The 105,387-nt window shown below is 39.6% G+C and overlaps 2 protein-coding genes and 1 pseudogene across 5 annotated transcripts; all 3 read right to left on the bottom strand.

Annotated features, from left to right (window-relative positions):
• Positions 1 to 3,212: 3,212 nt before the first annotated feature.
• On the bottom strand, positions 3,213 to 28,825 carry CLCC1 (chloride channel CLIC like 1). Of its 2 annotated transcripts, none has more exons than XM_039251093.1 (11): positions 28,744 to 28,825; positions 17,728 to 17,868; positions 17,237 to 17,335; positions 14,652 to 14,759; positions 12,076 to 12,297; positions 11,716 to 11,856; positions 9,896 to 9,989; positions 8,374 to 8,471; positions 7,968 to 8,114; positions 5,092 to 5,433; positions 3,213 to 3,655 (listed from the first exon to the last, which is right to left on the bottom strand). In XM_039251093.1, exons 2-11 carry the CDS (start codon positions 17,854 to 17,856, stop codon positions 3,398 to 3,400), a joined length of 1,638 nt encoding a protein of 545 aa, XP_039107024.1. In that variant the 5' UTR covers positions 17,857 to 17,868; positions 28,744 to 28,825; the 3' UTR covers positions 3,213 to 3,397. The 2 variants fall into 2 exon arrangements, with proteins under 2 accessions (XP_039107024.1, XP_039107025.1); XM_039251094.1 differs by lacking the exon at positions 28,744 to 28,825 and adding an exon at positions 28,657 to 28,733.
• Positions 28,489 to 33,895, bottom strand: LOC120244535 (annotated as a pseudogene).
• Positions 33,896 to 35,840: 1,945 nt separating this feature from the next.
• Positions 35,841 to 101,103, bottom strand: WDR47 (WD repeat domain 47). Of its 3 annotated transcripts, none has more exons than XM_039251089.1 (16): positions 100,654 to 101,103; positions 88,195 to 88,235; positions 84,227 to 84,393; positions 81,982 to 82,065; positions 77,478 to 77,562; positions 74,674 to 75,476; positions 69,490 to 69,616; positions 61,543 to 61,721; positions 57,827 to 58,087; positions 52,607 to 52,682; positions 50,022 to 50,179; positions 47,473 to 47,642; positions 46,595 to 46,765; positions 45,859 to 45,990; positions 40,325 to 40,543; positions 35,841 to 37,198 (listed from the first exon to the last, which is right to left on the bottom strand). In XM_039251089.1, exons 3-16 carry the CDS (start codon positions 84,382 to 84,384, stop codon positions 37,056 to 37,058), a joined length of 2,766 nt encoding a protein of 921 aa, XP_039107020.1. In that variant the 5' UTR covers positions 84,385 to 84,393; positions 88,195 to 88,235; positions 100,654 to 101,103; the 3' UTR covers positions 35,841 to 37,055. The 3 variants fall into 3 exon arrangements, with proteins under 3 accessions (XP_039107020.1, XP_039107022.1, XP_039107021.1); XM_039251091.1 differs by having other exon boundaries at positions 69,490 to 69,613; XM_039251090.1 differs by lacking the exon at positions 88,195 to 88,235.
• Positions 101,104 to 105,387: the final 4,284 nt, after the last annotated feature.

The following is a 105,387-nucleotide window of genomic DNA, read 5'->3' as shown; positions in this document are numbered from 1 at the left end:
GATTGTGTTCTTTGGCAACTTGTTAGATTCCTTTACCTAATGTTTGTAAAGTAGAAACATAAATGAATCTAGAATTTAATTCTCTTGCTGAGATAATTTTTTAATCTTAATTGACATTTTTTATACTGAACCATGGATGTAGTAAGAAATGATGCTGTTTAGTAAAAAATAACATAATTGACCAATGTGTAAAAAAGTTATATAGTCTCATTAAAAGAATCTAGATTTTTTCTGTTAAAAATCATTTTCAGTGTTATTAGTTAAAAGCCATTATAAAAGCAACTCTAAGAAATAAATGTTTAGCATGTTTTGGACCCTTTAATTTTAAAGTGTGTGTGTATGGGTGGCTTAAAATTGTATCTTCTATTGCAAAATACTGCTGTAAAAGTTTTTAAGACCTAATGTCAAAAAAAAAAAAAAAACCAAAAAACATCAAAACCCCTGTGGTTATATCAAGAACGTAGGTCATGAAAATAGAGAACAGATGAAAACTCACAAAATTTAAGTATGAAAGATACAGGTTAAGCCCTCCGTTGTCATTAGGCTTCCCCCCACCTTCCGGAACTGAAGGTAGTTTCCCAGGGTACGTAATACAACGGGACATGAAGGAAACTTAGCAAAAGAAGACCCAAGGGTGGGACAGAGCAGGGCCCAGGCTAAGGCTGAATTGTAAAACGCAAATGTCCACACCCAGAACTCATTCACCTCTGGTTGCTTTTGACTCTGCACAGCTGGGATGGTATCTGGGGCTCTGGACCTCTGTCCTTCCTCAGAGTCTTTCAGATGACTTGATGGGCAGGGAGAACCATTTCTCCAAATGGCCAATGTTCACAAAAATAAAACAGAAGGAAGTTACTCAATCTGGAATCACATTAAAGGCTCAAGAAGAAAAAAAAAGTATTCTTGGTTCTAAGATCCAACAAATTTTGTCAAGAGTACTTTGTTAACACCTGAATCACTTTATGGTTTATATATTATATATAGGATATAATGTCCTAGATAGCATCCTTTTAAAAACTGCATGTGGGGCGCCTGGGTGGCTTAGTCGGTTAAGCGTCCGACTTTCGCTTAGGTCATGATCTCACGGTTCGTGGGTTCAAGCCCCGCGTCAGGCTCTATGCTGACAGCCAGCTCAGGGCCTAGAGCCTGTTTCCAGTTCTGTGTCTCCCTCTCTCTCTGACCCTCCCCTGCTCACGCTGTCTCTCTCTCTCCTAGAAATAAATAAAACATTAAAAAAATTTTTTTAAAAAAACAAGAAACTGCATGTAAGTTTCATGGGGTTTTTTCTTATAAGCATATTCAACGAACAAGACCGCATACCAAACCACAATAATGTAAAAATAAGTGTTTATTTTGTGTATACCATAGTTCTTAGACCCTGTAAACATTCAAGATTACTCCATTTAAAAACTGCTTTTAAAAAGTTATATACCCTACTGATTTGCCTAAAAGCCTACTATAATCCTTAATTTTAAAGATAAATATGAGCTGGGACAATAAACAAGCCTATTTCTCCAAGTTATAAACTGGCCTTGATCTGTTCAGTTTGCCTTAATGTCTTCCCTAAACTGCTGTCATCATTCAACAGCAGTAGTATGTCGCTTTGCTACCTGTCAAAGTGGACTGCATCCCCAAATGGTTATCTGTAGTGAAAGAACACAAAGATGAAATTTTACTTAACTTTTTACTGATAAAAGCAGGAGTTCAAACAGGATTAACTTCACTCTCATTGTTACAGTCTCGCCTGAGGCATTTGCAGCTCTTCAGAGTCCAATCACAGCTCAGAGGACACCTAACCACCCTGGGCGCAGAGTCACCAACTAGCGAACAGGTCTGGTCCTCAAAGAGGCTTTTTTAATCTTTTTAAATGTTTATTTTTGAGAGGAGAGAGAGCGCGCATGCGTGCATGAGCAGGGGAGGGGCAGAGAGAGAGAATCTGAAGCTGGTGGCAGGCTCTGAGCCATCTCAGAGCCCGACGCGGAGCTTGAAATCGTAAAACATGAGATCATGACCTGAGCTGAAGTCAAGCGCTTAACCGAGTCACCGAGGCACCCAAGAGGCTTTTATATATATCGATGTTCACAAACCCGCAGCAAACTGCAGGCATCCTTGCATTAGTTCATGTTGTACTCATCTACTCTGTTCTACATTTTTACACAAAATCCTGTTGCATTTTTGGGGGAAAAAATTACTACCTTTTTGATGACATACTAAAGATTCTGCAATATTAAACTAGAAAATGTTAACACTGGGGCGCCTCGGTGGCTCAGTCGGTTAAGTATCTTGACTTCAGCTCAGGTCATGATCTCACAGTCCATGGGTTCGAGCCCCGGATCAGGCTCTGTGCTGACCGCTCAGAGCCTGAAGCCTGTTTCAGATTCTGTGTCTCCCTCTCTCTCTCTCTGCCCCTCCCCCGCTCTCTCTCTCTCTCTCAAAATAAACTTAAAAAAAATTAACATTAAATTTTACATCCTCTTGCTGAGGTAATTTTTAAAAATCTTCCTTGACAATGGCATTTTTAAATATTTAACCAAGGATGTAGAAAGATTATGCTGTTTAGCAAAAATAATGTACTCGACCAATGTGTAAAGTACATATTTGGTGGGCAAAGAATAGAGCTATTCTCAAAGTCTATGAACTGTGTAAAAGTGAGATTACCAACTTAAACTGCGCTAACTAAATTCTCCTGGCAATCTTCAGCTCGGTCTTAGCTGAGGGTAAAGTAGGAGAGGTGGCCAGGAAGTGGGCCCAGTCACCACTGGAAGAGTTGAGAGACGGAGATGGGGTAGGGAATGACAAAGCCATGGTGAGCCGGGCCCAGCCTACACAGAGACAAATGGACACACGCTCTGGCGGCTGCATTAAGACGCCGAAGGGGGTAAACTTGGTGACAGTGGACTTTCCTTAAAAACAGTTTTGAGTACTGCCACTTGTAGAAACACATCGAATCCAACGCACAACTGACAAATTACTGACTAAGGTAGGTGTTCTGGGACTTCCCCGCTAGGCAACATGCATGCTGGCTAGTTGGTTCCTATCTATGCCTGTGAACCATTAACTTCTTTTTCATTCCCCCCGGATTCAAACTGACCTCTTTATTTGAAATCAGTGGTACTCGCCATGTGTTCATCTAGGAGATCCTGTTCCAAAATTGACACTTTAAAACTTGATGGGAGGTGTCAATATGAAAACGAAATTAACCTGACAAAAGGTTAAAAACAGAACAGAAACACATGCGTATTCATTTGTTCTGATGGTCATTAAACATCATTAATGTAGAAGTTGGCACCTGTAAATGTCAGAATATGTGGAGAGAACAGTGCATGGCTGTGAAGAAAGAGTATACTTTACAAAACCCAAAGATGGCCTCAGAGCTGTGGTCCGAGTCTGTGTTCCTCTAGCCCCGTGGGCCACCATCCAGATCCTTTCCACAGCTGGCGGGGCCGGATGCACCGCCTTCCTCTGGGCTGCCTCTGGCTTCGGTCCGGAGCTGGCCCTTTTCTTCCGCAGATGCACCTTCCGCCTTCTCTGCTGTCTCTGGACCAGAGACAGGCTCAGTGGACTGGCTGCTTTCAGTGCTGCTTTCTGGCGGAGTGCCTCCTCCTGGGATTCCACCAATCTCTTTGGGCTTTGCATCCAAAACAGGTAATTTATGCTGTAGGGAATTACATTTTAATTGTTTAATTAACGTAACGTGAAGGCTCAGGAATCAAACATGTTTAACAAGTTCCTATGCAGATCTGTGGCATCAAACTCGGAACTCTTTCAGATCCCAGCTCAGGTGCTGTACTGTAAGGGCGCGGACGCTACTAAGCCTCACAGAACCATACCCGGAGGGATGGGGACTGAGGATTCGGCAGGTGGTCTGTGGCCCAGATTTAGGAGAAGTCAAGAGGGCTGGTAAACGCTGCTAACTCCTCTTGCCTGCTGAGAATAACTCATTTGAATTATTTATTAAGTCTGCATTAAGTTCTGTGTGCTGGGGATACAGCAGCAACAAAACCGACAAAACCCAAGCTCTCACTGGAACTTCCAATGAGCCTGGGGCAAGAAGCAACAAATTAACAAAGTACCACACTGGGTTTAAATCAGGTGATACAGGAGTAAAGGCCTGAAGAAATGAACCATGCGAATATAGGGGAACGGCATTCTAGACAGGGAACAGCAAGTATAAAGGTTCTAAGTTCACAGAATAGCGAGGAGGCTACTGTGGCTGAAGGAGAGTAAGCACAGCAGGAGGGCAGGAGGAAAGATCCATGTACTAAGGGGGGGGGGGGGTGCCTGTGGGCAGATCAAAGGAGCCCTGAGTCACTGTGATAACTAGCTTTCCCTTTTCGTGAGATGGGAAGTCACTTGAGGATTTGGGATGAGCGGTACATTACCTATTAAAGCTGAAAGGCACATCTGAAAATTTTCTAGAGGTATGCAGGTATGTTTCTTCTTCTTATAAGAAACTCCCTGCAAGGGATTCTAGAATGTCCTAGATTCTACTGGGCTCACAGCTATTTCTCAAAGGTTACAGTTGCAACTTGAACTTTGCAAATGATCATGTAAATTCCTCTCTCAAAGAGGAATGGAAATGTCCCTTTAAATGGCCCATAATGTAGAGAAAACACCTCAGCATTCTGCAGGTAGAAAGCAGAGTCTAGCCAGCCAATGAATGATACCAAAGACTTGGGAAAGTGTGATGTGGTGTGGCGCCCCGCCGCCCCACTTCCACAGCTGAATCTTTAGGGCCCTCCTGCGGGTTCCCCAGGGTTCCGGGCCTTCAGTGAGGACGTCTCTCTGAGCTCTTTAAAGGCAGAAATGTTAGTCATGCTTCCTCGTTTTTTCTAATGAATTTTATATGAACTACCACCTGTTCTAACTACTGTTACATAGTTATTTTACACAAAAATGAAATCCTGCTTTATTTCTTCTGAGAAGGCCAAACTTTTGACTAGAAAGGAGGAGAGCGTAAACAATTATATCAATTACAATATAATTAACTGTGAAAGGTGAGGGAGAAAACAATGCTTAAGCAGAGAAGCTCTGTAGGAAGCCCGCAGGCCTAGCGTGACTGGATGGCAAAATGAACAGTTGCTGACTTACACTGGGCACCGCCTTGGGCCGCTCTCTCGCCTCTGCGTCTGGTAAATCACATGCCCGGAGCACTTCAGGGCTCTTGTTGCCAGTCTTAAGTCTCAAGTCAACATCCCTCTGTCTCAAAACATCTCTTCTACCCTCATAAGTTTTGTCATAAGGGCCTTGCTCAACGGGGCCGATCGGGCCTCTATAATAGAAATCTGCATCACCTGCTCCACCATGGGGTCTATAACCAACTTCTTTCTGCCGTCCTCTGTCACCCGGCTCAAGTGCCCGGGGTGCTTCTCTCTCGGGACCAACTACTTGTCTGAGCATATTAACTGATTTTCCAGCACCATAGCAGAAACTCTAGAAGGAAAAGATACAGAGTCCTGAGTATTTAATGGCTGACTCACAATGAAATTATTCAGGATGCTAACAAAATTACCTGACTTGTGGCATTTAGAGACATAAACATATTTATTTCACCAGTGTTTCATCAGAGATCTCTTCTTTAGATTAATACTAGACCAGACCAGCTAATAAAATGTGAGAAATCATGAAGTGTTACGCACACATTTCGGCCAGCAGAACATATTCTACCTGAACTGTAACAGGGGCACTTTGGCTAAAGCCCAGAAACTTAAACCGGAAGGTACTAACTGCTAACTGCTCATCACTTATCTCTTTTCACACCCACCATGTAAGGTAATTGCTAAAAATCAGAGTTGCACATCATGATGTAAACATGCTCAGGTAGGGTGACTTTTCAACAGGCTTTGGGTCCCATTTCATGAAAAACTAGGCAGCGTTTCTCACTGTGGGGCCCAGGGACCCCTGGGGGGATGCTTGAGACAGTTTCAGGGACTCTGTGAGGCCAAACTTTTTTCTACTTCAAAGGCCTTAGTCTTCCTCACTTTTCCTTCTGAGCGTGGAATCTTCTGGGGCTGGAATGACTTCCTCACTCTGACAGCTCACCGACTGTGTGCTTGTGTGGACGTGCATTTTAAATTTTTCTTAGTTTTAATTCCTAATATGGTAAGATATCAATAAATAAAACCTCCATAAGCAAGAGCTCTTCGCGGTCCTCTGTTTTTGTTTTTGTCGTGTGGGCTTCAGTTCTTAAGAGTACAAAAGGGTCCTGAGAAGAAACAATTTGAAAATCACGGAGCTAGAGGGGCGCCTGGGTGGCTTAGTCGGTTAAGCAGTTAAGCGTGTGACTTTCGCTTAGGTCATGATCTCGCGGTTCGTGGGTTCGAGCCCTGCGTCGGGCTCTGTGCTGACTGCCAGCTCAGAGCCTGGAGCCTGTTTCAGAGTCTGTGACTCCCTCTCTCTCTGCCCCTCCCCTGCTCACGCTCTCTCTCTCTCTCTCCTAGAAATAAATAAAACATTAAAAAAAATTTAAAAAAAGAAAAAAAAAAGAAAAAAAAAAGAAAATCACGGAGCTAGAGAAACTATGTGAAAACAGAAGCAGTAGAAGCCCTTTCCTTAAGCAGATGAACAAGAGATGATGGTTTTCCGGCAGACGCTGGACTATGGGCACTTACCGATGGTTCGACTTACAACTGTGAGACTTCACGATGGTGAGAAAGTGACACACGCTCTGTAGAAACTGTACTTCAAATTTAGAATTTGGATCTTCTCCTGGGCTAACGATTTGGGGTACGATCCTCTCTGGCGATGCTGGGCAGGGCAGCTCCTGGTCGGCCGCGCGGGCGCAAGGATGAACAACCCTACGCTCCGATCACTCCTACCCGCACAGCCGCTGTTTCTCACTTTCAGTACAATATTCAATAAACGGGGCGAGATATTTGACACTTTACTATAAAATGGGCTTTGTGTTAGAAGATCTTGCCCAACTGCAGGCTACCACGAGCCTCTGATCCCGTTTAAGGTGGGCTAGGCTAAGCTACATGCCCTGTAGGCTGGGTGTCGAAAATGCACTTTTGACCGACTGTATTTTCAACTACTTACGATGGGTTTATCGGGACGTAGCCCCAGGTCAGTCCAGGGAAATCTGCGGTGCTACACAATTAACGTCGCCTAACAAAACCATGTCGCCTAACAAAACCATACCCTCTAAACCTGATTCCTGAAATCACGAGCCCGAAAAACAAAAACAAAACAGGAACAATTTCAAAGCAAATGAGGCGTGTAAATTTTATATCCTCAGGGAAGATAATCCTTTTTAATTTAATGATTAAACCTGGAAGGTACTGTCTGATGATTGCTCACGTGTGGTGTATATTCACACCCATCACAGAAAGTAAATGCTGAAATTTATTTAAAGTTGTAAAGTTTAAATAGCTTAATTTCTTTACAGATACAAACTTGGCTTTTCCCATGGCACATCTGAGTTCCTCGTATTTTGTTTTACGTGACAGCTGCTTTATTAGGGTAAAAGCTAAAAATCAACGATAAGAAAGCTGAAGAGGCCATGGATGAATGACGAGTAATGTTTCTATGTGATAAACATCTGTTCCCGGATCCCCAAACAGTATTCAGTACGCCACCTTCTTCCACGTCCCTGCCGGCTTCCATTACAGCCAACGCTCTTCCCTGCTCGGTGCTGCAAAAACTCAGACTGCAACAGGCCCCCCTTCTCGAAGAGGACACAAACAACTGATTCCACGTATATTAATTCACCAAGTGAACAAAGTTAAAAGGGTGTTATCATTCAAGTCCCCACCATGACACCCACAGTCAAACCTGAGAATTATCTCCTTGTTCTACATGTAAGCAAGGAATATACACAAGTATAAAAAACTGTATCACTTTAAAATCATCTTTTCATGCCATTAGGCATGATTGAGCCTCATTTACAACAGCAAAAAAAGTCTGTAATGTTAGAATTGCCTTTTTCCGGCAAGTCCCGTTAACAGCCAACGGTGCTCTGTACTAACCAGGACAGCCAACGCCATAGTGATCAGCACGGGGATGTGAAGGATCACGGGGATCTCCTTCATGAGCGCTTTAATAAATTCACCGCCTCCTTTTCCAATGTGTTTCAATGGCTCCGTGACAAAGTTGGTGAATGTAACTGCCAGTGCCTAAAACAAGATATAACAGCGACTTAATTTTTCCCTCAAATGATTGAGCGCACAGAACATGCCAAACTTTGCATGCACTGGGATGAGACTATGTTCATAAGCTGAAATGCTTTTTAATCTAAAAATCATTTGTAATGCAAGTATTTTTTCTAAAGCAAAGGTTTACTATTAGCAAAATGACTGTGAAAACACTAACTTTTAATAAACACAAGGGATTTTTGACTTTGCAGAAGTAATTTTGACAAAACGAGTTCTTTACCTTTGTTGGTGGGACCAACCAAATAGGGTTGACTAACAAGAGCTCATAGTATTTTTGGCACGGGTCATCCTTATAGGTCCATGAACTTCTAACCACTTCTATTTAGAGACACAGACAAAACAGTCATTTAAAAAAAAAAAAAAAAGCTGCATTTCATTCCCAAATAAGACAACATCTTGGTTTTGTCCCTGACCGGGGTTAAACGCTGTACAAACAGACTGCCTATAACACTGACTTACACATTTTTCACCTTTGTCCAAAATGTTTTTCAAAATCCCTTCAAATCATTCAAGTCTTAGGCAGATAAAACATATTTTATGAAAATTTCTAAAAAGTATTAAAAACTGTTCTTAATACATACAAATGAATCCAAGTAAAACTGGGGAAATGAGAGACCACTGGATTATGTGGACGTTAACATCCTGGCCGTGACGCCGTGTTGCCGCAGTTGTGGAAGATGGTCCCACCGGGGGGAATGAGGGAAGGGGGCACAGGACCTGTTTTATGGACCTGTAGTTACCTGTGCATCTAGAATTGTCTCGATAAAATTTTGATTTTTATTTATTTTGAAAGAGACAGCATGAGTGGGAGTGGGGCGGAGAGAGAAAGAGAGAATCCCAAGCAGGCTCCACGCTGCTGGTGCACAGCCTGTTTGGGATTTCCCTCCCCACCCCGCTCGGCTTGCATGCTCTCTCTCCCTCAAAATAAACAAACATTAAAAAAAAGACACCAATTCGTACATTACAAAATAAAGAATATTAGTTTCTCCCAATTTTTCTAAATGTTATGTCCATCGTATGGACAGCACACTGCACACCCGCCTGAGCCAGAGGACGCAGTCGGCTGTCCCCCGCGGCCAGGAAGCAAGGCTGCATTAGTTTAGTTCCCATAACTTTTGAAGAGACGCTAATTTGGACACCCTGCTGTGTGCAATCCACGGAGATTCTATTCTGGGTCAGTTATTATAGATGTGCATTTATAAGGTGCCTTTGAACACTAAGCCATTCCTACTGCTAGATATGCAGAATTAAAAGAGAGTCAACACGAGTGAGAATGTTTATAAAGTCTGTGAGATAAAAACTAAAATAATTTTCCTCTTAGTTAAAAAATGTAAAGTTACATTTCATATAAGGTTTCATAAGTCATTATCAGGAGATTGTGTCTAAGCTGGATACTAATTTATATAAATACTGCTTCACTTCTTTAATAAACATGCCAGACCCTCTTCCTAAGGACTAGATGAACGACCTGAGCATAGGCTCCATCACAGTCCAATGGAGAAGACAGGTGACAAGTGACACCGGAGCCGGCCAAGACAGGTCCTATTCCTTCCCTGTGACTTTACAGGAGCACAGGAGTCACGGTCTGAAACCTGACTCCTCTTGCATGTTCTTCTGAACTGAAGATTCACTCAGTCATGGGAAGCCTCCTTCCGGCATTCTATCACTTCTCTAATTACTAATACGTTCTCTCCTTCTCGGAAATTCTACCCAAAATAAGGCCCAGTGAGCCAACACCTTACCCCAAAGACTTCCGACCCAGTCCATCTTCTCAGCACACACATTGTTCAAAGGCTCCATCTTGGCAACCTCGGCTTGATGCTGTGCGAAGGCTAGCTGACCAACACCAAAAGGGAGCTGTGAGTGGCTGCTAATGTGAGGTCATGTCTACATATCCAAAAACCTTACTTCAAATCGTGTCTTTACCAGATGCCAGACTGTTCACATTTTTTTGAAACAAAAAAGTACATATTATTTTAAAATAGTAGCTCTTTTTCACTCACGGCAAAGCACAGTCCTTTTTTTTTCATTAAAAAAAAATTTTTAACGTTTATTTTTACGAGAGAGAGAGAGAAAGAGACAGAGAGAGAGGGAGAGACAGAGCACAAGCAGCTGAGGGGCAGAGAGAGGGAGACACAGAATCTGAAGCAGGCTCCAGGCTCTGAGCTGTCAGCACACATCTGGAAGTGAGTCTCGAACCCATGAACCGTGAGATGGTCACCTGAGCCAAAGATGGATGCTTAACCTACTGAGCCACCCAGGTGCCGCCAAAGCACAGTCTTAATACAAGGGAGGATAAAGAACTACAGCTGCCTTCTTTGTAAATCCTTTGACAAGAATGGAAAACGTTTCTACTGAAAAGATTGTTTTAAAAAATTAGTTCAAATATAATTCACAGCACACCCCAAAATATATATATTAAATATCTCTCATTTTCTTTTTACAGTTCACAATAAAATGTTTTGCTCTGGATGATTTTCAGCACAAACGGTCTATATAAAGAAAATATATCTTTTATATACCAAAAACCCTGAGGGAAATCACCAAAATAACAATATTCAACCAAACTTTCTTCCTTTAATCTGTAAAAAAATTAGCTCTGGAAGCGATAGGACTTAGAGCAAAAAGTTAAAGATGTATCACAATGATTTAAATCAGATAAATGCATCGAAAATGTTTTGCTACCTGACTCACCCTGCTAGAAAGATCTAACACTGCCCTTCAATGGTCATGCTATTTTGGCAGGAAGAGTAGTGTTCCACTTGACTTTCTATATTCAGTATGATCCCAATTTTGAAAGAATTGAAACTTATTTTTTTTTAATTATTTTTCATGATTTATTTTTGAGAGAGAGACAGAGCATGAGTGGGAGAGGGGCAGAGAGAGAGAGAGAGAGACACACACACACAGAATCCAAAGCAAGCTCCAGACTCTGAGCCGTCAGCACAGAACCTGACACGTAGCTCAAACCCATGAACTGTGAGATCCTGACCTGAGCCAAAGTCAGGTGCTGAACTAACTGAACCACCCAGGTGCCCCGAAAGAATTAAAATTTAGAAAAAAGACTGGAAAGAAATATCTCAAAATACTGCCAGAGATTATCTTTAGGTGATAAAATTATAAGTAATTTAAAAAAATCAAAGCTCTCTGTGTATCTTTTCTAAATTGTCTACCATCAACAAACGTACTTTCACATTCAAAGAATAACCAAACTTTCAAAAAATAATCTTTTGGTATCTTTTCTAGCAAAGAATAAAAGGACATATCCCTAAATTACCTACATTAAATCTTTAAAAACGTATCTACCTAGCTTTATTCTGATTTAGCTGCCCAGTTGCCACCTGTCAGGAACTGGGCTGTGGAAATGAGGACCAAGCCAACTGGTCAAGGACCCAAAACAGCAGGTGCAGGTGTGCAGCTGCCCATTTCCTCCCCACCCCCCCGCCTCCAACTACTGCCTCCAGCCCTGCATGAGGTTACAGATCAGCTCTCCATGCACTGTAGTCTTCTTTCATTATGAAGTGACATTTGAAAATTTTAAAACCTCCCGCCTATTTAATACCTTATATAAATACATCCAATTCCAGCCCAAGCTGACGAGAAAACTGATGAATAAAACCCGTCTCAACTGGGTGTACCAATGCACGTACGTCCACAGCTCGGTAGCCACCAGCGCCACGATGCAGAGCAGACACAGAAGCACCTCAAAAACAGGAAGAAGGGGAAAGCGGAGTCACTGTCACGCCACCCTCCCCACCAGGAGATGGGAGCCGTCAACCAAAACCAAACCGGGGGTACTTCTCACCAGCACGGCAGCACTGTCTCCGTACGGGCTCCAAACACATGATGGTGGAGATGGTGGAGATCTTAAGGGAGTTTTACAAGACAAACTGTTAGGTACGTCCCCCTCGTGCCATCTTACCATCAACACGTTATACGGATCCACTCCAAAGGAGTCTTCAAATCGCCACTTCCATGTCTCAAAATCGTGAAACTTAAAATTGATTAAAATATCACTTAGTGCATCATCCAAGGCTCCGGGCTTCCAATCTTCTCCGCTGAGGAACTTCTGTATTTCTAACAAGGTTTGTCTTTTTAGGATAATCTCAGCATCATAATGCATATCATCTTTGTTTTCTTCGGGCTGAATTAAATTTGCCAAAAACAAACAAGAGAAGAGAGAAACATTTTAAGACAAAAGCCAATCTGGAACTAAATAGGTATGTGGTTTTTATTTCATATGGGTAAGAGTCATACTATCCACCTATTTTCCTCACATAAAAACCAGAGATTTTGCTCTATAAAGTCACCTCGGACGCTAGTCAACAAATGCTGAACCGTGGCTCACGCAGGTATACGTGGTCAGGTTCTAAACAACGCATTTTCATCAGCCTGCCAACACAGAACCCTTTAATGTGTTTCTATTTAAAGATACCGTATTTAATGTTGCTGACTACACTGAACTCACAGGCAACAACACTCTACCTCATGCCCAAACGGAGCTGATCTCACACGCGCATTCTTCTCTGTAAGACACACCCCAGCCCTCTCGTGCTAAGACGCACTGGACAGCACTACTCTTGGGAGTTTTGTTTTGGTTTTTTGAGAGTGTGTGAGTAGGGGACAGTGGCAGACGGAGAGAGAAACCTAAAGCAAGCTCCACGTCCAGCATGGAGCCCAACGTGGGGCTAGATCCCACAACCATGAGATCACCACCCGAACTAACAGCAAGAATCGGAAACTGAACCAACTGAGCCAACCAAGTGCTCCTACTCTTGGGTGTTATTTAAAAAAAAAAAAAATTTTTTTTTTAACATTTATTTTTTGTTGAGAGACAGAGAGAGAATGTGAGCCGGGGAGGGGCAGAGAGAGAGAGGGAGACACAGAATCGGAAGCAGGCTCCAGGCTCTGAGCGGTCAGCACGGAGGCCGACGCGGGCCCCAAACCCGTGAACCATGAGATCCTGACCTGAGCTGAAATCGGATGCTTAACCGACCGAGCCACCCAGGCGCCCATCTTGGGCGTTATTTTAACCAGCCAAGTAACAACATCAACAAAAGTGTGAAATACGTGGCACTAAAGAAAGCACAAAAAAGTCATTGTTAACAGTCAGAGAACTGAAACAGGAAGACAGAAGACGGCGTTGTGCAGCCTCAGCTGGGAACGGAACGGGGGGCACCAGGCAACTCAACTGCTGTGCTGCCCCGGCATCTGCGCCCCTCGGCAGCTCCGCGGGGATGAGCCCTGGGCTCACAGAGACAGTTCGGTGGGTGCGCCAATTCGCAACTACCGAATCCGCAAATAACGAACATCAGCTGCTTACTTTAGGATTCACTTGTGACTTTCCGTTTGCTGACTGAATTTTCAGAGAGCCTAAAATATGCAGTAATACAAAAGAGAAAAAGAATCTCAAAAAGCAGCCAAATTGGGAGTTTCTATGAACATACGTATTTATAACTATTTTTATTAGCATGAATTCAGGTTGGCAAAACCGTTACATTTTACTTTCATTAACCAGTTAAAAAACAGAATATTCTTTTTTTCTTTTTTTAAAGAATATAGATATCTATACATATATTTTTAAGAATACAGATATCTATATAAAAAGATATACAAGATCAGAAGAAAACAGTGTCCTGTAACATCACAAGTTGTCACTGAGTGTACAATATCAGTCATCGATTACTATTTTTAAAAAAACACTAAATTAAATATTTCTATCATAGGTCATTTTCTGCCTTCATCTGTGTCCTCACCCCACACATTTGTAAGACTTGAATTAAATGGTGCATGTATGAGAACATCTGCTTTTTCACTTCCAAAATAAGGTGGGATTATTAAATATTCATCTAACATTCCTTTCCCCTTTAAACTTTTCTTGATGTTTAAGGGTGCCTGGGTGGCTCAGTCAGTTAAGTGTCCAACTTCAGCTCAGGTCATGATCTTACAGTTCGTGGGTTTGAGCCCCGTGCCAGGCAGGCTCTGTGCTGACAGCTCAGAGCCTGGAGGCTGCTTCGGATTCTGTGCCTCCCTCTCTGCCCCTCCCCTGCTCACACTCTGTCTCTCAAAAATGAAAAAAACGTAAAAAAAAAAACAAAAAACCCCCACTTTTCTTGATGTTTTGACTCCCCAGAGTGAAAACAAGGACTCTAAAAGCTGGAATCCTAACATTGATTATGAACACTATGCACATGACATGGAATTGTATAAAGTAATACCTGACACAGTAAAAAGCTTCAGTGATGGGGGGCGGTGCTACTAAAAAACACTGTTCTCTTTCTCAACACAGAATGATCTCACATTGTAAGAATGAGAAAGTGTGGAAGTGGGAGAAAACAAGGGCAAGCATAGATTTCCCTTGCCAAGCCATGAACATATTATATTTCCAACCGTTTAGTAATGTTCAAACAGCAAGTTTACAGCACCTTCGCCCCCCATGTGAAATTAATACATAATGAAAAGATCCGCCACACGGATGAGTATCACACCAATACTTACAAGTCCAAGCTTTCTGGCTTCAATCAAAATTTTATTTAAGTATCTCCTAAAAACAGGATTGCTTTGACTTTCATAGTCTTCCTGCTTTTTCTTTTCACACTCACCGATCTGTAATCACAGAATAAATTCAATGTTAGTTAGCATCAAAGGTGAATGTAAGGGTCAAGTTTCTAGCCTAGAGATCCCATCAAGATCAAGGTAGCAGCTTGCGATTCTCAACTATATGAAAATGTAGAACTTCCTACTTTCTGGGGGTTCTCCTTGCAAAGGGCAGGAAGGCAACCAATGAGCAAATGTGTATTCTACACTTAGCTCTGACTGGCAGAGACTGTTTATTTTAAACAGAGTGTTTATTTTAAAAGAACAACCAGGAAGCAAGAAGGCAGAGATGCTGATGAGCAGAACATCCAGGACCATCTGCCTCTTCCCAACTCCAAAGTAGTGATTCGATGAACAAAGGAACAAAAGAAAAAAGGAAGGGAAGAAAGAACAGAGAGAGAGAGAAACACAAGAGGAAGCCAGAAGCTGAAACGAAGGGCCCAGAAGGGAGTTGCTTGCGTGTGCATATTACTTGTGGCCTCGTGGACTTTTATCATTTTTTCCTGTAAGTGACTGATCATCCCCAATTCTATGGGCTACTTCAGGAGGGCAGGGACATGGCTTCTCCAGTGTCCTACACACGGCAAACCCCTCAGCACGTAATTCATCATTTCCTCCGATGTGGTGTTTCCTCTGATGTGGTGGTTGCTCTACAAACACCACAGTGGTCAAGTCGCTGAGTGAGGGCAGTACCCATCTTACAGACACCAGGACCTGTGATAAGCAACTTCTATTATCTGAGTGTGGACCGTGAGCTGAGTTAGCATGGAAACGGGCTTCAGGTGATAAACACAATAACTGAGCATTACACATAGACTTAGGGCAGAAGGACACTTGAGAAGTCACGTAGCAGTTTTCCCTGCTTGCAGGCAAGGTTTACAAACCTTTTAAATTTTTAAGAGAATGTGTTTTTTTTTTTTTTTTTTTGAGACAGGGAATGAGAGCATGGCCATGAGCGGGGGAAGGGCAGAGGGAGAGAGAATCCCAAGCAGGCTCCATGCTGTCAGCGCAGAGCCCGACTTGAGGCTCCATCCCATGAACTGTGAGATCATGACCTGAGCCAAAACTAAGAGTTAGATGCGTAACTGACTGAGTAATCCAGGTGCCCAAAAGAGAATTGTTTTCTTTATTTTTTTAACTTTTTTTTAACGTTTATTTTTGAGAGCAAGAGAGAGAGAGCGCACGAGCATGGGAGAGGGCCAGAAAGGATCCAAAGCAGGCTCCACACAGTGAACGCAGAGCCCAATGTTGGGCTTGAACTCACGAACTGTGAGATCATGACCTGAGCCAAAGTTGGCCACTTAACTGACTGAGCTACCCAGTGCCCCAAAGAGAATGTTTTTTAAAACAAGAACTCAAGATTCCATTTTGCCAATCATATTTTTACAGTGTTGAATCCATGTTGCAAAGAATGGAATGAAAAATTTCTGTAAAAAGGCATTTCAGCGTTTCCTAGTGTGCAGCCAAACAAACTCACGATGCTATGAAACACTGTTAAAGTGAGGCAAATTTCATCCAAGCATTGCTTTGCTGGCACTTGGAGAGGCAGCATTCACAGCTGGGAAGCACCACGGCAGCGCTTACAGATCTGGAATCAAGATCTCCGGTCACAGCTCTCCCAGTCTCTCAAGCTGGAAAGCTCCCTCCTTCACTCCATCCCTCTCCCTTCTCCTTCAGCCACCCAAGTTGCCTATTCGACCTTGGAGAAGTCCAGCATTTCCCTCTTCAACCCTTGTCACTGCCTCGGTTGGGGGCATTCAGCCCTGCTGGACCCTTGTCACCCTCCTCTCCTCCTGAGGCCTCTCCACGGGGCCACCAACTCATGGCCTCCACAGCCAAGGGGCTGGTTCCCACCCCACAACACACATTCAAACCCCTTAATGATCGTGACATTTCCTTTCTCATCATATCTACTTCAGCCTCACAAATAAAAGGACTGAATACATGAATAGCTACCACACACTAGATTATAATAATCCCTTATATTTGCAAGAGGAATTCTTACACTCATCAGGTGGTCATAGGCCCATTTCTTCCTGGGCTACATCTGTCATGACTCTACTATGACCAAGCACTGTGACAGGTGACAGAGAATCAAAAATGACTAAAATAGGGATGCCTGGCTGGCTCAATCGGTAGAGCATGCAACTCTTGATTGTAAGTTCAAGCCCCATGTTGGGTGGACAGATTACTTAAAAGTAAATAATTAAAAAATACAATCTTAAAAAAATAAAACATATTCTTTATCCCTAAATGCTTAGTCTCATAAAGAAATAATGAGTGAACATTATGAACATGGTGAAATAAATGTTATTATAGGAAAATAAAATTACTCTTTAAAAAAAAAGGTCAGAGTAACTAAAGAAAAAATTATATATAAATTGTATAATACATACACAGAAACACATATAATGTTAGCAAAGACAGGAAACAGAGTAATTTAACATACTATAAATATAAAATTCATGAATTAAAAAAATTCCAACCTTATGAGTTAAAGAATCAAGTTTGCTATAACATTCCGACAATTCATCAGCACATGACAAGTCAGGACTGACTTCTTTTTTCCCTTCACCATATTTCACCTAAAGCAAAACAGAGATTTTATTTCTGTTATAGTTCAGTTGTAAAACCTATAGTTAAGACTAAAATTTGACTTCATTCTATGACTTGGTTCTATTCTTCAACTGTATTGATCAATCAAAAAGGAGTCTGAAATTTCTATACTAAGAACTAAAATCAAATTAGTTGCTGCTCAACGGGCTTTACGTTCCCATTCAAAACAGAAATAACCAGGTGGGGTTGAAATTATCCTAGATTAAGAAGGTCAGGGGGATAATCTGCCCAGCTACTAGTCACAGATACACAACTCTCACAACTCTGTGAAAAACAGCAACAGAAGACGCTTATTTCCAGTATAGAACTGAGAAGGTCTTACAGACACACACATGCCTTTTTTTTTTTTTTTTTTAAATACCTGAGATTTTCTCATTGTTCCTGAAGCAGCATCATAGTTAAGCATGTCTGTGGGATCAATCCAGTCATCATCATAAGCATAACCGGTCATAAGCCACAGACATTCGCAAAGCAGCAGAGAATACAGCATCCCGCCTGAGAGCTAAAAAAAAAAATTTAACAGATATAATGAAATAGAATTATTTTGAGAAGACATGGTTTTGTAATAAAGGCTATCTACTTCCTTCTAGTGCTAAGATAATGCTTTCTTTCTGAATAACTGAAATAAGAATACTCAGTAAAATGGTATTCACATATACACACATATTTTTGCCAAGACAAAAAGAAAATAAGAATTTTTCATATGATGCAGAATTCTATTCCTAGGTTTATATCCAAGGAATGAAAATACCTATCCACACAAAAACTTGTACACAAATGTTTATAGCCACATTATTCACAACAGCCAAAAAGTAGAAACAATTCAAATGGCTGTCAACTGATGGATACCTAAAATGTGGGCTGACCATACACAGGAATGTGCTTAGTCTGTGGGAAGGAATGAAATACCGATACATGCTACAACTTGGATAAACCTTGAAAACACTATGCTATGTGAAAGAAGCCAGTCACCAAGGACCATAACATGATTCCATTTATGTGAAATGTCCAGAACAGGCAAATCTACAGAGACAGAGAGCAGATTAGTAGGTCCTCAGGGCTGAGGATATAACAGAGGGTTGGTAGTTAAATGAAACAGGCCTTCTTTTTACGGTGGTGAACAATAAACCAAAACTCAATGTGGTAATGGACGCACGTATCTGTGAATATATTAAAAACTGAAGAGTCGTGCTCTTTAAAAGCATGAATTGTATAATATGTGAATCATTTATCAGTAAAACTGCTTTAAAATAAATAGGTATTTAACCAAACCCTTTCTCCCCAGTTTTTTTTAACACATGGAAATTAGAAAGGTATAAAATTAAGATTCAAGTGAGGTGACTCAACTCCCAAACCATTCAGAGAAAATAACCCGCTTCATCTAAGCCTCTGCAGAAACACTGTCAAATCACTTTTTTTAAGTTTATTTATTTTGAGAGGTGGAGGGTGTGGGAGGACCAGAGAAGAGACAGAGAGAGAGAGAGAGAGAGAGAGAGAGAGAGAGAGAGAGAGAGAGAGAGAGAAAATCCCAAGCAGGCTCCACATTGACAGCACAGAGCCCAATGTGGGACTCAAACCCACAAACTTTGAGATCATGACCTGAGCAAAATCAAGAGTCGGATGCTCAACCGACTGAGCCACTCAAGTGCCCCAAATCATTTCAATACTTAATACTCCTTCTATTCAACACTGTCCAATGCAGTAAACAACCAAGCGCATGTGGCTATTTAAATTTAAGTTAAATTAATGAAAAATCCAGTTACTCATTCACGCTAGCAACTTTTCAAGTGTTCACACACCCCCATGTGGCTAGTGGCTGCCATACTGGACAGTACTGATACTGAACAACCCATCACTGCAGAAAGTTCTGTTGGATACCCTATCTTATTCCTACTATGAATAAAAATCAGGTAAGAGAATTCTAAGACAAGAAAGCCCTGCGTTTATAGTCTACCTGTAAAAATAAAGTCACTCCCAGTGAAATGAAACACTCCTCATTGGTGCCACTGAGTGCTCTGTTTATTCTAGCACAACACACATAGAAATGAGCCACTCACTGGCCAGTCTCCTCTGCTGGCACAGTGGGTGCCCATCTTGACGGTGTGTTTAGAATCACCTGACAAGCTTCTAAAAATCCCAATCTTCTGGCCATATCTCAGACCAATTACATCAGAATCTCTAAGAGTGGGACCCAGGCACTGGAATTTTAAAGTACCTCAGGTGGTTCTGATATGCAGCTGGGGTGGAAAAGCACTGTGCTATAAAGTGAACTTTTCCAGGGAAGGGAGTATCTTACTCTAATTGGAATTCGCCTTCCTGATGGCTCTCCGTCTTGTCCCCTCCACCTCTCCAAGCCCAAAGCCTGAGAGACGGCGCCTCAGAGATACCCAATAAATGTTAGGCTGCAAATGGTCAAAGCCGTACAGGGATGCACAAGGTTTTAGAGGTTCAAAGGGTGAAGAAAGCACATCTGGGAGACACAGGCACGAGTTCATGGAGGAATGGGCGTGGGAAACAGACTGGCAAGTATAGGTAACATGCTAAGAATGAGAGGTAAGGGAGGCAGAGGAGCAAAGTGAACCTTCGAAAACCATCAATTAGCGGATGGACATGGTGGGAGATGGACCGGGAGATGGTGGGACAGCAACGCTGCAGTGACAATGCCCACGTGAAGAGCTATGGCCAACCTTACCAGCCAACAGTGGCTTTCAGTGACATGGGCGCTACACTTGGAGAAGAGGGAAGTAGCACTAAGTGTACAGAATGAGGGGAAAATTGGCTTCAGAGTCTCCTCCAAGGAGGCTGAAGTAGCAAAAAGATGCTGAATCACATTCTGAATGTCAGCCCTACAGGCCTCAGCCACTGAACGCACGTAAGAGGAAAGATGTGTAAGCATGGCCAAGATTTCAAGGCTGACCAACTACAAAAACGTGGTATTAACTTCAAAAAGAAATTCAGAATAAAAACATGGTTTGGGGGGAAAGTTCAGCATTCACTTGTACACCATTTACTAAATACCTACTGGATACTGGGCACGGTCTTATGTGACAGGGATAACAAGAAACTAGACCGGCCATGATTTGTTAAGAAGCTACATGGAATAAGTCAGGCAGAGAAGGATAAATACCATATGTTTGCTCGTATAGGAGGATTAGGAGGAACTTAATGGAGGACCATGGGGGAAAGGGAGGGAGGCAAACCATGAGAGACTCTTGAATGCTGAGAACAAACTGAGGGCAGATGGGGTAGGGGGAGCAGAAGGGGGGTGATGGGCATGGAGGAGGGCACTAATGGGGAAGAGCACTGGGTGTTACATGGAAACCAACTTGACTAATAAACTATTAAAAAAAAAAAGAAGCTACCATGGGGGTACATGGGGATGGGAGACAGGAGGAGACAATAACCTGACCAAAAAATAAATACGATTTCAGGTAGTGATATTGCTGTGAAAAAAAATGAAGCAGGGCAATGGTATGAATGGGTTAGGAAATGTGGAGTATTTTAGGGAAGGCCTCTGAGGGGATTAAAGATAGCCACAAATTCTGTCAAGTCCCCAGCAAGAGATGGAGTTTATTTTCCCTCCTCCTGAATCTGGGCTAACCCTGCGACCACTGCCAACCAAGAAGAGAGGAAGAACTGGTACACGAGCATTTATTTCGGGTTTAGAACTGTAATTTGGGGAGCAGCCCAAATTGTGGCCCCACTGCAGGGAAAACGTTAGGGGGTTTTATAAGAAAAAAGAGGAAACACAAGATACCTTACATCAGTTGTTTCCCAAGAATTATATTTGAATTATTATTACAATTTACAATTTATTCGTTTCCTGGGGATATTATATTAGTTGCTAGCAAAGTCCCTTTTGCAGAATGACCAATTTTTGTCAAACATACAGATACAGTAGTCAGGTGCTCAGTCATATGCCCTTGCCCAGTTCAACAGTGGGATGCAATTCCTGTTTCAAAAACAGAATGAATGGGGCACCAGGGTGGCTCTCAGTTGGTTGAGCATCTGACTCTTTGAGTTCAGCTCAGGCCATGATCCCAGACTTGAATCCCACACAGAGCCTGCTTAAGATTCTCTCCCCCACTGCCCCCATCTCTCCCGGCACCCCTCTCACCCACTTGCATTCTCTCTCTAAAAAAATTTAAAAAAAATTTTTTTTAAACACGATGAAGTTTCAGTCACAAAATGGAGTCTCTTATCCACAAATGTTTTACACAGGTTCGCAATATTTAGTCAAAATACTGTGGCAGAAGTGATGCTGTGCTGGTTCTGGGCTGGGCTTGGCCTCTCTGAGGCCCAGCTGCTCCTACTTCATCACTCTGGAACACCTGCTCCTGGCCCTCGGCTGCCATGCTGTGAGAAGACCTAGCCACGTGGAGGGGCACACGAGGCTCCCAGCTGGCAGCCAACATCAAGAGGCAGCCATGGGAACAAGCCATCTTGGTAGCTGCAGTCCAACCCACGGTAACAGACCTGTGACCCGGCCAACATCATGTGGAATAAAAGAACTACACAGGTGAGTCCAGTCAAGCCCTATAAGCCCACAGAATCATGAGAAATAGTCAAATGCTGAAATGCTTCCACACGTGGAGGTGGTTTGTTACACAGCAGTAGAGAACCGCAATGACACGTAAGCAGAACGCGATAAGGAGCTAACCTCAGGAAGACTTGGGAAAAGAACATCTGGAGAGCGGGCACAGCAAGCATGAAGATCAGAGTGGAGAGAAAATTTGAAGCATTCAAAGACAAGCAGGAAGGTCAAGGTGGCACAGTACCCCAGGCCCCAAAGCACTCCCTCGGCTCCTGCTTCCTTCCATGATGAAGTAACAGAGGCCACATGTACTCTCCTGCATGAGAAACCAAAACCTCTGCACAAAATCTATGAGAAAACAGTTTTCAAGACATTGGATACCAGGGGAGCAAGTGTAACTGTCTTTGAAAAATGGGAAACTGGGGCGCCTGGGGGGCTCAGTCAGTTAAGAGTCCAACTTTGGTTCAGGTCATGTTCTTGCAGTTCATGAGTTCAATCCCTGTGTGGGCTCTGTGCTGACAGCTGGGAGCCTGGACCTGCTTCCGATTCTGTGTCTCCCTCTCTCTCTGTCCCTCCCCCACTCACACTCTGTCTCTCTCAAAAATAAATAAACCATTAAAAACAATTTTTTTTTAATTAAAAAGGAAAATGGGAAACAAACACAGGCAGCCCTTCCACTGCCCCAGCTTACGGTCTTAACAGTTTCCAGGTCACAATCACAGGGAGAGGGAACTCAGGCAGAGCCCAGAAAGCTGAAGAAACGGAGCTGAGTATCTGGGGGGACCAAGGCATAGAAAGCTGAGGAAACAGAACCCCAGAGATGTGCAGAGGCCCCTGCCATATACTAAAGGATATCTAATCTTTGACCACAGCTCCTCCAAATGCCCTAGGAATTTCCTGCGTGACAGCAGTGTCTTCTGTGATGAGGTACTAATGAGGTGACTCTGCTGGGTCCCAGATAGCTTGAGGGTGTTGGATGGTCATCAGAAAGACCAAACCAGGAATAGAGGGTTGGAACTTTCATCCATCCAACCTCAGAGGAGGGAAGGAAATCAGAGATTGAGTTCAATCACATGGCCAATGACAATCAATCATGCCCCACACGGGGCTCTGCACTAACAGTGCAGAGACTGCCTGAGATTCTCTCTCTCCCTGAAATAAACTTTAAATAAATAAATAAACAATCAAACAAACAAACATGAGTAAAAAATTTAGGACACAAACTCATAATTGAGAAAATAAAACCAAAAGTTAGTTCTTTGACATGACTAAAAAAGTTTGATATATCTACAGTAAGATTAAAGAAGGAAAGAGAACCACCCCCCCTCCAAATCAAGAATGAAACAGGATGAACCTATTTCTGATAAAAACACTTGGCAAACCGGCAATAAAAGAAAACTGCCAGACAGAGTACTACAGGCAAACACCATACTTGATGATAAATACTGAAATCTTTACCTCTGAGATCAAGGAGATAAGGGAAAGGCTCTGGAGGGTTCTGGGATATTGACAGTGTTCTAGTTCCTTTTTTTTTTTTTTTTTTTATAATGTTTACTCATTGTTGAGAGATAGAGAGAGACAGAGCGCGAGTAGCAGAGGGAGACAGAATCCAAAGCAGGCTCCAGGCTCTGAGCTGTCAGGACAGAGCCCGACACAGGGCTCAAAACCACAAACTGCGAGATCATGACCTAACCAAAGTCAGATGCTTGACCAAATGACCCCCCAGGCACCCTGACAAATGTTCCATTTCTTAATCTGGGAAATAGTCACATAGGTGTATGCTTTTTAATAATTTACTAAGATGAACATTAATATTTTACACACTTTTCTGATTATATATATATTTCAGATTTTACAACAGCCTTGTTTAAAATGGGAAAGACTGAGATACCATGATGGTCTGAACTGTACACCTCTAAAATTCATATGCTCAAGTCCTAAGCCCCAGGTCCGCAGAATATGACTGTATTTGGAGACAGGTCTCTAAAGAGGTAATTAAGTTATAACGAGGTCATCAGCATGGGCCTAATCCAATCTGACTGGGGCCCCTGTGAGAGGAAAGTTAGGCACAGGTCAGAGGGAAGATGGTGGGATGACGGCCATCCACAGGCCTAGAGAGGCCTCAGAAGAAACCAACTGGGCTGACAACTTGATCTTGGATTTCTAGCCTCCAGATTTATGAGAACATAAACTTCTGTGGTTTAAGCCACCAATCTTGGTACTTTGTGATGGTGGCCATAGCAAACTACCATAGAGTTCTTGAGACATAAAAAGACTAAGAAAGTCTCCATCCCACAGTCTCTTGATATGCTAAAGAAGTTTAACCTCAATAAGAAAAGGTGTGAATACACCCGAAAAACAAATAATCCAGTGAAGAAATGGGCAGAAGACATGAACAGACACTTCTCCAAAGAGGACATCCAGATGGCCAACAGACACATGAAACGATGCTCAGCGTCCCTCATCATCAGGGAAATACAAATCAAAACCACACTGAGATACCACCTCACGCCAGTCAGAGTGGCTAAAATGATCAAATCAGAGGACTCTAGATGCTGGCAAGGATGTGGAGAAACGGGCACCCTCCTACACTGTTGGTGGCAATGGAAACTGGTGCAGCCCCTCTGGAAAACAGTGTGCAGATTCCTCAAAAAATTAACGACAGAACTACTCTATGACCCAGCAATAGCACTGCTAGGAATTTACCCAAGGGATACAGGAGTGCTGATGCATAGGGGCACATGGACCCCAATGTTCATAGCAGCACTCTCACCAATAGCCAACTCATGGAAAGGGCCATCAATGGACGAATGGATCAAGAAGATGTGGTTTATCTATACGATGGAATACTACATGGCAATGAGAAAGAATGAAATCTGGCCATGTGTAGCAACCTGGATGGAACTTGAGGGTGTTATGCTGAGCGAAATAAGTCAGGCAGAGAAGGACAGCTACCATATGTTTTCACATATAGGTGGATCAGGAGAAACTTAACGAAGGACCATAGGGGAGGAGAAGGGGAAAAATAGTTGGGGAGAGGGAGGAAGGCAAACCATGAGAGACTCTTGAATGGTGAGAACAAACTGAGGGCAGATGGGGGTGGGAAGGAGAGGAAGGGGAGTGATGGGCATGGAGGAGGGCACTTGTGGGGATGAGCACTGGTGTTATATAGAAACAAACTTGACAATAAACTATTAAAAAAAAGAAAAGGTGTGAATAAAAGAACCAATGATGAACAAATGAACTGGTCAAACATACTGATAAAGTAAGTAAACCACTGATAATTAAAAAAAAAACACAACACGTCCAATTTTTTTTAACCCACAACTTTTTATGTTTAAAAATGTAAAACAGGGGAGCGCCTGGGTGGCTTAGTCGGTTAAGTGTCCGACTTTCGCTTAGGTCATGATCTCGCGGTTCGTGGGTTTGAGCCCCACGTCGGGCTCTGCACTGACTGCCAGCTCAGAGCCTGAAGGCTCCTTCGGATTCTCTGTGACTCCCTCTCTCTCTGACCCTCCCCTGTTCACGCTGTCTCTCTCTCTCTCTCTCTCCTAGAAATAAACAAAACAAAACAAAACAAAACAAAAAGTAAAATGGGGAGTCTAAGTGGCTCAGTCGGTTAAGTGTCTTGACTCTTGATTTCAGCTCAGGTCATTATCTCACAGTTCGTGGGATCAAGCCCAGCCTTGATTTGTCAGCACAGAGCCTGCTTGGGATTCTCTCCCTCCCTCCCTGCCCCTCCCCCTCTTGCTTGCTCTCATTCTCTCTCAGAATAATGTAAATGATAAAAAAAAAAATCTAAAACCAAAATACTAAGTAACAGTGAGAAAGGTATCCTAGGATCCCTGCCACATTCTAGAAACTGTTAGAAATACTGGATGACTGTAGGGGCGCCTGGGTGGCTCAGTTGGTTAAGCATCCAACTTCGTCTCAGATCATGATCTCACAGTTCATGGGTTTGAGCCTTGCATCAGTCTCTGTGCTGACAGCTCAGAGCCTGGAGCCTGCTTCGGATTTTTTGTCTCCCTCTCTCTCTCCCTCCTCTGCTTGTACTGTTTCTCTTTCAAAAATAAATAGAACATTAAAAATTAAAAAAAAAACAATACTGAATGACTGTATACTTTATTGGGGGGGGAGTTAAACTAAGGAATAAAGTCATGAGAAGAGAAGACAAGCTTTAAAAAAAATGTAATGTGTAAAAACTGAGAGGGCTGGGGCGCCTGGGTGGCTCAGTCAGTTGAGCATCCGACTTCAGCTCAGGTTTATGATCTCACGGTTCATGGGTTGGAACCCCACGTTGTGCTCTGTGCTAACAGCTAGCTCAGAGCCTGGAGCCTGTCTTCAATTCCTCTCTCTCTGACCCTACCCTACTCATGCTGTCTCTCTCTCTCTCAAAAATAAGACATTTAAAATTTAAAAAAAAAAGAAGAAACTGAGAGGGGATTAATTTGAAAGTGGCATTAGTCAACTATATTGAATACTTCAAAAAACCTGAGAAAAATAAAGGGGGGTGGACAGATAGCTTAATTAGTTGGTCATCTGTAAAATGACTTTCACAGACTGATAGGGAGAAACCTATTTCTAACCAGTGAAGAACTAAGCAGGTGACAAAGGGCATCTCTGAATGGAACAGAAGCTCTGAAAAGATGGCAATGTATAAAACCAAGGCTACAGAAAAGGCTTTTCTGTTTTTATTTTTTAAGAAGAGAGAGCATGAGTATGAGTGGAGGAGAGGCGGCAGGGGGAAAATCCCAAGCAGGTTCAGCACAGAGCCTGATGCAGGGCTGGAACTCACAAGCCATGAGATCATGACTTGAGCTGAAATCAAGAGCCGGACACTTAACCAACTGAATCACCCAGGCACCCCCAGAAAAGGCTTTTTTCATAGGCAACGAGATTTTACACTCCTTCATAAGCAGAAATGAATAAGCAGGAATGGAAACAAAGGTTCTAAAGCAAAAAGAAGAGAAGCTGACAGAGTTCACATTAGTACATGTATCAAGAAGATGGTGAAATGATCCACCAGGAATGTTACTGTGTGAGGAAGCTGGGTTGCGGGAATGGGGATCTGGGAAAACAGTTCGATAAGAGCATTATGCAAAGGGAGAGGAATCAAAAAACCTTTCAAGCAAGGGCGCCTGGGTGGCTCAATCGGTTAAGTGTCCAACTAACTTCAGTTCAGGTCGTGATCTCACGGATCGTGAGTTCGAGCCCCACATCGGGCTCGCTGCTCTCAGTGCAGAGCTTTCTTTCCCCCCCCCCCCCCCCGTTCACGCTGTCTCTCTCTCTCCTAGAAATAAATAAAACATTAAAAAAAAAAAGTCGCTGCTTAAAAAAAAAACAACTCACAACCTTTCAAGCAGCCGAGTTTTGACTACAACCCCTACAAAGTCATGCTATTAGCAACTATGCCACTTTCTCCAATAATAATCAGCAGATCCAGGGCTTTACCTGGGACTAGGAATTAGAACTGTTAGAACTGAAAAATGATGCAAGACCAGGAGTTGAGGTAGAAGAGTGGAACCAGCTGCAAGTTCAAGTCCTCCTGCCAAATCCCTGTGGTCACTGACTGAGGGATGGAATTCCTTGAGCACTCTTATAGCTGATCCCACACTCCCTCCAAACAAAGCTGCATCTAACCCTGCTGGGGATCTTGTTAAAAACAGCTTCTGATTGAATACACCTGACATGAGCCTGAGATTCTGCTAATGGCAGAATCTTCTAATGGCAGAGACTTTGGCTCACAGACCACATTCGGAGCAGCAAGGTGTTAAAGAAAAGTAACCATCCTGCGTTGGTTTCCTTTAATGAGGGGCACCAGTGATTCCACTACATGACTTTGACTAACAATCTCTTTCCTCTAGTTCTTACTTTTTTAAAATCACTTTTCTCATCTGCTTCAGGCTTTGACACTAATATCAAAATTATAATATATATATATAATACTCTTAACTACATGCCAAACACTGTTACATACATTCATTCATTAAATCCTCACAAAAACTCTTGGAAGTAGTACCGTCATCTTCATTTTACAGTTGAGGATAATCACTAACTTGCATGGGGAGCTACCAAGAAAGACCGAGATCTCCAAAGGAAGTTCCAGGTACTGAGTGGGAATCAGCACATAAGAAAGGTATCTGATCCCGATGAATCAATTACACGTGTATGAGAAAGACAAGACTAACTTGAGTCAAATTGTTTTAACCCAGAAGCACAAGTCAGGAGTTCGCAATTTAGTTCGTGTGCCTATGTGTAGTTGGCTGGCGCCGTGGCTCTCAAACTTGTGAATGTGCATCTCTAACAACCTGCCAGATGACGGTGACGACGCCACCCATCTGGGGACCACACTCATAACCACGGCCACGGAGATAATACGAATGGTTTTTCACCACCCACGCATAAATACGTATCTCTAACTCCTTCTCTTCAAATCAGATTTGGAGTTTTAAAACATTAACTACAACCAAATCCGAGCTATTCTGCTGGCGGCGTTTGATCAAATGCTACGTGAAGTTTTCAGAGACAACTGAAGCCCACGGAATTCCGCGTTCGCGGAGTCTGGCTTTGCACTCGCTGCCCCTTTCCCTAGGCCGCTCTTTGAACCGTGCAACTCCACAGCAGCAGGGCGCTGCTCCCTAAGATAAGGCAGCCGGTCTTCGCCCATCCCGGCGCCGCAGCCCCGGAGAGCGCGCCCTCCCCACGCCCCCTCCCCCGGGCAGCGGCCGCCGCCCGCCCAACCCTCCGGGGCCGAACCTGTAATCCGCCCCCCCGCGCAGACAGCCGACCGCGCCGACTCAAGGCCGGGCCACCAGCCTGCGTCTCGGGAAGAAGGGCACCTACCCGGCCGCCTGGAAAAGATGGCGAGCCGCTTGCCGAAGCAACGCGAACGCTCCGGCGGGAGCCGGGCTTCTCGCGGGGCCTCATCGACTTACTCGGCTGGCAGCTGTGCGTCCTTCCCGGGCGCGCGGCTGATTGGCCCGCCGGCGGGGCGGGGCCTGGTTCTGTCTGCAGGCTGTAGGCCAGGGCTTTTTCACTGTGATCGGCTTGCAGACCTGTCTGCGAGTGCAGCCGTACAAGGAAGCCAAATATCTACGAATACGAAGCGTGTTTTCTTAGTATTGATGTATTTTGTAAGTCCTAATATGTAACATCTACAGTAGTTATTTAAGTAGGGTAGAATGAACGACGAGGATAGTCCTAAATATGGAGGTGGAGGAGGAGATGCTCACTGTGGTGTAGTTAGAAATTGTAAATTTTGTTTTGTCTTTGTCTTTAACTGCTGCCCTTGCAGTTTCAGGAAACTCCCCAAAGACAAAATGATGAGTTTTACACACTAGGAAGAAATGAGAAGTACACAAGAGTTACTGGCAACAAATTTGAAAGCTTGTTAAAAGTGTAATGTAGTCCTCTTGAGTGTGCATGTTGCTTATTACAATTGTTTAAGATTAAAATACACCTGACATAAAGTTTACCAGCTTAGCCACTTCTAAATATTTTTGAATGTTTATTTATTCTGAAAGAGAGAGGGAGGGGAAGCAAGCGGAGGAGGGAGAGAATCCCAAGGGGACTCTGTGCTGATAGAGGGGGCTGAATCCCACAACCCTGAGATCATGACCTGAACTGAAATCAAGAGTCTGAAGCTTAGCCGACCTCGCCACCAGGCTCCCTAATCGTAGGGGTTTTTAAGTGTACAGTTGAGGGTCATTAAGTACATTCATATTGTTGTACAACCATCACCACCATCCACCCTCCATAATTCCATTCTGCAAAACTAAACTCTACCCTTTAAACAACTGATCATTTCCCCACCCCCTTTCCCTGGCCCCTGGCAACCACCATTCTACTTTGTATCTTTAGGAATTTGACCACTCTAGGTACTTAAGTAGACTTATACAGTATTTGTCTTCTTGTTGCTGGGTTATTTCACTTAGCATAATGTCCTCATGTTTATCTATGTTGTCACATGTAAAAATGTCCATCCTTTTTAAAGGCTGAATAGTATGGCATTGTATACCATAGTTTGTTTATCCATTTATCTGTTAATGAACTCCTGGGTTGCTTGCACCTTTTGACTATTGTGAGTAATGCTGCTATGAACATGGATATGCAAACCCTGCTTTCAACCCTGATATCTCTTCAAACTCTTTCAATTTGGGGAGTATATATCCAGAAGTGAGGTGGCTGTATCCTGTTGTACTCACATTTTTAATTTTTTGAAAACCACCATACTGTTTTCTACAGTACATGAACCATTTTTATGTGATTAGCAACAGTTTAATGAAGCCATAGCATTTATAGGATTCTCGAGTGGGAATAGTATAAAACCTGTTATCAAAATTAGTAAAAGATGGAAGGTTAGAACACATTTTAATACTGGTACAGTGGCAAATAGCAGCCTTACAAGTATTTATTTACAGGATTTCTATAGTATTTTTTTATTCCATAGCATCTTTTATGAACCATTATTCTACAACAGTGATCAAATCATCATTTAAATTAGAGACAGTACATGGTGGTCTCTTAATATTATAAACATTATAAATGCCCCTAAAATATTGTTACAAATACTCAAATGTCTTATTCTCAGTGATTATTCCCTTTATTCTTACATAATATAAATGTACCTAGCAAGTTTTTTGGAAAAAAAGTAGAATCAGATACGTTTCATAACTTCATCATCTGTTTCATTTTCATTCATAAATGTGTTGTAAACATAAATGTGGGTCTCCTAAGAACAAAATATTGTCCCCAGGTCTGCTTTCCAGGCTGGTGACTTTCCACAACACTCACTGTGTTTGTCATCTCAAAGCAGTATTTATCTGTAGAATTCTGGGCATTTCTTGGAAATCACTAAAATATCTTTTTTAGCCTATGCTAACTGGGGAGATATTTCAAGGATACCGTATATGTAGCTGCTTCCTGTCAGGCAAGAAATTTCAGTGAAACTCTAAAAACCTTTGTTTCCTGTCCACGAGGTGCTGCTATCTTTATTCTTGGACCTGCAGGGGGGTTTATCAGCACCAAAGCTAATCCTGTGCCTTCAGTCACATTCACCCCTAATGAGAGTTCCCTTCCTCCATGATACTTAACACGTTAGTGATGGGGATCCTGGCTGAAGCTATAGTAGTGTCCACCTCTAAATAGATATATCTGACAAACTTGGGGCTCCCAGAAATAATTGGCAACTTTGTAGGGGACTGACTGATAGGGTTGCCTAATATAGAATGTCCAGTTAAATTTGAATTTCAGATAAACAATGAATATTTTTTTTAGTATAACTATGTCCCATGCAATATTTGGGACATAGTTCTACTAAAAGAAATCATCCATTGTTTAATGGAACATACTTATACTTAAAATTTATTTGTTGTGAGGCGCCTGGGTGGCTCAGTGGGTTGAGTGTCTGACTTTAGCTCAGGTCATGATCTCATGGTTTGTGAGTTGGAGCCCTGTGTTGGGCTCCATGCTTATCGTGGAGCTTGCTTGAGATTCTCTCTCCCTCCCACCCTCTGCCTCTCTCCCCCCGCTCACATGCTCCCTCTCTCTCTAAAAAAAAAAGGAAAAAAAGTTATTTGTTGTTTATCTGAAATACAAATTTGAGTGTTGTGTATTTATAATTGGTGAATCTGGCAACTCTGGGCTGGCAGGAAAGAACAAAAGTGCACCGAGGTGTGCATTAATACTGTTACTGAATCGACAGGCTGTTGAGGACAGGGAATTAGGTCTCACAGTGAATCTGCTATGGACTTCAGAGAATCCTTAGGGGCATTGTGGAAAATACAAGGTTCATGTTGAGGTCCTGGTGAAACTTATATATAGCCACATGAATGTGGAGAGTAGATATCAAAGTAAGGAAAATCTCAGACTTCAGTGAGCCACAAATAACTACCTACTTATGATTCTAGAAATGATACATTCTGACTTTTTTTTTTTAATTTTTTTAATGTTTTATTTATTTCCAGGAGAGAGAGACAGCGTGAGCAGGGGAGGGTCAGAGAGGGAGCCACAGACTGAAACAGGCTCCAGGCTCTGAGCTGGCAGTCAGCACAGAGCCCGACGCGGGGCTCGAACCCACGAACCGCGAGATCATGACCCAAGCGAAAGTCGGACGCTTAACCGACTAAGCCACCCAGGCGCCCCACATTCTGACTTTTAAGGTGACGGTGAGCATTTTGCTTCAAATCCTTTTGGAAAATAATTGGGTTTGGATGGGGGCTGATCTTACCCCTTAATTGTTTATGGCAAACAGAAAACAAATCTAGAGGGTCTTTTTCACCGATCAAGTTTCAGCACTTAATGAATGCATTAGCTTTCTAGGTTGAAATAATTATTTTTATAATTATTTTTTATAATATTGAATATTCATATTCATGAATAATTATAATTCAATAATATTCAAGAATATTCAAGATGAATGAACACCAAGTTATTTTCTTAATGTCATAACTGTACCTATTAAGTACAAATTAGTTATCTAGTTAAATATGAACAACCTCTCCAACCTAATTTGGGTAATTGCAGGTTAAACATCACTTTGGGGATTGCATTTTCTCATCTGCTTTCTTATTGGTTATACAAACTAAAAAATATCCAAATACCCACTTTATACCACAGTAAGAATGGGCTCCAAACATACTTTAATTCTTTAGATGGAATTATATACAAGTTAACTATTTCTACATCCTCTACTACATTAAAAAAAAGGTTGCAGTGATTTTATCTGTGTATTTTTTGGACCATCACATGCAGTCAGGCAGAGTTGGCATCAGTTTTGTTCAACAAAGCTGCCTGTAGAAAGTGGCAGAGTTTGAGTTGGGCTTCCAAGATGATCCCACTGAGACTTTCTCCTTAAGGTCCGGGTCGTGACTGGAGTCAGCCTAGCTCCCATTCCCGTATTTTCTTTTTTGGTAAGTGGGGTTCCACATGGGCTCCGATCTACGGTGACTTTCCTAAGTAGTTTCCACAGATCTATCTGGCTTTTACCAGGAGTAAATAAGACATTTGTAAGTGTAGATTGGTTACACTTTGGAGCTCTGCAGGTCAGAGACAGTAACTAGTGGATTCTGTGCCTTTGGTGTGGTACAAACCTCTCCATCAAAACTGTGTCTTCCTTAATTTCAGTTAGTAGATCTTCATCTTTTTTAATGGTGCAGCCTGAGGTGTTTTAGTACAATCAGAATTTCTGAGAGGTGCCTGGGTGGCTCAGTCAGTGGAGCGTCTAACTCTTGGTTTTGACTAAGGTCACGATCTCGTGGTTCGTGGGTTCGAGCCCTGCATCGGGCTCTGTGCTGACAGCATGGAGCCTGCTTGGGATTCTCTCTCCCTCCCCCTCTCTCTCTCTCAAAATAAATAAACTAAAAAAAAAAAAAGAATTTCTGAGCAGCAAAGGTACTATCGGTGGTGGAGGTGCAGGCAGAGGAGGAGGTGAATGAAGTGGATGCAGAGACGGATGAGGAGTTAAGATGGGTGGCTGGCTGTGGCAGCATGGGAGGAAGTACAGCTCAGGATTCTCCAGGATGGTAGACACAGGCAGGCACATTTGTAAGTTTACCACTTATGTGACACGTTTGACCAGAGCTTGAACAAGTCAAATTTTCAAGATGGTCCTTCAGTGCTTCCTGGAGTTTGCACAATTCACCTTCCAAAATGCAAAACTGTTGTCTTAGACCATGAAGGTCTCAGTGGCAGAAATGGAATGGAAAGGTGGGATCTTTCAATACTTCTAAACTCTGGGCCATTGCAGTTCTAGTACCGACCACACTCTGTTTTACTGTATCTTTGATACTGGGAAACTTGAAGCTCCAGCATGACCTTAGCCAGCTTCTGCTGGGTGTTATCTGTTGAAGCAATAACCACTTTCTGGTGAGGGTAGCAGACGGGGAGGTATAATTAGCTTGAACTGAAAATTTGAAAGGGAGAGCCTTCTCTTTTTTTGGCATAATCTTTTTACTTTGGCTTTTAGCTTTCTTCTTCATTGCGTGAACTTGGGCATGATTTAAGTGTAGGAGCCTGGAGATTAGAGTCAGGGTGGTGGACTTTCCCTTCCTATACTGGCTACACTATTTTATGCAAGAGTTCCAATTTGTCCACATGCTTCCCAACACATATAATCCTGTATTTTTGATAATGGCCATCCTTAGGGGTGTGAATGGTATCTCATTGTGGTTTTCATTTTCACTTCCCTAATGATAGTAGTGTTAAGCATCTTTTCCCATGCTTATTGATCATTTGTCTATCTTTGGAGAAATGTCTACTCAAATAAATTTTTTAAAATTTATTCTTTTTAATATTTATTTTTGAGAGAGAGAGAGACTACAAGCAGGGGAGAGGCAGAGAGAAAGGGAGACACCAAATCTGAAGCAGGCTCTGGGCTCTGAGCTGTCAGCACAGGGCCCAATGTGGGGCCCAAACTCACAGAATCACAGAATGCAAGATCATGACCTGAGCCGAAGTTGGACGCTCAACCGACTGAGCCACCCAGGCACCCCTACTTTGCCTATTTTTAAATCTGGTTGGTGTTTTGGTTGTTTTTGAGCTATAGTTCTTATATATTCTGGATATTAATCCTTTATCAGATATATGATTTACAAATATTTTCTCCCATTTTGTGGGTTGCATTTTCACCCTGCTGATTATGTCCTTTGGTACCTGGGTGGCTCAGTCGGTTAAGGGTCCAATTTTTGATTTCAACTCAGCTCATGGTCTCACAGTTGCTCAGATCCAGTCCCTCACTGTCAGTTGCAGAGCCTGCTTGGGATTCTCTCTCCCTCTCTCCTGATCCTCTCCTGTTCACACTCTCTCTCCCTTTCAAAATAAATATTTTTTTAAAAAAAATAAGATTTGAATCAGACTTCTGATACTTCTGTGGTTAGGGGTTAACATTTTCTGCACCCCTTCCCTTTCCCCCTCTCCTTCCCCACATCCCCACTAGATACTTCAGTTCTCTTATTTTCTTGTTCACATGAACCTCCAAGAATCTATTCACCTCCATGCCATGAGGAAGACAGTGTGGAGGCATAGGAAAAAGGACATAAATAACCAGATGCTTATTAAAAGAATATAATGTCTAGTGCTTATTATCTAATACACTACAAAATGAATTCCATACCCCATATACAGGAGGATCTTAAAAGTTCTCTTCTTGATAGTCATGAATATGTAATAATTTTATGAACACTTTTTTTTTTTTTACCATGAAGTTCAGCTGGTCTATTTCAGGAAAATGCCTTTTTTCCTAGTTTTACACTTAACACTAATGACCTGCTGTAATATGTAGAATATGTAAACTTAAGCATGAAAAGTAAACTGAAGAGATGTGGCAAACTTTTAGAAGAATTCCCCTCTGCAAAGGTAGGAAAACAGTGTACCTACTGAATATACACAACTAATTAGATTTCATTTCTTTAAAAGCACTCAGTTCAACATATTTGTAGACTAACTTGCAATTTATATATTTTGCTGGGCTTTTATTAATCAACTTTCACAATATATCCAGGATGGACAGTTCCCTAGACTTCTAGTGAATAAAAGAGATAGGAGACACACAAAGTCAGGCAGTTGCCAGGGGTTAAAAAGTAAGTTAGTAGGGGCACCTGGGTGGCTTAGTCGGTGAAGCATCCAACTCCTGATTTGGGCTCAGGTCATGATCTCGCGACTGTGGGATTGAGCCCCACATTGGGCTTCACACTGAGTGTGGAGCCTCTTAAGATTCTCTCTTTTTCTCTCTCTCTGCCCCTCTTCCCTGCTCACATTCTCTCCCTCTCTCTCTCTCAAATTAAAAAACAGTAATAAAAATAAAAGTAAGTTAGTAGAAGAACTATAGAAAGAAATTTAAGAAACTGATTGTGGGGTTCACTCACTGGACCACAACACCTCCAAGTAAACTGGAAAAAAAATAACACTCTAAATTGAAAGTCACAAACACTGAGGAAGAGGAATTCTTTTAGGTGTCAAGAGGTCTTTATTGAAATAACAGCACAGTTACACTTCTAATATCCTTTCCACTTGTATAGAATAGATTAAAAATGCTTGCTACGTACAGTGCACAGACAGTTCAATAATTAGAACCAACTCAACTGTATTTGAAATAAATAAAATAGCCTATTTAATAATTTAAAGTAAAATTACTGTACAATATGAAAATAAAGATACATAAAAGTTAGGATCTACAATGCCATAGAAATAAAATCATTATTCTGCATTACACAAAACAGTGCAAGAAACAAATCTAAATAAGCTTTTGGAGTGCAAAGTTTAAATTTTTCCATTTTAAATTATCATGCAGACATAGCATTTCAAACCATGCTATCGTCTATGGCAAAGATTTTATTTTTAAGAGGAAAAAATGCTAGCCAGTCAGCTTACTGTACCATCAAATATTGCATCACATAACGCTGCTGCTCTGCTTCTACAGTACAGTGTAGAAGGGAGGTATCCTGTTGCATTCAAAAAACTGAAATGAACAAGTTTCTGAAGCAAACATATTTACCCTTTAAGCCTGAAACAAAATAATGTGACAAAATAGCAATTATATCCCTGGGTTTAAGAAAGAAAAGGCCAATACCACATAATGAACTAAGAAGCAGTTTTCTTATCCATCTTTCAACTTCATAATGATCCTTAGTGAAAATAACCATGTAACTTTTGAGAGAGATATAAAATTCTGACCTCTAGCTGACAAGTGATACAGTATCACGGGCTTGTGAGAAAAGTAATTTCTGAACACCTATGTTTAATTTGTATACAGTTGGTTGCGTTACATGTAGTAATATGCTTAAAGTATAGTTCAATTTCAATGTGTATATAAAACTGTTATTTAGGCAAAGACCAAGGAATGCATTTAATACTAAACCGTAAACACATCGTCCACCGTGACTTGGAGTGCACACTGACAACATACGAGCTCTTCCGCAGACTTTGGCAACAAGACTACATATAGCAGATCACAGCAGCACGAGTGCACATGGAAGACTGAAAGCACTGCAGAATAACTCCACCCAACAGTTCCTATCAAAGGGATACATGTTAATAAGGGGCCTCCTCGTGCTAAGCCACTTTCCCAGTCAGTCTATGTTCTTCAGATTTGTTATTTTCACAACTCAGTAGTCTTAAGTCTCTGTGCTTTCACTGCATAGATTGACACTGGGTGTATTCTATCCGTTGTAAGTCCAGAGAGTTACAGTTCTGTCTGCAGAGGACGACAGGAAGGACAGATCCTGGGTGTGCCATCTGCACTGAATCACCTTGTCCTTGTGTTCCCCCACCACCATGATAGGAAGCTGTTTAGTGAGATCTCCTGAAATAAAAAGAGTGACACTGATTTACAATGCAAAATAAGTATACATATGGATTTCACAGACTTCCTGCTACTTGAAGACATTATAGTATACAAAGTCCTAAACTACATCAATTTAACACATTTAAAGGTTTAAACAGGCATAAATTGCTCAATATCTAATCATGTTAGTAGTATTCAGTAAAATATAGACAGCAACATCTGACGCAGCTGCCACTCTCTCCTTGAAACTCTCTCTCAACTTGACTTCTCCCTGACTTCGGTGCCACTACATCCTTTGCTGGTCTGCTGTTCCTTTCCCAGGAATCAGCTTTCAACATTTCCTGTTTACTTTATACCCACTTCCTACGGAATTTCATCTAGTACCATGGAACCATGGCCATTTGTATACTTGTGACTCACACATTTCACCACCAACCTTGACTTCCCACCTGAGCTCCGGCTAGTATGCAAATAGCTACTCATCATCTCACTTGACTGCCTGATACTCCTCTTCATTTGTTCAACTGAACTCTTGATTCTCTTGCCCAAACCAGTTCCTCCTCCTACCTGTCTTCCTTATCTCAATTAATGGCACGATGCTGAAAACCTAGGACTCAGCATTCCCCTCACTCCTGAAATTTCATCCAAATTAAAATATATCCTAAATTCAGTCACTTTGTACCACCTCTACCTCTACCCCCTTAGCCCAAGCTACAATCATCCCTCAACTGAACTGTTCCAATAACCTCCTCACTGATATTTATACTTCTAATCCATTCTCCCTACAGAACTCAAAATTATCCTTTATACTTCTAATCCATTCTCCCTACAGAACTCAAAATTATCTTTTTAACAATACCAATAACTATCAGGTCAGATCACCCTTTTTAAAGATGCCTATAAAACCCTGCCTCAGATTTATTCTTCTGTCTCTCACTCCCTTAGTTCTCTAAGTCCCAGCCACATTGGCTTCTTGCAGTGTCGTGAACCTGCTGAATTCACTCCTGCCTCAGCACCTCTCCAGTAGTTATGGTCTATCCTGGGGTCCGGGCCTGGCTTGTGCCTTCTTATCACACAAGTCTCTGCACAAATGGCAGTTCTCTAGAGACCTACCCGAGCCTACCTAAAATAGACCTCCCATGCACCCCGTCACTCTCTCCCACCTTGCTAATTTTTCAATAGCGCTTACCAATAACCTGAAATTACATCATTATCTGGTTTACTTTGTGTTGACCTCTAAAATGTAAGCTCCATCAAGGAGGAAGTTCCCTATCTTATTCATCTCTCTTCTGTCCCTAATTGATACAAAATAAGTATCTGCATACTAAATGATTAAAAATAAAACTAGATGAAGATATAGTTACACATATTATAAGTTTTTTAAAGTAGAAGCAGGGGCACCTAGGTGGCTCAGTCGGTTAAGCAGCCGACTCTTGGTGTTGACTCAGGTCATGATCTCATGGTTCATGTGTTCAAGCCCTGCATCAGGCTTGCACTGACAGTGCGGAGCCTGCTTGGGATTCTCTCTCTGCCCCTCCCCTGCTTGAGTTCTCTCTTTCGCTCTCAAAATAAATAAATAAACTTTAAAGTAGAAAGAAACAGGAGTTCATAAGTGTGTATTTTAACATCTACCATCATTGAACTCAAAACAATTCAGTGTAGTAAGTGCTGATTCTTTTCAATATTTTAAAAACTACTTAATAAGATATTCACTTGATTTGTTTAATAATTTGCTGTAATTCACATCAATACAGTACCAGTAATTTTCCCAGTGAATACTAGAAAACTAAAATTTGAAAATATTATATAGTTGATTATACTAGATTAACAACAAAATACCAAATAGTCATAAAAATCTTGGAAGAGAGCACAGGCAGTAATTTCTCTGACAGCAACAGAAGCAACATTTTCTAGATGTGTCTCATAAAGCAAAGGAAACAAAAGCAAAAATGAACAACTGGGATTACATCAAAATAACAAGCTTCTGCACAGCAAACAATCAACAAAACTGGGATTACATCAAAATAACAAGCTTCTGCACAGCAAAGGAAACAATCAACAAAACAAAGACAAAGGATTAGTAACCAAAAAATATAAAGAACTTACACAACTCAACACCAAAACCCCAAATAATCCAATTAAAAATGGGCAGAAGACATGAACAGACAATTCTCCAAAGACGACAGACAGATGGCCAACAGACACATGAAAAGATGCTCAACATCACTCATTGTCAGGAAAATGTAAGTCAAAACTATAATGTGGTATCAACTCACACCTGTCTGAATGGCTAAAATCAACAACACAAGAAACAACAGGTTTTGGTGAGGATGTGGAGAAAAAAGGAACTCTTATGAACCAATAGATGGGAATGCAAACTTGTATAACCACAGTGGAAAACAGTATGGAGGTTCTTCAAAAAATTAAAACTAGAATTACCATATGATCTAGTAATTCCATTACTGGATATTTACCCAAAGAATACAAAAACACTAATTCAAAAGATACATGCACCCTTATATTTATGGTAGCATTATTTACAATAGCCAAGGTATGGAAGCAACCCAAATATCCATCAATAGATGAACAGATAAATAAGATGTGGAACACACACACAGGAATATTACTCAGCCATAAAAAAGAATGAAGTCTTGGCATTCCCAACAACATGGATAGAGAGTATAATACTAAGTGAAATAAATCAGTCAGGGAAAGACAAATACCATATGATTTCACTCATATGTGTAATTCAAGAAATAAAACAAAGAAAACAAGAGACAAACAAAAAAACCAGAGTCTCAACTATAGAGAACTGATGGTTCCCAGAGGGGAGGTACATGGGGCCGGCGGGGGGGGGGGGGGGGGGGGGGGGGGGGGGGGGGGGGGGGGGGGGGGGGGGGGGGGGGGGGGCAGGGGATGGATGAAATAAGTGAAGAGGAAGGGGATTAAGAGTATAATTATCTCAATGAGCACGAGGTGACGTATGGAATTGTCAAGTAACTATTTTACACCTGAAAGTAATGTAACACCATATACTAATTATATTGGAATTTAAAAAATAAGTTTTAAAAACATTATACGTGGATTAAAAAAGAATCCCAAACAGGAGAGTCTACAAAAAAGGAAGAGGTCAATCTCCCTCACCTTGCAGGTCTGTCACTTTTATTTTCATATCATAGGATCCTGTTAGCAAGTAGTGAGCTCCAGGAGAGAACCGAACAGAGCGAACATCACTGGAATGAGGATGATAGCTTTGTACCATTCTTCCTCCTCTTATGTCATACAACATGCAGCTAGAATCTTCTTGTCCTGTGGCTAAGAGACGTCCACTGGGATCTACCGCTACAGATGCCACCGCACTGCCTGTAGAGAAGACAGAATAAATGTTTCACATGGAAAAACCAATACAGCTAATTGTGTTCACTGATCCATACATTAAAAATTTAATGTAGCTTATCAATACTGTTAAGGAAAAAATCCAAGTTAACATTCAACCACGGGCTCCTGGGTGGCTCAGTCAGTTCAGTGTCTGCCTTCATTTGAGGTCATGATCTGGTGATTCATGAGTTCAAGCCCTGCATTGGGGAGATCATCTGTCTCCCTCCCTCTGCACACACATCCCCACGCACGCATACACTCTCATTCTTTCTCTCTCGCAAAAATAAACATTAAAAAAACCCACTGAACCAATAAACACCTTGATCCTTTTTAGACACAAAGTATAAGCAAGATTCTATGAGAAATGAGAAAGTCCATCTTTTTAAAAATCATTTGGGAAAACCCCCTGAAACACCGTTACCTGTAACACAATAGTACAATATATAAGCCCCTTATCCCACGGCAGTGCTATCACTGCTGGGTAAGTGTCCAGAAATACTCCTGTAACCAGCTCAGAGTCTAGTTGATGGAATAAGAAATTAAATAATAAAATATGTTTTAGGACATAGGCAAGGAAACATAGAAATAACTGCCAGCAGGAACTGGATGAAAATAAGTGCGGAGTTCACAGGCTGCACCCCTAAGTCCAGACCATGCATTTTCAATGGGGGCAATAATGTCCCCAAGGGGGTGCAAAATGGTTCCCAGGGGACAAAAAAGTCAAACATCAGCATTAGTTTGTAGCCCTCCCCACAAAGCTTAATCCCACCTAATAAAATCTTATTCCTTAGTATTTAATTTCTCTTATTAGGAAAAAAGTTAATTTATTTTTTCTCCTAGCAGGGGGCAATAATGAAAATAAGGTTGAAGAACACTCCTCTAGACTGAAGTGGCCTGGGAATACTTTGCAGAAAAAAGGGGCATAAGTTAGATCTCACAGAACAGTAAATAGTATAAATAAGAGAGAGTGTGTCTGTATTTATTATACACATATGTAAAAATAATCTTTACCTGCAGGAAGAATTACAAGAAATAATGTTTAGAGGAAAAGTATAAAAATGTTTAAGGATAGGTGGCTTAGTCTGCTGGAGTCACTTGGTTCAACAAGTTAACCTAAGAGGTAGTCTGTAGCTGAGACATAAAAGGCAGGTTAGGGCCAGGGATGCCTGCATGGCTCGGTTAAGTGTCTGGCTCTTGATTTCAGCTCAGGGCATTATCTCACAATTCATGAGACCTAAAGATTAGAAGGCCCACATGTTCTTTATCCATCATCAGCTGATGGACATTTTGGCTCTTTCCACAATTAGGCTATTGTTGATAATGCTGCTATAAACATCAGGGTGCAGGTGTCCCTTCATATCAGAATTTTTGTATCCTTTGAGTAAATACCTAGTAGTGCAACATTTAAAGAGGAGTTAATGCTTTAGAATGGCTAAAATAAAAAACACAAGAAACAACAGGTGTTGGTGAGGATGTGGAGAAGAAAGAAGTAATGTGTACTGTTGGTGGGAATGCAAACTGGTATAGCCACTCTGGAAAACAGTATGGAAGTTCCTCAAAAAGTTAAAGATAGAACTACCCTATGATCCAGCAATTGCACTACTGGGTATTTACTCAAAGAATACAAAAATACTAATTCAAAGGGATACACACACCCCTATGTTTACAGCAGCATTATTTATAATAACCAAATTATGGAAGCAGCCCAAGTGTCCATCAATTGATGAATAAAGAATATGCAGTATATACACAATGAAATATTATTCAGCCATAAAAAAGAATGAAATCTTGACATCTGCAATAACATGGATGGAGCTAGAGGCTATAAAGCTAAGTGAAATGAGTCAGAGAAAGACACATACCATATGATTTCACGCATATGTGGAATTTAAGAAACAAAATGGAGAGACAAACTGAGAAACAGACTCTTAACTATGGAGAACAAACTGATGGTTACCAGAGGGAAGGTGGGTGAGGGGAGGAGTTAAATAGATGATGGGGACATTAAGGAGTGCACTTGTAAGGACTACCAGGTGATGTATGGAATAGTTGAATCACTATATTGTACACCTGAAACTAAAATAACACTGCATGTTAACTAACTGGAATTAAAATAAAACCTTAAAAAAAAAAACAAAACCAAAAACCCAGAGCACTGAGTGAACTTCAAGTGAAACACCCAGAAATATTTACTGTGTCAATGCCAGTCCCCAGGGAGCTGTATATTAATATTTGGCTGGTAATTTTACACCACCTCTAGTCATAAAAAAAGTTTATCAAAATAAACCTGGGTGGCTCAGTTAAATGTCCGACTTCAGCTCAGGTCATGATCTCATGGTTTGTGAGTTGGAGCCCTGCATCAGGCTCTGTGCTGACAGCTCAGGGCCTGGAGCCTGCTTCAGATGCTATGTCTCTCTCTCTCTCTACTTCTTCCCTACTCACACTCTGTCTCTGTCTCAAAAATAAATAAACATTAAAAAAATTTTTTTTAAATAAAAAAACTGATTTAAAAAAATAAAATAAAATAAAATAGTAAGTTAAGATATTCCTGGAGGGTGGGGGGGAAGGTCCACGAAAGCCAAGAGAATTGATAAAGCCTAAAATAAAACAAAAATGCCACTGAAAATTAAGAATAAAAGGTAGTTCTTTTCACTTGGAACAGTGCCACAGAATTGCTATTAAAAACTACAAAGGCATGGCACAAAAACAGACACATAGACCAATGGAATAGAATAGAGAACTTAGAATTGGACCCACAAATGTATGGCCAATTAATCTTTGACAAAGTGGAAAAGAGTTTCCAAAGGAAAAAAGACAGCCTCTTTAACAGATGGTGCTGGGAGAACTGGACAGCAACATGCAGAAGAATGAAACTAGATCATTTTCTCACACCATACACAAAAAGAAACTCAAAATGGATAAAGGACCTGAATGTGAGACAGGAAACCATCAAAACCCTAGAGGAGAAAGCAGGAAACAACCTCCTTGACCTCAACCGCAGCAATTTCTTACTTGACACATCCCCAAAGGCAAGGGGATCAAGAGCAAAAATGAGTTATTGGGACCTTATCAAGATAAAAAGCTTCTGCACGGCAAAGGAAACAATCCATAAAACTAATAACAACCAATGGAATGGGAAAAGATAGTTGCAAATGACATATCAGATAAAGGGCTGGTATCCAAAATCTATAAGGAACTCACCAAACTTCACACCCAAAAAACAAATAATCCAGTGAAGAAATGGGCAGAAGACATGAACAGACACTTCTCCAAAGAGGACATCCAGATGGCCCACAGACACATGAAACGATGCTCAGCATCCCTCCTCATCAGGGAAATACAAATCAAAACCACACTGAGATACCACCTCATGCCGGTCAGAGTGGCTAAAAGGAACAAATCAGGAGACTCTAGATGCTTGCAAGGATGTGGAGAAACGGGCACCCTCCTACACTGTTGGTGGGAATGTAAACTGTTGCAGCTCCTCTGGAAAACAGTGTGCAGATTCCTCCAAAAATTAACAACACAATTCCCCTATGACCCAGCAATAGCACTGCTAGGAATTTACCCAAGAGATACAGGAGTGCTGATGCATAGGATCACATGTACCCCAATGTTCATAGCAGCCCTCTCAACAATAGCCAAATCATGGAAAGAGCCTAAGTGTCCATCAACGGACGAATGGATCAATAAGATGTGGTTTATCTATACCATGGAATACTACATGGCAATGAGAAAGAATGAAATCTGGCCATGTGTAGCAACATGGATGGACCTTGAGGGTGTTATGCTGAGCGAAATAAGTCAGGCAGAGAAGGACAAATATCACATGTGTGCACGTATAGGTGGATCAGGAGGAACTTAACTGAGGACCATGGGGGAGAAGAAGGGGGGAAATGGTGGGGGAAAGGGAGAGAGGCAAACCATGAGAGACTCTTGAATGCTGAGAACAAACTGAAGACTGATGGGTGTGGGGGGAGGGGGGAGATGGGCATGGAAGAGGGCACTTGTGGGGATGAGCACTGGGTGTTATATGGAAACCAACTTGACAATAAACTATTAAAAAAATAAAAATAAAAAATAACCTAAAAAATAAATAAGTAAATAAAAATAAAAACTACAGGGGCACCTGGGTGGCTTAGTCGGTTAAGTGTCCGACTTTCGCTTAGGTCATAATCTTGCGGTTCGTGGGTTCGAGCCCTGCATCGGGCTCTGTGCTGACTGCCAGCTCGGAGCCTGGAGCCTGTTTCAGTCTGTGACTCCCTCTCTCTCTGACCCTCCCCTGCTCACGCTGTCTCTCTCTCTCTCTCCTAGAAATAAATTAAAAAAAAAAAAAAAAAAACTACAAAGGCAGAAAAGGGACTCTAAAATAAGAACAATGGCAGGATACTATGCTGCTCTTAGATACCAGTGTTTTAAAAGATGATATAACACAAAGAGCAGTACCCTCAGTTTACAAAGAATGATCCAAAGTATAGTGTTAAGTTCAAAAAGTAAGTCATGTTTAGGGGCATCTAGGTGGTTCAGTGGGTTAAGTGCCCGACTTTGGCTTGGGTCATGATCTCAAGAGTTCGTGAGTTCATGCCGATGTTGGGCTTTGTGCTAACAGTGCAGAGCCTGGAACCTGTTTCAGATTCTGTATCGACCTCTCTCTCTGCTTCTCCTACACTCATGCTCTCTGTCTTAATCTGTCTCTCTCTCTCTCAAAAAATTAACATTAAAAAAAAAAGTAAGTCATGTATTATATGCTACCATTTCTGTGTGCATGTATACACATGTTTAGAGAAGACAGAAGATTATGACATATAAATTTAATGGTTATATACTTAAAGAATATTTCTAGAAGAATAAATAAGAAATTGGTTCCTTAGGGAAAGACATCCAAGAAACAGGAGTGGGAAGAAAATGATTATGTTCAATTTCAATTTCTGCCCTGTGTATTTTAAAACATGTTTTTTAAAGGTCTCAGTTCTAAAAGAGCCCTTCTAACAGAATGATTGGGGCATGATATTTAATGTCCCTGGGCCTCAGTTTGCTAAGCTGAATGTTATTTTTACAAAGATAGTAAGAATACTCTGGTTTCTCTTCAGATCGCATAAATCTTTCGCCTTTTACACAGAAAGTAAGAGATGAAAGTATTGTAAAAGAATTTAAAGTAATCAGTAAACTACCAAGTATCTGTTTTACTATTTGTTCCTACCTTTTTCTAACATATGTGTTGCAGGGGAGAGGAAGTAGGTAAGTGCATTTTACACAGTTTCTTTGTCATATAAATTCATTTTGATTCCAGAAAAACCTACCAGTTCCATGGAATGTTGTGCCAACAACACGAACACAGCTTGGTACTCGAAGATCCCAAAATCTAACAGTCTTATCTTGGGAACCAGATGCAATCATCCAGCCACTCCAGGTATAAAGTGCTAAAATATGCCCTAGAAAAGATCATATACTCAGTTATTACTGTGGACCAATACTTTTCTTAAACACATTCAAAGCTAGATACTCATTATTAGGCATGTGATGGTGTGGTTAATCAAATACACTGGGTGGCAGGAATTTTCCACATATATCAAATATATCGGCAATTTTCAAAACAAATCTTCTCTGTTATTGAGCATTTTAGGGTATCATAATTAGTACTGAAAAAAATATTATCATTTGAAATTATGGCAAAGCACAGGATTGTGGGGTTAGAACACTGGGTTTGCAAGGGGCAGACCTGAGGTCTTATCTCAGTTCTGCCATATTCAGCTATAGGATATTGGTCAAGTCATTTTGCCTTTTCAAGTTTTGTTTATTTCATATGTTAGATGGAAACAAAACTTCCTGCCACATATGATTATTGTAAGGATTAAATTATGTGTATAAGCAAAAGATTTAGCACACAAAGAAATGTTACCTATCATTAACATGCTGTTATCTAAAGTTCCCAAAGTAAATTTTTACAATAAAAATACTTCCTGTCTTGAAGAAGTCACTTTTGATAAAAGCACAGGTTAAACAAAAAGAAAAGTAGCATCTGAAGCTATCACATACCAGTGTGTCCACTCAGAGCATGCAGGCCCTGTCCTCTTTGACAATCAGTTGTATAAATGTTACAATCCCCTGCTCCAGCACTTATCAAAATAGCTCCACCACTTTCTGGGCCTTCCATAAATGCCAAGTCTCTAATTGTCCCATCGTGCATACTAAATTCCAGATCCGGTCCTGAAACAACAGTAAGAATTAAAAAAAAAGATGCTGCTCAACTTACTGTGATAATTTGATATTGCTAAACTGTCTCAAACACAAGCAAGAATAATGGTAAAGAGGGATTGATACTACAATCAATTTCACTTTACTAGGCAAAAATCTTCAAGAAATCAAAATACTGATTTAGTTATTATCAAAACAGAGCTACAGAGTTATCTTCTCTTATCTCAAAGAAAAGGAAAGAGAAGACAGGTACTCTCTGGAGCATATTCATTAATGTACTGCTGGTAGTTATTTAAAAGTTATCTTTCTTTTTTTTTTTTTTTAAATGGTTCTTTATTTCTGAGGGGGGAGGCAGAAAAAGAGGGAGACAGAGAATCCCAGTTTCCTCACTGTCAGCACAGAGCCTGATGTGAGGCTCAAACTCACAAACCAAGAGATCATGACTCAAGCCAAAATCAAGAGTTGGACACTAAGCCACCCAGGCACCCCAAAAGTTATCTTTCTGAATAACAATAGTTTTCTAAGAATTAGACAACACCTATAAGAACTTACTAAAAAATAATAATGTCTTATGAATGCAACTAAGCAATTATAAGACAACTCTTAAGGCTATGTTCTTAGATTTTACTGAAAATAATACAAAGATGTATCAAAGATACAACATAGGGAAAACATTAAAAATACATTAGCAGGCTACTGCTTACATACTTGGGACCTACCTGTTGCATTACAAGTCTCTGCATTGAAGGGCAGAACTTTAACATATTTGTCATTTGATCCTGTTGCTAATAATTGTCCACAAGGACTCCAAGCCACACAGTAAATAGATCCTTTATGATGTTTATTCCTTTTAAAACGTACCACTGGCTGCTTAGGGATGTCATGTGCACTAAATGGAAACATTACAGAAAGACATTTCAATTTTTTGCTTGCTAAAGTTAATGAAACTCTATTACAATTGTCTTGATGAAGGGAACAGAAAGGAGGATCAGACAATGCATCTATAACAATTTTCAAAATCTTGAAGCAAAAGAAATGAATTTAAAGTATATTTAAAATGGAAAAGTAAAATTATAAACTATTATTAGACTAACCTACTTTAGACCACATAGGGAATAAGTTTATTTTTAATTTTTATTCAGTTATTTAAAAATTTTTTCTTAATGTTTTATTTCTGAGAGAGAGGGAGAGAGTGTGAGCACGGTAGGGTCAGAGAGAGAGGGAGACACAGAATCTAAAGACAGGCTCCAGGCTCTGAGCTGTCAGCACAGAGCCTGACTCCGGGCTCAAACCCATGAGCCAGGAGATCATGATCTGAGCTGAAGTCAGACGCTTAACCGACTGAGCCACCCAGGCACCCCAAGATTATTTTTTTTAAAGTCTCAAGTTCACTTGGCGAGTCTGGGTGGCTCAGTCGGTTAAGCGTCTGACTTCAGCTCAAGTAACAACCTCACAATTTGTGAGCTGGACCCCCATGTCCAGCTCCATGCTGACAGCTCAGAGCCTGGAGCCTGCTTCAGATTTTGTTTCTCCCTTTCTCTATGCCCCTCCCCTACTCGCATTGTCTCTCTCTCTCTCAAACATTAAAAAAAGAATCTCTATTTCACATATATTTTTCATGGATTTTAAGTCAGAAACACAGAAGAATGAAAAAAAAAAAAGAGCTACTAATGCTTCCAAATTCAAAAAGTTCAAAAAACATTTATTAAACATATAATATGAGCAATTGACTGGAGCTGAGGGAAGGCAAAGAAAGGAGGCAAGAGTTCCTTCCAGAGTTTAAAATCTTACAGGGAATGGGGTGCCTAGGTGGCTCAGTTGGTTAAGCATCTGGCTCTTGATTTTGGCTCAGGCCATGATCTCGCTCTGCTCTGGGCATGTGAGATTCTCTTTCTCCTTCTCCCTCTGCTCTTTCCCCTCCAGCATGTGCATTCTCTTGCTTGCTCTCTCAAAAAAAAAAAAAATCTTGCAAGGATTGATGCTGTCATGACTACCCACGTACAGTAAGGCAAGTATAAGTGTTCTGGTCCAGTACAAAGTACTAGGCCTTAAAGGACAGGGAGAATTTTTACACAAAAAGATGGCAGAATAGCTCCAATGAAGATAAAATAGAGTATGGCAAGTGCCAGCTGGAAACTGACTGACATGGTAGGTGAGGAGTTGCAGGCATGGCTGTGGAAGGCCCTGAATGTCATACTCTTTTTTTTTTTTAATTTATTTCTAGGAGAGAGAGAGAGAGAGACAGCATGAGCAGGGGAGGGTCAGAGAGAGAGGGAGTCACAGACTGAAACAGGCTCCAGGCTCTGAGCTGGCAGTCAGCACAGAGCCCGACGCGGGGCTCGAACCCACGAACCGCGAGATCATGACCTAAGCGAAAGTCGGACGCTTAACCGACTAAGCCACCCAGGCGCCCCGAATGTCATACTCTTTTAAGTTTGGCCTTTAATGGGAGTCAAACATCGGTTTAGTGGAGTAACAGATCTTACCTGCACTTTAAAACACAGACAAATAGGATACTAAAAATTTTAGGTATGATGATAACATCAAGTCTGTGTAAGAAAATGTACATGTTTTTGGAGAGTCATCCTAAAGGGTGAAATGACATATCCAGGATTTCCCTTAAAATACTTTAACAAACAAAAAGGATGAAGCAAATATAACAAAAATCTCAACAATTATTGCACTGCCCTGTACTAATATCTACTTTTGTGTATGCTTGAAAAGTTTCATAATTAAAAACAGAAAAAGAAGACTGATAAATCACCAGTACCTAGAAGGTACTTAATATTGATTTAGAAAACGGATCAGATCAAAAGATTCTCTTTCAGTTACATATCGAATTCATGGCCCAATAAAAACATTTTATGATAAAAATTTATAAAATTGACAATTCTGATGTATATTTCCTAAGCATTGAAAATAAAAATTTTAATGTTTAATAAAAAGGAATAAAAATTAAACACTACTGAATGGCAATTTTTTTTTTAATGTTTTATTTATTTCTGAGAGAGACAGCATGAGCAGGGGAGGGTCAGAGAGAGGGAGACACAGAATCTGAAACAGGCTCCAGACTCTGAGCTAGCTGACAGCACAGAGCCCAATACAGGGCTTGAACCAACGCACCATGAGATCATGACCTGAGCCGAAGTCAGACGCTTAACCAACTGACCCACCCAGGCACCCCAAGAATGGCAATTCTGAAAATAGAACTAATATAGCTAAATTAAAAACTAAAGATTGACAGTACAAAACATCTATCCTTACTTACCTTGGATCGATTACTTCTGGATAGGCACATACTCTCAGAGTTTTTGAATTTGAGCCTACAGCATATAAACCACCACCGGGATGAAAAGCCACTGCTCTAACAGCTTGTGTGTCTTCTAGAGTGTTAATACAAACAAACTGCTTTTTTGATTTGTCATCCTATGGAAAGAATAAATATGAAAGTCATTCTATGAAAAAAGTAAATTTGAAAGAATTTATCTTTAGTCCATTTTAAATTCATTTGAACTGTATTATTTACTTTATCACTTTATGTTCACTACCTACAATCACATATTCTTTTAAATGGCAAATTCACATTAAGCCAAAATTTTCTTTTTTGCTGCCCATTTCTGAACTAAGTTCAGAGAGCACACATTCAAGTTTTTCTTTGCCTACTATGACAAAATATGAGAATATGCATTTCTTTTTTCTTTTTTAAGATTTTTATTAATTTCTAGGAGAGAGAGAGAAAGACAGCGTGAGCAGGGGAGGGTCAGAGAGAGAGGGAGTCACAGACTGAAACAGGCTCCAGGCTCTGAGCTGGCAGTCAGCACAGATCCTGACGCGGGGCTCGAACCCACGAACCGCGAGATCATGACCTAAGCGAAAGTCGGACGCTTAACCGACTAAGCCACCCAGGCGCCCCTCTTTTTTTTTTTTTAAATGTTTTATTTATTTCTAGGAGAGAGAGAGAGAGACAGCATGAGCAGGGGAGGGTCAGAAAGAGAGGGAGTCACAGACTCTGAAACAGGCTCCAGGCTCTGAGCTGGCAGTCAGCACAGACCCTGACGCGGGGCTCGAACCCACGAACCGCGAGATCATGACCTAAGCGAAAGTCGGACGTTTAACCAACTAAGGCACCCAGGCGCCCCGAGAATATGCATTTCTATATGGCTATCTTTATCAAGAAAAAAATAGGCCACATATATAATTCCCACAAAGTTAATAGAGTATCATTTGTGCTTCAAAAAGTAGGAAGTATAAAAGACTATTATTCAATCCACTTGAGGGTTGGGGGATAGTTTAATGATCTCTAGCAATGAATACTGTAATATTTCAAATTGAAATTGTAAAATACCCTTTTAAAACTGTGAAAAGGAGTTTAATCAGAACATTTAATTTGAACCTCATTTTTATTTTAAACTGTCAAACTTTCTATCCTCTTCTGAGGAAGGCAAGTTGAAGCCCAGGTGGCTGTAGAAAAGCTTTTGTGACTCCTGCTATTAGTACAATTTGAAGCCATCCTGCTCCCCTGACTACAATGGACTAGACCTGGAAAGGGGTCTCTAGACTGGGTGTGGTCAATAGACCTAACCAAATCCTGTCTCTGGGAAGTACAGATGGTCAAGTACACACAAAAAGGCAAATCACTTCCAGTCTGGTTGTAACCTGAGAGCTCCAGGACCTACAGTGACTACATCAATGAAGAGATTATGCCTCTTCCTACACAAACTTTTATGTCTTCATGTAATACATCCTCATGGAGGAACAAGGGAAAAACTTGATAGATCCTACTGTGTCTGTCTCATGTAACTGAACTTATTTCTTAAATTATTCATTTGAGGGTTGCCTGGGTGCCTCAGCTGCTTAAGCATCTTACTTCAGCTCAGATGTGCTGACAGCTCAGAGCCTAGAGCCTGCTTCAGATTCTATGTCTCCCTCTCTCTCTCTGGCCCTCCCCTGCTCATTCATTTTGTCTCTCTCAAAAGTGAACAGACATTTAAAATAATTTTTTTAAATTATTCACTTGAATTTATTTGACTAGAAGTGCTACATTTCTCATTGATCCACATATAGGAAATGTGACTGTCAAGCAAATAGCATTGGTAGATAAGAGAAAAAGGGAGAATGACTAACTGATAAAGGCCTATAGCAAACAAATAATAATTACAAAGGGTTGCTTTAGAACAGATGTGGCAGAACCACCAATGAACTTTTATTTCCTCATCTTCAGTGTGTTTAAATTTTTAAAAAACTTGTTGCTATTATTAAAATGTACCTCAAATAAAAATCTACATTCCTACAATTTCTTGAAAATGAAAATAACTAGAAATACTAGATAAGCATATTTCTTTGTGCAAGGGACAAATATTCTTATGTGCTTATCATAACAACAGTCAACTTTATTCATTTATGTTATCTGTTTGGCCCATAACCATCTGGAATAATGGCTGTGTTTATGGGGTTAAAATTTGAACTAAAGAAAATAAGACAGAATGAAGCTATATAGTAATTAGGGAAGGATATCTGGTTCCAAAGCAAAAAAAAACAGCTGCATTGAAGAAAAGCCCAAAGGAAATCCCAATAATATCTGAAGAAATTAACCACAGGGTTCAGAGAATAGTGCACAAGCCCAACTGAGGAGCCAAGAATGCTACTGGGCCTTTAAAATGAATACTTGCAAATGTGTTTTGAGGCAACCTCTTCACTTAGCCCAGTGAAAGTTCGATTACCTTGAGACAAATAACAGCATCAATAATAATGATTATTTCTAAAAATGGTTCTTTTTATGAATTGAGAATTCCTTAGCAAAATTTGCAAGTATACATAAAAATAATGACGAAACCTCCTTCCCCAAAGTATTACCTCTTCCCCTCTTGACCTTGATAGATTCCCTGAAGAATCTCCAAGAGGTGGCTTAATGACCGAATGTTCTGATGAGCTGTGTGAACAAAAATTCAAATAAAGTTTACTCTGAATATCAAAACATCAACTAAATTAATTTATCCTTTCAGTTTTCAATTTTTTATGTTTTGTGCAAATGACCTGCACTGACCCCAGTCAAGGTTACTCTCTGAAGCCATTTATTAAGAGGCTCTGGACTCAGCGACACCAAGCATTGTTTTAAGGAGGAATGAGAAGCAATTCTGGAAAGGAGATTAAGTCAAACTCCACAAATTTTATAGTGAGATGTCAAGTAGCTTTCCCCTGCTAAGTTCTAGAATCCTAGATGCTATGCTTAAATGCTACCCCAGACAGGAACTTGGATTGCTCTTTAGGAAAATTATCTGGCCCAAGAAAGAGTAACAGAAACTGACAGTTTGAGTCTTATAATAAAAGAATGTTTCTCTTTAATTACTTTTGCCATGTTCCATCTATATCCATAGCCTTCCAATCAGCCTTTTTTTCCCCTTAATACCACACTCTTTATAGGTAGTCAAAGATTTCCAGATAGTTTAAGAAAGTCTCCTCCATAAAAGTCAGAGACTAAAACAAACAGAAAAAGGAATTTTATTTGTATTTCCCCAATGATGTGATATTGAGTATTTTTTCATGTGTCTATTGACTGTCTGTGGGTCTTCTTTGGAAAAATGTCTCTTCATGTCTTCTGCCCATTTTTTTATTGGATTATGTGTTTTTCAGGTGTTGGAGTTTTCTAAGTTCTTTACATATTTTGGATACTAAACCTTTATCAGATACATCGTTTGCAAATATCTTCCATTGGTAAGTTGCTTTTTAGTTTTGTTGACTATTTCCTTCACTGTGCAGAAGACTTTTATTCTGATGAAGACCCAATAGTTTATTTTTGTTTTTGTTTCCCTTGCCTCAGGAGACATATCTAGTAAGAGGTTACTATAGCCAATGTCAAAGAGGTAACTACTTGTGTTCTCCTCTAGGATTTTAATGGTTTCTTGTCTCACATTTAGGTCTTTAACTTATTTTTAATTTATTTTTGTGTATGGTGTAAGAGAGTGGTCCAGTTTCATTCTTGTGCATCCTGCCTGCTGTGGGTTTTCCCAGCACCGTTTGTTTGAAGACTCTCTTTTTCCCATCAGGTATTCTTTCCTGCTTTGTTGAAGATTAATGGACCATACAGTTCTAGGTTCATTCCTGAATTTTCTATTCTGTTCCACTGATGTATACATTATTTTTGTGTCAGTACCATACTGTTTTGATCACTGTGGCTTTGTAATACAACAAATCATAACTACAATGAGGTACCACCTCACACCTATCAGAATGGCTAAAAATCAGCAACACAAGAAACAACAGGTGTCGGTGAGGATGTGTAGAAAGGAGAACCGTCTTACGCTGTTGGTGGGAATGCAAACTGGTATAACCATTCTGGAAAACAGTATGGAGGTTCCTCAAAAAGTAAAAGATAGAACTACACTATGATCCAGCAATTCTACTACTAGGTATATACCCAAAGAATACAAAATTCAATACTAATTCAAAAGGATACATGCACCTTTATGTTATAGCAGGATTATCTACAAAAGCCAAATTATGGAAACAGCCCAAATGTCCATCAAGTGATGAATGGATAAAGAAGATATAGATAGATAGATAGATAGATAAATATAGATACAGATATATACACACAATGGAATATTACTCAGTGGTGTATACACACACACACACATACAACACACACACAATGGACTATTACTCAGCCATAAAAAAGAATGAAATCTTGCCATTTGTGGATGGAGCTACAGACTACTATGCTAAATGAAATAAGTCAATCAGAGAAAGACACATACCATGTGATTTCACTCATATGTGGAATTTAGGAAACAAAACAAACGACCATAAAGGAAAAAAGAGACAAACTAAGAAAGAGACTCTTAACTATACAGAAAAAACTAATGATTACCATGGGGTCAGGGGGATGGGTGAAAACAGATGATGGGGATTAAGGAGTGCACTTGTGAGTCTGACCACTAGGTGCCGTATGCAAGTGTTGAATCACTACACTGTACATCTGAAACTAATATTACACTGTCTATTCACTAACTGGAATTTAAATAAAAACTTAAAAACAGAAAAAGGAATTTGGAAGAAGAGAGGTAATTCAGGAAACAAAACCTACAAAAATGTAATTTAAATTCTTAGAGATGTAAGAGGAAATAATAAATCCAGGAAACAAGAATGAGATCAACAGAAAAACTGTCTTAAGGAAAATTAGAGAATAAGAGGTTAGAAAATAACAATAAAGTGGAAATCAATAGAAAATGGAGGTAAGGAAATTGCTATATAAAAAATATTTTTTTCGGGGCGCCTGGGTGGCTTAGTCGGTTAAACGTCTGGCTTTCGCTTAGGTCATGACCTCGCGGTTCGTGGGTTCGAGCCCCACGTCGGGCTCTGTGCTGACTGCCAGCTCAGAGCCTGGAGCCTATTTCAGAGTCTGTATCTCCCTCTCTCTCTGACCCTCCCCTGCTCACACTGTCTCTCTCTCTCTCTCTCCTAGAAATAAAATAAAAATATTAAAAATATATATATTTTTCAATTTGCCAGAACTTGTTTCCAGCCCAAAAGGGTCCATTATTAGCCAGCAGAATGGAAAGAAAATACTTATCTCCTGTATATCGTCATGAAATTTTAGAACATCAGGGAAGAAGAAGTCCTAAAAAATTCCAGATGGAAAAAACAGGCTTTCAAACAAAGGCTAAGGTCACGATGGCATCAGATTTCTTAATAATAACACTGAAACATGTTGCAATGCCTCTGAAACTCTGAGGAATGACTTCCATCCTAGAACTCTATACTCAGCTATAGTAACAAATCAAATGGGAAATATTTAGACATGGAAGGTCTCAGAAACTTTACCTCTAATGTACCCATTTTCAGAAAACTATATGAGATCCTGAATACAAGGGATCCAATACAGGGAAGAGGCAAAGGAAATTCCCAGGAGGAAGGTGAAGGGAAGTCTCAGGACTTAAGCCTGAATGAAATGGCCTATAAGTAATGAATATAAAGTGAAGCAAGACTGATCCTAGAGGATTTGTCCTAGGGCGAAAAGTGGAAAAGAGAAAATTACCTGATACTTTGTACTATAATGGGAGAAGTTTTATGAATTTACAGTTTAGTCAAAAATATCAACAGAGAATTTAGTGAAGGGTACTAAGAAAATTAAACGTGTACTATAAAAAGGCACACCAAAAATGAGGCAATTACTGTCTCCATGAAAAACAAAAAGTTGTATGAAAAGGAAACATAAGCATATTATATGAATCAGGTGTAAATAATATTAAATGAACATAGTAACGTTAACATTGAATACTGATTTAAACAAAAATTGATACATATTGGAAAGAAAGAGTAGACAAGGTAAATGTATTGTGGGTGAGGAGTATGGTAGCTCAATCTAATTGGCAGAGAGTTAATGGATAATAAAAATAGTAACAGAGGCATGTTATTTAGAAATGTGAAAATGTATAGCAAAAGAAACAGCTAACTGGGTTGAAAATGGCAGCCTACCAGAAATAGAAATCATAAAGATGGGTAAGATAACTTTGAAGTGCTATTTGTCTTTCTAAATCATGTATGTAGGTTACTTTAATTTAAAAAAAATCAATTTTAAAATGTGAGTTCTAGGGGCACCTGGGTGGCTCAGTAGGTTAAGCGTCTGACTTTGGCTCAGGTCATGATCTCACTCACAGTTCCTGGGTTCAAGCCCTGCATTGGGCTCTGTGTTGACAGCTAGCTCAGAGCCTGGAGCCTGTTTCAGATTCTGTGTCTCCCTCTCTCTGACCCTCTCCTGCTCACACTGTCTCTCTCTCTCTCTCTCTCTCTCTCTCTCAGAAATAAATAATACATTGAAAAAAAATTTTAATAAATAAATAAATAAAATGTGAGTTCTAGTTGAGGGAGTACAAAAATACATTTATAGAAAGTATAAGGAAGTAAATATTAGATGAAGTTATGCTTTTATATATAAAACTAGAATTTTTCAAAATAAATAAAATAAAACTAGAATATTTGATAAAAAATTTATAAGGCTAATCTAATTCCTACAAGCATTCAAAGGCCAAAAGCAAGTTATCCATTTTTAAATGAACCACTCTCAAAGGTGTTTACTGTTGAGAATAGATGAAGAAATTCCTATGTGGAATTTAAGAACAAAACAAATGAGCAAAGGGGAAAATTAAAAAAAAGACAAACCAAGAAACAAACTCTTAAGTATAGAGAACAAACTGATGGTTACCAGAGGGGAAGTGGGTAGGGGAATTGGTGAGACAGGTGAAGGGGATTAAGGAGGGCACTTGTGATGAGCACCTGGTGAATAAAAACTTAAAAGAAAAAAAAAAAAGAATAGATGAAGGAAATGCTCCTTAACTATTCCCACTGCATAAGGCAACACTTGTTTAGTACTGATAGCAAGATAAAACTGTTCCTTGATTAGTGAAAACATAAATATGCAAAATGCCTTCAGTTGCTGTAAGTGCCAGAACAGCCAAGACTGTTTTGCTGCAATCATCCCAACTTGTTATAAAATATCTTGTGCCCTCAACATCTGTGAATTAAATAACATTTGTTGAAAGGTAGCAATGGCAAGAAAAAGACAATCAGGGAGAAGATAAATAATGTATAAAAAATAGAATTTTCTTGGTAATGATGAGGAAGCAAAAATAAAAATAGGAGAAAAAAGACTACTAAGAAATTTAAAAGTTAGTAGAAAAGAATATATAAAGACAGATTAGAAAAAGATTTGGTAGGTAATGAGCTCCAAAAACTTTTTAAAAATTTATTTATTTATTGAGAGAGAGAGAGACAGAGACAGAGAGGAGGTGGGGGCGGGGGAGAGAGAGAGAGAGAGAGAGAGAGAGAGAATGAATCCCAAGGAGGCTCTGTGCTGTCAGTGTCAAGCCCGACAAGGGGTTCGATCCCACGAACCATGAGATCATGACCTGAGCTGAAACCAAGAGTTGGACGCATAACTGACCTGAGCCACCCAGGCACCCCATGAGCTCCAAAAACTTTTTATTTGTAAGGCTCCAAACAGAAGTTCAACTCTCTAGATTTCCATTCATTAGCAAGAAGTTAATATTTCCAGGCTTTACAAAATAAAGTACTTACATTTGGCTTCCACTAGAAGGTGACTCCTCAAGAAAAGGTATATGATTTGTTGATCCAGAATTACGAGGGGTGCTTGTATGGATATTTGAAGCATCATGTGTTAATCTCTGACTAGAGTCTTGGGGTGGTGTAGCAAAACTAGTTACAGAAGAATTATTAGATCCATTGCTTTTACTCCCATTACATTGCTGGTTGAGCACGGATACCTCATTACCAAGGCTATCCATTCCAATATTCAATTCACCAAGCTTCTGAATGGACCTATAAAATAAAACAATGCAATTACATTTTTAAAACTTAATCACATTCTTTTTTTTAAATTTATTTAAGTAATGTCCACACCCAATGTGGAACTTGAACTCACAACCCCAAGATCAAGAGTCACATGTTTTTCTGACTGAGCTAGGCAGGCACCCCAATCATTCTTTCCTTTTTTTTTTTTTTTTTTTTATATTTTAGAGAGAGAGAGAGAGAGAGAGAGGGCGCGCGCAAGTGAGAGAGCGAGCATGAGTTGGGGAGAGAGGCATAGGGAGAGAAAGAATTGCAAACAGGCTCCATGCTCAGCACAGGCCCAACATGGAGCTGGATCCCACGACTCTGGGATCATGACCTGAACTGAAATCAAGAGTCAAGACACTCAACCAACTGAGCCACCCAGGCGCCACACATTCTTAACATATAGATGATTAGAAGTTTGAGAAGGTAAATACGTGCAAATATAACATATAAATGGAATATATAAATGATAATAGGTAAATGGTAATTTTTTAGTACTAAAAAATTGGCTTAAGACATAACCAAGATACTGAAAGAAGATCCAAATTTTCCTAAAGTATGGTACTATAGAAGGGTACAGGCATAAAACCACCTTTTACCATAACAGCAAGGAAAAAATCTGTTTCTTCTTCATTGTAACTTTGGTTTAATTTTCAATTTAAAACTTAATTTCCCAAAGAAGTCAACAAAAGTATCACCACTACCAAAATTTCTCACCAAAACACAAAATAAGCCATTTTCATTTTATCTCTGTAGTACTATCACATCAACTAGGAAACGTATGATTAGAGCAGACCATGATGGGACAAAGTCAAGTGGCATCCTATTACTCACGCATTCAATCTACACAGACTATCTGCCGGCTCTGATCTAGGTACTAGGGAGATAAAAGAGAAAGCAAAACAAGTGAGCCTCAAGGTCTTTCCCTCATCACAAGTCTTCCTAAAGGAGGACAGACTGACTTCTTTTCTTGGACTCAGGGCTCCAAAGAGCACAAAGAGGAAGCTGACAAGCTCTCTTAAGATTTAGACCCAGAAGTGGGGCGCCCGGGTGGCTTAGTCGGTTAAGCGTCCGACTTACGCTCAGGTCATGATCTCACCGCTTGTGAGATCTCTCTCTCTCCTAGAAATAAATAAAACATTAAAAAAAAAATTAAAAAAAAAAAAAAAAGATTTAGACCCAGAACTGACCCAGCGCCACTTTCTACAACTTCCATTCAATATGAGAGTGGAGAACACAGGGGTAGGATTTCCAAGAGGTGCTGTGGTTTACTGTATTTTCTAGTTTCCTAACATTAAACATTGGTGTGTGTGTGTGTGTATGTGTGTGTTTAGGGTTTAGAAAGGACTTTTAAAAAGTAGTTCATTATTATTAAAGGAACTGCCAGCCATTACTATTTATGTTAAAAAGTTTAACTAGACAGCATTTCCCAAATTGTGTTCTATGAAACACCAATCCTGTGAAATGCTCCTCATAAAAAATGAGTCTGAGGTCAATAAATTTGGGAAATGCTAAGTATAAAGAGTAAAATGCTAACATCATTTTGACTCTCTAAAGTGGTGAGGATGGGGATGTGGCAGAAGATGCCTGTAAGTGCCAAATCAGTGGTGCCGATTATTAGCATCAGTAGAAACAAAATATCAAGAAGTATAATGTAGTGATATAGCATGGTTAATAAAAATTCTATCATGCTTTAGTTTACTTTCTACAATAAGATCTACTATGTAACATGACTCATTTCTTTCCCTCTGTCTATGCCTTTTGGAAAAAAATATGTAAAATTTAAAGCTGGAAATTATGTTCCTGTTGCTAGAGTGACTTGAAAAAAATAAAACATTAACATTTTGGGGAAAGGCTATTTTATTTTATGACTCTATCTCTATTCAATTTGTCTATGGTATTAGGTACTTTAAAGTTCTGGTACAGCAGGGCACCTGGGTGGCTCAGTTGGTTAAGTGTCCGACTTCAGCTCAGGTCATGATCTCACCGCTTGTGAGTTTGAGTCCCACATCAGGCGCTGTGCTGACAGCTAAGAGCCTGGAGGCTGCTTTGGATTCTGTGCTCCCTTTCTCTCTGCCTGTCCCCTGCTATGTTCGCTCTCTCTCAAAAATAAATAAATGTTTAAAACATTTTTAAAAAACAATGTTCTGGTACAGCTTCAGATATATGAAAAAAAGGACTGAATAAAATATTAAAGGGTTAGAAAACAATAGATAAGAGAGGGCTAAGAGAACAACAGAGAATTTATATGAAATTAATTTTCAAAAGCTAAATAACAAGAGATAACTTGAATTGTTTATAATGGTCTTTAAAGGAAGGATAAACCATCTTGAATGGTTAAACTTTTTTCCTGAGGAAGTACATCCTTTACCACTAGTAGGATCACAGAACCTTGCCACTTTATCTTCTGATTTAATGCCGGCTGTTTTCACTGCAAAATAAAATGATCGGAGAACCCAATTGCAATCATGACCTCAATGGATATGAAGAAGACATCCAAGAACCAGAAATGGCAGTTCATCAAATCAGGAAAATTCTAATAAGCCACCAATTTATCAGAGGAGATAAGAAAATGATCCTCAAATGCAATGTTCAGAAGCCTACTTAGACTCTTTAGATTACCACTAAACATTCCTTGTGTGAAGGTTTGAAGACAGAATCAATTTCAGGCTCACTGACTTGCCCAACCCTCAGAGTTTCAAGCAGATTACTTCCAATATTATTGAACCAAGTAAAGAACTGATAGTCACCACTGCACTATTTGCTCAAATACATATATTCAAATTTACTAATTTTTAAAAAGACACATTACTATCTACCTATCTATACACACACACATGCACAAACACACTCACCTCCTATAATTCAGAACAATGTAAGTGTATATTGCCTTGGCAGAAATTATAAGAAAGAATAACTTTAATATATTGAATTCAATAATAATTTTAATATATTGAGCTCAAAAGAACCTGGAAGTTCAATCACCCAAAATAACAATAAAAACAACAGCAGACACTTAACATAGTGGTTACTATATGCCAGGTACTGTTCTAAACACTTTGCATGGATTAACTTGTTTCATCTTCATGGCTGTTCTGTGCTGTTCTGTGCAGCAGATGAGGAAAAGCAAGAAGAAGCTAAGCAACTAGCACCCCTAGGACCTCAGCTGCTCTGGCACAGAGCTGGATCCACCTGACCATCTGCTTCCAGCTGTCAGCTGAACCACCGCACTTCTGCTCTCGTTGCTTAGATGTGAAAAAAGGTTTAAAGGAAAGAAGGAAATTAGATGGACCTTCAGAATGCTGTGACAAGATACTCTGTAACGCTACATTACTTCAAACACTTTAAAATTTCAACTGTACGTGAAGAGTAGCATTGCCCACTTATGATCGCTTTGAAATAATTCTTTACGTTTAAAAAAAAATGACTGAAAGACATACCTATTAAGAAATTGTTCCGTAAGATTCTGCTGCTGATCAGGACCATCCTCCTGATTCACACCTCCCTCAAGCAGCATTTGTTGGTATATCTGCCGCTGTTGCTCCTTCTGTTCTAAATGCTGTTGATAGCGTAATCTTTGCCTATAATATTCTTGAAATTGTTCTGTTGAATCTCGAAGCTTAAAAATATTAGAAAATATATTTGAGCAGACTCTGATTAAATATATGTCCCTACTCAACAGTAACTTCTATAAACACTGAATGAAATATACAAGTAGCCATATTTAACAATTAGAAAATACTTAATTATTGCTCTTCGAAAAGTAAAATGGTATCCATGAGTGTTTATAGTCAAGTAGATCAGTTAAGTTACTTTATTCTATAGCAAGAGACTGGACAAAGTGAAAGGTCATCCTGGATCTTTGATTAATGCAAAAGAAAAATACACATTATAGTGATCACAAGGGGTCACGGGGTTAGATCTATATTACTTAAAAAAGTACTGAGGGAACACATTAGGGTTTAAGAAACACAGTATTAACTTTGTCCAACACACTTAATTTAAACATGTTAATGATTTAGTAGGTTACTCTAGAGAGACACTTTAAAAATTTCCTTCAAAAACAGTAATTAATTAATTCAGGTTTCAAATGGCTTTTCACAAGAAAGTGGAATCAATGAGTGGTAAACTTAATTTCAACATTCCTATTTTGTTCTTCTAAAAGAACAGTATAGCACTCAAATTTACAAGACTTGGATATTCAGTAAATTCCAGTATTGGCAAAGAAAGACTCCTCTGCCAAGCTGGAGTCTGGTCAGATTACATAGCTCATGAGAACCAGGGTTACCCTGGAACAAATCAATCCTCTCTAAAATTGGCCAACAGTGTCAATAAGCTTAGCCAAGGGTCTTATATGACTAACTTAAGCTGAAACTGTCTCCCTTTTCTAGGAAATAGTAACAATCCTTTTCTATTTTCATAAGTTAATAGCAATAATTCTGAGAAAAAATTATCTATATGTCCTTTAAAATTTTTTATTGCTGGTAAAATAGAAAGCTTGTTATTTTAACCATTTTTATGTGCACAATTCAGTAGCATTAACTATACTCACAACATTGTGCAATTATTACCACTATTTCCAAAATTCTTCATTACCCTAAAGAGAAACCCTGTAACCAGTAAGCAACAGCTTCCCATCTCTCCCTCCCCAAGCTCCTGGTAACCTCTATTCTATTTTCTCTATGATTTTGTCTATTTTAGATATTTCATCTAAGTGGAATCATATAATATTCGTCCTTTTGTATCTGACATTTCACTAAGCATACTATTTTCAAAGTTCATTCATACTATAGCATATGTAAGAATTTCATTCCTTTTTGTGACTGAATAATACTCCATTGAATGGATATACCATTTTTGTTTATCCATTGATCTGTGAGTGGACACTTGGGTTGTATCTCCTTTTGGCTTCTATGAATAATGCCTCTATGAAGATGGATGTACAAATACCTGTTTGAGTCCTTGCTTTCAATGTTTTTGAGTGGAATTACTGGGTCAAATGGTAATTCTATATTTAGCTATATTTAAGCTATAATTTAGCTAGATTTAATTCTATATTTAAGGTACCACCAATCCATAGTGACTACACCACCATACATTCAAATCAACAGTGTATGAGGGTTCAAATTTGTCCACTTCCCCACCAACACTTATTTTTCCACTGCTTTGAGTTTAGCCATCCTAGCAGTTGTAAAGCTGTATTTCATTGTGGTTGTGATTTGCATTTCCCTAATGACTAGTGGTATTCATCATCTTTTCATGTGCTTTTGGCCATTTTAATACATTCTTTGGAGAAATATCTATTCAACTTTCTTTTTTTAAGTAAGCTTCATGCTCAGCACAGAACCCAATGAGGGGCTCGTACTCACAACCCTGACATCAAGACCTGAACTGAGATCATGAGTTAGATGCTTAACCAACTGAGCCACTGAAGTGCCCCTCAGCTCCTTTTTTATAAGTTGGATTGTCTTTTTGTTGTTGAGTTATAGTTCTTTATATATGCTAGATATTAAAACCTTATTAGATATATAATTTGCAAACATTTTTCCCATTCTGCTGGCTGTTTTTTTTAACTTTCCTTATAATGTCCTTTGATGCGCAAAAGCTTTTAATTTTGATGAAGCTCAATTTATCAATTTTTAGGTTTGTTGCTCAAACTTTTGGTATCAAACCTAAGAACACATTACAAAATCCAAGATCGTGAAGATCTGCCCTTATGTTTTCTTTTAAGGGTTGTATACTTTCAGCTCTTATAATTAAGTTGTTGATCTATTGTTAACTTTGTACATTATGTGAGGTAGAGGTCCATCTTCATTCTTTTCCATGTGGAAATACAGTTGATCCATCACCAGTTGAGACTATTCTTTTCTCATTGAATGGACCTGTCATCCTTGCTAAAAGTCAATTAGCCACAGATATATGGGATTACTTCTAGTCTCTCAATGTAGTCCACTGATCTATATGTCTATCCTTATGCAAGTACCAGTTTTGATTATTGTAGCTTTTGTAGCTACTGTAGCTTTGTGGCTTTGCAATCATGAACTGTTAGTTCTCCAACTTTGCTCTTTTTCAAGATTGTTTTGGCTATTCAGGACACATTACAATTCCATATGAACTTGAGTACTGGCTTTTTCATTGCTGCAAAAAAGGTTGCGCTCTCTCTCTGCTCTTTTTTATAGGAATTATATGAAATCTATAGATAATACTGGAGTACTGACATCGTAACAATATTAAGTCTCCCTTTGTGTGAACATAGGATGTCTTTCCATTTATTTAGATCTTTTAAAATTCCTTTCAGCAATGTTTTATAGATTTTAGCATACAAGTTTTTCACCTCTTTGGTTTAACTTATTCCCAGGTATCTTATCCTTTTATATGCTATTGTAAATGGAACTGCTTTCTTAATTTTCTGTTCAGATTGTTCAATGTTGGTAGTGTAGAAGCACAACTCTTACTGTTGCTCTTGCACCCTGTAACTTTGCTAAACTTGTTTGTCAGCTCTAGTAGCTTTCTTATGAATTCTTCGTGATTTTCTATAAGCAGGATCATGTCATCTATAAATAAAAACAGCTTTACTTCTTCCTTTCCAATCTAGATGGCTTTTAATTCTTTTTCTTGTCTAATCACTCTAACTAGAACTTCCAGAAAATGTTGAATAGCAGTGGTAAAAATAGGCATCCTTGTCTTTGTTCCTGATGTTAGGGGAAAGCTTTTAGTTTTTCACCACTGAGTAAGAGGTTAGCTTGGGTTTTTCATAAATGAACTTTACCATGCCAAGGAAACTCCATTTTATTCTTAGTTTTCTGAGAGCTTTTACCATGAAAGAATTCTGATTTTGTCAAATGCCTTTTCTGCATCAACTAATATGGCCAGATGTTTTTCTGTCCTTCATCATACTAATGTGACATGTTACATTAATTGATTTATTTAATGTTGAACTAACCTTGCATTCACCTTGCATTCTGAGATAAATTCACTTGGTCAGGTACATAATCCTTTGAATATACTGACAAATTTGGTTTGCAAGTATTTTGTTAGGGTTTTGGTTTCTATTCATGAAAGATATTGGTCTGTAGTTTTCTTTTTCTTTCATTTTTTTTAGAGTTTATTTCTTCTGAGGGGCACCTGGGTGGCTTAGTTGGTTAAACGTATGACTTCAGCTCAAGTAATGATTCGGTTCGTGGGTTTAAGCCCTGCGTGAAGCTCTGTGCTAATAGCTCAGACCCTGGAGCCTACTTCAGATTCTGTCTCTGTCTCTCTCTCTCTGCTCCTCCCTGGCTTCTGCTCTCTCTCAAAAATAATAAATAAAATTTTATTTATTTTGAGAGAGAGTGCATGTGTGGGGGAGAAAAGAAAGAGAGAGAGAATTCCAAGCAGGCTTCACGCCATCAGTGCAGAGCCTGACACAGGGACTCAAACCCATGAACCAGGAGATCATGACCTGAGCCAAAAAAAAGAGACTGACTTTAACGGACTGAGCCACCAAGGTGATCCTGTAATTTTTTCCTGTAATGTCTTCATCTGGCCTTGGTGTTAGGGTAACGCTCATCTCATAGCATGAATTAGGATGTATTCCTTCCACTTACATACTTCAAGAAGGTTTTGAGAAAGACTGATGTTAACCCTACCTTAAATGTTTGGTAGAATTCATCCATAAAGCCATTGGATTCTGGATTTTTCTTTGTTGGAAGGTTTTTGATTACTGATTCAATCTCTTTACTTATTATAGGTTTGTTGAGATTTTTTATTTCTTCTTGATTCAGCTTAGGTAATTTGCTTTCTAGTAATTTGTCCATTTTAACTAGGTTCTCTAATTTTATGGCTTACAGTTGGTCATAGTATTCTATGTAAGGTTGACATGTTATTATTGTAATGTTGACAGTAAAGGCCCATTTCTTTTTAAAAAATTTTTTAAATGTTTTATTTACTTCTGAGAAAGACAGCATGAGCAGGGGAGGGTGAGAGAGAGAGGGAGATCTAGAATCTGAAGCAGGCTCCAGGCTCTGAGCTGGCTGTCAGCACAGAGCCCAACACACGGCTCGAACCCCCGAACTGTGAGATCATGACCTGAGTCAAAGTTGGACGCTTAAACTACTGAGCCACCCAGGCAACCCAAGACCCCAGTTTCACTTCTGATTTTACTTGTGTCTTTTCTCTCTTTTCTTTTTTTTTTTGGTTAGTCTAACTAAGAGCTTGTCAATTTTGTTGACCTTTTCAAAGAACGAACTTTTGGTTTTATTGATTCTCTATTGTTTTCCTATTCTCTATTTATCTCCCCTCTAATCTTTATTACTTCCTTCTGCTAAAATTTGTTTTTCTTTTTCTAGTTCCTCAAGGCATAAAGTTAGGTTATTGCTTTGAGGTCTTTCTTCTTCTTCTTTTAAAGTTTTATTTATTATGAGGCACCTGGGTGGCTCAGTAGGTTAAGCTTCCAACTTCAGCTCAGGTCATGATCTCACGTTTTGTGAGTTCAAGCCTCACATCAGGTTCTGTGCTGACAGCTCAGAACCTGGAGCCTGCTTTGGATTCTGTGTTTCCCTTTCTCTCTACCTCTTCCCCACTTGTGTGCTCCCTTTCAAAAATAAACATTAAAAAAAATTATTTTTGAGAGAGGAGGGGCAAAGAGAGAGAAAGAGAGAGAATCCCAAGCAAGCTCCACGCTGTCACTGCAGAGCCCAACTCAAGGCTCAATCTCATAAACTGTGAGATCATGACCTGAGCCAAAACTGAGTCAGATGCTTAACCAACTGACCCACCAGGCACCCCTCTTCTTTTTTAATGTAAGTATTTACAGGTATAAATTTCCCCTGAATGCTGCTTTTGTTGTATTTCATAAATTTAGAATGTTGTGTGCTTTGGTATTCTATATTCATTTTTATTAGTCTCTAGGTATTTTTTTTTTAATTTTTTTAATGTTTATTTTTGAGAGACAGTAAGAGACAGAGTGTGAGGAGGGGAGGGGCAGAGAGAGAGGGAGACACAGAATCCAAAGCAGGCTACAGGCTTTGAGCTGTCAGCAAAGAGCCCAATGTGGGGCTCCAACTTCCCAACCACGAGATCATGACCTGAGCTGAATTTGGATACTCATCTGAATGAGCCTCCCAAGTGCCCCTGTCTCTAAGTATTTTCTAATTTCCTTTGTGATCTCCTCTTTGACGCACTAGTTATTTAAGAGTATGTTAATTATCACACATTTGTGAATTTTCCAATTTTCCCTCTGTTATTAGCTTCTAGCTTCATCCCATTATGGGCAGAGAGGATAATTCATGTGATTTCAATTACTGAAATTTGTTTTGGGTCCTAACATGGTCTATCCTGATATTGTTGTGTATCCTGATATTGTTGAAGTGTTATGTTCTTGTATCACTTTATTTACATATTTGTATTTACATATTGTTAGTATTCACATTTTCACAAACAGGTGACAAACACTTGGAGTACTATCACTGACCTGAGGGTCTAAGAAAACAACTTTCTCTAAAAAGACTGATACAGGCACCTCTGGATTTAAAAAAAAAAAAAAAAGGCGCATCCTCCAAAGCAACAATGTTGTTGGGAGTGTTCTACAGATGTCTGTTAGGTCTAGTTTGTTTACGGTGTTGTTCAAGCACTTTGTATCATTACTGATCTTCTGTTTAGATGTTCTATCCATTATTGTCTATCCATTATTGAAGTCTCCAACTAGTATTTCTCCCTTCAACTCTGCCAAAGTTAGCTTCATAGATTTAGGGGTTCTGTTGTTTGGTCCATATTCAACATATTTTTAAAATATTTTTAAGTTTATTTATTTTGAGAGAGAGCATAAGCAGGGAAGGGGCAGAGAAAAAAGGAGAGGGGAAGAGGGAGAGACGGAGAAGGAGGGAGGGGGAAGAGAGGGGGGAGAGAGAAGATGAGAGGGGAGAGAGAGAGGAAGAGAGGGGGGAAGAGAGAGAGAGGAAGAGAGGAAGAAAGAGAAAGAGAGAGGGAGAGAGAGAATCCTGAGCAGACTCTGCACTGTGAGCACAGACTCCAATGCAGGGCTTGAACCCACCAACCGTGAAGTCATGACCTGAGTCAAAATCAAGAGTTAGACACTTAACCACTGAGGCACCTAGGTGCCTCTCATATGTATTTTTGACAGTAATTTTTCTGCTTCATTCTTTTTTTTTTTTTTAATGTTTTATTTATTTCTGAGAGAGAGAGAGAGAGAGAGACAGCATGAGCAGGGTAGGGTCAGAGAGAGAGGGAGACACAGAATCTGAAGCAGGCTCCAGGCTCTGAGCTAGCTGTCAGCACAGAGCCTGACGTGGGGCTTGAACCCACGAACGTGAGATCATGACCTTAGCCGAAGTCGGACGCTTAACCAACTGAGCCACGCAGGCGCCCCTTTCTGCTTCATTCTTAATATTTGGTTGAAAACAAAGAAAATTTATTGAACTTTTAAAAACTACCTCTTCACTTCTAAGTGGCATAATATAGAAGATAAAATTTATACTCTCCTTCGTAATACAGTTTCCTTTCCACAACACCAGAGAAAAGTAATTTGGAACTCTAAAGACTTGGATAAAAGTATTTTATATTATAAATGTCATTTCTGGGGCAGCTGGGTGGCTCAGTCAGTTAAGCATCCAACTTCGTTTTAGGTCATCATTTCACAGTTCATGAGTTCAAGCCCCACGTCAGACTCAGTGCCGAAAACTCAGAGCCTGGAGCCTGCTTCAGATTCTGTGTCTCCCTCTCTCTCTGCTCCTCCTCTGTTCACTGTCTTTCCTTCTCTCAAAAAATTAAAAAAAAAAAAAATTACGAAAAATTTTAAAAATTTTTAAAAAGTCATTTCTTGTTCATTACATCTAATTAGTAAAATATAGAGCATATCAAGCTATCCACATTTAATGTGAGTTCAATTACTTGAGTTCTGAAATATGTAAGATTAGTGCAAACTATGGTATTTTAGATTGTTAATAAATTTACCTGTTAAAAATTCTCCAAAATCTGGGGTGCCTGCGTGGCTCAGTCAGCTAAGCGTCCAACTTCGGCTAAGGTCATGATCTCACAGTTCGTGGGTTCGAGCCCCACATCGAGCTCTGTCCTGACTGCCAGCTCAGAGCCTGGAGCCTGTTTCAGATTCTGTATCTCCCTCTCTCTCTGACCCTCCCCTGTTCACACTGTCTCTCTTTCTCTCTCTCTCTCTCTCAGAAATAAATAAAAAACATTAAAAATATTTTTAAAAATTCTCCAAAATCTGACAACTAAAAATATCATATAACCTTAAGGGAGAAAATGACTTAATAAAAAAGTCTAGATATTCTCTCACTCCCAAATATTGAAAAATTCCATTTACATTTACTCAAGCAAACACTATTATTTCTTACAGAGAATAACTCTAAAAACACTAGGTGTTTTAATACCTCATTTTTTTCTTGCTTAGCTGGTCCTGGATTCTGTGCTCCATTTGCAGGCTCTTTTTCTGAAACTGAACTCTGGCCCAGGACTTCACTGCTTATAGGCCGCTGTGCCTCAACGGGTGTATCACTTCTTCCAGAAAGATGCAAAAAATAAAAAGGAGAGGTGGGAGTGAAGGAAAAGATATTTTAGTTAGAGAAATTTTAATTAACACAATGACTATTTAGTCTAAATGTTTACCAAATGTGCAAAAATAGACTTTTAAATTTTCTTTCAAGTGTACTAGGTAAGGTTTTTTGTTTTGTTTTTAAATAGAATATGCCTATAATGGAAGAGCACTGTTTTTTTTTTTTTTTTTTTTTTTTTTTTTTTTTTTTACAAATAGTTTATTGTCAAATTAGTTTCCACATAACACTCAGTGCTCATAAGGATTTTTAAGCAAGGAGGGTAGGAGGTCCAGTCTAAAACAAGATATGTGGTCTTGGAAAAATCACTTACATTCTCTGTGGCTCAGCTTCATCTAGAAACTGAACTGAATAACAAGCTGGATGACCTAATGCCTAAATTCTCTTTATGAATCTTAATCTGCATTTCTGTTACCCAAATGTTAACTTTTTTGCCTACAATACGTTTCAACAAAAATCTAAGAACAGTTTATTAAAAGGCTTTCTTTGGTTTATCTGCACTTAACATAAAAGCTAAACATACACGTTTCCAATATTTTTAATGTATGCTAGTTAGTGAGCTTAACATCTTGCGTCAGGTTGTTCCTAATATTCTTCTAAACACCAGCAATTTCTACTTTTCATAATTACTCTGTTCAAAGATGATGAATACCTCAGACATTTATACAGATAACCTGCTGGCATAAGGCACCATGAGAACATATACAAGAGTAAAATGGCCCTTGCCTTGAAGGAATTTGATTATGAGAGGCTTCATAACAGCCTCTCCAGGTAGAGTATGGAATGCACAAATTACAGGTCTGGAGGTCAGGAAGCAGAGCTAAATAGTCATCTTCATAAAGGCATCCATTGGTCAAAAGGTTTCTAACTGATAAGTACCTCAGCATACATATCCACACATGCACCCAGAAGAGGAAGTAGAAGGATTTAGGAGAAGTTTTCAGCTACTAATCTCTGCTGTAACCTGCTAATGACCACAAGAACCCCCATTTTATGTCCACAAGTTAGATTTAACAAGAGTTATTAACTATATATAAAATAAAATAACCTTCATAGAGTAACATTTAATTTTGCAATTTATACATTTCCATATGTATTATCTCATTTAACTTGCACAGTAACTTGTGAAATAGGTTGTAACTCCTATTTCACAGATGAGGAATAAAGTGGTTTTCCTAAAACTGCATAACCAGTAAATAAAACTAAATAAAGCTAGGATTTCAATCCAGATCTTCAGGCTCCAAATCCAATGCTGACTCATTTCTGAGTTTTTGTTTGTTTTTGCCATTTAATTTTGAGATCATTACACTGAATAGCCAAAGCTTTTATTTCTCAATGGATTTTTCTTTTTTGTTTGGAGTTTATGTTTGAGTGAAAAGCTGTCTTTACAAAACACCATACACTCTCTTATAAACCCTTCTTTCATGTTTTATCTTCTTGTTTACCATAGTAACTCCATCACTACATTCCTAGAATGTAGCATGATGCCAATACAGAGTAGACACTCAAATATTTTTAAACAAATACTGACTTCAAACATATATTACCACAAATAAGAGTTTCTTCAAGTGGCATCTTTAAGATAATTGATTTAATTAAGCTTCTCAACATTTTTAAACCATACCTAAAATATTTTTTAAGTTTATTTATTTAGAGAGAGAGGTGGGGAGGGAGAGAGGCAGAGGGAGGAAGAGGGAGGGAGGGAGGGGGGGAGAGAGAGAGAGGGAGGGAGGGAGGGAGGGGGGGGAGGGGGGGGGGGGAGAGAGAGAGAGAGAGAGAGAGAGAGAGAGAGAGAGAGAATCCCAAGCAAGTTCCACACTGTAAGCATAGAGCACAAAGCACAGAGCCAGATGCAGGGCTCAAACTCACAAACTGGGAGATCATGACCTGTGCCAAAATCAAGAGTTGGGCACTTAACCAACCGAGCCACTCAGGCATCCCACACCTAAGATATTTTTAAAAATAAGGTTAACTTTTTCGAAAGTAAAGTTTTATACTTTATCCACAGCATAGTAACTTACCCATGGCATGCTATCAGTAGCCCTTTTGACATATTATCTTTACCAGGAGTAGGACACTCAGAAGGGGAGAAATTTGTATTTACTAAGCACCATGCACATGCTTGCCACCCTGCTAGGAGCTATATCTCACTTTGCAAGTCAACATCCTATTTCATAGAGATCACTTAGGCTCAAAGAGATTAATGGTCCCATGGTCACACAACTAGTAAAGGGCAAAGCTCTTGCTCAAGTCCAAGTCCGACTCCAAAGTCCATTCATTATTCCACATTGCTTTGCCTCATAAGTTTTCCAATTTCACAGGCATGAGAGATATTCTCGTGGTTATGTTACTGCTCAGCTAATAACACATGTACTACTCACATTTTAATATGTCACATTTTATCTCTCTTATTCTATAATGATCTAGTAGCTTATACTCTACTTCTTTCCATCTTTATCTAGTCATTCCTCAATCTCTACTATTTCTTTACACAGGCAACAGCACATGTAGAGTCAGATCTGGATGGATTTTTGTGTCTTTTCTTTAGAAAAACAATCCCTTTGGTGTACAAGTCTAAACATTATACTGACCAAGAAGTTCCAATCATCTTACATACTCAACAGTTCCCCTAGAATTGAAGCCCAACATCCCAGACAATGAAAAATTTCTTTAAAGAGATTGGAAAGTCCAAGAAAAGTTTAACTTTAAGATAGAGTCTACCAGGGGCGCCTGGGTGGCTTAGTCGGTTAAGCGTCCGACTTTCGCTTGGGTCATGATCTCGCGGTTCGTGGGTTCGAGCCCCGCGTCGGGCTCTGTGCTGACTGCCAGCTCAGAGCCTGGAGCCTGTTTCAGAGTCTGTGATTCCCTCTCTCTCTGACCCTTCCCTGCTCATGCTGTCTCTATCTCTCTCCTAGAAATAAATAAAACATTAAAAAAAATAAATAAAAAAAAGATAGAGTCTACCAATACTCAAGACTCTCTATTCCTTTGGGATTTAGATAACAGGATGCTTCAATGTTAAGTTATACTCATCCATTTTCATTACTAGATATCATCTCTATCTTTAAAGTAGAGCAATAAGATGCCTCTTAAGTCATCCTAGGCTTGGGCGCCTGGGTGGCTCAGTCAGTTAAGTTCATCCAACCCTTGATTTCAGCTTAGGTCATGATCTTGTGGTTTCTGAGTTTGAGCCCCACGTCAGGCTCTGCACTAACAGTGTGGAGCCTGCTTGAGATTCTCTCTCTCCCTCTCTCTCTGCCCTTCCCCAACTTCTGATCTTTCTCTCTCTCCCTCAAAAAAAAAAAAAAAAAAAAAAAGTCAGCCTAGGCTTTAGGAAGTCTCCTCATTTAACATCCTAAAATCCCCCCTTCTCTTTAAGGAATATTAAACAAAGATATCACAACCCCCCTCCTGTACAATCTTGTGGCAACTTAACAGAAAATGCTTCTATATATATTCATCTTACATTTCTTGTGTCTTAACTAAAGATCTTCTCTCATTTTAACTAGAAACAGAAATTCCAAGTCCAGTGCTCCTTCCAACTATCGTATGTGAATCAAATAAGGTTCAGTCTGGGGCACCTGGGTGGCTCAGTCAGTTGAGCATCCAACTTCGGCTCAGGTCATGATCTCGTGGTTTATGAGTTCAAACCCCATGTCAGGCTCTGTGCTGACAGCTCAGAGCCTGGAGCCTGCTTTGTATTCTGTGTCTCCCTCTGCCCCCTCCCACTCATGCTCTGTGTGTGTGCGTCTCTCTCTCTCTCAAAAATAAACATTAAAAAAATTTTTTTAATAAATAAATAATAAAGTTTAGTTTTTGTGCTCTTTCAATAAATTTTACTTAAGTTTACTTATTTGAGGGAGGGAGGGGTAGATAGGGAGGCAGAGAAAGAGAATCCCAGGCAGGCTCTGCATGATGCAGGGTTTGAATCCACAAACCAGGAGATCATGGCCTGAGCTGAAGTCAGATGCCCAACTGACTGAGCCATGGAGGCGCCCCTCTTTCAATAAATTTTTGCAGTCAATAATAATACTTCATAGTATCAACTCTGAGTATAGGAAACCAGCCACTTGTCCCAATGGTTTTCCTAGAAAGTGAGGGAAGAAATTTTCTAACTCTTGAAATAAAGAACCAGTAACCAGGAAATTATTATTTCATGCCAAATTTGAAAGGAAAGCTGACTGCTGGATTTAACACTTTTTTCCTTCATTATATTAAGAGTTACTAAAGGGACACCTGGGTGGCTCAATCGGTCTGACTCAGGCTCAGGTCACATCTCATGGTTCATAGGTTAAGAGCCCTGCATCATGCTCTGCACTGACACTGTGGAGCCTGCTTGGGATTCTTTCTCTCTCCCTCTCTGCCTCTTCCCTACTTGTGCTCTCTCTCTCTCAACATAAATAAACTTAAAAAGAGAGTGACTAGAAAAAATAGAGTGGAAATAATCAGAGATTTTTACATATACACATTCAATACTGTTGACTATTCAGTACTAGACACAAAGGAGAAAAAAGTGGAAATAATCTGCTGTCCTATGATAAGGAATTAGGTAAAATTATGATACAGTTGTACAATGGAATACTGCATCCATAATTAACCACTTATCCCAATAAATGTTTAAAAATATGGGAATATTTTCAAGACCAAGTCTTAAAAAGCAAATTATATGAATATATATAGTACATTCCCAATTTTTAAAAATGTATTCATAGAAAAAAGACATCATCTAAGTGTGAGATTACACGGGATTTTAATTATATTTATACTCTCCTGTATTTTACAAAATGTCTTCAATGCACATTCATTGCCTTAATAACAAGCAAAATAATAATATAGGATATAAAAATAAAGATTCTCCTTGATAATTTTAATTATCAAAATTTTAGAAATGCTCTGTAAAGTTTAAGGATAACTTTCAACTAAAGGGACTTGGACTAATTAAACACACACACATACAATTTCACACTTGTGAACAGTTTCTAATTTTTACAAGCAAATGCTTACCGTTCAGGGGATTCTTCATAAATACTGTGACATTCTGTATTTTCAAGCATGAGACTTCTACTGAGGTTTTGTACCCCTGGATAATGGAAGTTAGCAAAGGAGTGTGACATTGGAGAAGTTTTGTTTCCAAGATCTGAGATTCTCTTATCATGACTGGTCAGGCCGCAAGTGAGGCCATCTAAAGCAGGATTCAGAGAGCGAGTCATATAGGCATCAGCTGATTGAGGCCTTCTCATTGGAGATGATGGATAGGGAGAAAGTTTGCTGATAAGAGGAGTCAAAAGATCAGCGTATGCAGCTTTTGTAGGTTTCAGAAGTTTGTCAACATGAATATTAAGCATTTTCTGTTCAAAAGCACAAGAGAAGACAGAAGATGGGAGATTCTGAAGCCATGACAATAAACTCAGATCCAAGTCATCACAACCATTACCACATAAAAGGTCAATGCCAAGAAGCACTTCACTTTCTGTAATTTCTTCTCCAGTTGCTTTGCTTTGACAAAATTCTACACAGCATTCATAAAGTAGGCCCTTCATCACAAGCTGAAATAAACGATTGTTACTTGCTTTAAAACCAGCCTCACTTAGCTTCCTATCAGCAGGGATGAATTCTGCAACCATGACACAAGCCTCTTCAAAACAGTGAACTCGTGCAGTGCTGGGATTCCAGTCCTTAAATTCAGCATGATTGGTCAGACGAGGCAAAGTCAAAAGCAAACAGAGCTTGCTATAATCATCTTTAGAAGGACAGTACTCTTCTAGGGCATGCAAGCACTGCACAGCTTCTTGCATGGTAAATTCCAGCTGTAAGAAAAATGGAAGTGATCACTACAAAGAGAGATGCTGTGAAATATGAACACAAGAGTATTTTATTCAAATACTAAGATACTTTACAAACTTTTGTAAGCTTTAATTGCAAAAGGATAAACTCTATTGTCACCAAGTACTCATATAATTTGCAGATTATTTAACAACTTTCAAGTCAGGAGCCAAAATGTTTTTCACCACTAAAATAAAAATATCAAATAATCTGGTTACTTGGTAAACTCTTACTAATAAAAATAATGTTTGGGGCGCCTGGGTGGCTCAGTCGGTTAAGTGTCCAACTTCAGCTCAGGTCATGATCTCTCGCTCTCTCTCTCAAAAATAAGTAAGCATTGAAAAATAGATATTAAAAAAAATAGATATTAAAAAAATAGTGTTCTAGGGATGCCTAGGTGCTGGGTGGCTCAGTCAGTTAGGCATCCGACTCTTGGTTTCAGCTCAGGTCATGATTTCACAGGCTCCATGCTGACAGTGGATTCTCTCTCTACCTTTTCCCCACTAGTACTCTTTCTCTCTCAAAAAAAAAAAATAAGTAAACATTAAAAAATATTGTTCTAGTTCAAGCTTCAAACTATCATTCTCAAATGTATAATTTTTTAAGGTCAAGAATAATTGAGTACTCTAGAAATAAAAACTGAAGCATGCCGATATTCAATTGTTTATATGGTTTACTATAACTACAGCTTACCCAAAAAGCAAAGAAGTCATTCTCAAATTTGCTATTACAGAAATTTGTGTGGGGAAAGCAAGCAAATCAGAAAACAAAAAGCAAAAAACATCTACAGTTCATTTACTACAAAAACAGTATGTGTGATGCCTGGGTGACTCGGTCAGTTAAATGCCTGACTCTTCATTTCGGCTCAGGTCATGATCTCATGGTCATGAGACTGAGTCCCATATCAGGCTCCATGCTGGGTTGTGAAGCCTGCTTAATATTCTCTCTCTGTCCCCCATCCTTTACCCCTCCCCGACTCATGTTCCCTCTCTCTAAAAAAAAATAAAAACAAAAAAACCTAGTATGAAGACAGAACAAATGAAGCTTAGCTAATTTGTATACTGAATATTATCTTAAATAATAAGCTTTTAATGATGTAAGGAATCTTAAGAGTTTGCAGAATTCACCTTTCTTTAGCTTACACATGGGAAAAGTTAGGGAGCAGATCTAACCAAAGTAACTCAGCTGGTTAGTGACAAAGACAAAATAAAAATTAAGTCTTTTGACTTACATTCCAGTGTTCTTTTCACACTTAAACATCACTGTCTGGCAAACATTTCTCTATTATATATGAAAGTTCTCATTGTAATACCTTGAGTTTATTTCAATGAACACTTACTTACTGGCACCCAGTAAGCTTCCTTGATTTTGGATAAAACAATACTATAATTACAACTTTAAAAATAACTCTCTAATCCAAAAAAACACTTAGTTTCACTAAATTTAAATTGTCATAAAGACAAACATATTTTATCAAAAACCACCTCTATTTTGTACTGATCACTGGGGTATTGTATATTAAGTGATGAATCACTGGATTCTATACCTGAAACTAATATTACACTGGAAGTTAACTAACTGGAATTTAAATAAAAACTTGGAGGAAAAAAAAACACCTCTGGATAAATGTAAATACTGAAAAAACAAAAAGAAGAGGTAAACACAATCTACTTCTGGGATAAGAAAACAAGCAAGATGTAGAATCTTCAAGTCAAACATCTCCTGCAGTCTAAATCACCTTAAACAGAGGGGAGCACACACTCTCCAACCAGGCAGCCATTCATTTATCATCTGTATCTAAATCTTGGAACAAGTTTAGAAGCATTGTAGATTGAAAGTACTACAGCTACAAAAGAGTAGATCTTACTCCATCCTAGCTCATAAAAACTTTGAAAACTCATGATACTACTCTTTTGTTTTAGTAAATAAAATACTTATGACTGAAACAAGACTATGGCGCAAACCTTCAGGAATAAAAATCTTACATGCTGGGGCTCATCTTCTGCTGACATTGCATTGTTAACACACAAAGCTTCTAAAAACTTCTGCTTCAGGATAATATAACGAAACCTGTAAAAAATAAAATATGAAACATTAAAATGATTCAAAAGCTGAGTTACAACAAAGTCAAAGATTGGAAATGAAACCTTAGAGCAAAACAGGCCAAGTTTGTCTTAAAGAGCTAATTATTCCTCTAAAAATATTTTTTAAGAGAAATTAATTTTCCAATGTCTCATAAATCAAATGCCCTTATAAATTACTATGATTACCTTTGCTTTCGAAAAATTTTTTAATGTTTATTTTTGAGAGAGAGAGTGCACACATGCACACACACATATACATATGCACATGTGTGTGTGTGCAGGCAAGTTGGGGAGGGGCAGAGAGAGAGAGAGAGGAGGACAGAGGATCCAAAGTGGGGTCTGTGCTGAGGGCAGAGAACTGGAAGTGGGGCTTGAACTAACATATCATAAGATCATGACCTGAGCCAAAGTAGGACACTTAAGTGACTGAACCACCGAGGTGCCCCTGCTTTCAAAAAATTCTTAAAATTTGGGGCATCTGACTCTTGATTTCAGCCTAGATCATGATCACACAGTTTGTGAATCTGAGTCCTGTGTCGGGCTCTGCACTGACAGTGTAGAGACTGTCTGGGATTCTCTCTTTCCCTCTGCCTCTCCCTTGTTCTCTCTCTCACTCAAACATGAATAAATAAACTTTAAAAAAATTCTTAAAGGGGCGCCTGGGTGGCTTAGTCGGTTAAGCGTCCGACTTTCGCTTAGGTCATGATCTCGCGGTTCGTGGGTTCGAGCCCCGCGTCGGGCTCTGTGCTGACTGCCAGCTCAGAGCCTGGAGCCTGTTTCAGTCTGTGACTCCCTCTCTCTCTGACCCTCCCCTGCTCACGCTGTCTCTCGCTCTCTCTCTCCTAGAAATAAATAAAAAAATATTTAAAAAAAAAAATTCTTAAAATTCTTAAAAGCTTATCACACTGAAGTCAAGTTAAAATAATTTTAGTAGTAAGTAAACACAATTTAACACTCAAAGGAAGGATTTCTATATCCAATATTAATTCTAACCAAAAATCAAGTTTTATGAAAGATGTCAATTATAATCTAATATGAAATCAAAATCCTTTACATTCAAAATGTTTTGTTTTATTGTGTTTTTATTATTTTTGCATTTTATTCAAAATATGTCTTTTTCTTTTCTTTTTTTTTTTTTTAAATGTTTTTTATTTCTGAGAGAGAGAGAGAGCATGAACAGGGGAGGGTCAGAGAGAGGAGGAAGACACAGAATCTGAAACAGGCTCCAGACTCTGAGCTAACTGTCAGCACAGAGCCTGACACGGGGCTCGAACCCACAAACCGTGAGATCATGACCTGAGCCGAAGTCAGACGCTTAACCAACTGAGCCACCCAGGCACCCCTGTCCTTTTTTCTTTTCAAACATGAGAAAAGTCTAATAAAAAGCAGGCTGAAAGAGTAGGAAGAATGAACATTTCTGAAGTCATACAATAACTATAAACTTCAAAGCTTTTTAACAGAGATTTTTCAGGGAGAGGTCTCCTTGACTTGTCGAAGAACAAAAAATTCTGATGCCTTAAGCACCTTAAAGAAAAATTATTTTTAAGGACTGAAAGAAAATAATAATGAACCTTCAAGTCATTCTTTCAACCATTATTATGATAACAAATATATGTCCAATAAAACAAAATACTCGCCTTCAAAAAGAGGGTCATCTAATAAGTTGTATGAAATATGTACATTGTTTCAGCAAAGTCTCAAAGGAGTGTGAAACCAATTCTATCAGAAGAGGTGGAGTGTATTAGGAAAGTTTTATAAGTTTCCAAGCTGACTCTTGGAAGATGATCAGATGTGTGCTATATAAAGGCAGGAGATGGTGAAAGGAATACTCTTCCAGATAAATGAAGAATGTGCAAAAGCAAACAGGTATCAAACAGCACCAGTGGTATGAACAAAGGACCAAAAAAACAATATAAGGTTCTATTTCTATTAATGTAGAGTCACTTGTATCTGGCTGACCTTTCTGCAAATAACAATGATAAATCCTAGATAAAATTTTAAAAATAACTATTTGAAAGCAATGAACAACAACAAAAAGCTGGTTCAACTAGAGGGCAGTCAATCTTCGTGAGAAAAAAATAAAATTCTTTGGGGTGAGATTAAAGAGTATTAAGGTCTTCCAGCTGGGGGCACTCTCCAATCAACACAATGTGAGCTAAAACTCAAAAAGAAAGCTACAGTTTCTCATTCTTCAAAGTCAGCAAAAAGTTTGGTACTGCAAGAGTGGGTGAAAAACAGGGCGACATCCAAACACAAAGGAAGCCATAATGAAGAATACACCAAAATCTACGATACAAACTCAGATAAAATACTTGACTGTCCCTGAAACTGTGACAATGCAAGGGAGACTCCAAGGAGCCCAGGGAAAGCAACAGATGGAAGGCTAACTGACAAAGATCTCAGCTGGCATCCACTAAGTGGGAGTGTAACCACATTAACTACCTACATGAATAAAGGTCAACACTTTTCAACGGGAGATAACAGAATCTAGGGCCTCAGCAATGAATCCACATGTGCAGAATACATTTTAAAAGTGACTAGATATGTTTAAAAATAAAAGTGACTCACAGTTAAGAAAAAGACAATCAGGGCACCTGGGGTTAAGTGTCTGACTTCGGCTCAGGTCATGATCTCATGGTTTGTTAAGTCTGAGCCCTGCATCAGGCTCTATGCTGACAGCTTAGAGACTGGAGCCTGACAGCTCAGAGCCTGGAGCCTGCTTCGGATTCTGTGTCTCCCTCTGTCTCTGACCCTCCCCTACTCATGCTGTTTTCCTCTCTCTCAGAAATAAGTAAAAACATATAAATAAAAAAAATTTTTTTAAAAAATGAACAGAACCTCAGCTCTGTGGGATAGTATCAGTCATCGCAGAGTCCCAGAAGAAGAAAAGGGCAGAAAAAATATTTGAAGAATAGCCAAAAACTTCCCAAATTTGGTGAAAAATACAAACTTACAGATCCAAAAAATTCAGCAAACCCCAAGCAGGAAAAACACAAAGAAACCACACTTACGCACATCATAATCAAACTGCTGAAAGCAAATGATAAAATCTTGTTGCCAGAGGCAGGAGCTGGAAGGGTAGGCAGAATGGGTGAAGTGAAGTAGGTCCAAAGGTATAAACTTCCAGTTATAAAATAAGTCATGGAAATGTAATGTACAGCATGGTGACTATAGTTAATACTGTATTGCACACGTGGAAATTACTGAGATCTTAAAAATTTTCATCACAAGAAAGAAAAGTGTTTATGTATGGGAATGAATGTTAACTAGACTTACTGTGATCACAATTTTACAATATATACAAATATCTAATCACTGTACTGTACACCTGAAACTAATATAACATTATTTATATGTTAAATATACCTTAATAGGGGCAACTGGGTGGCTCAGTTGGTTAAGTATCTGACTTTGGCTTAGGTCATGATCTCACGGTTCATGAGTCCTAGCCCCACATCGGGCTCTGTGCTGATGGCTCAGAGCCTGGAGTCTGCTTCAGATTGGATGTCTCCCTCTGTCTCTGCCTTTCCCCCTCCCTGGCTCTGCCTCTCTCTCTCTCTCTCTCTCTCTCTCAAAATTAAACATTGAAAAAAATTTTAAAGTATATATATAGGGGTGCCTGGGTGCCTCAGTCAGTTAAGCACCAATTTCAGCTCAGGTCATGATCTCACAGTTCATGAATAGGGGCCCCACGTCTGCTTCAGATCCTGTGTATCCTCTCTCTCTTTCTCTCTCTCCCTCTCTCTCTCTGTCTCTCTGCCCCTCCCAGCTCACATGCTGTCTCTTAAAAATAAAAAACAGTAAAAAATACACACACACCTCAATAAAAAAGATCTTGAAGGTAGCAAAAAAAAAAAAAAAAAAAACCATAAAAAGAAAACAAAAAAGACAAAATAAACCATACAAGAGAATCTGGATACAAACACAGCTAAGTGTTCATCAGAAAATAATGGAGGTGAGGAGACAATAGAATGACATCTGTAAAATCTTCATACTACTGGGGTGCATGGGTGGCTCACTTGCTTGAGCTCTGTTGGACTCTTGATACCAGCTCAGATTGTGATCTCTAAAGTCATGAGATGGAGCCTGCTTGGGAGTCTCTCTCTGCCCCTTCCCTGCTCACGCTCTCTCTCTCTCTCAAAATAAATTAGGAAGAAACAACTGTTTCAGATACGGCCCTTGTGACTTTTTGTATACACTGTCAAAAAAGGTATGTTTAAAAATCAGATTTTCAACCAACTGAAGTCCATACAACTTGTCCTCTAGAAGTGCTCCAACTCATTGGATTGATACGCTATTTTCTAGGAAAGCTAACAGCCTTGTTTTTAAATTTTTGTTTATTATTTTGTTTTGTTAAGCTTGTATCAATGAGAAGACAATATTAAAACTTTACATGATATCTTACCGTTTTTTGTCAAATTTTTCCATACATTCTAGAGGCTGAATAAACTGAAGAACTTCATCCCACTGACCATCAAGGATTAGCTGCCTATACAAAGAAAAACCCACGCATGTTATCAAGTTTGGGTTACACTAATTAAAAGCAGAATAAATGATAATATATCATTAAAACTTCAGTCTGAAGTCTGTAATGAGGTGAACATCTTACTTGGTTCCTCAACACTATAATAAAATAAATTTTTGACAACTTATTTGTAACAACATATCCTAGGAGAAGAATTTGTGAATCTGCACCCACTTCTCATTCTAATATATAGGTGGGGTTTTTTCACCTATATAAAAACACTGGGCTAAGTCTAAAAGTTCCTTTATTTTCCTATTCATCTTACAGTTTTAAAGCTCTTCTGTATTATCTAGGGGCCAGTGTGTGGCTATGTTTCAGACTCACTAAATCAGTGGTTCTTAATTGGGGGCGATTTTGTCCCCAGGACATCTGGCAATGTTCGAAGACATTTTGGTTGTCACAATCTGGGGGTGCAACTGGCAGGTCAGAGATGCTGCTAAACATCCTACAATGCACAGGAAAACTCCCACGGCCCCACACAACAATTATCTGGCTCAAAATGTTAGTAGTGCTAGGATTGAGAAATCCTGCTCTAAAATGTGGTTTCTACATTTTTTGAGGCATAGAACAATAAAATGTATACTCTGAGAATAAAAACAGCAAGGAATAAGATCAGGTTTCATCCTACTTTAGTGGTCTGTAGGAATTTTCAAAAGTTATAAGGCTTTCTTATTGCGGTTCTTCTTTTATAATAGCGATTTCCCTACTTCTGGATTTTTAGAACAATAAAATTTAAAAAGGGATGGGCAGGAGGATCAAACCAGATTGCCACTGTTTAAGCCTGCAAATAAGGAATATTAATAAGAAGCAATCATAATATATATCATAATCATTTTACAAAGAGGCTTTTAATATTTAAAAAGAAAGGGCAGAATTTCAAAGGTTAGCCCTTTAAGATGGATATTTAGTTTAATGAAAAACTTAACTATTCTGAAATTCTTTGCATTTCACCTCAGACCAGTAGAACTTCATCAGAAACCCAGCAGGTTCTTGGAAGCAGGGGGTATTTGAGAGCCACTGCTAAATTCCAGGAGTAGCAATGCTTGAAAGAAAGGGCCGAAAGAATACTGCCTCAGTACTGGTTCCTGATTGTATCATTAACTAAGCTCCCCAGGGCTAAATGACATTCATAACACCAAATACAGGGAAGTTCAAGGGGTTTAAATAAACACTTAATATACTGAAGCTTTTTTTTTTTTTTTAAGTTTCTTTTTCGTGACTTAGGAATGCTTCATTTTTTAAGGCTTTCCAAGTCACAAAATGCCACATGTCCAAGAATCTGTACTCTTTGTCAAGGATATTCAGTATCACATAAGCAGAGAGTACATTTCTGTCTGGAAATCTGGGTTTTTCTTCTTCCATCTAACTCAAGTTAGGATATATTTAGCTTCCCATTTTGGCAAATATGTTAATTCCCTTTTGCTCTGCAATCCCAAGAATCTTGTTCTAAGAAAATAATCCAAGATACAGAAAAGGTCCTATGTATAAAAGATGTTCAACAGAGCATTTAAGATAAATTGGAAATAATTTGTTTAAAATTGGGGAACAATCAGAAAATTAATTAAATTGAAAAATTTTTTAAGTATAAATTTGTAATAACAAAGAGAATCCTTATGATGTTAACGGGTAAAGAAGGATACTAAGCTATCCTTACAATAGAATGTAACAGAATTGCTGATTTTTTTTTTAATATGCACAGAAAATCATCAGCATGTAGTATGCCTGGGTGATGGGTATTTTTCTCATGTCCTTTTCTATATTTTCTATAATAAACATATTCACATTCACTTCTATGGCCAAAAAGATGGTATTTAAGAAATATTTTCTTTATCCTTCTGGAGTCTCTTATTTTTTAATAAAGAATTTTTTATGATCATGCTACAACCACAATGGAGTTGTGGCTCTAGTTTTTTTAATGGACCTTTGGATCTTACTATTGAAAAGATTCTACAGAAAACATTACTTGTAAATGTTCTATTATAAAAACAAACATTATTTTTAAAAAGTATACTTATATAACCTTTTCACGATTATAAATATCTACCTGAAATACACATATTACTTCATTAATACTTAACACTTCTTTGAAGGAGCTACAAACCTCATAATACTAATGAAATCATACCTCAGAAAAAGCATGTCATCTGAAAATAGGCCGTTTATGACTCCACTTTCCTTCTCAAGGGCCAACATACTAATGTGAAGTTTCTTTGAATTCAAGAAGTCTAAAATTAGCTTAATGATTTCAACCTCTTTTACATTCACTGTTTCTTCAGCCGTCATGTTGATAGCCTAAATATTAAATAGAACAAAAACAAAAATTAGTCCTATTATTTTATTTCTAAGTGTTATTAACTAACCGTCTGAAAACTACACATAATAGGTTTCTTGGAAATATTCAGTATAGTTATTTTGAAATGACATTAACTTAATATTTATCAAAAACAGTCATTCTGGTGTAATAAATATTCAAGGTGTAATAAAGGTTATGGCTGTAATTTTTTTTCAATCTTTTAATGTTTTATTTATTTCTGACAGAGAGAGACAATGTGAGCAAGGGAGGGTCAGAGTAAGAGAGAGACACAGAATCTGAAACAGGCTCCAGGCTCTGAGCTAGCTGTCAGCACAGAGCCCGATGCGGGGCTCGAATCCACGAACCGTGAGATCATGACCTGAGCTGAAGTCAGACACTTAACCGACTGAGCCACCCAGGTGCCCCTGGCTGTAATTTTTTTAAGTCCTTATCTTTGAGAGATACACACTGTAATAATACAGATTAAATGATATAAAGTCTGTGATCTGTTTCAAAATAATACATGAGGAGATCGGAGGAGGTAAAGATGAAACAAGAATAATGACTATTGAAGTTGGGTAATGGGTAAATGGAGGGAGATTCGTTTATATTTGCTATAGTCTGAACATTTGTGTCCTCCCAAAATTAATCTGTTGAAATCCGAATCCCCATATCGACAGTATTAGGAGGTGGAGCCTTTAAGAGGTGATTAGATCTTGAGGGCTCTGTCCTTCATGAGATTAGTGTCCTTCAAGAGGCCCCAGAAAGACAGCTCAATGTACGAATGCACTGAGATGTCAGCCATCTGCAACCAGAGTCCTCATCAGAACCTGACCATGTGAACATTCTGGTCTTAGATTTCCAGCTTCTAAATCTACGAGCAATAAATTTCTGCTATTTATAAGCCACCCTGTCTGTGGTATTCTGTTACAGCAACTAAAGTGGACTGAGACAATACTATTCTATCTATTCTTACACATTTTTAAAATTTGTCATAATAAAGAGTATTTTAAAAGTAATTAATAATCATGTTTAGCTATGTCCTAAATATCTTGCTGTAGGCAATACACTCATTCAATAAGCAGCTTTTTCTCTGTGATAGGCACTGTTCTATACTTACAAGACACTGGCCTTGTCCTTAAGAAGCTTATAGTCTATAGCAACACAAAATATTGTACCTTGTACTTTGGAGTCAAAAAACAAGGCTGGTTAAAAAGTATAACTTTAAGGGGCGCCTGGGTGGCTTAGTCGGTTAAGCGTCCGACTTTCGCTTAGGTCATGATCTCGCAGTTCGTGGGTTCGAGCCCCGCGTCGGGCTCTGTGCTGACTGCCAGCTCAGAGCCTGGAGCCTGTTTCAGTCTGTGACTCCCTCTCTCTCTGACCCTCCCCTGCTCACGCTGTCTCTCTCTCTCTCTCCTAGAAATAAATAAAACATTAAAAAAAAAACTGTATAAAAAAAAGTATAACTTTAAGTCATAGCAACCTAAATATTAAACAGATATTTCAACTCTCTACAATCTTTTCTAACTTTTATCTAAAAGTTTACAGCGATACAATTGAGCACGTAGTTATGAACTCATAAAGATTTAGAACTAGGAGAAATTCTGAAGATCATTTCACAGATGAGGCCACACAGTTAAACGGCCTAAGCTGCTGCAATTTTCAAATGTTAACGCTAAGAGCAGAACAAAAGACTACCATGCTGAAGGGACTAGCGGCAAAGGCACATCAACACAGGTCATCAATGAAGCAGACTACTGTAAGCATATCGTTATCATGGGACCAACTAACCTTAACCACACTCACAGAAACAAACACATATATGTATCCAAACATGTTAATTTTTTTCCAATTTATTATTTTGTCAATTTCTTTCTTTATAATGAGAAGTGTAAATGTCTAGCAGACTAGAATGCTCATATCAGATGATTAGATTTTCTCTATTAGGTAGAAAAGGTGGTAGGGTAAACAAGGGACAGAACATGGGAAGATATTCATATGATTCAAATATTTAACAACATCAAATTAAGCTAATCTCCTATGTCAAGCTAATTTCCTACATCCATCACCACAATAAGCACATGCGTGCCTCAAGAAACAAAACAAATCACCAACTCTCTCTGAAAAGAGCAGCTGCCCAGTTCTGCATGCTTTGGGTTTCTCTTTGCTCTCTTCTGAGCTGACCATCCTCCTGTTCACAGACTTTGTCCAAAAAAGGATATAGTAAAATTAATGTTATTTCCGCTCACTAAATTTTAATTACATTTCAGAGGTGCCTGAGATTACTCCTAGAGCACAAGGATTAGTGGTTTTAGCATTCCCCAAATCTTCATATGATTTTCACTAGCAAAAGAATGGCTTTTACTAGGGGCGCCTGAGTGGCTCAGTCGGTTAAGCAACTGACCTCAGCTCAGATCATGATCTCACAGTTCGTGGGTTCAAGCCCCATGTCGGGCTCTGTGCTGACAGCCAGCTCAGAGCCTGGAGCCTGTTTCAGATTCTGTGTTTCCCTCTCTCTCTGACCCTCCCCTACTCACACTGTCTCTCCTTCTCTCTCTCTCTCAGAAATAAACCACTTATATCACTACGTACCAACCATACAACTTAGTGCAGAACTGAGATGCAATTTTCTAACGTTGTCCAATATACCCAATGATACTGAACATTTTATAGGCCTCTATTTTACCTTCAGTCTAAATATGGAAGAACTCTGGAATTATTATGAATTTCACATTATGGGGTACCTAGGTGGCTCAGTCAGTTAAGCATCTGACTCCTGATTTAGGCTCGGGTCATGATCTCTCAGTTTGTGAGATTGAGCCCACACTGGGCTCTGCACTGGCATTGTATAACCTGCTTGGGATGCTCTCTCTCCCTCTCTCTCTGCCCCTCCCCAATTTGCAGGCAGTGCATGCACATGCTCTTGAAATAAATAAATAAATAAACATTAAAGAAATAAAATAAATCATAACTACATGTTCAATGCTACCATCATTTCTGATTAATAAAGCCTAAGAAAAGAAATATATTCTTACAAATACATACTTTTTACACTGACTTTACATTTAAATTTTGAATAGATATAAAAAATGTATCCTAATTAACCTAGAAATTGTTCAGGATTTTTAAAAAGACAAGCTTTAAATCTATACTGTGAAATTCCTAGTATAGAACTATAGTATTTTAACCAGTCAATCCAGAATTTTAATTCTTATAAGATTCACTGCTGCTGAATAGCATATAAAACATAGGCATACGCTTGATGATTATATCTTATTCTTTCCTAACTACTCTGTGTTACTGGAACATTTGTAGAGGCTCCCCAAATCCCAGCTATATAATTTAGAAATTAAATATATTATTATAAATATAACTTTTAAAGATAACACATAAAAACATAATTCATAAACATTCTTAATCTCCTTAAGCTATTTATCACTACCAAGCAGAATTTTTCTCTAATTCAGAAGAGTAGAATTCAATAATAAATGCTTCATGCCCCCTTCACAGGGAGGATATAAAACAGAGTTAGCTAGTTTAGAAATAACTAAAATCATCTTTAAATGAGATGTACAGTACATAAGAGCTCAATAAAGTTTACTTGAATTAACTTAAGGTGCAAAAATCAATGAAGAAATGCTTTTTAAAAGGTACAGAGTAGATTATTTTGTTTGCAACCATTCTAAAAGCCATTCAAAAAGACAGAACTCTGGCCCTTTAATCTATTTATGCCAAAGTCAGGTCTGACAACACTGTAGATTAGACATGCCAGCACATGGTGCATGTGAATAATTACTCACCAGGCAGAATTTATGTAGAGCCAACAATAAAGTGTATTCCACTGAAAACAGAAAACAAAATGAAAAAAAATCAGAATATTTTTGTATTTCTGTAAGAAATGACACATTTACCTATTTTAAAAAATCACAAAAACATCTCTATGGATTTTCTTTTAAAAAATAAGTTTTGGGGCTCCTGGGTGGGTCAGTTGGTTAAGCATCTGACTTCGGCTCAGGTCATGATCTCACAGTTCGTGGGTTCGAGCCCCGCATTGGGCTCTGTGCTGACAGCTAGCTCAGAGCCTGTAGCCTGCTTCAGATTCTGTATCTCCCTCTCTCTCTGACCCTCCCCTGCTCACACTGTCTCTCTCTTTCTCTCAGAATTAAAAAAGAAAAAAATTACAAAAAAAAGTTTTTACTTAGGGAGTCTAGGTGGCTCAGTCAGTTAAGTGTCCAACTCTTGGTTTTGGCTCAGGTCATGATCTCACGGTCTGTGAGTTTGAGCCCCCACATCTGGCTCCATGCTACTTGTACAGAGCCTGCTTTGGATTCTCTCTTCCTCTCCCTCCCTCACATGTTCTCTCTCAAATAAATAAGCTTAAAAAAAAAAAGAACTTTTTACTTATACCCAATCCTGGACTAGGTGAGATAAAGAAATGTTTTCTTTAATAATAAGTATATCTGCACACAGGAGGAAGGTTGTTAGTAGTTTAGTACTTAGATACAATTAGTAGCTACAGAAACTAAATTCCAGATGCAGCCTCTATACTCATACTGATTCCTATCTTAGTCAAACAAGATTAGAATAATATATTAAGGGGCAAGAAATAAAATGATTTTTAGAAATCTAATATTAAAGATAAAATGTTAAGGAAAAAAAGAATGTCAACAGAAATATATTGACCTCTGTATATTTCTATATATGGATATGGAAAAAGTTTTATGAAAAAAATATCAGTAGCTTTCTAATCAAATATAAATAGATAGGATTTAAATGTTCCTTTGCAATGTGGAACATTTGAAACATTCCTTTACTCACTTATAATACAGATTAGGAAGGAAGAACAATGCACAAAGCTAAGAATGATTCACAAGTACAAGATGAAGGAAATCAAGGTACAGCCATTACAGATTTTATAGTCAAGAAAAAAATGCTTAAGAAAAGTTCCATTAATCTCTAACTCCATCCCACACAATAAAAACCACCCTCTTTAATCTTCCAAGTATTACAGAGTGCCTAACAATGAATTACAGTGCCTTAAGATTCCGGTTTACAGGCAAAAATGCAGGTAAGGAAATGAAGTACCATGAACCCTTTTTTTAAATTTTTTTTAACATTTTATTTTTTGAAAGATGAAGACAGAGCACCAGTGGGAGAGAGGCAGAGAGACAGAGACACAGAATCTGAAGCAGGCTCCAGGCTCTGAACTGTCAGCACAGAGCCTTATGCGGGGCCTGAACCCATGAACTGTGAGACCGTGACCTGAGTCCAAGCTGGACGCTAACGCGACAGAGCCACCCAAGTGTCCCACCATGAACCCTTTTAATACGAAACTGTAACATAAAACTACTGCACTTTTTCCTTTAAAAAATGGAAGAATAAATTTACTAGCTACCTTGTTAAAAAAAAATAGCATTCTAAAAATTTTTGTTGCTATCAGATCAGTTAACTGTAAACTTCTGGTCCTTCAGAATTATAAATGTGATGTTGCAAGTCACTTAATCTCTATGGGCCTCAATCTTCATACATAGAATAAGAGGGTTAGGGGCACCTGGGTGGCTCAGTTAGTTAAGCTTCCAATTTCAGCTCAGGTCATGAGCTGCTCCTCTGACTCCACACTAACAGTGCAGAGCCTGCTTGGGATTCTCTCTTTCCCTCTCTCTCAAAATAAGTAAACTTCAAAAACAGGGGCACCTGGATGGCTCTGTCGGTTGAGTGTCCAACTTTGGCTCAGCTCATGATCTCGTGGTTCAGGAGTTTGAGCCCGGCATTGGGCTTGTTGCTTTCAGCACAGAGTCTACTTTGGATCTTCTGTCCCCACCTCCCTTAAAAATAAAACACTAAAAAACGTTTTAAAAATATAAAAAACTATTAAAAATAGAATAAGAGGGTTAATTTGGGCAATTTCTATGATTTCAAGTTTTATAATATGTTTTAAGTCACATTTCAATATACTTGTTATTGATATATATATTCTTAGGGGGAAATACAATGTCTGGGATAATTAGAAGTCTGTATAAGGTCAGTTTAATAAGAAGAAAGAAAATAGATTTGTTTTAAATCATATAAGCAAGTAAACAAAAGCCCTTCTAACTGCAAAGCTCTGTCATGTCTGCTAATCAGCTAACGTTTATAACATGGATATAGCATGGGTCCCTTCTTATTGTTGACAGCTGTTCTTCTATTCATCAATTATGCTAATTTACCTTCTGGAACTGTGAATAATTTTGGCTTAAAGACCAAATTATCTTTAAGCAGGTGCTGCTTAATACAGCTATAAAAAGATGAGAATTCAATTAACAAAAACTGTATATTGTGTATATGCATAAAATATCTTTGGGAGAAAAAGTGACAAAAAATGGATAAAAATGGTAGTCTTAAAGGAAAACTGGATAGTTAAAGAATAGGAATGGGAAGAAGACTTTCCACTACATAATCTTTTATACCTTTTGAATTTTGTAATATGTACAAATATTACTTTTAAAAAATTCAAATAATAATATGAAATATAAGTAATGATTTCTAATTGCAAATTACTTGAAAATTCTAATTACAACTAAATGGAAGAAATTAGTAATATAAAGAATATAATGTTATTCATTATGTATCTGGAGAAGTAATATTTCAGAGTAATTTGTCATTTTTTATAACATAAGACCTTTTCTCAGATCTGATTCAAATATTATTTCAATCTTTATGAGATTAAATTATTTGTGTTCTTTTCATATTGAAACTCACAAAAATTTAAAAAAGATTTAATTGCTAAGAACTAAAAATTTACAAGATAAGCAAAACTAGTTTTGACTCAGACTATGTAATTAAGTCCCATAACCCAGAGAATGTAAAGGAAAAAATGGTCAAATCGGGTTCTGTGCTGGCAGCTCAGAGCCTGGAGCCTGCTTCGGATTCTGTGTCTCCCTCTCTCTCTGCCCCGCCCCCCCCCACTCATGTTCTGTCTCTGTCTCAAAAATAAATAAGCTATAAAAAAAAGTAAAAATAAATAAATAATTAATTTTTTAAAAAAAAGTACCAGAAGGAACATAGCAACCGACTGAGCTGCCCAGGCACCCCTATTTATATAAAAAAATTTTTAATGTTTATTTATCGGAGACAGGGAGCACTCGAGCAAGCAAAAGAGAGGGGAAGGAGAGGGGCAGAAAGAGGAGAGAATCCCAAGCAGCCTGTCAGCATAGAGCCCAATACAGGGTTCTCCAACTGAGATCAGATCTTGACCTGAGCTGAAATCAAAGAGTTGTATGCTTAACCAACTGAGCCACCCAGGTGTCCCTACTGCATAAGAATTTTAGATCGAACAACAAAACGTGTAGAGAATTTTCTTTTTATTCTTAAATAATATACTTTTAATTCACTTGCTTAGAACATGGTTCAGCAGATCTCTTTAAAACCTAGCAGACCTTTCAAGCACTGGGTGGCTTAGTTGGTTAAGTGTCTGACTCTTGGTTTTGGCTCAGGTCATGACCTCCTAGTTTCATGATTTCAAGCCCTGTGTTGGGCTCTGTGCTGGCAGCATGAAGCCTGCTTGGGATTCTCTCTCCCCCTTCCTCTCTGCCCACCCCACCCTCTGCACTGTCTCTGTCTCTCCCAAAATAAATAAAAACCAACCTATCAGACCTTTGCTGTGTTCTCTGGTCTCAGACTGAACAGCTTCTAGTCAGAAAACTCACAGATGGTATCACTGATCTCAAGAGAAACCTAGCAGGTTAAGTATGGGCAGACCAAAGCAAGTCTATTCTTTTAAACAATTTAAAATGAGAATCCCACTCACTAGTGAGCAACAGCACCACCGCTTGATTACACAATTATTAGACATTAGACAGAGCTAAGAATTACAGGTCTCCTTACTCCCAGCCAAAAGCTTTAGGTGCCACAAAGAATTACAAGATTTTTTAAACCATTTATTCCTTAAATCATCACAGCAGCTCACGGTGAACATTCAAATGTTTATTAAGCAGAGTTTCAACCTATAAAGAATGTAATGTAGGAAGTATATACTCTTTTTTTTCTTAAAGTAGGCTCCACACCCAACATGGGACTTGAATTCGCAACTTTGAGATCAAGAGTCACATGCTCCATCAACTAAGCCACCCAGGCATCCCTAGAAAGTTTATAATCTTAATATTTGTAATAAAAATGAACTCCAATCAGAAATTAGTGCTGTATCAACCAAGATCAAAGTAAACTATTCATATAAATTCATATTATATTCCTTATTTCTGTGTTTTTACCTTGTTTATTTATGGTAAAAATGATGTTTTCTCTAAGAACACAATTTCACCTTTTATTATATAATGAGACCCTCAGCATAGTTTTCTATCACACCTAAAGTCAAGGTACTGAAGTGTGCTTTGTGAAACAGATGAAAAATATCCTTCATGGGGCGCCTGGGTGGCTCAGTCGGTTAAGCATCCAACTCTTTTTTTTTTTTTAATTTTTTTTAATGTTTTATTTATTTCTAGGAGAGAGAGAGAGACAGCGTGAGCAGGGGAGGGTCAGAGAGAGAGGGAGTCACAGACTCTGAAACAGGCTCCAGGCTCTGAGCTGGCAGTCGGCACAGAGCCGGACACGGGGCTCGAACCCACGAACCGGGAGATCATGACCTAAGCAAAAGTCGGACGCTTAACCGACTAAGCCACCCAGGCGCCCCAAGCATCCAACTCTTGATGAAAGCACAGGTCGTGATGGTGGGGTCATGGGATCCAGCCCCTCACTGGGCTCACACTGAGCATGGACCCTGCTTGACATTCTCTCCCTCTCCTTCTGCCCCTTTCCCCAACTCGAGCTCTCTCTCTAAAAAAGAGAAAAGCCCTTCATGTTGTTTTATTCCCACACATACTTTTATTCTCTTTTTCAAAGGGAAAAACAGAACTTAGGTATTTGTGTATACTTCAAAAATTGAACTACATTTTAAAAAATGGCTTTTTTTTTAGTCAGTAGGTCAACATACAGAAACATATAAGGAAATGTACTGAACCAAGAGTCACAAAAACTTGAAAATGTACTGAAAAAGCCAAAATTATACAATCATTAGCTACTGAATTAAGTACATCAGAATATATACTACATAATTGCCTATTAAAGTTTTCCATCCTCAGCTTTTCTACTTCCTTAGCTTTTATACATTCATCACAGAATTGAGTTGGAAGGTACATGAGTCCACTCTCCTATAGGGCAGAATATCCAAAACTTATCTCTAACACATGGTCTGCCAACCTCTACATAGATGCCTCCAATGACAGAAAATTTTTATACCCTCTTACAAGGCACTTGTGGAAGGCAGTCTCTAAGACGGTCAACCAAAGAGCCTACTAGTGTTTACAACCTTTTGTAGTCACTGGCTCTTGAATGTGGGCTGGATTTAGCGACTCACTTCTACCCAAGAACATAGCAAAAGCATTGGGATGTCACTTCCAAGATTTGTAAAGAGATGCTAGTGCGAGTCCTGAGTGCAGGCATATGCACCCTCTCTGACACGGCTCACTCTGGGGGAAGCCAGCTGCCATGTGTTGAGACAACCTTGTGGAAAGATCCAAGTGGCAAAGAACTGGGGGAAACCTCCACTCAACAGCCAGCAAGGAATGGAAGCCTTTAGTCCAACAGCCCACAGGAACAGAGACCGAAGTCACTGAGCTTGGAAGGAGAACATCCCTGATTTCTGTCTACAGATGACACCAAAGCCTCTGTGGCAGCTTGACTGAACCTCAAGAGAGATCTTAAATCAGAGGCACTCAGCAGGTCTGTGCTCAGATGCCTGACCCTCACACAGTGAGATAAATATTTGTTGTTTTAAGCCACTATGTTTTGGAAAAGGTAATCTGTTACACAACTATAAATAACACTCCTTTAATTTTTTCACAAGTATAAAAATGTTGCTTTTCTTGGGGCGCCTGGGTGTGGCTCAGTTGGTTAAGTAGCCGACTTCACTCGGGTGATGACCTAGTAGTTCGTGGGTTCCAGCCCCACATCGGGCTCTGTGCTAACAGCTCTGCTGACAGCTCTGAGCCTGCTTCGGATTCTATGTGTCTCTCACTGCCCTTCTCCGATTCATACTCTGTCTCTCAAAAGTAAAATAAAACATTAAAAAAATTTTTTTTATTTTTTTTGCTTTTCTAATACTGAAATGAAAACTACTTTCTTGTGACTTTCATCTAGTTTTTCACATCTTCAGGGTCAGCATGATACAAGTTTATTATGTCTAAAACTTTCACACATGTGAATCTGACCAATAATCATGTCTATTTTCCTATATGCTTTAACCACTCTTCACATAGCTTACAGATCCCCTACCATTCTAATCATTCTCCTCCAAAAAATGTGTTAATCACCCTCTTAAAACATCCAAAATAAAATACTCCAGGCATGGCATTTTGATGTATACACTGAAATGAACACTTCCCATGACGTGCCCTCTATGTAATAAACACACCCAAACATCTAAAGTTGCTTTACATCATCATCTATTCATCAGATACTGTTTTTAGACTTCCCAGAATTTAATTTCTAAAGCTTCTCTTGAAGTTGGAAAGAAAACCAATCCAATTCAATTTCCAGGCTTTCAAAATAACATTAAAAAAAAAAAAAAGGGTTAAACCAAAAGTGGACATGAAGGCTCTAATTTTAGTTTAGTTCTATAAAGTTTTCTCAAAAATTTTATTACAAGATTCTATTTTCTTTTCCAGTACATCAACAAAAGTCACACAACATGAAACTTAGCCATAAAAATCTGTTCATTTTATAGAATTCATTATTTATTTATTTATTTATTTTTTATTTATTTCTAGCAGAGAGAGAGACAGCGTGAGCAGGGGAGGGTCAGAGAGAGAGGGAGTCACAGACTGAAACAGGCTCCAGGCTCTGAGCTGGCAGTCAGCACAGAGTCCGACTCGGGGCTCGAACCCACTAACCGCGAGATCATGACCTAAGCGAAAGTCGGACGCTTAACCGACTAAGCCACCCAGGCGCCCCTAGAATTCATTATTTAAATCAATGTATCAAACAGTATAAAATGTTTATGTCCTTTTTCATGTAGTACTGTTTCTCTATAAAATAGGGTGTTGACTTGTAAAACAAGATAAAGGTCTAGTCATAGTGGCAAGCATGAGAATTGCACTTAAAAAATATGTTTCTCCCTTTCAGAGTTCATATCCATGGTAAAACCAGTATGACAAAAGGGTTGCTAAAAACATGCTATGGGAGGGTTACTGCACTGTGGATAAAGTATACAAATTTACTTTAGAAAAAGTTAACCCTAGTTTTAAATATATTTTAGGTGTAATTTTTTTTTTAATGTTTTATTTATTTCTAGGAGAGAGAGAGACAGCGTGAGCAGGGGAGGGTCAGAGAGAGAGGGAGTCACAGACTGAAATAGGCTCCAGGCTCTGAGCTGGCAGTCAGCACAGAGCCCGACGCGGGGCTCGAACCCACAGATCATGACCTAAGTGAAAGTCGGACGCTTAACCGTCTAAGCCACCCAGGCACCCCATTTTAGGTGTAATTTTAAAATATTGGGAAGCTTGGGCCACCTGGGTGGCTAAGTCCATTAAGTGCCACACTCTTGATTCGGCTCAGGTCATTGATCTTGTGATTCTTGAGATGGAGCCCACATCAGGCTCTGCACTGACAGCATGGAGCCCCTGCTTGGGATTCTTTCCCTCTCTCTCTCTGTCTCCCTCCCCTGCTTACACATGCAGATACTCTTGTACCCTCTCTTTCAAAATAAACAAACATTTAAAAAAAAAAAAAAAAAAAGGATTCTCTTTCTCTCCCCTTTTACGCCTCTCCCCCACTCAAATGCTCTCTTTTCACTCTCTAAAAAACAAAAAGTTAAATAAAATAAAATATTGGGACGTTTGATCAGATCAATTATGTTAAAGATGCCACATGAAGAGACTCTTACTTATGATAATCCTTGTTCGAGATCAGTATTTGTTTAAAAATATTTGAGTATCGGGGTACCTGGGTGGCTCAGTAGGTTGTATTCGACTTTGGCTCAGTTCATGATCTAGAGCCTGCTTCGGATCTTCTGTCCCCACCCCCCACCCCTCCCCCACTCATTTTCTCCCACTTTCTCTCAAAAATAAACATTAAAATAATAATTTTAAAAACTCTGAGTACTTGTGCTAGTACCATGTTGCATCCCAGGAATACAATGACTGACTTACTACAGTGAAAAAGATAAAACACAAAAGTAAAGTTTATAAGGGAGTGTGTGGTATTTGGTAAGCATAGCTTTTCACCCAACAGAAACAAATTAAAAACAAGAAAAATCGGTTGAAATATATAGACTTTTGCTATTCAATGTAATGGTCTCAAAATTACACAGAATAAAAAAATAGCCTTAGGCATGGGCCAGTGTTGGATTTGGAGTTTGAAGACCTGGATTCAAGTCTTCTATATAAAAGTAATATGCATAAAATATAAAAAGCACATAAAATAATTACAAATAAAATGCCACGGAAGTCCAGAGGAGTAATGGGGCTTCCTGCTAAGAATGGGTTTGAAGGACTGTTAATATCCTAATATGCAGAGACAGGAAAGGAAAAGGTACTAACATTTATTGTGCATTTACTATGTCAGGCCCTTAACACTCATATACAGTATTTATGAATGGGACAAGAGGGTCTATATGACTAAAATCCTTTGACCTTTCCACTACAACATTCTGACATTTACAGGGGGGAAAAACACAAGGGGATAATCAAAATAATGAGCCTAATGTCAAAGTTTTAGAAATTGAAATTCAACTTATTTCCTGTGCTAAGTAGTGATTCATTAGCTGAGTGAGTCTAAGGCAATACTTTTTAAATTTTTTTCTGTAAGGGCAGAAAAAAACTGAACACATCCCCCAGGGCCCTTAAACATGAAATTTCTTTAAAGTCTCTGGATTCTACCTTAGAAATTAGTGTGATTATATTCTCTATATTATCATTTTGTATCTTAATATAAAAACAATATTTTTTTCCCAAGTTTTCAAGTGAAACTGATAACCACTCCTTAAGTGAGTGCCATATTATGTGACCACATATTTATCTCTTGGTACATCTCTTGCAGCTTATCTCTAACAGTACAATACTCCTATCTGAAAAGCATAGATAAGGGGCGCCAGGGTGGCTCAATCGATTGGGCGTCCGACTTCAGCTCAAGTCATGATCTCACGGTTCGTGGGTTTGAGCCCTGTGTCGAGCTCTGTGCTGACAGCTAGCTCAGAACCTGGAGCTTGCTTCAGATTCTGTGTCTCCCTCTCTCTCTCTGACCCTCCCCTGTTCATGCTGTCTCTTTCCCTCTCAGAAATCAGTAAAACATTTAAAAAAAAAAAAAAAGGCAGAGATAAAAGGGGACAAACTACTTCTTGATTATTCAAGAACCAATGAACCACACTGAAGATTACTTAATACCAAATGATACTCAAAGTCAGGTTCCCAAGGCCTTATTTTCTTTCTTTTTTTTTTTTTTTTTTTACCTTTTACAAATAGTTTATTGTCAAATTAGTTTCTACATAACACTTAGTGCTCATCCCCAAAGTGCCCTCCTCCTTGCCCATCCCCCCTCCCCCCCACATCCGTCAGTCCTCAGTTTTTGTCAGCATTCAAGAGTCTCTCATGGTTTGCCTCTCTCCCTTTCCCCCACCATTTCCGCCCTTCTTCTCCCCCTTGTTCCTCCGTCAAGTTCCTCCTAATCCTCCTATACGTGCAAACATATGGTATTTGTCCTTCTCTGCCTGACTTATTTCGCTCAGCATAACACCCTCAAGGTCCATCCATGTTGCTACACATGGCCAGATTTCATTCTTTCTCATTGCCATGTAGTATTCCATGGTATAGATAAACCACATCTTCTTGATCCATTCATCTGTTGATGGACACCCAAGGCCTTATTTTCTAAATATGAGAAAATCTTACTGAAAGCAGGGAAGCAATCCTTGCACACATATAGGAAAGAAACATCCTTTTCCCAGGTCACCAAGGTAATAAAGAACCTCCATCAAAGAGTAAGGATGCACTTTAATGGTTCCTGTGAGCCCCGTAAGGCCATCATAAGAAATAAGGTCCTGAGGAGCGCCTGGATGGCTCAGTCGGTTAAGCATCCAACTTTGGCTCAGGTTTTGGGTTCAAGACCCGCATTGGGCTCTATGCTGACAGCTAGCTCAGAGCCTGGAGCTTATTTCAGATTCTATGTCTCCCTCTCTCTCTCTCTGACCCTCCCTTACTCATGTGATCTCTCCTTCTCTCTCAGAAATAAATGAAAGAAAGAAAAGAAAGAAAGAAAGAAAGGTAGGTCGGTCCTGAGCCTCAAAATACTAAATATCATGCAAAGTGTTTTAATGATCCTTGCCAATGCTCCACTCTATTAAGAGGTAATCAACAGATGCCTTAATTTTTTTCCAAAGTGCTTTCAAATAGATTATTTTGTTCAACTTAAGAGCCCATTCCAGACTGAAACAACAGTAGGTATGATCCCCATTTTACAGATCTAGATATTAGACTCAATAGTAGGTTAAGTAGCTCTCCCAAGATTGTAATCAATAGCAAAATGAAACTTAAATCCAGGCAATCTGATTTCCACCTTACTGATTTGCTAAGGAAAACTGCACCTTTTCATACTTATTTTGATGTGTTTCTCAAACGACAGTATATATCAACCATATCCCATGCTGTCTATTCAGTAACTGATAAACTCAATTTCACAAACAGAGGATGAACATAATTATGTAACTAGGAACTTAGAATACTCCTGTTCTCTTATGATATATTCCTAATACTGGCTTTAAAAAAAGGGGAGGAGAGAAAGAAAAGAATTAGGAAGTAGGAAGGAGAGATAAACATGATGAAATCCCTTCACAAAAAATTACATATTTATAATGGCATATAAGTTCCAGTGTTTTCTGGTGGTTTTTCTTTTTCTTTTAACCTGACTATATACTGCTAATGGTCTAATTGCTTGTCTTTTCCCTCACTGTATAATAATTTTTCTTTTCTGTGTGGAAGTAATCTACCCCCTAAAACCTAAGGTAATTGTTCATTACATCTTCCTAAATGAGACCCCTAGAACAATGTCATATAAAGGAAAATGGGCTCTTAAGCGTTTCTCCTCTCTAGTAAAATTTCAATGCAACTCATGCCAACACTGGAGACAAAAAAAAATTCTACTTAGATTTACTGTGAAAAGAAAAAGATTTGTAGCATATTTAAAGCCTACATGTTAATTTCTGTGCCATTAACTTCTTGAAGCATTCTATGAAATCTACAACAAAGGGAGGCAAATAATGTTAGATCATAACCTATGAATCTGGGTGGAACAAAGACTTCTCCTTTCATTATGCAGAGAACCAAGTTGCCAAAAACGCTCCGCTCAGATGCCGTGCGTGGCTACTGACTGCACGTCTGGGTACACAGAAGGAAAAAACCAAATGCTGTTCAAATGCCGCCCCAGCCCACCCTGCCCCTCTTGCCCGAGGCCTCGCCCCAGAGCTGGAGCCCCGATCTTTCTCTCCAATACAAGGAACTGGCTGAACCCTAGAGTTCTACAGCCTCCCGCCTCTTCCACGCCGGCGCTCCTCAGCCCCAGCAAAGCCGGGTTCCAAACCCAGCCGAAAGCCCTCTCCCCGCCCCCCGCCCAGACCCCCAAAGGCTGCTCCCACGGAACCACTGACGTAAGAAAGGCCAAAGCCAGCCCCGCGGAGCTGCCCCACGCCGCCGCTCGGCTCGCAGCCCCGCAGCTTCCTCCCCTCCTCCCGGCCAAGGCGTGCCCAGCCAGGGACGCGCGCGCGCCCCTCCGTTCTCGCCAGGGCTCCGCCGCCGGGCGAGGAAGGAAGAATCGGCGCCGCCAGCTCCCCTCCCGCGTCTCGGCAGCGGCGAGGTGGGCACCGATCCTGCGCTCGCTCCTCGCTCCGAGGCCCGTGGTACCAGGGCGAGGGCGGCGCTCTAACCCAGAGCCCGACTGGCGGAGAGGGGAAGGTGTGGTCCAGGAGAGGCGGCCTCGAAACAGGGGCCAGCAGTCGCCAGGTTCTCATCCGGCGGCGCCGGGGCCTCACCCACGACACCAGTCCCTACCCAGGAGGCACCGAAGCCTACCCGAGACCCTTCTCCCGGGCCGCAAACGCCGCCCTTTGGGCCGAGGGCCGCCTGGGTCCGAGCCCTGTCAGGTGGTGACAGGTGGCGACCGGTGACCATGGCAACCCGAGGTGCGAAGCGGCCGACCCCGCCTCCGCCTCCCGGAGTCACTCACCTAAGGGTTCCACTCACCTAAGGGTTCCGGGACGAGTCCAGAGAAGCGGCTGAGGAGAAAGCGGCTGGGAGGCCGGCGAACGGGGCCCCGACGCAGCCAGCTCCGGGCTGGGGCTGCAGCGCGAGGGCGGAGGTCTATGTCTGGGTTTGGCGTCGGTCCTCGCTCCTGCCGCCCGCGCGTCAATCCATCAGATCGTCAGTCCGTCCTTCCTCGCGTCTGCCCCTCCCGGAGGACCGCTCGGCTCAGCCTCTTGCAGACTGCGGTTGTCAAGCGGCGCTGGAGCGGAGCTCCAGCCCCGAGCGGCAGCCAATCACCGCGCTTCTCCGAGGCGCCTCAGGACCCCGCCGAGGGGCGGCCAGGCAGGTGCCTGAGCCAAAGGGAGAGGCGGCTGGGCGGGTCCAAGCCTGGAGAGGTGGGGACCCGCCTAGATGGACGGGCTCCGGCCTGCCCTCCGAGGACCTGCTGGACTCGGGGGAAGAGCTGGCCTGGCGATTGGGTGAGAGACCAGCAGACTGGTCGCTGGCCGGTGCCCCGCGTCCCGAAATAGTGTCGAGGGGGCTGTCGCTTCGGAATCGAGAAGTCCCCTCCGTGTCGGAATCGCCTCTATAATACTCCTTCCCGACAATTTATTACTAAAGGCAACTGAGCTAAATCTGGCCTCCCCTTCTCTCTCCGCTCTTCCTGGCCCCACTTTCTTCCTGAAAACTCCAGCTGCTTATTTGCCCCATTCTTGATTTCTCCTTTTGTGATGCTAATATACCATGGAGCATTTTCCAGTTTCTTAACGTGTTCACAGGTTTAGACCCTTTTTATTAGCTGTAAGCCCCTTGACAACAGAACCTCATTTTCCCACCCCACCGGTGCAGAAGATTCCACGAATATACAGGAGGCTTAACTCAGCTGAATTGAGTATTCAATATAGACCATGTAGAAGAGCTAAGAATAAAGGGATACAAACCTGTAAGAACCTCGCCTTCCATAAAGGCCAAATACCACGAGTGAGCTGGGCCTCCACTGAGGGAAAGAACATAAGAGACAGTGGTAATAATAAACACCAAAAACACTTCTGAACAGGAAGAATTTAACCCAATTCAAGGTAAAAGATGCGATCGTGTGAAGGAAAGGTTCTAAGAAAAGTATTTACAAATTCAGTGAAAACAGTTTATGTTAAACTTCAATTACCAAGTCCTGATTAACTCCTGGAAGAAAGTCATCATTAAGGAACTCTCTGGGGCGCCTGAGTGGCTTAGTCGGTTAAGCGTCCGACTTTCGCTTAGGTCATGATCTCGCGGTTCGTGGGTTCAAGCCCCGCGTCGGGCTCTGTGCTGACTGCCAGGTCAGAGTCTGGAGCCTTTTTCAGAGTCTGTATCTCCCTCTCTCTCTGACCCTCCCCTGCCCACGCTCTCTCTCTCTCTCTCTCTCCTAGAAATAAAAAATAAAAAATATTAAAAAAAAACTCTCTAGGTGATAAGTGACGGGCAAATAAATGTAAACACAAATTCATGTTACCCAGGGTCTTGATATTAAAATGACAAAAGACAAAAATATTGTACAGAATATTTAAATTGAAAAGGTGGGCTGATATAATATCCTGGAAATGCCAGAATACTTGTTGCCGGTATAGTTCATCTGAGAATCTGCTTCCTGATTGAAACTCCAACAATAAAAGTTGCAAGAACCAGGTACTATTTAAATTTTCAACCAGATCTGATATGGTTTATAGTGTTGGGGTTTGGAGCCAATGGCCAAAAAAGAATTCTTGAGAAGTCTTCAGTGCAAAGAAGTGGCTTTAATAACATGAGGACAGGACCCATGGGCAGAAATAGCTGCCCTTGGGTTATGAGGAATGATTAATTATGTAAGATTCTTCTATCCTATGGAGGGGAGGATGGTGTCAGGGTCCTAGGAAATTCAATCGATAGGTTTCTGGAAATTTGGCTCTTGATGGCTTTTTTCTTGTAAATCATTAAGACAATTGCAAACTGGGGCACCTAGGTGGCTCAGTTAGTTAAGCATCTTGCTTTCAGTTAAGAGTCAGTTAAGATTTTTTTTATTAAAAATGTTTTAATGTTTTATTTATTTCTGAGAGTTTTTTATTAAAAATGTTTTAATGTTTTATTTATTTCTGAGAGAGAGAGAGAGACAGCGTGAGCAGGGGAGGGTCAGAGAGAGAAGGAGATACAGAATCTGAAGCAGGCTCCAGGCTCTGAGCTGGCTGTCAGCACAGAGCCAGATTTGGGGCTCAAACCCACAAACCGTGAGATCATGACCTGAGCCGAAGTCGGACGCCCAACCAGGCGCCCCAAGTCAGTTAAGACTCTTGATTTTGGCTCAGGTCATGGTCTCACGGGTTCATGAGATAAAGTCCCTCATTGGCTCACTATGGAGCCTTTGGGATTCTCTCTGTCTCTCCCTCTCTCCCTGCTTATACTCTCTCTCTCAAAATAAACTTAAAAAAAAAAAAGACCATTGCAAACTGATAGACGCTCACGTAGTGCATGACTGTAATCTTTATCTGTTAACCCCTCTTTTTTCCCTTTGTTCTTTGGCAGCCAGGAGAGCTTGAGGAATGTCACACATATCCCACCTGGGGCAGGGGAGCAGTGGCTGTTATCTTGTGCTTTGCCCTCATCATTTCCTTTGTTTTCCACATCATTTCTAGAAAAAGTTATTAATCGGGGAGCCTGACAAACATTGGACCACCTATTAGAAGCAGAGTGCTACACAAAAGAAAGAGCCTGCTCTGGTCCTAGATTGGTTTGGGCACTCATAAAATAAAGTTTGCTTACGCTCTCATTTAAGCCTCACAATCTCCCTCAAGATGCCTGTTAACTATTCCCATTTTAGAGGGTCAGGGAATAATTTGTCCAAGGGCAAACAAATGATCTGTAGGGGAGCCAAGATTTCAACCATTATGACTTTTTTTTTTTAATATTTTTTATTTATTTCTAGGAGAGAGAGAGAGACAGCGTGAGCAGGGGAGGGTCAGAGAGAGAGGGAGACACAGACTCTGAAATAGGCTCCAGGCTCTGAGCTGGCAATCAGCACAGAGCCTGACGCGGGGCTCGAACCCACGAACCGCGAGATCATGACCTAAGCAAAAGTTGGATGCTTAACCAACCTAGCCACCCAGGCGCTCCTCAACCATATGACTCTTAAACCCTTCTTTTTGCACTCTACTTCAGTGTATCAACTGGATATTTTAGCGTGAAAAAAAATGGACTTATCCCCAAAAGGTAGAGGGAATATGAGATCTTATTCATGTTTATATCCCCCATACCCTGTGGCAGTGTTACGTGCACCTAAATTTTCAATAAGGAGTCCTCAGAATTGTTAGAAGTAAATGCATATATTTCCAGAAAAAGAAGGTGGGGCAAAGGGAGGGATCGGGCACTGAAATATCAGACACCTGGCACATCTTCTCACTTGTTTAGTGATAAATGCATCGACTGTATGTTCACTTCCTAATGTAACATCAAGTTTTACACCACAAGCTTAATAGCTGTTAGCCTCACATATCACCTTTCCTTCTATACTCAGCCACACTGGTTAAGATTAGATCTGCTTGTCTTTCATTCTCGTTGCTGCAAAGCAGTGAATTGTTCAGAAAGGACAAGGCTTTCTTAGTTGAAGGACTGTCCTTAGATTCTGAGGTACTGCCTCCATCATTCACCAAATATTTCTCGAGTGCCTATTCTGGAACTGGAACTATGTTAGGCGTCGTTTGAAAATGCAGGTTCTAACTTGACGGAATGATTCATGGCGCCTTGTGACTTAAATGCCTATAGGCTAAGGTGTACCCCTTTTAATAAAATTCTCAAATCTTATTTCTATAAAGGGAAATAGAAGTTTTTGGGTTTCCCCAAACAGTGGAAAGGAATCAGAGGACAAGCCTAAAATAGGAAATCTTGCCTCAAGGTGTTCAGGGGAAGTTCAGCAGGGATATGAGCACTTGACTTAAAAGCTCCACTCTCATTATTAGAACACACATACACACACCAAAGAGCTGTGTGATTTACAGTCAGCAGTGCCCTGGCTCTGGGAGAACAAAGTATTACCAACTGCTTCTCTTTCAAATAGACTCAAGGATTAGGTAGAATACCTAAGTCTACCAGTGCTCCTATCCAGACCCCTACACAAAAGCTTAAATTATATGTCAGTGATTAAACCTAGCCAAAAAAAAAAAAAAAAAAAAAACCACACACACACACACACACACACGAAAACAAAAAACCCCACATTCTTGTTTCAACATAAAAGAGGTGTTTTTTTATATGAAGTAAATATCTGGATGTTCTACTGAAATAAAAAAAATTTTTTTAAATATTCTCTTTTGAAAAAAAATTTACTCTAATGAAATCATTAACACATTTCAAAATCAAAAAAAGGGGACTATAGGTTGAAGATAATAATACATAAAGCGCATTAAGCATCATAATTTTGGATGGGTATTTTAGGATAAAGTTAGACACTTTCTAGTAATAATCCTGAGACTGTTAGAACTTGCTAGAAAGATCAAAGGAAAACAGAGAGATTGACCAAAATTAGTCTAGGTAGGTGTCTTATTGTAAGTCATGTATCCCCAAAATACTTATAAAATTCTATTTCAGAAAAATTAAGCTCCATGTTAATATGCATTTCTTTTAGAGTTTGGTCAGTAACTAATTTGGCTCTTTCCGACTAAATTTTGAGTTATTTATCTGAAATAGACACACAGGGTGCCTGGGTGGCTCAGTTGGTTGAGTGTCTCT

The sequence above is a fragment of the Hyaena hyaena genome, unplaced genomic scaffold (genome assembly GCF_003009895.1).
Source record: "Hyaena hyaena isolate Hyena2069 unplaced genomic scaffold, ASM300989v1 scaffold_390, whole genome shotgun sequence".
In the NCBI taxonomy this organism is placed as follows: Eukaryota; Metazoa; Chordata; class Mammalia; order Carnivora; family Hyaenidae; genus Hyaena; species Hyaena hyaena.
Note: the sequence above shows the minus strand (reverse complement) of the source record. Positions and strands in the feature narration are given on the sequence as shown.

Coding starts and splice junctions, on each gene's coding strand:
- WDR47 (XM_039251089.1), bottom strand. CDS start 84,384: ATGACGGCTGAAGAAACAGTGAATGTAAAAGAGGTTGAAATCATTAAG. Junction 69,617..74,673: donor TATGAAGAATCCCCTGAACG/GTAAGCATTTGC, acceptor TCTTTCTGGAAG/AAGTGATACACCCGTTGAGG. Junction 37,199..40,324: donor AAAAGTGACAGACCTGCAAG/GTGAGGGAGATT, acceptor TTTTTATTTCAG/GAGATCTCACTAAACAGCTT.
- CLCC1 (XM_039251093.1), bottom strand. CDS start 17,856: ATGCTGTATTCTCTGCTGCTTTGCGAATGTCTGTGGCTTATGACCGGT. Junction 9,990..11,715: donor ATTGGATGTATTTATATAAG/GTATTAAATAGG, acceptor GGTGTTGGTCAG/CTAGCCTTCGCACAGCATCA. Junction 3,656..5,091: donor GGCCCAAGGCGGTGCCCAGT/GTAAGTCAGCAA, acceptor AATTCCCTACAG/CATAAATTACCTGTTTTGGA.